Source organism: Elgaria multicarinata, chromosome 17 (genome assembly GCF_023053635.1).
Source record: "Elgaria multicarinata webbii isolate HBS135686 ecotype San Diego chromosome 17, rElgMul1.1.pri, whole genome shotgun sequence".
Lineage (NCBI taxonomy): Eukaryota > Metazoa > Chordata > Lepidosauria > Squamata > Anguidae > Elgaria > Elgaria multicarinata.
In genome coordinates, this window is record NC_086187.1 from 5,799,805 (window position 1) to 5,942,611 (window position 142,807).

Sequence of the window (142,807 nt, forward strand, 5' to 3'; positions counted from 1 at the left end):
CTTCGTTTCGGTGCCAAGTTAAAATGTGGCTTTTTATCAGTGCCTTTGAGGGCTAATTTCCCTAAAGCTGCATGCAGTTTTATTTGGGTTTTACTGGTATTTGTTAATGGTTTAATACATGTTTAGCTGTGTAATTTATGTATCGTTTTATACTGTTTGAATTGATATTATCTGTACGCCGCCGAGATCTCAATAATATAGGCTGGGATACAAATATTTTAATACATACATACATAAAGCCCTTCGCTTCTCTCCAAGTAGACCAGCTAGGCCTGAACTTCTACCAATCTGTTCCAGCCAGGATTTTATTTACCGGCTGGGTTCTATGAAGACTGATAACTTTATAGAACCTATCTATAGGGGTGGGGGGGACTTATTAATTATAAGGCAGGAAGGCTTAAAACGCAAACTAGTCTAGACTTCAGTGTTTTAGACGCATCAACGCAACTTCACAACCTATCAAACAGATCTTAAACAGAGGTTAACACTCCCCCTTTTTTGTGTGGGCACAGACACTGTGGGCGCAGCACAGCACACAATCAAGCGTATCTAAATCCTGTTAAAACAAATGGGCTGTAAAGACACCGGATTGTGGCATTTGCTCCACCCAGCAGCAGGGCCTTGCTCCTAATCGTGGGGCTTCCTCCTCTCTCGGCAAGCTCTGCAGGCCCAAAGATTTGTCAGTCATCTAGGATGTAAAACCCGAACCCTGGGGCACACATCACCTTCCACAGAAAGTCATGTTCTCTGGTAAATTTCGTCTTGACTCAACCTTCAATTTCGTCTTGACTCAAAAGCAGAAATTTTCCAGACCTTTGTGGGCAACTCTAGCTCATTACAAGGTGCTTTATGTCATATGTGACATCACAATCACGGCTGAATCCATTCATCACAGTCAGTGTCAGCACTGGCATGACGGCCTGGAAGTCCCAGTTTGCCCAGGCCGAGGGCAGCAGCAGCAGTTGCACCCTTAGGATGCCCCCTGGAGACGGGAAGTCACGTGGAGCACACAGCTGATCCGTGGGTTTGGAGCAGGAAGGGTTCCTGCAAACAATGCAGGGTCACTGGGGGGGATCACACATCTCCACATCTGAGGATTATCATCCTATTTCTACAGAAGTAGTTTTATAATGTGACTGGGCCCAATATGGATCAGCTTGTAAATCCTCTGGTTATTATTATTATTATTATTATTATTATTATTATTATTATTTATATAGCACCATCAGTGTACATTTCCGCAAATCCATTGGACAGGGGATATTCTGAAGTGGAAGTGGCATGTTCAAAATCCTGTTCTAATAAACGTTTTTGAAATTCAGCACATTTAAATGGTGGTGCATTATCAGTTTACTATAGCAATAATTTATGGCTGACACGTAATATTTCTGGTTCTCCTTTTTCATTTCTCCATGCCCAATGGTATCCAATTTCCATGCTCATGTATCGATTCCAACAGGGCTTATAGGAATACAAGACACCTGGGAAGCTGCCTTAGACTGAGGCCTTAGCTAGACCTAAGGTTTATCCTGGGATCGTCCCGGGGTCATCCCTGTTCATGTAAATGACACACAGGATATCCCGGGTGCAGGCAGGGATGACCCTGGGACGATCCTGGGATAAACCTTAGGTCTAGCTAAGGCCTGAGTCAGACCCTTGGGTCCAATATCTAGCCCAATATTCTCGACACTGGCCTCATTCAGACAACACGCTAAACCATGCTGCTTAACCACAAAACCTTAACCATTTTGTGATTAATCAGCATGGTTTAGCGTGTTGTCTGAAAGGGGCCATTGATAGGGTTTCCAGCCCTATCTGGAGATGCCGCTGGGGATTGAACCTTGGACTGGCTCTCCCATGAGCCATGTCCCTACATCTTAGACTAAAACACCACTAACCTGCTATCTCTGAAGAGAACCTCATCATTTATGCTAACTTCGTTGCAGCGAATTACAGCAATGGCATTTTCTTGGTTAACACACCCACATTTCATTGCTTCCATCATTTACTGCAAGGTGGTATTCTGAGCTGGCTGAGCAAAACCCATCCACATTAGGAACATAGGCAGATACCTTAAACCATGTTAGACCACTAGTCCATCTGGCCTTGAGTGCCAAATGTTTTGGGAGAAAAGTGGGGTACAAATGAAATAGAATAATAAACCAATAGTATTGTCCCTATTGACCGGCAGCGGCCTCCAGAGTTTCAGTCGGGGGTCTTTCCTAGCCCTACCTGCGTCTGCTGTGGGGGATTTTGCATGCAAGGTATATGCTTTGCCACTGAGCTAGTCAGAATCATAGAATAGCAGAGTTGGAAGGGGCCTACAAGGCCATCGAGTCCAACCCCCTGCTCAATGCAGGAATACACTCTAAAGCATCCCTGACAGATGGTTGTCCAGCTGCCTCTTGAATGCCTCTAGTGTGGGAGAGCCCACAACCTCCCTAGGTAACTGATTCCACCGTCGCACTGCTCTAACAGTTAGGAAGTTTTTCCTGATGTGCAGCCGGAATCTGGCTTCCTTTAACTTGAGCCCGTTATTCCGTGTCCTGCACTCTGGGAGGATCGAGAAGAAATCCTGGCCCTCCTCTGTGTGACAACCTTTTAAGTATTTGAAGAGTGCTATCATGTCTCCCCTCAATCTTCTCTTCTCTAGGCTAAACATGCCCAGTTCTTTCAGTCTCTCTTCATAGGACTTTGTTTCTAGACCTCTGATCATCCTGGTTGCCCTCCTCTGAACACGCTCCAGCTTGTCTGCATCCTTCTTGAATTGTGGAGCCCAGAACTGGACACAATACTCTAGATGAGGCCTAACCAGGGCCGAATAGAGAGGAACCAGTACCTCACGTGATTTGGAAGCTATACTTCTATCAATGCAGCCCAAAATAGCATTTGCCTTTCTTGCAGCCATATCGCACTGTTGGCTCATATTCAGCTTGTGATCTACAACAATTCCAAGATCTTTCTCGTTTGTAGTATTGCTGAGCCACGTGTCCCCCATCTTGGGCTCCGTGGAGCGCCTTGCTTACAGGTAAAGCTCCAGCCGGCCAGAGGAAGGTGGGGTGTGCTTGCAGTGGGGAGAGAAGACCTTGGGGCTGCAGGAGCCTGGGCTCTGCAGTCTCTTTCCCCCAGCTGCTGAACATCTGCTGACTAGTGCCCCGCCTTGCTTACAGGTAAAGCTCCAGCCGGCCAGAGGCAGCGCCTCGGCGCTGGCGCCGCACTTTGCGTCGCACAGAGGAGCCACCCTGTTTTGGAGAACACCAGCAGACCAGCAACCAACAGCAATTTCTCAAAAAACTTTTAATCAATTTTTAAATAATTTTTAATATGTGCCTGGGGAGCTCTGGGGAATATGGGGGTGCCTGCATAACTGTGGTCACGGGTAGGGGGAGGTATGGTGCTGGGGGAGGAACAGGCCAGATGAGGAGAAGAGGGGACAGATTCCTTACAGCTATCCCCTCTTCTAGACCTTTCCCCAACCAGATGGTTCCTGGCGGCCTTATCAGCTTGCTTTCGGGTCTGGTGCTGCTGCTGCTGAATGCCAGTCAGTCCAAAACAAAATCTCTCTCATCCATGATCTGATTGTGGATGAGGGGGCTGACCTGGTATGCATCACTGAGACCTGGGTGGGGGAACTGGGAGGGGTTGCTCTCACCCAGCTCTGCCCTCCTGGGTACTCGGTGCAGCACCAGCACAGACTCGAGGGCCGGGGAGGGGGGGTTGCCGTGGTCTATAGGAATACAATCTCCCTCTCTAGGCTTCCTGTTCAGTCGAGTGTCGATCTTGAGTGTCTGTACTGTGTGTTGGGTACTCGAGACAGATTAGGGATTCTGCTGGTGTACCGTCCACCCCGCTGCCCCACAGTCTCCCTGCCTGAGCTGACAGAGGTTGTCTCGGACCTGGTGTTGAGAACCCCCAGGATGGTGGTTCTGGGGGATCTCAACTTCCATGCCGAGGCTGCTGTATCTGGAGCGGCTCAGGACTTCATGGCTGCCATGACAACCATGGGGCTGTCTCAACATGTCATCGGCCCAACACATGCAAAGGGGCACACGCTTGATCTGGTTTTCTCGACTGGACAGGAGGATGGTGATCTGGAAGTGGGGGAACTAACATCTACCCCCTTGTCATGGTCAGATCACTTCCTATTGAGGTTTAGACTCTCGGCGGCCTTTCCCCTCTGCAAGGGTGGGGGGCCTATTAAAATGGTCCACCCCCGGAGGCTAATAGACTCCGATGGATTCCAGAGGGCTCTGGGGGATTTTCCTGCTGATATGGCCAGTGCTCCTGTCGAAGCCCCTAGCACCGATAATAATGTTAAAGAATTTCCCAGAGGATCTAAAGGGTAGATTATGTAAAATATTAAAAGAGAAAAATAAAATAAAATTAAAGGATTGGGTAAGAGATATTAAAACAAGAGAGGATATGGAAAATTTGTTAAAGGAGAAGAAGTAGGGATGTGCTCCGCTCCGATTAGGAGCGTAGAAGCAGTAGCGGATTGGCCTGCTCCGCCTTACCCAGAGGCGGAGTAGGAGCGGACCACGGACCCCCTAGAAGCAAGGCGAAGAGAAGCGACCATTTTTCGGAGCTCCGAGTTCAGGCGGAGCGCTCCGGTCGCCATCTTGAAAACATTTCGCCATAGGATTGCATTGCGGCAAATAATCGCGCATAACTACGTTGTTTTTGAAGCTATCATTCTGAAAATTCTTGTGCACAGAGAGTCGTGGATGGGGGTCATTTTGAGACCACTCTCAACTTTCTGCGTTGTCTGGGTCACGGGCTATATTTTTGTGAAAATCGGGTCAACCGCGCGGCTCAAACTGCGTTTTCGGCTTTTCACCCATAGGATTGCATTGAGGGAAAGAATCGGGGATAACTGGGGGGGGGGTTTAAGCTATCGTTCTGGAAATTCTTGTGCACAGAGAGTCGTGGATGGGGGTCATTTTGAGACCACTCTCAACTTTCTGCATCGTACGGGTCGCGGGCTAGACGTTTTTAAAAAATCGGCGGGAAAAATACCTTTTTCAAAGGGCTGAGGGGCAGAGTCAGCTCCCGGTCATGATGATCCCAAAGTTGGAGGAGGGCATAGGCAAAACAGGTAACTTGGGATTCTGGGAAACTTCTCTTTCTTCATCTGAACGGGCTTTTCCCCGTGTTTTTTAACACAGTAGCCCCACCAAATGCACAAACACAACCTGAAATCATATACTAAGCCAAGAATAAGAGATAGAAACACAGCACTGCTCCCCACCCTAACCTTGGGGAACAACTGAATCGATGTGGTGCAAGGGGATGAGCTCCCCTAGGGCATCTCATCGTGGACGTGCCCCCACTCTCTCTTGCACTGGAAGGCCATAGAGCCTTCCAAAGAGAGTAAAACGGTGGAGCAATGCCTCTCATGAGTTGAAGTGAATGGTCACTTTTCAGTGGTGGAGCAATGCCTGTTCTGAGTCAAAGTGAGCATTTTACTTCTTCTCAGAGCTGTGGCTGTCAGTGTCTTGAACTGGCAGCTACTTCCCCCTCCCCCGGGCACGTCCCCCTATTGCTGGTAAAAGACAGATATAGCCTTTTAAAAAAAGTTCTTCTTGTTGTTTATTGAGCAACACTGCTGCTTTTAATTCCACCCCTCCTTTGTTTATTGATTGATTTATTCCATTTTATATGCATTACTGGCTTATCCTTGGCTCACTTCCTTATGCCCCCAGAAATGCCAGCTGCATGCCTGCCTGCCTTCCCTCCCTCCTCCCCTGCCCACCTCGCAGGGATGGTGTGTGTGGGGTGCCCGATTTTCAAAAATTCGCCAAAAATCAGGGGATGATGGGATTGCTTTGAAACTTGGCATGCGTGTGTATATCCCCATGAGGTGTCATGGTGCCAAACATGAGGTTTCTAACTTGAACAGAAAAAAAGTTGTATAATTTTTTAGCTTTCAATGCAAGCCTATGGGGGGGGAAACGGAGCTCCGGATCCGGATCCGGAGCTCCGGGCGGAGCGGAGCGGAAGTGGGTGGAGCTGGGGGCGGGGCGGAGCGGCCCGATCCGGAAAATGGCGGATCTGCAAGTGAAGCGGAGCGGGGGGTCTGTGCACACCCCTAAGAAGAAGTTATCGTGGCTAGAGTATGGTCAATTAGATCAATGGAATAAAAAGTGGATTAAAGATAATAGAATGTGCAGAAAGATGACGAGGTTTGAAGAATTAGTAGGAAGTAAGGAGGAAGGAAAAGGAGGTAGTATAGTTTTAAAAGGATTAATGAGTGAAATATATAAAATATTGTTAGAGACGGAGTTTAGAGAGAATACAGAGAAAATGGTTTGGGAATCAGATTTGAAGATACAAATAGGGCGACAGAGCTGGGAGGGACTATGGAAACAAAGAGTGTTGAGAAGTTTATCAGTAAGAATAAAGGAGAATTATTTTAAAATTTTATGGAGGTGGTACCTAACCCCGGTTAGATTGAATAAGATAAGTGATCAACATTCAGCGAATTGTTGGAGAGGTTGTGGGGGAAAAGGAACGTATTTACATATGTGGTGGCAATGCAAATATGTACAAAGATTATGGAAGATGGTGTTCTCAGAAATTGAAGAAATAGTGGGAATGAAAATAGAACAAACACCAAAAATAGCATTGCTGTCACTATTTGAAGATACAAAGTGTGGAAAAGGAACTATAGAGCTGATATCGAGTTTGTTGGTTGCAGCACGACTGATGGTAGCTAGGAACTGGAAGATTCAAGGGGAATATTCTATTGAGGAATGGTATAAAGAAGTATGGGACATAGCCATTAATGATAAACTGACATGTAATATTAAGTGGAGAAAAGGCGTAACTAAAATAAATGAGTTCGAAGGAATCTGGAAACAGTTCCTAGTGTTTGTGTTTACTAAGGGAAGTGGGAAACCACCAGCAGAAGAAACGATTAGATTTTGGACTCAAGAATGATCCCGAGGTGGGGGGTGCACTTTTATGTTAAGAACGAAGATGTTGTAGTGTGATAAGGTATATGAAATAGTTTTTGATATTTGTACTCAACAATTATTCAATATGTATGTAGCAGATGTTTGAAGTTTTTTTTTTCCTATTGTGTTGTTTTAGTTATATTTTGGAATGTTTTTTTTATGTTTATATAGTGTAGAAAATGAATAAAAAATTTAAAAAAAAATGAAGAAATGTGTAGTAAATGAGTTATGGTGAAGATTTTTGTGTTTGATTCAGATACATTTGTTAATGTTCGATAATTGGTTTGATTTTATCATATTTATTTTTTGCAACAGGCCCGTTCCTCTTCTTAGCCTCTTAGGCCTTTCGTTACTCCAATTCCAGCCCTGTCTGGGATGGGGGGGGGGGGGAATCAACCAGTTAGGCGAAGCTGCTGCTGCTGCTGCTGAGTCGCATGTTTGTCCTGCGCTTAGGGAGAGGAATGAGGCAGGCAGGACAAGAGGCGTGCATTGGCGCAATCTTTGTTCCCGACAGATACATCCACCAGGAGGAGGTCCTGCATACATTACATGGGGTAAAACATGGGCCACGATCCTATTCTTTGGGATCCAGCGGAGGGATTCCTAAAGGGAGAGGCATTGACCCTGTTTCGCCGGCATGCTAAACCACGGTGGTTAAGCATTTTGAGGTAAACATCATGGCTTAGCATGTTGTGTGAACCATTCCTAACCATGGTGGCTATGTAACCACGGTTTAAACACGCACTCACCACTTGCTGCAAGAGGGTCGACGGCCTAACCGTGGCTTCGCATGTCCTCTGAACAGGCCCGAAGTCTACTGAGCCTTTTTCCTTAGTTGTGTTCTTTTGATCGTGAGTTTAATTTCACCAGATGAAGAACAGTTAACACCCACACACCACACCTTTCCTGGTGTGTACAACTCCTCATTTCCTAAACCTCTGTTGCGGAGGGTGGCTGTTCGCGCAAGTTGCCTCAATATGTCCCTGGCCTGAAGTCCGGGTGGTGGGCAGGAGTGTTCTGCAGCCCGCCTCGCTTACTCCAGGTGGTCTTTCCACAGCTTCCAGCCACACGTGATGTGCCGCCTCCCATCCTCCCCAGGCCCTGGGTGGAGTCACAGGCTTCATGTCTCCTGGAAGTGATGCTGCCGCAATGCAGGACCCAGGAGGAGTTAGGAAAACGCCTTCAGCTTTTTGCAGCTCCCAACATTGCTCTTCCTCACGGCAAGGACCATTTTGTGTGTGTGTTTCCTGTGGGTGGGTGTTGCCCACGTAGCCTAGTCGCTGGATTGACATTTGTGGATTTTAACTGGAGCTTAACTTCAGCCAGAGTGTCGTTTTCAGTGCCTGGCCTCAGGCGGCCCTTAAAGGCAAGCTAGGGTTAAAGAAGTCTTTAGCTGCCAAATTTGGGCTCCTTTTAAGTGTAATAGAACATCATCATCACCATCATCATCATAACAGACTGTGGCACAGAAATGGGATAGGAAACCAACAGAAATTTGGCAGAGCAGTAAGTAGTTTGCAAGTGCATTGAAAGGCCCGTGCCTTTCGACAGAAGGCCAAGCCTTCTACCTCTGCAGTCCCTGTCCTCTGTGTTCATCACTTGGGGAAGGGAAGGGACTGGGGCCACCAGTTGCTGATCAGCCTGACGTGGTTTATTTGTTTAAAACATTTGCTCTAGACTGATTCCAAGATGGTTTACAAATTTTTAGAAATTAGGAATGCATTAAAACAGTGAAGTGCTTAAATAAACTGGCACATGAAAAGGAGCACACTTGGGCAAGTTAGCTCTTGGGTACGTGAAGAGGTTTACACCTGGCATCTGAAAGGAAAGCAGCATGGATGCCAGTGGTACATTTTATTTATTTATTTATTTATTTATTTATTTATTTATTTCACTTATATACCGCTCCCATAGCCAGGGCACTCTGGGCGGTTTATAGAAATTCTAAAATTGAGGTAAAAACAAGTATACAAAATTTAAAACTCTAAAGCACAGTACATACACACATAAAGCATTAAAAACCGATTAAAACTAAACATGTGGGTCATTAGGATGTGCCGCCATATGCCTGGGCAAAGAGGAAAGTCTTAACCTGGCGCTGGAAAGAGAGCAGCGTTGGTGCCAGGCGAGCCTCGTCAGGGAGATCATTCCACAGTCTGGGGGCCACCACCGAAAAGGCCCTGTCCCTCGTTGCCACACTGCTTGGGCACAGCCACTGAAGTGGCCGTCTCTGTCCTCGCTGCCCAATGTGCTTCTGGCCAGGGTGGCGCTCAGAGGAGGAGCAGGAGGAGGAGGAGGAGGAGGAGGAGGAGGGGCCTGGGTGGCAGGTCGATGCGGCTGACCTCTGAGTCCCCGTTTGCTCCTTCCCCAAGGCTCTCGCCTCTGAAGGGCTGATGGCGCCACGTCTTCAGCAACGGCCCTGTCTTTTTTCGTTACTGTTTTTTGTGCTCCTTTTGTACATTGGGCCAGATTTGAAGAAGCTAAGTGCCCTCAGCTCTGCCTTGAAGGATTCTTCTGTCTTAATTGATCGTGCCATTTTAAGCAGTTACACTGTTGAGAATTTCCAGAATGAGCGCAGAAGAATTCTGGAACAGCTGCAGGAGAGACGCGCTTTTTCCGTGGCACGGGGAGTGGCAGAACTTGCAGAGTTGCCTGTGGACAACGTTGTTATCCAAGAGGTGTGCTGTAGTCCGTGTGGGTCCAAGGAATGTCTGGACACATGTTTGGAGCTGCCTGGGGCGGGCGCTCCAGAAAGCATAGGAATTTCCCCGAGCATCTTGCCTGTCCGTTTGGCATGGGGTCAGGGTGGGGTGGGGGTTCTCCCAGGCGGCAGGTGCTTCAGGATTGGCCTCCCCCCGTCCTTCTCCGTGGTGCTCTGCAGGAGCTGGGCTGTTCCTTCGGTGAGATCTCCGCCCATGATTCTGAGAAGCTGCTTCGGGTGATCCTGTCCTCCCAGCAGCCAGACAGGGGCAAGAAGGCCCAGGCCTTCCTCACCACCCAGGGGCTGGAGCCAGAGATGGTGGCGGAGCTCGTGGCTGAGGAAGTCACCCGAGAAGTGCTGGCGCCTTTGCAAGGAAGAGGTGTGTATGGGCGAGTGGGGGCTCCAGTTCATAGGCCCATAGAATAGTCGAGTTGGAAGGGGCCTGTAAGGTCATCAAGTCCAACCCCCTGCTCAATGCAGGAGCCCACCTTAAAGCATCTCTGGCAGAGGGTTCTCACTGCTGTTGGTCTGTTTGCTCCGTTCCAGGCAGTTGATCGCCAAACTCTGGGAGTCTGGCTGACATTGTGCCTCTTGATACCAACCAAAACATTGTAGTGGCCCTTTCTCGATGCTGCGTTACGTTGTCAGCTCACGTTCAGGCTGCCATCCACTGTGACTGCCTGCACCCCATCCCACCCTCTTTACATCATCATCACCACCACCATCATCCAATTATTTATTACTGGACATCTTTCTCAGACCCAAAGCATCTTACAACAAGAATGAAAATACTTTTAAAAATTAAAATAATAAGTCACTGCTTCTGCCATGGCCGTGGCATTTAAATGGCTTTCTTGGGCCAAGGGCAGAGCTCGTGCAACTTATGGGGGAAGAACTCCGAAACTTGCGAGAGGAGAGGCTGCCTTCGTGGCCCAGGTGCTCAGCGGAGGAATGTGCTGCGGCCGCTATGTCTGTAGCATCCCTCAGGCATAGGGACCCTACGGGTGAGCTTGCCTGCTCAGCCTGCCACTTGCCTTTAGACTACCAGGCAATAACATCAGAGTCTTTTCATTGCTGGATTCTTTTATTACTAAAACTTCTTAGAACAGTGACACCAAACTCCCTCAGCAAGGCCCACAACACCAACTGACAGAAACAGAGGCTCTGCCCAGGCCTTCGATGAGGACCTGGAGACTAGCAGCTACAGGCCTCTTAAAGGTATATACATCCACATATCACATCCCCCCTTCTCCATAAAAACAATAACTTTTGTTCAATTAAATCTTAACTTGTCAATCTCAGCTCTTCACCACTATCCCATAACATAGTCCTTAAACTTTGCTGGTAGTCTCACTTCTCGCCCACTCCGTGTCCGTTTGATTCCATCTGCTGTTACATCTGACGATAGCTCCAGTGGACTCTCCCCTTCAGAAATCCACTTGAAGAGGGGTTTTAGTGCCCGCCGCCAGATTGGAATAAAACATGGAGCATTTTAAACCTCCTTCTGAGCTAAGCTTTATTGGAAACTTAGGAGAAAATTGGAGGAAATGGGAACAGAGACTACAACTATACCTTACAGTTACAAAAGCGGAGAAAGAGTCAGAAGACTACAAAATTGCTGTAATGCTGCACTGCATAGGAGAAAAGGCTTTAGAAATTTACAACACCATTCCTAATATCTATGCAGATCCTGAAAGTCAGACACTAGAAGAAGCCCTTGCTGCATTCAAAACTTATTGTGAGCCCAGGAGAAACCCTGTTTTTGAACGGTACCAGTTCTGGCAGCTTCCTTATAATGAGGAAGCAGGCATAGACTGTTTTGTTACAGCCCTTAGAGAAAAATCTCAGCACTGTGAATTTGGGGCCTCCACAGACCTGATGCTTAGAGACAAAATTGTTTTCAGCATCTCAGACAGCAAGCTTAAAGAAAAGCTTCTAGAAGACCCTAAGTTGACTCTAGAGCAAGCTATTACCATCTGTAGAGCAAAGGCTCTTATCAGGGCTCAGGCAACAGCAATGACCTCAGAAACAAACATCTTAGCCATCCAACATAAAAGCGGAAGGACCATAAGCTACCAAGAAAGTAAAAGGGCCCCAAAGCAGACCTTTGCAACAGTTAAACCTACAGCGGCAAGGGGCAATTCCTGCAGTAGATGCGGTTATGTTCACAGGCCCAGGCAGTGTCCAGCTTTTGGAGAGACCTGCAATAGGTGTGCAGGAAGGAATCACTTTGCTAAAATGTGTAGGACACAATCTGAGCCTTCCAGTCTCACCAAAGATGTAAATGCCTTATTCATGGGAGTAATAACTACATGCCATCAAGCTAGGCTCATGGGAAGCCCAGAAGCCTGGTATAGCACAGTAGTTGTGGCAGGACTTCCAGTTGTTTTCAAGTTAGATTCTGGATCTGATGCTAACACAATTCCAAAAGATATTGCAGAGTGCTTGCAGGATAAAGTGCATACAGCAATGACAAATGTGACACTAATTGCCTTTGGTGGAGCAAAGGTCAAACCAAGAGGTACCATTATAGCTCCTTGCAAAAATGGTCTGAAGAATCGAAATCTAACCTTCTATGTCACAGAAACTGGAGATCCACCACTTCTGGGTCGGTCAGCCTGTGTAGCCCTTGACTTGATCAGACGTGTGCACGTATTAGCAGTACATTCTCCAACCAAGATGGAGGGTCTCCTCAAACACTATTCTGATGTTTTTGAAGGCCTGGGTCGTTTCCCAGGTGTGCATCATATTCATGTGGATCCCACAGTATCACCTGTGGTGCATGGATGCAGAAAGATTCCATATGCAATCATAGCCCCTTTGAAAACAACATTGGAAGACCTAGAGTCAAAGGGAGTCATTACAAAGGTGACTATTCCAACAGCATGGGTCAACAGCATGGTGATAACACAAAAAAAGAATGGTTCACTCAGGCTGTGCCTTGATCCCAGGGATCTCAACAAGGCAGTGAAGCGACAACATTTTTCAATCCCTACAGTTGAGGATGTGCAGAGAGAACTTGCTGGCAAAAAGTTGTTTACCATTTTAGATGAGAAGGATGGCTACTGGCAAGTGGCCCTAGACAAGGAGTCATCGGAACTATGTACGTTTAACACCCCGTGGGGGAGGTATCATTTTAATAGACTGCCCTTCGGCATTAAGTCAGCAAGTGAAGTCTTCCAGCAGAAAAATTATGAGTGCTTTGGGGACATTCCTGGCATCCATATCATTGCCGATGACATGATTATTGCAGCATCCAGCAAGGAGGAGCATGATAAGATACTTAAACAGGTACTTGACAGAGCGAGGAAAAAGGGTGTCAAGTTTAATAAGGACAAAATTCAATTATTGGTGGATACTGTCAAGTATATGGGCCACATCTTCTCTAAGGATGGTGTACAACCAGATGACAGCAAGGTGGAAGCAATCATCCGATTACCTCCCCCTGAAGATAAGAAAGGTCTCCAAAGAATTCTGGGCACCATTCAATACTTGGCCCAATACATACCTAATGAGTCCAGCCTAACAGCTCCCCTCAGGACTCTTCTACGAAATGATATTATGTGGCAATGGGGGCCTGAACAGCAGGCAGCTCTTGATGGACTAAAACAAGCCATTACAACTGCACCAGTCTTGCAGTATTTTGACCCTAAGGAGCAACTATGGGTCCAAGCTGATGCATCCAAGGATGGTTTGGGGGCATGCCTATTCCAGAAAAAGAGACCAATTGCATATGCTTCTCGTGCCTTATCCAAGGCGGAGCGAAATTACGCACAAATAGAAAAGGAACTCTTGGCAATCGTCTTTGCAATGTCAAAATTCCATCAGTATGTTTTTGGTGTCCAAGTAAAAGTCCAATCAGATCATAAGCCACTGGAGGCAATTTTTGCCAAGCCACTGGGGAAGGCCCCAGCAAGATTACAGAGAATGTTATTACAACTGCAGAAATATGATATTCAGATCCACTATACGAAAGGCAAGGACATGCTTATAGCGGACACACTTTCTAGGGCGACTACAAGTACTCTCTCCACAGATACAGAACCTCTGATGGAAGATAGAGTGATCTACAGTTTGTCCAGTACAGACCCGCTTAGTGATCATATGCTCAAATCATTGCAAGAACACACGTCAGCAGATACATGCCTACAGGGCTTGAAGACTCTACATATTAATGGCTGGCCCAGGAGGCGCAAGCAGATTAGGCCTGAACTTTATCCCTATTGGCCTCTCAGAGACAGTATTCGAATTGAAAATGACTTGTTGCTGGTGGGACACAAAATCATCATCCCCCAGGGCGCCAGAGACAACATGTTAAAACTGCTGCACTTACCACACCAAGGGGTCAATAGATCTAAAGCACATGCTCGGGCATTGATGTATTGGCCTCGTATGAATGAAGAGATAGAATGGTGGGTCAACAATTGTCAGCCATGCCAGGAACATCAGCCAGCCAATCAGAGGGAACCAATGATCCCTCACGAGATCCCAGACCTGCCATGGCTAAAGGTAGCAGCTGATATTTTCGAGTTACAAGGTCACTCTTACCTGGTAGTCATGGACTACTTTTCTAAGTTCCCTGAAGTTCTCCACTTGACAGATAAAACAGCTGTGACTGTTGTTGCCAGATTGAAGGCAACATTTGCACGTCATGGTATACCTAAAGAGATAATCTGTGACCATGCACCATTTGCGAGCCAGGTTATGAGACAATTTGCAACTGAGTGGGGGATCACCTTGACACATTCGAGCCCAGCTTACCCCCAGTCCAACGGGCAAGCAGAACGTACTATACAAACCATCAAGCACATGCTATCGAAAACTCTACAAGATGGCGCTGATCCATATCTGGCTCTGTTGAACCTGCGTAATACTCCAGTAACAGGTTTAGATTTTGCTCCTGCCCAATTGCTCATGGGACGTTTACTACGGAGCACACTGCCAGCTATTACATCTGCCCTGAAGCCCAGGGTGCCACGTGGAGCGCACCCTAGATTACAAGATCGACAGAGGCAGCAGAAAGCATATTATGACAAGCACACAGCACCTCTTCCACCTTTGCAAGTAGGAGACAGGGTCAGGTTGAAAACAACTTTAGGTTGGATGCCAGCATCAGTAGCTCAGAAAAGAAGAGAGCCACGCTCATATGTAGTGGAGACTCCCCAAGGTCAAACTTATAGAAGGAACAGGGGGCACCTCAGGAGGGATTGCTTTTCCCCTGTGAGTGCAACCAATGTGGATCCCACAGTATCACCTGTGGTGCATGGATGCTGGAAAAGCCTCAGGATAACCCCCATCCTGACCTCCCCAATCCCCTCCCCTCCGCCCCGCCCACTGGGGGAGTTCCTGACCTCGGAGAGGCATCAGTCATGGTTCTTTCTGTTTTGGCTGCAAGGAGGAGGGAGGTGGTGGGGGGCAGAGGACTGACTCCCAGATCTGAGGTCAGAGTGCTGCCTTCCATGAACCTGGAATCCTCAATCTCCTGTGGCCCCCAGATGCTATCTAGGGAGCCTATCTGTTATTTTACTTTGTATATTATTTAAGGTGTGTGTTAGTTTGCTTGGGGCTACAGCTTCACCAATCCCCAATACAAACAAAAAAGTCTGAGCCAAAGACAAAGAAAAGTTACTTAAGTATCCCTTTTTACTTATTCCCCCCCCTCCAACCTTGGGATTGGAGGATGCTTCACATGGGCTGATCACTTATCACGACTGGGTGATGAAGATGCCAATCAACGTTAAACAAAGGTTCCCCCTCCCTCTTTTACCCATTCAATAAAAATTTTAAAACCCAACCGCTGAACTTTTTTTTTTAAAAAAAAATCAACACAAATGACCCTCAATCATCAACGTCTCTAAGCACACTAATTTTCAGGGATCTAGCTTTAAAAAGAAGTTATAGGAGTTTTTTTGCCTAATGCAATCCTATGGGGAGAAAAGTCCAAAATGGCGGACGGAGCTCCAAAAAGACACGGAGCGCTCTGCAAATCAGTAAATTGCTCAGCTGCCCACAACCCGCTTCTCCACTTTTGACGGAGGCGAAGCAGGTCGCTCCGCTCCCACTTCTACGACCTGAAACGGGATGGAGCACAGCCCGAATTAACATTGCCCATATCAAGGGAATTCCTCATTATAAAGTTGAAGATGTACACAATGCAGCAGATGCCCTCAAATCCACAATCATGCACAGCCTTCACCATGTTGGTTTCTCCTCTGGCCATGTAACCACAGGTGAGCCTGGCCAGCCACCCCTCCACCATGTACTTCATGGCCTCCATAATTTCAGCCGTCGTGTGGGACTGTGTTCTGTTAGTAGTATAACTGTATAAATTTAATACTTAAGGATAATTCTGTATAATTACACCGTTAATACTAAAATCATTAGTATTAATATTGGAGGACGCTTCAAAAACAGGTACCCCCTCCTGCTCTTTTACCCTATTTTTTAAAAAAATATAGCAAGCAAACTGCAGCACACAAAGTGCTGAAAATAGGCACAAATGTTTCCCCACCCATGACTCTCTATAAGCACATTGTTTCAAGGAGGTAGCTTGAAAAAAAAGTTATCAGCTAACCTTTTCCGCAATGCAACTATGGGGAAAATATCCAAAACGGACGTGCCCAGGGGGAGGGGGATATGCCAATTTGACTGGCCCTAAGTAGGTATCAGTCTTTAAGAAGCTACCTTTCACTTCAGCACATGATAGGCATTAGCTTCTCCAGTCTCCACTGGTTACTCTTCGGAGTGCTCTGATTACCCTCCAAGGGCAGGAGTGTGCACTGGGCATGTCCACATGCCCTAGGGGACCTCATCGACTTGCACCACATCTATTCAGTTGTTCACCAAGGTTAGGGTGAACCTTGTGATTTGTGATTAGATGTGAACCTTGTGATTTGTGATCAGTTGTGATTTGCTGAATCACAACAAGTTTTTTTTTTAAGGCTATATCTGTCTTTTACCAGTAAAAGGAAAGTGGACATGCCCAGAAGCTAGCTTACACTTCAACTCATTACAGGCATAGGTAGCTTCACTGGTTAATCTTTGGAGGGTTCTGAGGACCCTCCAAGGGTAGGAGTATGCACTGGGCACGTCCACATGCCCTAGGGGACCTCATCCCCTTGCACCACATCTATTCAGTTGTTCACCAAGGTTAGGGTGGTTAGCAGTGCTGTGTTTCCTATTTATTTATTTATTTGCTTAGTATATGATTTCAGGTTGTGTTTGTGCGTTTGGTGGGGCTACTGTTTAAAAAAACACTGGGAAAAGTCCGTTCAGAGACTAAGAAAGAGAAGTTTCCCAGTATCCCAGTTTACTAAGTATCCCGTTTTGCCTATCCCCCCCTCCAACTTTGGGATTGGAGGATGCTTAGTCAGGTGATCATGACTGGGAGTTGAATCTGCCTCTCAGCACTTCAAAAAGGTACCTCTCCAGCTTTTTTTACCCTATTTTTAAAAAAATTATAGCAAGCAAACCGCACCACACAGAGTGCTGAAAATAGGCTCAAAATGACCCCCACCCACGACTCTCTAAGCACAGTGAGTTTCAAATAGCTTGAAAAACAAAAAAGTTATCCACTAATCTTTTCCGCAATGCAATCCTATGGGCGAAATAATCCAAAATGGCGGGCGGATCGCTCCGCGAAAAGAGGACCACTCCGTTTATGGTCACCTGTCTTCGCCATGCTTCTCCAGCCCCCGATTTGCTTCTCCGCCTCAGGCGGAGGAGGATCACCCCAATTCGCTGTTGCTTCTCCAATCCTAAGGGAAGCGGATCACACCCCTAGCAGCGGTGTGCACGGACCCCCTGCTCCGCTTCTCTTCCAGATCCGCATTTTGCGGATTGGGCCACTTCGCTCCACCCCCGCTCCGCCTATGTCCGCTCCACTCCGCTGCGGAGCTCCGGATCCAGATCGGAGCTCCGTTTCCCCCCCATAGGGTTGCATTGAAAGCTAAAAAAGTAAACAACTTTTTTTCTGTTAAAGTTAGAAACCTCAAGTTTGGCACCATGACACCTCATGGACGTATACACACGCATGCCAAGTTTCAAGGGAATCCCATCATCCCCTGATTTTGGGGGAATTTTTGAAAATCGGGCACCCCATTCACACCCCTTTCGATAGCTCCGTCAATTTGCACGTTAAAAACCTCAAACTCGCCACCATGAAAGCTTATCCAGGGATACACACGCACACCGAGACTCAAGGCAATCCCATCATCCCCTGATTTTTGGGGAATTTATGAAAATCGGGCACCCCATTCACACCCTTTTCGATAGCTCCGTCAGTTTGCATGTTAGAAACCACAAACTCGGCACCATGAAAGCTAATCCATGTGTCCACATGGACGCTGAGACTCAAGGCAATCCCATCATCGCCTGATTTTTGGCGGGGCTTAAACCTTTTAACTCACCCCAAATCAAGTCCCATTCTACAACTACGTCAATTTGCACGTCAGAAACCTATCCTTTGGTCCCATGACAGCTTACCCATGTGTCCACATGGACGCCATGTTTCAAGCCAATCCCATCATCCCCTGATGTTAGGGGAAGTTTTGAAAATCGGACACTCCAGTATGTCAGGGATTTAAAGTTGCAATGCAGACAGCTCAATGGGGCCAGTTCAAAGGAAATCCCAACATGCCATGAGATAACCCTAAATCTTCTTCCACACTTGAAAAATGGATTTTTGAACTTGATAAAGTCTAAGTGAGCGCAGGAAGGACTTCTCCCCTGAGTCAAAGCAAGACACATACACCATCCCTGCGAGGCGGGAAGGGGAGAAGGGAGGGAAGGCAGGCAGGCAGGCAGCATGCATTGTAGTGCCGCAAGGATGGCTTGAGCACTAACGCATAGCAAACCAACCCGTAAGCGGGCGCAAGGAGGAAGTGAGGCAAGGATGGCTGGTTGTTTCTTTCTAAGCCAGCAGTTACGCATTGAGGGGCATAGAGGAGGACGACTGGGAGCAAGCGTGCCGGAGGGTGCTGGGCACGAACCGCAAAGCCCATCTCCCAGGCACCAGGCAGGCAGAGCAGGCGAGGAGTCAGTCCTGGCAGATGCCCCACCACAGTAGCACCCTGGGTGGTGGAAAGCAGGCAGGCAGGCAGGCCCAGAAAAGCTGGTACCTTGCACAAGTAAGCCATAGATCTGCGGGGGAGTCAGTCCCAGCAGATCCAGCTACCTCACGAGGACGGCTCCCAGGCATGCGGGCATGCGCATCCACCGTAGTGGCTGTGCTCAACTCGGCGCACTACAAGAGGAGTTGAAGTGAGAGCTCACTTCTCAGAAAACTTAAACTGTCCGTACGCACTAAGTGGCTGTACTATGGGAGATCGGTGGACTCCTGGAGTACCTCCCGCACATAGGGGAAGTCAATGAGTTGAAGTGACAGCTTGCTTCTCAAATAGGGGTTACAGTGGAAGAGGGGTGGGACGAGACCGGGGAGAGAGGCCTCCAATATCATCTGTACGCCGATGATACACAACTATATCTGTCATCTCCGGAACTTTCTCCTGATGTTCACGTTCGTATCTCGGCATGTCTTTCAGATATCTCAGCTTGGCTGCTTCATCGTCGTTTGAAACTTAATATGGCAAAGACTGAATTGCTTGTTTTTCCTCCTAAACCTTCTCCTCATCTCTCATTCTCTCTTACTGTCAATGATGTTACGCTTACTCCGGTCAAGGAAGCTCGTAGCCTTGGCTTTATATTTGACTCCTCGCTCTCCTTTATTCCTTATATTGAGGCAGTAGCTAAATCTTGTCGTTTTTCCTGTATAATATTGCCAGGATTCTATCATTTTTGTCTGTCTCTTCTGCCAAGACGCTTGTTCATGCACTGGTTATTTCACGGTTGGACTACTGCAACCTTCTTCTCTCTGGCCTTCCTTCTTCTCACATCAGTCCGTTGGTTTCTGTCCACCACTCTGCCGCAAAGATCATCTTCTTGGCTCGCCGCTCTGACCATGTTACTCCGCTTCTGAAATCTCTTCATTGGCTTCCAATTCACTTCAGAATCCAATATAAACGTCTAGCTCCTTCCTATCTCTCCTCTCTCATCTCACACTATTGCCCCGCTCGTGCTCTTCGCTCCTCTGATGCCATGTTTCTCGCCTGCCCAAGGGCCTCTACTTCCCTTGCTCGGCTTCGTCCATTTTCTTCTGCTGCCCCTTACGCCTGGAACGCTCTTCCAGAACATTTGAGAACTACAAGTTCAATCGCAGCTTTTAAAGCTCAACTAAAAACTTTTCTTTTTCCTAAAGCTTTTAAAACTTGATGTTGTGCGGATTTTATACTGTTAGTTTTACCCTACCCTGTGCCTGCTTACCCTACCCTGTGCCTGTTTGGATACTTCTGGATCAGGGAGTACGTCTTCCACTCCAAGGGCACTCCAAAGGGCGACCCGTGGACTGCTGGAGAGAGGCAGCCTGGCTAGTGGTGGTGGTGGCAGGCATTGCCTTGCCCCCTGCTTGCACCTCACCCAAACACGTGCAGTCAATCATGGAGTCTTTTGGAACTGGGTGGAAAACTATCCGGATGAGTTTACTAAGCTGTACCAGACGCCACAGAAATGAAATGAAATCAAGTGTGGTGCTTTGCCCTCACACAGTCACACACACACACACGGACGCTGACGAACTCTGCCTACAGCTTTTAGAGGCTCATGATGCCCACCAGGCAGGAAGTATTCTCCTTTAGGGGAAGATCCAGCCTGGCAGTGCTGCCTGCTACGTCGTCTACTGTGGTAGTGAGGAAGAGAAGAGAAAGCCTGAATTTGACGGAGTGAACTGAATTGTAGAAGGACTACAGCCTGCCTGCCTGTATGTATGTAAGACGAAGAAGGCATGACCTTACTGAGACAGACGAATCGAATGATTCAGAGTTGATGTTGTGAACTGAAACACAGCCACTAAATAATATAATAATAATAATAATAATAATAATAATAATAATAATAATAATAATAAAGAAAAAGCCTGCCTGAACTGTAGTCTGCCTGCCAACCGAAGGAGGGGTGGAATTAAAGGGAGGGGAGCCTGCCTGTCACTCCCACGAGGGCTTGAGGGTGGGGTATCCCAGCAGGGGCAGATTGCTCTTCAGAAAGACCAGCTGCTCCACCAAGTCCGGCTCCAAGCGAGAGCGGTGAGGGGTCACTATGTCGCCCACCATAGAGAACACCCTCTCGCATGGAACACTGGTGGGTGGGCAGCTGAGTCGATCCATGGCCACCCGTGCCAGTTCCGGCCAAATCTGGCAGCGGGATGACCAGTAGGCCAGGGGGTCCATGGAGCAGTCCTCCATGGGCTCTGCCAGGTAACGCTGCACGGTGGTTCCAGCGTCATCCTGGCCGGTGGCTGGGGAGGGTCTCTGCCAAACCACGGAATGCAGAGCCTCTGCCCAATACCCCTGGCCTGTGCTACTGCTGGCAGGGATGCAGGTGAGGCTGCTGCTGCTGCTGCTGCTGCTGCCGCTGCAGGGAGGGGTGGCCTGCTCCTCTGCCTCACTCTGCCCCTCTGCCTCACTCTGCCCCACCCTCTTGGCCCGTGCCGCCCGCACTTCACCCACCAGCATTTCCACCCAGTGCTGCCTGGTATTTGGCCCACAAAGCCCATCCTTCACACGAGGGTCGCACATGGCCGCCAACATGTAGGCCCTGTCTGTTTGGATGGGCTCCAGCCTCCGCATCAGGCCGTCCCTCAGCCTGGTCACCGCTTCGCGTACCTCGGGCTCGAAGCGCCTGCCGGTGACGGGATCCTTGTACTCCAGAAACTCGCCCATCTGTTTCTGGAGATGCCTGCATACAGGGATCACCTGGCTGAGGAGGGCAGAGCTAGTGCTCAGGGTCTCGGTGGCCTCAAGGAACGGCTTGAGGACCACCACCAGCTGGGACATGGCGTCCCACTGCTGCTTGCCCATGTGGTGGACGCCCATGTCCCTGACCCTGAACAAGTCGTGGATGGCACGCTGTTGCTCCACCATACGCTCCAGCATCAGGTAGGTGGAGTTCCAGCGTGTCACCACGTCTTGCACTAGCCTGTGCTGTGGGAGATTCAACTCCTCCTGCTTCTCCCGCAGCAAGCGACTGCCCTTGACGCTGTGGTGGAAATGCCCTGCCACCTTTCTGCAGCTCTCCAGGAGGTTACGGATCCCGGACAGGGGACCGAGGTTGGCCTTGCTGCCCATCCCAAGGCCATCCCTCACCACCAGGTTCAAGATGTGCGCGATGCAGCGGATGCCCTCGAATCCGCCGTCGCGCACCGCCTTCACCATGTTGGCTCCCTCGTCGTGACCATGTAACCGCGGGTGACCTTCTGCCCAGCTAGCCACCCATCCACCATGCGGTTCATGGCCTCCGTAATCTCCCCTGCTGTGTGGGACTGGTCCATCACTTGCGTGTGGAGGAGGGCCCAGCAGTAGCCCTCCTTGCCAGTCCCTCTAGTGCTGGATGCTTCCTGCCCCACGGCTGCCCACCAGTGTGCCGTCAGGGACAGGTAAGCGTGCACTCCACTCTCGCTGGACCAAATGTCGGAGGTGAAGTGCACCATCCGTGCCTCCGCCTGGCACAGGCGACCCAGCACTAACTCCCTGCAGGAACGGTACAGGGAAGGCACCACCCACCTGCTCAGGGTGGTGCGACACGGCAGCTTATAGTATGGCACCACAAGTGCCATCAGCCTCTTGAAGCCTGCGTTGTCGACGAGGCTGAATGGCTGGTCGTCCAACGCCACCATCTCACCGATGCGGGTAGTGATCTTGGTGGGCGTTGGAAAACGCCATCTTGTGGGTCCATACTTCCCCCACCCCATGTCCTGCAGGGTTGCCTGCCTAACCCTTGTGGGGATGGGAGATAGAGAGCTTAGAGTGGCAGTGCCAGCAGCAGCAGCCGCAGCAGCAGCCGCCGCCTTTGGCTTTCCCCTGGAACCAGTCGCCTTGCCCGCCTCTTTCCCCAACAAGACCGCCTGGTGCTGCCTCTGAAGATGCATCTTCATGCTGCTGGTTCCATAATGCCCTGTCGATGAACCCCTGCTTAGGGTGAGTTTGCAGTGGCTACAGACAGCAAAGCGGGGATCCGCCCTACCTCAAAGTGGTCCCACACTATACTTGTCTTTCGCTTCCGTGGTGACACCAATTGCCCGCCTGAGCTCTCTGGTGTTGCCACAGAAACAGGGGTGGCAGCGGAAGAGGTGTGGGATGAGACTGGGGAGAGAGCCTCGGCCTGCTGCTGCTCCTCCTCAGCCCACACATCCTGGAGGACCACTGCCTCCTCCTCCTCCTCCTGCCCCTCCACTGTGCTGAGGACCTCGTCTAGGTGGTCTGGAGACAGGTCCATCAGTGGGCTCGTGGGCTCAAACGATAATGAAGGAGTTGGGGATACTCCTCTAATGGCACTGCTGCCACGTGCCTCTTGCAAAGGGGCACTTTTCCCACCCTCAAAAAGAGAACGCCGGGCACAAGTTGCAGAAGAGAGTGCGCCTGCCTGCTGCTTGTCCTGCTTCTGTTGCGGAGCAGCCAGCCAAGGAGTTGCCCGTTTGATTTTTACAGCAGGAGAGGCAGCCTGCTGCTTACTGCTGGTAGCCTGAGCCTTGCTGCTTTCAGCACGCCTGCTCCCTCTTCTCATGATGATATAATATACTACTAATAATATCTACTAATAATAATATGTATAAGAATAAAATATTAATACTAATAATAATATGTATAAGAATATACTAATATACTACTAAGAATATGTATAAGAAGATAAAAATATGTTTAAGAATATTACTAAATGTAGGGAATTGGGACAAGAAGTGTGTGTATGCTTTCCCCAAACAGGATTTGAAATGCTCAATCTGTGGCTGTTGCACTTCACAAACAGTGCACTGCACACACACAGCACACAGCACACAATATAACACAGTCCAAGTAACAGAGAGAAGAAATAGAGAATAATTTTTTATTTGGTATTTATTTTTTTGTATATAGAAGGAAGATGAAACACAGTAAGTCAGGCTTTAAGAGAAGGAAAGGGGGGGGGGACAACCAACCAACCAAACACTCACTCCAAAATTTAAAAATAAAGTTTATATTAAATCAAAGTAAGGGAAAAACACACAGCAAACTAAGCAAAAAGTCAGAAAGAAGCAAAGAAACACACACACGCGCGCCAAGCTAAATCCTAATCTATCTCCAAAGTACACAGCAGCAGCTAACTAAAGTAGACCCTCTCTCCACGAACGCCAAACCCACAAAGACACTGAAAGCAGAAACGTCTCAGGGTGGCTCTGCCTTTGTCCCCCATCCCACGCTGGGATTGGAGGATGCTTCATGAGGTGATCAATTCTCATCAGGATTGGGAGTTGAATGTGCCTGTCATCGCTTCAAAAAAAAAAAAAAAAAAAAAAAAAACCAAACCGCCGGTTTACCAGCGCTGTCCCTGTTTGTTGACCCGATTTTTTAAAAAAATTGCACGCGAACCGAACCACGCAGAGAGCTGAGAGTATTCTCAAAATGACCCCCATCCACGACTCTCTAAGCACAAGATTTTTCAGAAAGATAGCATCAAAAACAACACAGTTATCCGCGATTCTTTTCCGCAATGCGAAAATGTTTCCGCAATGCGAAATGTTTCAAGATGGCGATCAGAGCGGACTGCGTAAAGAGAAGCGCTCCGAAAATGGCTGCTTCTCTTCGCCTTGCTTCTAGGGGCCCGCGGTCCACTTCTACTCCGCCTCTGGGCAAGGCGGAGCAGGCCAATTCGCTCCTGCTTCTGCGCTTCTAATCGGAGCGGAGCACATGCCTAATTCTTAACATATAAGTGCACCCCCCACCTCGGGATCTATTCCTGCTTCCAAAATCTCATACTTTCTTCTGCTGGCGGTTTCCCACTTCCCTTAGAAAACACAAATATTAGGAACTGTTTCCAGATTCCTTCAAACTCATTTATTTTAGTTATACCTCTCCTCCATTTAATATTACAAGTCAACTTATCATTAATAGCTATATCCCATACTTCTTTGTACCATTCTTCAATAGAATATTCCCCTTGAATCTTCCAGTTCCTAGCTACCATCAATCGTGCTGCAGTCAGCAAACTCAAACTCAATTCTTTAATTTCTTTTCCACATTTTAAATCTTCTAATAGTGACAGTAATGCAATTTTTGGTGTTTGTTCTATTTTCATTCCCACTATTTCTTCAATTTCCAAAAACACCAAATTCCATAATCTTTGTACATATTTGCATTCCCACCACATATGTAAATACGTTCCGTTTTCCCCACAACCTCTCCAACAATTTGCTCAATGCTGATTATTTATCTTATTCAATCTAATCGGGATTAGGTACCACCTCCACAAAAATTTAAAATAATTCTCTTTTATTCTCACTGACATATTTCTCAACACTCTTTGTTTCCAGAGTCCCTCCCAGCTCTGTCGTCCTATTTGTACCTTCAAATTTGTCTCCCATACCAATTTTCCTGAACTATCCACCAGCCCTTTCTCTAGCAATATTTTATATATTTCACTCATTAACCCTTTTAATACTGAACTTCCTCCCTTATTTTTTTTCCTTACATTTTTCCCTTTTAACTATTAATTCCTCAAACTTCGTCATTTCTCTACAAACTCTATTTTCTCTAATCCACTTTTTATTCCACTGTTCTAATTGCCTATAATCTAACCAAGTTAATTTTTTCTCTTTTAAAACCTCTTCCATATCTTCTCTTGTATTTATTTCTCTCAACCAATTCTTTAACTTCATTTTATTTTTCTCTATTAATATTTTACTTAATCTGCCCTTCAGTTCCTCTGGGAAGTTCATTAACATTATTTACCGGTGACAAAGGGGAGCCGCTTGGAAGCAGCTCCCCTTTAAATTTACTCCAGATTTCCCAGTGAGACCTCAGGAGCAGATTACCTATACTTTCAACCCATTTTCTCCCTCCTTCCCTAAAAAAAACATTTTCCAATCTCGTCTCTATATTACTTGTAGTTTTGTCCTCCATCCAATCTAAGTCTCCTACTCCTATAATTGCTTCTACTATATGCCTTAATCTGTTTGCTACATAATATAATTTTATATTTGGGAGACCCATTCCACCCTTCCTTTGACTTAAATACCAATTATTCTTATTTACCCTCGCTTTCTTATCTCCATTACAGAAATTGTTTATTATATTTTGCCAACTTTTTATCTCTAACTCTGAAATTTTTATTGGTAACATCCTAAACACAAAATTAATCTTTGCTAAAATCTTCATTTTTATTAATGCTATTCTTCCAAACCATGATAAATTTAATCTTTTATATTTTTCCAGTTTTACTAAAACCTCTTTTTTAACTTAATTAAATTTTCCTTCTCTAGATTATCTAAATTTTTTGTAATTTTAATTCCCAAATATCTAATCTGTTCCTTAACTCTCATTTCTATTCCCTTCCGTTCCCATTCCTTTTCTTCTTTTTTAGTATAATTAAACAAAATCATCTCTGATTTGGACCAGTTTATTCTTAATCCAGTAGCTTCTTCAAATTCTCTCAATTGTTGTTTAATTCTATCTATCTTTCTTATTGGATTCTTGATAGTTAATAGGGTATCATCCGCAAACATATTCAATTTTATTTTTTTTACACCACCAATTCCTTCTATCTCTCCATCATCTTTTAATGCATTCGCCAGTACTTCCATAACCATTACAAACAGGACCGGCGAGAGCGGACATCCTTGTCTTGTACCTCTGGCTAGTCGTATCTTATCAGTGAGTCCGTCGTTTACCACCACTACAGCTGTATTTTGGGAATATAACTGTTCTATTATCATTTTAAATTTATTTCCAAATCCCATTTTATCTAAAATAATCTTTAGTGCCTGCCAGCTCACACAATCAAAAGCCTTAAAGCTATCCAGTGCCAAAATTCCTGCCTTAATCTTAGATTTTTTTATCTCATATATTACATTTAAAACTCTTCCCACTAAATTGTGCATCTGTCTACCCGCCACAAATCCACATTGGCCTTCTCCTATGTATTCCGATATAAATTTATTTAACCGTTTTGCCAAAATTGATGAAATTTTTTTAGCATCTTGATTTATTAGTGAAATAGGTCTATATGAATCAGGGACAGTCAAATCTTTATCTGGTTTTGGAATTAATATTATCAATGAATGTTCCCATGATTCTGGCGTCTTCTCTCCTTGCAATATAGCGTTATAAAGTTTCAATAATTTCGGTACTAAAAACCCTTTGAAAACCTTATAATATTCTGATCCTAGACCATCTGCTCCCGGTGATTTACCCACTTGCAAGTTGTCTATTACTTCTTCAACCTCTCTTTGAGTTATTACCTTCTCCATTAGCTCTTTATGTTCTATTTTTATTCTCTTCTTTATATACCTTTCTATATAATCTTCCAACTTCTTTTTTTGGATATCTTTCCCCTTATATAGTTCTTGATAAAATTCCTGAATTTTTTTTATTTTATCCTTCATTGTATGACAATAATTCCCTTGTTTATCCTTCAATGCTCCTATCCCATTTCTCGCTTTTTCTTTTTGTGTGAGTCTGGCAAGCAATCTAGAATTTCTATTGCTATTTTCGAAATACTCCCTTTTCATATAAATTATGTTTTTCTGAACCTGTTCTATATTTATATTCTCTAACTCCTTTTTCTTAGGTTGTATTTCTATTAATTTATATTTATTTTTACCCTGCCAATATTCTTCCTCCAGACTCCTAATCTCTGTCCCTAACTTCTCCTGCTCTGCATATTGTTGTCTTTTTAAATTACACATTTCTCTAATACAAATTCCTCTTGCTACAGCCTTCATGGTGTCCCAAACCACCGACCCTTCTGTTCCTCCCTTTTCATTAATTTCCCAGGACTCTGACAATTTCAAAATTTTTGTATTCAATTTCCACCTATATGCTTCTTTATAATTCTTCTTAATTGTAAACTCTAAACTTAACAATGCGTGATCTGTTACCTTTATTACCCCCATTTTACATACCCTAGTTGCAAACTCTTTCGAGACAAATATATAGTCTATCCTAGAGTATGTATGATGAACTGGGGAATAATATGAAAACCCAGGCTTTGCCCCATTAAGTAAACGCCAACAATCCACATAATCATTTTCTTTTACTAATTTATTCATTATAGTGATATTATTTCTCTTTTCTCTTGTCAAGAAATACTTTTGTAAGCCGCCGTGAGAGCCTTTTTTGGCTGAATGGCAGCATAAAAATCCATACATAAATAAAATAAATAAATAAACGTTAGTGAGGTTTGACCTGTCCCATCTATTATCCATAACCATATTAAAGTCCCCAGCTAAGATGACATACCCCTCCTTAAATTCTTCTATTTCTTTAAATAATTTTATAAAAAACTTTATAAACATTTGGGGCATAAACATTAATTAATGTATATACTTTTCCTTCAATTTTGCCTTTTATCATAAGGTATCTACCACTACCGTCCTTCTTTATAGTTTCTAATATAAATCCACTTTTTTTGAAATCAAAGTGGCCACTCCATTTTTTTTGAAGTCCCCAATGACTTTTCATAATAAACTGACCACTTTGTCCTTATCATATTTGCGTTCTCGAACCCTTGATGTGTTTCTTGCCACATAATAATGTCAGATCCTTCTTTATTTAACATTGTTCAATTCTCCTCCTTTTCACGACTGCCCCCAAACCTTTAACATTGAGCGTTGATACTTTTATTTTTTTATCCATGGTCACCCTTTTGATATCTCTTTCGATCCCTTGTGCTCTGTAACTCAAATTCACATATATAAAGACACAAATACCATAAAAAACCTCCAATCCCATACTCCAACCCGCTTCTTCCCCCCTACCCCCCACCCCCCACCTCTCCCCTCCCAAATCCCCGTAAGTCTATCACTCCGGCCATCTACTTTTAGGGGGGAGGGGGGGAGGCAGTGCTTCGCCTGGCCAGCAAGGTCTCTATATTTTATCAATTCTGTCTACAATTATCAGATGCCCCTGCCTCACTTCCCTCCCCGCCTGTTTCAGTCAAACTAGCATCATCATACAGACCCAAACTCTTCAGCAGCTCCTTGCCCTGATCCAAAGAGGCTACTCTGTGCTGCCTCTCACCATATGTAAATCTTAAAAATACAGGGTAACCCCAAGCATATCTTATTGCTTTTTTCACTAATATTTCCGTTATCGGCTTAACACTACGTCTCCAATTAAGTGTATGCTGACAAAGATCGTTGTAAATTTGCACTGTTTTGTCTTTCTATTGTAGCAGGGCCATGGATCTCAATTTCTTCATAACTTGCTCTTTCTTGTAGTAACTGCCAAATTTTACCAGAATATCTCTAGTCGCTCCCTTGTAATTTTGTTCCCCCACTCTATGAATTCTGTTTAAATCACAGTCCTCTATTTCCAAATCAGGCATCATATCTTTGAACCATTGCAGAATTATGCCTCTCAAATCTTCTTGTGATTGAATCAGATGTTTAATACGAATTGATGAACGACGATTGTAATCTTCTAATTGGATCAGCCTTAATTCATGGTCCTGAAATTGGACATTAGAGGTTTTTTCATGAACATTCTGTCTTTTCTCCAGGAAATTTACTCCTACCTCCAGATTTTTTATGCTCTTAACGTTCTGAGCAATCTTATCAGCCAGCACTGCCATTCGTTTATCTGATCTCTCAGCCTGTTGATCGATTCTCTTAAAAATAGTCTCATTATTCTCTACTATGAAACTTTTGATTTCAGCCATGGTGGCTGGCTCCTTGCCAACTGGTGCCTTGCCACCTTCCGCCATTGTAGGGTCTGCCGCTGCTATCTCTGTCTCTCCCTGCTCTTCTTCCAAGGCCAATTTCTCAAGGTGGGGGAGGTTGTGATTACTGGGTCGTTTCCTTGACCAGGTAACTTTTGAAAATTCGGTTTTAATTTTTTTTTTAATGTTCGACATAGGGCATAAATCTCTTTCTTAATGTCCTGGCTCTTCTTCCTTGCCCGGGGTATTTTTCTCTCTCTGTAGTTCCCGGGAATTTACAACTCTCTCTTCTCCAACAAAGGGTGAGATCCACCATAAATCAAGTCAGCATTCGCTGGGGGAGCTCCAACAGTTAGGGTTCCAAACTGTTCCAAACAGCTTAGCCCCCTCTCCAGATGCTGCTTCAAAATCAATTTCCCCACTCCTTATGAATCTCTTTCTTAATGTCCCGGATTAACACAGTCCTTGCCCGGGCTGCTTTTATCTTTCTGTAGTTCCAATAATTAATTGCTCTCTCTTTTCCAGCAAGGAGTGAAATTCACTATAAATCAAGTCAGCGTTCGCTGGGAAAGTTCTAAAAATAACACGCAATTACTGCAGTGCACAATCCAGCACAGTCCAGCACATACGCAGTTTACTTTCGCTTTCCACTCCGAAACGCTCAGAGACACTGCTTTATCACATCAGTTCCTCCACTCCTTACATCATTTCAACTCTCGCAAACATCAATAACACCGACAATTAATATTCATAGTCCTTTTCCAACATGCTCATCTGAGACTTATGTGCTTTTAAACAAGATAATTGACTTTCCCGGTTTGGCCGGTTTGAGCTTCACAATTCCCTTACCAGTTCCATGGCTGCCAGGCTCCGCACCCTCCTTTTCTTTGTCTGACCACTCGCCTTTTAGAGCTCAGATCTTGATTTAAATCAATAAAATGCTTTTTGAACCCTCTGTCATTGTGAAAGTGGAGTCGTGCTTTGGGGCTAATTAGATCTCACCCCTGGGCGGAAGAACCTTTGTCTAACATGGTGACCTACTTGCTGCTTCCCATCCCTGCCCTAAAACACAGAAGGAGGAGGAGGACAAAGAAGGGCAACTTCTATAACGACCGGCGTGCCCCCAGCATTCCACCTAGGAAGAGGGTTCCATTGGCAGTTGGCTGAGTGACCAGGGAGAGGAGGAAGAGTCAAGAGAGCAACTTGTACAACTTGCAGTGTTTCATCTTTTCAAAATCAGCATTTGCTTACGAAGTGCCTGCCTTCACAAAAGCAATGCTCACGTGATAATAGCATAACACAGTACCAGGAGTGAACATGGAGACTTCATATAAGCTGAAGGTGACTGGAGTTTTTAAAAGAAAATAAAAGAACCACAGTTTTAAGCTTGACTGTGCTGTGAATGTGGCTGAAAGCATTTCATGCAAGAGACTGATTCCAGTATGAAGGTCTGTAGATGGAAGTCCAAGGAAAAAGCCATTTTTTTCCTCAAAGGAACGACGGTGGAATTTTGTTAGACACTCCATGTCTGACATGTCTATTGCAGTTTAAGCATAACCCAGAGTTTCATATATGACCTCAGGTAATACAATTGCTAATACAATTTCAGTTATGGGTTTTTGTAGGCTAGAGGCTCAATTCAAAGGGTAAGAAGGAAATAGTACTTTTATCATCATCATCTTCATTATAATTATTATTATTTTCATTTCTATATTGTCCAATAGCCGAAGCACAATTTATCATTGTGATATCTATTTTACAAAGATGCTTAGTGCAAAGCCTAAGCATTTGCACTAAGGATTGTCCTCTCCTCTGAAACCATGTGCGTATATTTATATATTTGATATCTCAATACTCCAAGTCTCTGATGAAGTGAGCTGTAGTCCAGGAAAGCTTATGCCATAATACAGAACTGGACAGCACATATATACTAGAAGCCAACATGGATTTGTCAGGAACAAATCCTGTCAGACTAATTTGATCTCATTTTTTGATAGGACTCCCTTGTGGACTGTGGGAATGCTGTGGACATCATATATCTTGACTTCAGCAAAGCTTTTGACAAAGTACCATATGACATTCTGATTAACAAACTAGCTAAAAGTGGGCTAGATGGAACAACTATTAGGTGGATCCACAGTTGGCTACAGAATCGGACTCAAAGAGTACTTATCAATGGAACCTTCTCAAACTGGGGAGAGGCAATGAGTGGGGTGCCGCAGGGCTCAGTCCTGGGCCCAGTGCTCTTCAACATTTTTATTATTTATTTATTTTATTTTTATTTATTACATTTTTATACCGACCAATAGCCGAAGCTCTCTGGGCGGTTCACAAAAATTAAAACCACAATAAAACACCCAACAGGTTAAAACACAATTACGAAACACAGTATAAAAAGCACAACCAGGATAAAACCACACAGCAAAGTTGATATAAGATTAAAATACAAAGTTAAAACAGTAAAATTTAAATTTAAGTTAAAATTAAGTGTTAAAATTCTGAGCGAATAAAAAGGTCTTCAGCTGGCGACGAAAGCAGTACAGTGTAGGCGCCAGGCGAACCTCTCTGGGGAGCTCGTTCCACAACCGGGGTGCCACAGCGGAGAAAGCCCTCCTCCTAGTAGCCACCTGCCTCACTTCCTTTGGCAGGGCTCACGGAGAAGGTCCCCTGTAGATGATCTTAAGGTCCGGGTAGGTACATATGGGAGGAGGCGTTCCTTCAGATAACCTGGCCCCAAACCGTTTAGGGCTTTAAATGTCAATACCAGCACTTTGAATCGGGCCCGGACCTGGACTGGCAGCCAATGAAGCTGGAAAAGGACTGGCATAATGTGATCTCACCGGCCAGTCCCTGTTAATAACCTTGCTGCCCTATTTTGTACCAGCTGAAGCTTCCGGACCGTTTTCAAAGGCATCCCCACGTATAACGCATTGCAGTAATCCAAGCGAGAGGTTATCACCAGAGCATGGATAACTGTAGCTAGGCTATCTCTGTCCAGATAAGGGCATAGTTGGTATATCAACCTAAGCTGATAAAAGGTGATCTTTGCCACTGAGTTCACCTGTGCCTCAAGTGACAGTTCTGGATCCAAGAGCACCCCCAAACTACAGACCCGATCCTTTAGGGAGAGTGCAACCCCGTCCAGGACAGGACAAACATCACCTCGCCGGACAGATGAACCACCCGCTAACAGTACCTCCGTCTTGTCTGGATTGAGTCTCAGTTTGTTAACCCTCATCCAGTCCATTACCGTGCCCAGGCACTGGTTCAGAACAGTCACTGCCTCACCTGGGTTTGATGAAAAGGAAAGGTAGAGCTGGGTATCATCCGCATATTGATGACACCTCAGTCCACATCTCTGGATAACCTCCCCCAGCAGCTTCATGTATATGTTAAACAGCATAGGGGATAAGATAGAGCCTTGCAGAACCCCATGGCTTAGGAGCCATGGCACAGAGCAATAATCCCCCAGCACCACCTTCTGGAATCGGCCATCCAAGTAGGAGCGGAACCACTGCAACGCAGTACCTCCAACTCCCAGCTCAGACAACCTATCCAGAAGGATACCATGGTCGATGGTATCGAAGGCCGCTGAGAGGTCCAGGAGAACCAACAGGGTCGCACTCCCCCTGTCTCTCTCCCGACAGAGGTCATCCCACAGGGCGACCAAGGCAGTTTCCGTTCCAAAACCAGGCCTGAAACCTGATTGAAATGGATCTAGATAATCCGTTTCATTCAAGAGTGCCTGGAGTTGTCCTGCAACCACCTGCTCAAGCACCTTGCCCAGGAAAGGGATATTAGCCACCGGCCTGTAGTTGTTAACATCTTCCGGGTTCAGATTAGGCTTCTTCAGGCTTCTTCTTCTTCTTTTAAAGAGGCTGGCACCACTCCCTCTCTCAAGGAGGCATTTACAACCTCCTGGACCCAGCCGGCGATCCCCTCCTTATTTGATGTAATGAGCCACGAGGGGCAAGGGTCAAGCACACAAGTGGTCGACCGGACTTGGCCAAGCACCTTGTCCACATCCTCGGGCCTCAATAACTGAAACTCATCCAATAAAACTGAACCGGACGGCACTCTGAACGCCTCTACTAGTGGAGCTGCATTAAGTGTGGTGTCCAATTCATGACGAATCTGAGCAACTTTATCTTCAAAGTGCCATGCAAACTCGTCACAGCATGCTACCGAGGGTTCCACCATCTCTCGCCCTGGCCCAGAGTGTAACAGGCTGCGAACCACCCGGAAAAGCTCCGCCGGACGACACTGAGAAGACGCAATGCTGGTGGAAAAGAACTGCCTCTTTGCCACCCTCACCGCCACAGAGTAGGCTCGATAGTGAGCTCTAACCCATGTTCGATCAGACCCAGCACGAGTCTTCCTCCACCTGCGTTCTAGCCGTCTCCCCTCTTGCTTCATCGCCCTCAGCTCAGGTGTATACCAAGGAGCTGACCGGGCTCTGCTCAGAGAGAGAGGACGTTTGGGCGCGATCGTGTCAACCGTCCGAGTCATCTCTGCATTCCACAGAGCGACCTGGGCTTCGACAGGAGCACTGGCCATATCAGCAGGAAAATCCCCCAGAGCCCTCTGGAATCCATCGGAGTCTATTAGCCTCCGGGGGTGGACCATTTTAATAGGCCCCCCACCCTTGCAGAGGGGAAAGGCCGCCGAGAGTCTAAACCTCAATAGGAAGTGATCTGACCATGACAAGGGGGTAGATGTTAGTTCCCCCACTTCCAGATCACCATCCTCCTGTCCAGTCGAGAAAACCAGATCAAGCGTGTGCCCCTTTGCATGTGTTGGGCCGATGACATGTTGAGACAGCCCCATGGTTGTCATGGCAGCCATGAAGTCCTGAGCCGCTCCAGATACAGCAGCCTCGGCATGGAAGTTGAGATCCCCCAGAACCACCATCCTGGGGGTTCTCAACACCAGGTCCGAGACAACCTCTGTCAGCTCAGGCAGGGAGACTGTGGGGCAGCGGGGTGGACGGTACACCAGCAGAATCCCTAATCTGTCTCGAGTACCCAACACACAGTACAGACACTCAAGATCAACACTCGACTGAACAGGAAGCCTAGAGAGGGAGATTGTATTCCTATAGACCACGGCAACCCCCCCTCCCCGGCCCTCGAGTCTGTGCTGGTGCTGCACCGAGTACCCAGGAGGGCAGAGCTGGGTGAGAGCAACCCCTCCCAGTTCCCCCACCCAGGTCTCAGTGATGCATACCAGGTCAGCCCCCTCATCCACAATCAGATCATGGATGAGAGAGATTTTGTTTTGGACTGACTGGCATTCAGCAGCAGCAGCACCAGACCCGAGAGCAAGCTGATAAGGCCGCCAGGAACCATCTGGTTGGGGAAAGGTCTAGAAGAGGGGATAGCTGTAAGGAATCTGTCCCCTCTTCTCCTCATCTGGCCTGTTCCTCCCCCAGCACCATACCTCCCCCTACCCGTGACCACAGTTATGCAGGCACCCCCATATTCCCCAGAGCTCCCCAGGCACATGTTAAAAATTATTTAAAAATTGATTAAAAGTTTTTTGAGAAATTGCTGTTGGTTGATGGTCTGCTGGTGTTCTCCAAAACAGGGTGGCTCCTCTGTGCGACGCAAAGTGCGGCGCCAGCGCCGAGGCGCTGCCTCTGGCCGGCTGGAGCTTTACCTGTAAGCAAGGCGGGGCACTAGTCAGCAGATGTTCAGCAGCTGGGGGAAAGAGACTGCAGAGCCCAGGCTCCTGCAGCCCCAAGGTCTTCTCTCCCCACTGCAAGCACACCCCACCTTCCTCTGGCCGGCTGGAGCTTTACCTGTAAGCAAGGCGCTCCGCGGAGCCCAAGATGGGGGACACGTGGCTCAGCAATACTACAAACGAGAAAGATCTTGGAATTGTTGTAGATCACAAGCTGAATATGAGCCAACAGTGCGATATGGCTGCAAGAAAGGCAAATGCTATTTTGGGCTGCATTGATAGAAGTATAGCTTCCAAATCACGTGAGGTACTGGTTCCTCTCTATTCGGCCCTGGTTAGGCCTCATCTAGAGTATTGTGTCCAGTTCTGGGCTCCACAATTCAAGAAGGATGCAGACAAGCTGGAGCGTGTTCAGAGGAGGGCAACCAGGATGATCAGAGGTCTAGAAACAAAGTCCTATGAAGAGAGACTGAAAGAACTGGGCATGTTTAGCCTAGAGAAGAGAAGATTGAGGGGAGACATGATAGCACTCTTCAAATACTTAAAAGGTTGTCACACAGAGGAGGGCCAGGATTTCTTCTCGATCCTCCCAGAGTGCAGGACACGGAATAACGGGCTCAAGTTAAAGGAAGCCAGATTCCGGCTGCACATCAGGAAAAACTTCCTAACTGTTAGAGCAGTGCGACGGTGGAATCAGTTACCTAGGGAGGTTGTGGGCTCTCCCACACTAGAGGCATTCAAGAGGCAGCTGGACAACCATCTGTCAGGGATGCTTTAGAGTGTATTCCTGCATTGAGCAGGGGGTTGGACTCGATGGCCTTGTAGGCCCCTTCCAACTCTGCTATTCTATGATTCTGACTAGCTCAGTGGCAAAGCATATACCTTGCATGCAAAATCCCCCACAGCAGACGCAGGTAGGGCTAGGAAAGACCCCCGACTGAAACTCTGGAGGCCGCTGCCGGTCAATAGGGACAATACTATTGGTTTATTATTCTATTTCATTTGTACCCCACTTTTCTCCCAAAACATTTGGCACTCAAGGCCAGATGGACTAGTGGTCTAACATGGTTTAAGGTATCTGCCTATGTTCCTAATGTGGATGGGTTTTGCTCAGCCAGCTCAGAATACCACCTTGCAGTAAATGATGGAAGCAATGAAATGTGGGTGTGTTAACCAAGAAAATGCCATTGCTGTAATTCGCTGCAACGAAGTTAGCATAAATGATGAGGTTCTCTTCAGAGATAGCAGGTTAGTGGTGTTTTAGTCTAAGATGTAGGGACATGGCTCATGGGAGAGCCAGTCCAAGGTTCAATCCCCAGCGGCATCTCCAGATAGGGCTGGAAACCCTATCAATGGCCCCTTTCAGACAACACGCTAAACCATGCTGATTAATCACAAAATGGTTAAGGTTTTGTGGTTAAGCAGCATGGTTTAGCGTGTTGTCTGAATGAGGCCAGTGTCGAGAATATTGGGCTAGATATTGGACCCAAGGGTCTGACTCAGGCCTTAGCTAGACCTAAGGTTTATCCCAGGATCGTCCCAGGGTCATCCCTGCCTGCACCCGGGATATCCTGTGTGTCATTTACATGAACAGGGATGACCCCGGGACGATCCCAGGATAAACCTTAGGTCTAGCTAAGGCCTCAGTCTAAGGCAGCTTCCCAGGTGTCTTGTATTCCTATAAGCCCTGTTGGAATCGATACATGAGCATGGAAATTGGATACCATTGGGCATGGAGAAATGAAAAAGGAGAACCAGAAATATTACGTGTCAGCCATAAATTATTGCTATAGTAAACTGATAATGCACCACCATTTAAATGTGCTGAATTTCAAAAACGTTTATTAGAACAGGATTTTGAACATGCCACTTCCACTTCAGAATATCCCCTGTCCAATGGATTTGCGGAAATGTACACTGATGGTGCTATATAAATAATAATAATAATAATAATAATAATAATAATAATAATAATAACCAGAGGATTTACAAGCTGATCCATATTGGGCCCAGTCACATTATAAAACTACTTCTGTAGAAATAGGATGATAATCCTCAGATGTGGAGATGTGTGATCCCCCCCAGTGACCCTGCATTGTTTGCAGGAACCCTTCCTGCTCCAAACCCACGGATCAGCTGTGTGCTCCACGTGACTTCCCGTCTCCAGGGGGCATCCTAAGGGTGCAACTGCTGCTGCTGCCCTCGGCCTGGGCAAACTGGGACTTCCAGGCCGTCATGCCAGTGCTGACACTGACTGTGATGAATGGATTCAGCCGTGATTGTGATGTCACATATGACATAAAGCACCTTGTAATGAGCTAGAGTTGCCCACAAAGGTCTGGAAAATTTCTGCTTTTGAGTCAAGACGAAATTGAAGGTTGAGTCAAGACGAAATTTACCAGAGAACATGACTTTCTGTGGAAGGTGATGTGTGCCCCAGGGTTCGGGTTTTACATCCTAGATGACTGACAAATCTTTGGGCCTGCAGAGCTTGCCGAGAGAGGAGGAAGCCCCACGATTAGGAGCAAGGCCCTGCTGCTGGGTGGAGCAAATGCCACAATCCGGTGTCTTTACAGCCCATTTGTTTTAACAGGATTTAGATACGCTTGATTGTGTGCTGTGCTGCGCCCACAGTGTCTGTGCCCACACAAAAAAGGGGGAGTGTTAACCTCTGTTTAAGATCTGTTTGATAGGTTGTGAAGTTGCGTTGATGCGTCTAAAACACTGAAGTCTAGACTAGTTTGCGTTTTAAGCCTTCCTGCCTTATAATTAATAAGTCCCCCCACCCCTATAGATAGGTTCTATAAAGTTATCAGTCTTCATAGAACCCAGCCGGTAAATAAAATCCTGGCTGGAACAGATTGGTAGAAGTTCAGGCCTAGCTGGTCTACTTGGAGAGAAGCGAAGGGCTTTATGTATGTATGTATTAAAATATTTGTATCCCAGCCTATATTATTGAGATCTCGGCGGCGTACAGATAATATCAATTCAAACAGTATAAAACGATACATAAATTACACAGCTAAACATGTATTAAACCATTAACCAATACCAGTAAAACCCAAATAAAACTGCATGCAGCTTTAGGGAAATTAGCCCTCAAAGGCACTGATAAAAAGCCACATTTTAACTTGGCACCGAAACGAAGCTAGCGTCTGGACCAGTTGGGCCTCCCAGGGGAGAGCCTTCCATAACTGGGTTGCCACAACAGAGAAGGATTTGCAATAATGACAAGAACCACAAAAGTAAAATTGTACGTAGCGGGATAGTGCCCTCCAAACCTGGCTCCCTCATTACCGGGGAAGTTTATGCTGGTCAGCCCTTGCTAGGCCATCCCTAGCACAAACATGGCTTTAGCCTGATCTTACATCTATTGCACAACTGAACAACGAGGGCTCCATAAATTAGTATTGATACCTTACTGGGTTCGCCTGCCTGCCCTGCAGTCCCACCAGCCTATTTCGGTTTCTCTTGAAAGCTACGATGACCTTTACTGTCAGTTTACAACATGGAGGATTTTGGAAACCTCTAATTAATCTTTTAGAAATGTGATCCCTTGCCAAGAAAGGCCCATTTAATGTCTCAATTTTGTTTCAGGCTCCGCTCATTCTTCAAGAGAGTCAGGCATAGGAAGAACAGGATTTGTCACCATGAAGAGGAGTGCAGCAGAAGCACAGACAGCTCCCAGCAAAAAGAAAAGGCCAAGCCTCAGAAGGAGGAGCTGGATGAAAATGGTGAGACTCTTGTGGGGACTGAGAAGAGGTCAAGGAGGCTCCGTGCTTAAAGGATCGTGGGCACAGGGCTCCCACAGGAAGAGGAAGGGAGCACCCACGTGGTTAGGCAGTGGTTCAACAGGAAGGCGGCAGGCAGTTCCTGGCCTGCGGGAGGCCTCAGCTAGCCCAAGGGCCCGGGATCCCTCTGTGAGGCAACAAGCAGGAGTCATCATTTCCCCCATTATTTATGTATTGATCTCCTGTGTGCCAATCTAGAGGTTCTCAGAGCGACTTACAATAAGAATGTCAAAAATAACAAACTCAATGAGCAGTAACAACAAAAATTAGAAGACAGCAAGCAACGTAGCCTATGAAAGCAGAATTAAAATTGTCAGGGGGGAAATAAGGCTGATACCACAACTGCACCTGGGAATTGTCTAGGAGCCGTTGCGGCTGTTTCAAGACTGGCGTATATGTGTGTTTCATACCCAGTCCCTGTCAGTAATCCAGCTGCAGCATTTGCAACCAATTAGTTCCTGCACCAAAGCAAGATTGGACCTTTGGCTGGGACCCTGCACCGCTCTGTGCTGCTCAGTGGTGCAGGCTGTGCTTGGGAGCAGGCAAAGGAAGTAGAGAGTCTAGCAGAAACGCCCGTGTCTTTTCATTATTGCAGGGTTTCCCCTGGGTTTGGGTCAAATGGATAAAGATGAGAAGTCAATTAGACTGGAATTTTGGATGTCAAGAAGTTATCTCACCACAGCAAACATGCCTCATTTTTTAGCTATCCTACTGTCAACGTGGTCTGTAGCTACCAGAAACTGCCAACACACACACCCCCTTTGGTCAAGACTATCACCCCAGAATCAATTGGGCCAGAGGCATTTGGCTCTGTCTTAATAAACACTCTGCCCAAGGCTGGGGTTCAGCCCTTGTCTACTGTGATTTTGAGTTCCCATTTCAATCTCTGCACAGAAGGTCCAGTCTCACAGGTACTGATGATGATCACTTGGACGTGTTCTACTGCTTTCAATAGGTCTAAGTTGTAACTTTTTATTCATTCATTTATTCATTCATTCAAGGTGGCAACTATCAAACCTAAAGCCAATACAAACCTCCTAGATTTTTTTATTACTAAAGAAGAGTGGTAGAATAACGCCACATTTGCAGTCGTTCAAGAGGTCCCCAAAAAAGAACCATACAAAATCACAGACATGATGCTGTCTTTGTAGCCTGTGTCTCTATACTAGGCTAAGTAGACCTTCAGCTTGTTCTGATTCAGAAAGGCAAATCTTGTGATTATAGAACGTTTATTGATTCACTCATAAAAAAATTCCAAGGTGGCTCAAAGAAACGGCAAAATTGACTATCAGTTTGCAGTCGGGTATTTGCCTTAAGGACTGGTGTCTAGTTAAATATGAGGAAGCAGAGAATAGAAGAAATGCTCAGTTTTCACACTGTGTGTGTGTGTGTGTGTGTGTGTGTGTGTGTAAACAGTGGGGTCCCCCCTCCCCCAAGGATCTGTGTTGGGGCCTTTGCTTTTTAACTTGTTCACAAATTATCAGGGGTAAGGGGGTGAGCAAGGGCAGGGCCAAGTCTGCAGATGACACTAAAGGAGAAACTGACCAGGAAACTGACCAGGTCATGGTGGACAAGCTCAATCAAAATGCCAGCCTGATGTGTGCAGCAGCTGTGAAGAAAGGTGGACTCCATGCTAGGGATTATTAGGAGAGGAACTGAAAATAAAACTGGCATTATCATAATGGTGCGAACATGGTCACTATGTCCTGGTCACTGCACCCCAAGAAAAATATTGTAGAGCTGGAGAAAAGTTAAAATATTTGGGGCTGTTTCATTTAGGAAAATGCAATTGAGGGGGAACATGGTAGGGGGGTGTTTAAGTATGTGCAGTGTAGAAAAGTGGGTAAGTTTTACTAGAACCCAGCAGGGTCATCCAGTGAAGCCAGATGGTGGGAGATTCTGAACAGACCAAAGGAAGGCCTTCTTCAAACAGCACATGGTTAAACTATGAGATGTCGTGATAGCCACAAATTGGGATGGCTTTAAAAGGGGACTGGACAAATTCATGGAGGAAGAGCTAAGGCTATCTCTACTCATCTTGGTGGCTACAGTATGTACCATTTGCTGACCTAAGCTCTGTTCTTCCTCTTTGGCAGAATCACAGATCTGTTTTTTCAACTTGAGGAATCTCAGAGAAGGAAATGGCCCTTCCCTGGTGCAAGAGTCCACAGACAACCTGTGTGCCTTGGCTGAGACCAAGGTGGCCGGGGTCCTGCGGGCCATCTGCAAGTACCGCCAGAGCATCCACAAGGTAGGGGCCCCCTTTGGCGCTCTTTGGGCCTCTTTCAGCTGGTTCTTTGCCTGTTTGTTTTAATGCTGCTCAAAAGTGAATTGGGGATTAGAGGGCAGACGCATGACATCTCAAACCATCTCGCTGTCTATGTTTTTCGTTCTCATCCTGACTTTCTCTTGGGCCAATTCCTATCCCATATCTAGTGGGAAGGTCCCTCAAAAAAGAGGGATGGTCAGCTTCTTTTTTGGCAACCGGGGGGCTGTGTCCATAGGGCTGCTTGGGTGCATGGTGAGGTGCTTGGCGCCACATGATGTCGTGGCCAGCACGCACCCAACCAGCGGCGTCCACCTTGGAAAACCACAGTATCACTATCACAGAGTCATTTCACTGTGTTCCTTTTAGTTGAAGCAGCTTCCATGCGCTTGCTGTGCCATGTGCCCCCGCTCGCCTGCATTAAATCCTGGGTGTGCCTCTGTAACCTGACTGTGACATGTTCAAGGGATGCAGGTGCCCCTCCCCTTATCAGTCCTTTTCCTAGCCCATTCCATTGGGAGCCTTCATTAGGCACTTCCTTATGGCTGCCTTACTTCGCTTCTCTGATGTTGTGTTACTTCGTTTCGCTTCTCTGATGTTTAGAGTAAATAAGGTAGAAAGTTATAACTCAGTGACAGTTTGCTAGCATGGGGCGAATTTGGGGTGGAGGGTGCACTCAAGGAGTGGGGCTGCCCCTTCACCCTCATCAGTCCTTTTTCTAGCCCATTCCATTGTTATTTAGATTCTCTGATGCTGTCCTACTTTGCTTCTCTGATGCTGTGCATTTCTGGAGGGAGCTTATATTCTTTACTTTGCTGTTACCAGCTGCGCATCTCCGGTTTATAAAAATAGAGATCTGCCGCATTAGTTCATTCCCATTCCCATTCCTACAATGTAGCAGGGGGAGCCTGGAGAGGAGTGGGCAATAAGCCTTTCTCATGGATGACTTTGGTTCTACCCCACCCCTACCCAGAAGTATGTTTTTCCAGGCTCTGCAAAACCAGGTTTTAAGGACGACTGGCTCCACCATGTAACACTAATGAAGTAGAGCCGGTTTCATCATACTAGCACATGTCCTGGGCTCAGGGTCTCACTGGAATTCATCGGCCCATGGGAGAATCCCCCTGACACACACCAGTGCATAGAGATCTGCTTGGGATGGTGTCCCTGCTGATCAGAAGAATCAGTCCAACCCCGTTTCGAGGTGTGGGACCTACCCTTGTGCACTCTTGCCAGAAGGCGTTGGTGTGCCTGAGGTCTTGTGGGGGCAAATGAAAACTTCTCTTTCCGAGGGGCTGTGGCCTCCACTGCTGGTCCAACGAGCTAGAGAGGGACACCTTGATCCACCCATGAAGGACCGGGGCAGCAGAAGCGCCGAATCAGCCCCTTCCCCTCCTCAGAGCGGGGCATGCCCAGAGTGCTGCCCCGCTGCACTGGGCAAGGGTGTGGGTGCAGCAGAAGCACAAGCCCTCCCACCACCTGAAGTGAGGAGGCACCACTGGGCACCCCCAGCGGCTGCCCCTGTGGTCACAACCCCCCTGCAGCGGCTGTCCTCCCTCCCTTTGGCTCCATGTAACCCCTCTGAGCGAGCCAAAGCGCCTGCTTCCTGGAGAGCCACGGCAGTCACTCTTGCAGCCAAAGTGGCCCTCCAGAGAGCCCGCCTGCCTGCCTGCCTGCCCACCCACCTGCCCACTGGCTCTCTCCAAGTGGGCTCTTAAAAGGAGCCAGAGGGGGGCAGGTCCCCCAGAGCAGCCACCCACCTTCTGCCTCACTTGGAGGATGCCCTGAGAGAGAAAAGGAGGGTGGGCAGCTGCTGGAGGAGCCTCACCAGCCGCGGTATTGGCCACCATGGGTGAGCAGGGCTGGCGGGGGTCTCTGGACCACCTGCTAGTGCCACCACCTCGCTCCAGTGAAGAGCAGTGGGGACCCCTCCTGGTGGGGAGGGGGAGTGCACCATGTGCTGCTCCTCCCGCTCCGCCACGTAGGGGGTCACCCTGCCTCTTGAGAGGGCTGGCCCTGTTTGGGTGGGATGCGCGCATGAGAGCGCCTGCGCACTGGCTTAGCACCATCGATTGCAGCTGGGATGGCTCTGGGTCTGCTCCTCCTCCAGGCCAGCAGAGTAGCTAAACTCAGCGCGAGGAGTTTGCTTGCATGCGGCCAATACGTGCAGCTGTTTGGGGGCGGGGGGCGAATCCATCAAAGCATCAGCTGTTACTCAAGACCATAATAACCCAGCTCCATTCTTTAAGTTCAAAATTCCATATTAGAGTAAAACCTTTCAGACCAGTAAAGGGGTGGGACTCATCCATGGCTTGCTGTGCCCAGTCCTGCAAGCCCCGAACAAGAAAAGAACCGGATATTACAAGCTAGACATAAGGTGATGCCTTATAGGCCCCTTCCGACTCTACTGTTCCTTGATTCTGTGTGCATCATTAGATTTTGCTTGATTTAAAAAACACAAAACACACCCCAAATAAATAAAAGCTGTGGGAAGAAGGAGAGCCCAGTTGGAACCATGCTAGGTGGGGCCTTCACAGTTTGACTTCATCACAGTCCTGATCTGAATCAGAGGGACAGGAGCGCTATTTGCCCTGGGAGGAAACCATCCATAAAAGGAAGCAACAGTGGTGGTATCTCTTAAGTGTTCTTAAGAGTGGGGGCAACTCCAGGCGTAAGACAGGACACAGAGGGAGAAAGGGTAGGGTCTTTTGAGGCAGCAGCAGGAGACCTTTGGACAGCTGAGGGAGAGACCTTCACAGGCATGCCTGAAAGAGAGACAGTGGGAGAGATGGTGGGGTGGGGGTTAGGCCATGCATGGCCTTGGAGGTCAGGGCAAAGGGTTTGGGCTGGATCCGGCAGCAGACAGGGAGCCTGTGTAGCGATTTAAGGAGAGGCATGTTGGCAAGATCAGTGGCCAATGGACCATGCTGAGACCATGGGGGAAAGACCAGAGGGTTAGGAAACAAGTCCTAGGAGGCAAGGTGGAAAGAACTGGGTATGTTTAGCTTGCAGGGGGGGGGGGGAGGGTGGCAGGATAGCACGGTCTTCAAAGACCTGAATGCAGCTGGGACTCTGTTCTCTGATGCTCCGGAGGACAGAACTCGATCTAACAGGTCTAAGTTACAGGAGGGTAGATTTCGGATGAAGATTGCCTGTGTTGAACAGGGGGTTGGACTAGATGGCCACCAAGGCCCCTTTCAACTGTTATGGTTCAGTTATCTGTGATACTATGAGGTTTATGCTCACATTGGGGCTCTTTGGTTTATCCTCTGTGTGCATTGATTTGGAAATTCTTCAAATGTTTGAAAGTTGTATCATGTTGCATTTTAAGGTTTTAATATTTGCATTTTATCATGTGAACCCCCAGAGAGCTTTAGTTATTGGACAGTATAGAAATGTAATAAAATAATAATAATAATAATAATAATAATAATAAGGCTTGTGCTCAGACCGATGCTGTACCTTCTGTGTGTCTGTGTGTCTGTGTGTCCCCACCCACAGCACTTCACATAACCCTGTTGTTTCCCTTTTGTGTTCCCTTCCATTCTGTAGATTTCTCCAAAGCATCGCTTGTGCATTAATCAGATCCTGCAAGCTGTGATCAAGTCAGCCAGTAGCATAGACTACAAACTGGCTAACGTCCTCATCAAACTGGCCGCTGAAGATATGCTGAGGACCACGGTAAGAGCCAAGATGACAAAACAGATGCCAAAAGTGGCCCTTCCAAGAAATTCCTGACATGTATGGGTGATAGCTTTCTCCTACAGAAAGTGGAGGAAGGAACTAGAGGATCGGCAATCCTTGACTTGATATTGACCAATAGGGATGACTTAGTGGATAAAGTGGCAGTTACGGGAACTCTGGGGGAAAGTGACCGCGTCATACTTGAAATCTTGATTATGAAGGAGACAAAAGTTGAGTGTAGGCATACACGTACTCTGGATTTTAGGAAAGCTGATTTTAATAAACTCAGAACTATGATAACTAAGGTCCCGTGGCAAATGAGCCTAATGAGAAAGGGAGTGCAGGATGGGTGGGAGTATCTAAAAAATGAAATTTTAAAGGCACAGTTACAAACAATTCCAACAAGGGGAAAAGATAGAAGACAACAGAGGAAACCAATGTGGCTCCACAAAAAGCTTAGAGATGACCTAAAAACAAAAAAGGATACATATAGGAAGTGGAAGGAAGGCCAGGCTACAAAAGAAGAGTACAGACAAGTGGCGCAGAAGTGCCGAAATGACGTCAGGAAGGCTAAAGCTCAGAATGAGCTGAGATTAGCGAGGGATGCTAAAAGCAATAAAAAGGCTTTCTTCAGATATGTGAGTAGTAAAAGACAGAGGAAAGAAATGGTGGTTCAACTGCTTAATGAGGATGGCAAATTGACAACAGACGACAAAGAAAAGGCTGAAGTGCTCAATTCCTACTTTGCCTCTGTCTTCTCCCAAAAGCGGGTCTATGACCCCCCTGGAGAAAGTGAGGCAGAAGTTGAGGGGGCAGGATTGCAATTTGAGATTGATAAACAAATGGTCAAAGAACACCTAATTTCCTTGAATGAGTTCAAATCTCCAGGGCCCGATGAACTGCATCCTAGAGTAATGAAGGAGCCAGCGGAAGAACTCTCAGAACCTTTGTCTATTATCTTTGCAAAATCATGGAAGATGGGTGAGGTGCCGGACGACTGGAGGAGGGCTAACGTTGTCCCTATCTTCAAAAAGGGCAAAAAGGAGGAACCTGGGAACTACAGACCAGCCAGTCTGACATCCATCCCTGGGAAAATTCTGGAGCAGTTTATAAAGAAAATCTGTAAACACCTTGAAATCAATGCGGTGATCACTAGAAGCCAATATGGATTTGTCAGGAACAAGTCCTGTCAGACTAATTTGATCTCTTTTTTTGATCGGGTAACCTCCCTTGTGGACTGTGGGAATGCTGTGGATGTCATATATCTTGACTTCAGCAAAGCTTTTGACAAAGTGCCCCATGATATTCTGATTAACAAACTAGCTAAAAGCGGGCTAGATGCAACAACTATTAGGTGGGTTCACAGTTGGCTACAGAATCGGACTCAAAGAGTACTTATCAATGGAACCTTCTCAAACTGGGGAGAGGCAACGAGTGGGGTACCGCAGGGCTCAGTCCTGGGCCCAGTGCTCTTCAAAAAAATTATTAATGATTTGGACAAGGAGGTGCAGGGAACGCTTATCAAATTTGCAGATGACACCAAATTGGGTGGGATAGCTAATACCCTGGAAGACAGAAACAAACTTCAACGTGATCTTGATAGGCTAGAGTGCTGGGCTGAAAACAACAGAATGAAATTTAATAGGAACAAATGCCAAGTTCTACATTTAGGAAATAGAAACCAAAGGCAGTTACAAGATGGGGGATACTTGGCTCAGCAATACTACAAACGAGAAAGATCTTGGAATTGTTGTAGATCACAAGCTGAATATGAGCCAACAGTGCAATATGGGTGCAAGAAAGGCAAATGCTATTTTGGGCTGCATTAATAGAAGTATAGCTTCCAAATCACATGAGGTACTGGTTACTCTCTATTGCGTCCAGTTCTGGGCTCCACACTTCAAGAAGGACGCAGACAAGCTGGAGTGTGTTCAGAGGAGGGCAACCAGGATGATCAGGGGTCTGGAAACAAAGCCCTATGAAGAGAGACTGAAGGAACTGGGCATGTTTAGCCTGGAGAAGAGAAGATGGAGGGGAGACATGAGAGCACTCTTCAAATACATAAAAGGTTGTCACACAGAGGAGGGCCAGGATCTCTTCTCGATCCTCCCAGAGTGCAGGACACGGAATAACGGGCTCAAGATAAAGGAAGCCAGATTCCAGCTGGACATCAGGAAAAACCTCCTGACTGTTAGAGCAGTACGACAATGGAATCAGTAGCCTGGTGAGGTTGTGGGCTCTCCCACACTAGAGGCCTTCAAGAGGCAGCTGGACAACCATCTGTCAGGGATGCTTTAGGGTGGATTCCTGCATTAAGCAGGGGGTTGGACTCGATGGCCTTGTAGGCCCCTTCCAACTTTGCTATTCTATGATTCTATGAAATATAGAGTGAGGCTCTTCTTCCCGCTCCATCCAACTAGCTTGTTTCCCAAACTTGAGCAGGTATATCTGAGATTCACCAGAGGGCGATCGACACCCGCGATTGGGTGCGAAAGGAGAGCAGCTTGAGGCCCTTTGCCACATCGTGGCCAGTCCACAGCCATCCAGCCACTTCCCTCTTGAGAAGCTGCATTTTCTCTGAAAGTCCTTTTACTCCAATCTTTTTACTGCAACCAATATGCTTCTAGTAAGAAGCTCCTGTATTCTGAAATCAGCATGTATTTATACAATTTTTTGTGTAGAAGTTACCTCATAACTAATGTTATCAACTGTCCCATAAATTAGGGCTTACATCTCATTGTTGTTAAACATTCCTTTAAAAATTGGAATGTTCATATAGGTGTTTCACGTACACCTTTCTGGCTTGATGACATCAATTTTTAATTATACCTTCCAGATAATTTCCTTTACTCAAAATTTGCTAATTAAACTTCAGTCTATATTTTTTTCTAGACAAGCTTTTTGATGTGTATTCCTTACACAATATTTTTTGCTCATTAATTGATAAGCAGAAATTTTAAGTACACTTTTGACCTGGAATAATAAGACAGCCTCATACCTGTTCATTACTCAAATATCTTTTTGGCCTGAGTGATTGGCCTTTATATCAGCATTCTCTCTTTGAATACTATCCAGGTCATTTTGACCATTATTTCATGCCAGTTCCTCTAATGATGTTCTTAAAAGCCATGCTGGATCAGACCAAAGGCCTGTCTAGCCCATCATTCGGTGTGCACAGTGGCCAGCCAGGTGCCCCAGTGCGAAGCTTGCTAGGAAGACACGGGTGAATAGCACCCTCCCACTTGCATTCCCCAGAAACCTGGATGGAGAGAAATCCTGCCTCCAGTACTGGAGGTAATGTGCAGCCATCCTGACTGCAAGCCATGGATAGCCGCCTCTGCCTCCTCCTCCTCCTCCTCTTCCTCCTCCTCCATGGATTTCAAGACATGCAAGTTGGCAGGCCATCACTACAACTTGTGATAGCAACGTCCACAATTGACTTTGTGTGCTGTATGAAGAAGTTCTTCTCCAGAGGCTCATGGAGGGCATTCCGTGCCTGTGAGCTGGTGCCTCCCCCAGGAATACCCAGTCAGGGCTGGTCGTTGCTTCCTGCCCTCCCTGCCCAGTGAGACGTACAGTCATGGGGAGACGGGACTGATGGGGCTCCCCAGAGCTCAGGGCCCCTCGCTTCGACTGACCCAGAGCACCTCTGTCTTGTCTGGATGGAGTTTCAGTCATTGCTCGAGCGGGGAATCAGGCCAAAGCCACCGTGCAGAAAGGGGCAGCACCTGCCGGCCAGCCTTTCTCCAGGGACCCTCCTCCTAAGCCTGAGGTGCCGCCTTTTCCAGCCAGAGTGGGCCGACCCTTCCAAAGCGCCGCTGGGTCGCAGGCCGGCTGATAGGCTCTGTTCACTCCCAAGCAAAGCAGCGGAGCTTCTGGGGCTTCCGGGCATCAGTGCCCCCCTTCCCCCCCCCCCCCGGGCAAGTGTCTATTTTCAGTGGTGACACCAAGTTAGGGAATCCCTTTCCCAAATTCCTGCCTGGCACCTATGTTGTGCTTTTGCCTCAAAACTTTTTAAGCTTCTAATGTTAAAAAAAAAAAAACACCACTTTTGGTTTTTTCAAAACTTTTCTGAAGTTTTGAAATTTCTGGTGAGTTTGCTATAGTGACTGGTTATAGGCTGTGTTAGATTTTATGGCTTTCTAGTCTTCTTGGTATATTTGATAGTTTCATCTTTTATTGTAAGCCAATAAAATATGTTTTGATAATTGGGTAGCCTAAGAATGTGGTTAGGAAAGGAATAGGCTAGTGTGACTCCGCCACTCCAGCAGGGCAAGAGTCCCGTCCACTCAGAGGAGCGGCGCTGTGGCTATTGCTGTGCCACGTTCCACCCGACTCCGTTGCTCAGGAGAAGCCATTGCTGGCAAGAGCAGACACGAGAGGCGGGTGCTGCCGGTGCCGGCAGTGCGTGCAACTCTCAGATTGCCCCCAGCGTGACGCTTCTGCCTCCCCCCCCTCCCCCCCGGTTGCTGCAGGATCTTCAGGACCTGTATCAGGACGCGGCTGGTGACATCCTGGTGGCCTTGTGGAGCCACTTCCCGGCAGACGTGTTGACCAAGCTCCTGGAGGGCTTCCGAGGCCGGCTGCTCCCGTACCGTAGCATCCTCTGTGTCTTGGGGAAACTGGCAAACAAAGGTACAAACCACCATTCTCCCAGAGACCCTTGCGCTGAGTCCGCTTGTCGTGGGAACAGGGTTGATCTAATTCAAAGGGCCTCCTCTGTTTGGGATCAGGGCTGCTCCGAGGAAGCTGGGGTGGCAGGCGGGGACGGGCTGTGAAATGCCTGTGCAGCCCAGTGGGCCTGGCACAGCAGCTCAGCCAAGGGTCCGCCTGCTGTATCAGCAGGCATATTTATTTTGCACAGTCCAGCGGGCACGTTGGACGTTTGAGCTCTGACTTTGTAAATCCTTGAGCCATAAGCTTGTAGAGTGCCATCAGCATTGAGCCTATGCTGGAAAGGAAGGCCCCTTCTCCACAGAGCCATCTAAGGCCACCCATAATCTCTGTTGCGCACCTTGGCCCTGAACGATTCCCTTCCTCACCTGCACAGCTTTCACCGAGAGTGACACCTTCAAGATCGACGTGTGGGAGCAGAAGCTGGTGGAGGTATGGTGAGGGCTCTTCTTCCTTGGCCAGGTTCCCACTGAATCTGGCCTGGGCTTTTTCCCACCTTGGAAAAGGGGCCAGGAGTTATTAGCGGGCACAGGCGGGAGGCGGGTGCATCGCTGAGTCCTCCTGCATTGCCATGGCCAGCGAGGGCTTGCAATGGTCTCCGTCCCTCACCACAGTTCTGAGCCCATTGGAGTTTCGTGCTATGTGACTTGGGGACACCACCACCACCCGCTAAGGCGAGCAGATTCCTTTGGGCACAACTGAATGGAGGTGGCATGAGGGTGGGTGGGTGGGTGGTAGGAATAAGGGAGGCCCAGAGGGGATGTTTGCTGGGGTGGCCCCTGCTTGAAGTGCCCCCCAGCATCCTCCGGCTGAGGAGCAGCTGATGCGGGGGGGGGGAGCCAAGGTCTCTTCCTGCTTCCCACTCCACGTGGGCCCCACAGCCAGCCAGCCACTCCATCGGAAGTCAGCGTAGACGGCCAACCACGGAGAGGCATTCCGCTGCGTTCATCGCTTGTCCCCCGAGGCTTCCCTCCTCCATAGCGCGTGTCCCCACCCCCCACCCCCACGGGCTAGTAGGAGAGGTGTTCTTTGCTGGCAGAGATGGATGCAAGACAGGACCAAGCCACAGGTGATCGGATTTGAAGAGATCAGGCCAGGGAAGGAGATGGAATGAAGGGAAACCACCCGCCCTCAGCTTGCTGCTGCTGCTGCTGCTGCTTTAGTGGCCATGTGATGGGGAGAAGCATAGAATCATAGAATAGCAGAGTTGGAAGGGGCCTCCAAGGCCATCGAGTCCAACGCCCTGCTCAAGGCAGGAATCCACCCTAAAGCATCCCTGACAGGTGGTTGTCCAGCCTTGTGCTCTCCTTGTGAGCTGCAGCCTTTGAGGCGTCTGAGCTGATCACTGTGGGCAGCGGGGAGGGGGACTCACTTGAAGATAGTAGCGTACTTTATGCCGAAAAAGGTATCTTGACATCTTCCTTCCTTCCTTCCTTCCTTCCTTCCTTCCTTCCTTCCTTCCTTCCTTCCCTCGGGGCAGAAGAGGCTTAGCTGCAGCAGTTGCTTTAGTGCCTGTTTTCTTCTCCCACCATTTTTGGCTGGTGACCCTAGAAAACCACTGTAGCCATCATTGGACCCAGAGTGCACAAGACCTTTATCTGCCCCAGCGAGAGGAAGGAAAGATGCGTGTGGAAACGACGCCTTGGGCGTAGGAGATGTCTGCCATAAGAACATCCCCACCTGTGAGCCCCGTTTTGTGGCCTCGGCCCACGCTTGGGGCATTCGTCCCTTGCTGGGCGCCACCACCTCTGGAGGCCAACTGCTGAGCTGGACGAGCCTCAGCCGGACCCAGCAAGCGGTTGGCCTGATTTCCCCACTTCTTCCTGACAGTTTGTGGAGCGGCTCTTGATCGATGTCACGGATAAGGCTTGCTTTCAGGAACTCCATCAGGAGCTAGTGAAAGGGGACACAAAATGCGACAGCCAAAGCCCTGAAAAGGTGAGTAGCTGCATCTAGCGTTCTGCTCTCTGGGCCCCAGGAGGAGGGCCCGCCGGCTGCCAGCCACGATGTTTGTGGGAGATGTGGCTCTCTGCCTTCCGTGATGTCAGCAAGGTTTGGCGGGGGTAACCACGGTCAGTTCTGTGCTGGCTACCCTTAGAGAAGGTATCTCATGGAGGTTCTCAAGTCCACCACCACCACAAGTCCTAGCGTAGCCTCACTAGACAATGCCAGGACTGAGGCCCAGAATTTGGCCATTTGGTGGGTACCTCCAGGGCTCAACATGTTTCAACCCTGGACGCTGCTTTAGCATCAGTTTTCAGCCTGGGGATTGTATTATTATAATCAGAGTAATAACAGCAGTAGAAGGACTAAGATATTGTGTGTGAAGAATGCTGGTCCCTTGCTGACACTCTAAAGGATTCGTGGTGTGTGTGTTTTCCTCAGGAAAGTGAAACTGGAAGTATTGCCATGCTTTTTGTCAGTAGTAGTTAGGCCTTCCCTCTCAGTCAGTTGCATCAGCAGAAAATTGTGCTCTGTTTGTTCATCTCAATTTGGTATAAAATAAGAGAATAAAAAGAAAATCTCTAGTCCTTATTTGCAGAGAAGCTGTTCTGGTGGGATCTGGTCTGCAACACCCTTGATCACTGAGAAGCCCCAGCTAGTCCCCACACACCGGGGCGGGGAGGCGGGGAATTGTAGACAAGATTATCTGCTTCTAGTTTGAAAATATATTTTGGACTTGAGAAGAAAATAGTGAATAATCTCTCATAGAAACATAGAATAGTAGAGCCAGAAGGGGCCTATAAGGCCATCGAGTCCAACCCACTGCTCAGTGCAGGAATCCACACTAAAGCATCTCTGACAGACGGCTGTCCAGCTGCCTCTTGAATGCCTCTAGAGTGGGAGAGCCCACAACCTCCCTAGGTCACTGGTTCCATTGTGGTACTGCTCTAACAGTATGGAGGTTTTTCCTGGTGTTCAGCCAGAATCTGGCTTCCTGTAACTTCAGTCCATTATTCTGTGTCCTGCACTCTGGGAGGATCGAGAAGAGATCCTGCCCTTCCTCTGTGTGACAACCTTTCAAGTATTGGAAGAGTGCTCTCATGTCTCCCCTCAGTCTTCTCTCCTCCAGGCTAAACCTGCCCAGTTCTTTCAGTCTCTCCACATAGGGCTTTGTTTCCAGACCCCTGATCATTATCGTTGCCCTCCTCTGAACCCCCTCCAGCTTATCTGCATCCTTCTTGAAGTGTGGTGTCCAGAACTGGATGCAATACTCAAGATGAGGCCTAATCAGTGCTGAATAGAGGGGAACCAGTACCTCGCGCAATTTGGAAGCTATATGTCTATGAATGCAGCCCAAAATAGCATTTGCTTTTTTTGCAGCCACATCACACTGTTGGCTCATATTCAGTTTGTGATCTACAACAATTCCAAGGGTGTTAGTATCCCATCCAATTTTATGTCATCTGCAGATTTGATAAACATTTCCTGCACCTCCTCGTCCAAGTCATTAATAACAATGTTGAAGAGCACTGATCACAGGACTGAGCCCTGTGGTACCCCGCTCATTACCTCCCCCCAGTTTGAAAAAGTGCCATTGATAAGCACTCTTTGTGTCCAATTCTGTAGCCAACTGTGGATCCACCTAATAGTTGTTCCATCTAGCCCACTTTTAGCTAGTTTGCTAATCAGAATGTCATGTGGTACTTTGTCAAAAGCTTTGCTGAAGTCAAGATATATTATGTCTACAGCATTCCCATAGTCCACAAGGATGTGATCAGATTGGTTTGGCAGGATTTGTTATTGGCAAGTCCATGGTGGCTTCTAGTAATCAATGCATTGTTTTATAAACTGCTCCAAAAATGTCCCAGGGATGGATGTCAGACTGACTGAGCTGCATTTGCCAGGTTCCTCCTTTTTGCCCTTTTTGAAGGTATGGACAACATTAACCCTCCTTCCATCATCCAGCACTTCACCCGTCTTCCATGATTTCACAAAGACAATAGTCAGTGGTTCTGAGGGTTCTTCTGCCAGTTCTTTTATTACTCTAGGATGCCATTCATTGGGACCTGGAGATCTGAACTCATTCAAAGAAATTAGGTGTTCCGTGACCATTTGTTTATCAGTCTCAAGCTTCAATCTTGCCCCTTCAGCTTGTACATTTTTGCCCGGGGGGCGGGGTCATAGATCTGCTTTTGGGAGAAAACTGAACCAAGGTAGGAATTGAGCACTTTGGATTTTTCTTTGTCATCTGTTATCAATTTGCCATCCTTGTTGAGTAGCTGAACCACCATGTCTTTCCTGTCTTTTACTATGCCCGTTCCTGAAGAAAGATTTTTTGTTGCTTTTAGCATCCCTCGCTAGCCTCGGCTGATTCGCAGCTTTAGCCTTCCTATTCCATTGCTTCCTTCCCTTGAACCCAAAAAGGAGACTAAGTTATAGACTTGAATTGTGGTGATACCTCTTACTCTAGCTCTGGGTGTCAAAGGTCCATGTTCTCCTCTGATTGTGTTAGTGACATCTTTTAAGGAATAAAGAGGCCGGGCTCCCTTAGTACCCCTGTGGGATGATGTGTGACATGATTGTGGACTGACGCTTTTGGAACAGCTAACAAGATCATTCTTAAAAGAGCCGGGCAATTGAAGAACGAAGCGCCCCTAAAGGCAGAGAGAGGGCCAGGAGCCCTTGGAGCCCTTGGAGACCAAAGCCTCCAGCTACAGTGACTTGAGAGTCCGTGTCCTTTTGCGCTGGGGCCCACTCATATCCATCCAGGAGGTGCCACTGCCCTTTAACTCTGAGGAGAGTCCCTCAGCCTCGTCTAGTGAATAGGGAGACCAGGGGAGCCATTCCCAACTGGCTCCTTGTGTCAAAGCGGAGGTGCTGCCCGTAGTGAGCTGGAGCATCCAGAAAGGCTTTCTTGGCATGTCGATTCATCCTGCCAGTTGCTCCCAGTCAGGGCTGCTGGGGTAGTTGGGTTTCCACTTTAGCTGCAGGACTGGAATCCACTGCCAGTCCCAGCTGGCACCAGTGGTGCTGCTCCTGATCCAGTTGCCTGCTCCATCTTGTGCCTCCAAGAGCCGACAGCAGGAGCAGCAGGACACCTTCATGCTCTCTGACCGGGTGTCTGGGCATTGCCCAGCTAAAGGTGCAAGGTGGCAGGTGGAGGTCCAAGATGAACATGCCCCGTTCTTTCAGTCTCTCTTCATAGGGCTTTGTTTCCAGACCCCTGATCATCCTAGTTGCCCTCCTCTGAACATGCTCCAGAAGGATGCAGACAAGCTGGAGCGTGTTCAGAGGAGGGCAACCAGGATGATCAGAGGTCTGGAAACAAAGCCCTATGAAGAGAGACTGAAAGAACTGGGCATGTTTAGCCTGGAGAAGAGAAGATGGAGGGGAGACATGAGAGCACTCTTCAAATACTTAAAAGGTGGTCACACAGAGGAGGGCCAGGATCTCTTCTCGATCCTCCCAGAGTGCAGGACACGGAATAACGGGCTCAAGATAAAGGAAGCCAGATTCCAGCTGGACATCAGGAAAAACCTCCTAACTGTTAGAGCAGTACGACAATGGAACCAGTTACCTAGGGAGGTGGTGGGCTCTCCCACACTAGAGGCCTTCAAGAGGCAGCTGGACAAGCATCTGTCAGGGATGCTTTAGGGTGGATTCCTGCATTGAGCAGGGGGTTGGACTCGATGGCCTTGTAGGCCCCTTCCAACTCTGCTATTTTATGATTCTATGAATACACAGAGAGAGAATAGTCTCAGAGGCTACAAATGAATTTATTGCTGAAAAGACCAATAATAATAATAATAATAATTCTTACCCACCTCTCTGTTTGGATTGAGGCAGGGAACAACAATAAGTATAAAATACATAAAACTGAATTAAAAACAAAGTATACATTACTAAAACAGTCTAAAAACATCCTAAAATTCCACTGGATAGGCTTGCCGGAATAGATCAGTCTTTATAGCTTTCTTAAATGCTAAAAGACTGTTAAGTTGATGAGTCTTCTCCGGCAGGCCATTCCACAGTCTGGGAGCAACAGAAGAGAAGGTCCTCCAGGTAAGGTCCTCTGATGTGTTTCAACCTCTAGTTTTTTTATATCCAGGTGCCTGATCTGGTCCTCCTCCTCCTTCTTCCTCCTACAGATCTTCCTCTACCAGTACTATGGAGCCATCCTGCGTACCTCAGATGACTCTCAGTTAGTCCAAGAGCAACTCTGCAGTATCCTGTCCCTGTCCCACCGAGGACCTTTGGAAGCAATGGTGAGATGGTGATGATGCCGGTGACAATGACACACCTGCTCTTCTCCTGGGAAAGAGAATGGGGCCCTATTGGTAGACAGAGCCTCACACCTCCAGCCTATTCCAGACCTGGAACAAGTGAGACAAAATAGCCCAGGGTGTTGCGAGGTGGAGTGTGGGAGAGAACCTTCAGGTGGGGCAAGCCCACAGGAGGGGACCTCCCACCATCAGGGTTCTCCTCCTGGGACAAAGGAGCCTCTTCTCAGCGTTGTTGTCCTACTTTGGCTGTAGCAAGCTCTAAATGCAGTGGAGTCAGCAAACAGGCCTACAGATGATCGGCTGAGGGGGTTCAGATTACAACAGCTGTGGTCTAAATCCAGGCAGCGGTCAGAACACAGGCAGGCAGTTAGACGAGAGGATCAGGCAACAACAGGAGTGGCCACCATAACAGGCAAGAGGTCAAACTCAGTGAATCAGTCTGGTACATTACACAGTCCAGAACCAGGGTCATTAGGCAGTCCAAAAGGTCCAGAAACTGAGCATCAATCACAGGCAAGGTTCAGGAGGCAAAGTACACAGTAGAGGCAGGATGGACCAGGTTGTTCCAACGTTGGCTGGGTTTTCAGTGAAGGCTCTCAAGCCCCAGACCTGCTGGACTCCACCCAGAGCTCAGCTGTAGCAATCAGAGCTTCCTATCCAGAGGCCTACGAGCCTGTTGCTTGCGGGGACAACACTCCTGGGGGTCAGGGGTTTTCTCAGCCTCTGCCTCAAAGACAGGCTCCCTTTCTCCTGACAGGGATGTCTCTGCAACCACCTCTCCCAAAGGCTCAGGTTCCTCTGGGTCTGGTGGCAGTCCCTCGTCTGGGCGGGGGGGGGGGGCGTAGCAGTTGTGTGCATTTCCACTTCATACAGAATAGGGGAAAGGCTTTTGCCAAGTAGTGCCAGAGAAAAGCTTGAATGCCCATGCACAAAGTAGGTTTCATTGCTGGGGTGGGGGGATAAATTCGCCCTTGCTTCTGCTTTGGAAATCCCATGACTCTCTTGCGTCATCCTTCCCCTGATTTATTTATTTATTGTTTACTTATTTAAAACAGTAAGATCCCACCCTATATCATTAAGATCTCAGAGCGGCGTACAGATAAAAGCATACAGTATAAAACTATAAATATGTACAGTTAAAAACAAATTAAACCATGAACCAAGTTAAAACAATATATAATTTAAAAGCAGCAAAAGCAGTTAAAACAGTTAAAACAATGGTGCCATCTTTGTGAGTTTAACCATCAAAGGCTTTGTTAAAAAGCCATGTTTTCACTTGGCGCCGGAATAAAATCAGTGTTGGCGCCAGTCGGGCCTCCAAGGGGAGGGCATTCCACAGTGGGGGTGCCACCACAGAGAAAGCCCTCTCCCGTGTCCCATCATAGCATAGATGTTGCATTGGTGGGATGCGGAGAAGGGCTTCTCCAACAGATCTCAGGTCAGGCAGGCATATATAAGGAGAGGTGCTCTCTCAAGTATCGAGTCCCGAGCCGTTTAGGGCTTTAAACGTCATTACCAACACCTTGAATTCCGACCAGAAGCGTATAGGCAGCCAGTGCAGTTCCTTTAAGACCAGTGTTATGTGGTCTCTGTAAGATGTACCCGCCAGCAGTCTAGCTGCTGCACTAGCTGCAACTTCCTCATCATCTTCAAGGGCAGCCCTATGTAGAGTGCATTGCAATAGTCTAATCGGGAAGTTACCAGTGCATGCAATACTGTGGCTAGGTTGTCCCTGTTTAGGAAAGGCCGTAGCTGGCGGATCAGCCGAAGCTGACCCCAAGTACTCCATGCCACAGAGTCCACCTGGGCCTCCAGTGACAATGATGGGTCTAGGAGTACTCCCAAGCTACGTACCTGCTCCTTCAGAAGGAGCGCCACCTCCTCCAGAACAGGTCACTTACCCAATTCCCAGACTCGGGAACCACCAATCCACAGAGCTTCCGTCTTATCAGGATTCAGCTTCAGTTTATTGGCCCTCATCCAGCCCATTACAGCCTCCAGGCACTGGTCCAGCACCTTCACAGCCCCAGCTGACTCCAACGACAAGGAGAAGTAGAGCTGAGCATCATCAGCATACTGATGGCACCCAACCCCCAAACCCCTAATGACCTCACCCAACGGCTTCATATAGAACAGCATGGGGGATAGAATAGAACCCTGTGGTACCCCACAGCTTAATTGCCATACGGTGGAACAGGAATCCCCCAATACCACTCTCTGGGATCGGTCCCACAAGTAGGAGCAGAACCACTGTAACACAGTGCCTCCTACTCCCATCTCGCAGAGCCGATCCAGTAAGATACCATGATCAATGGTATCAAAAGCCGCCGAGAGATCCAGGAAGATCAACAGGGTAGGACCCACCCTTTCATCTGGAGTAGGTTGTCAGTCAGAGCCTCCAAGGCTGTTTCAGTGCCGTGCCCTGGCCTGAAACCAGACTGAGAAGGGTCCAGATAATCTGTTTCTTCCAAGAACGTCTGAAGTTGCCCGGCCGCCACCTGCTCAAGCACCTTGCCCAAAAAGGGGATATTAGCGATGGGGCGGTAGTTCTCACATACCTCTGGGAGGGCCTCTTCAGGAGAGGGCGCACTGCAGCCTCTTTCAAGGCAGCAGGCACCACTCCCTGACAGAGGGAGGCATTTACCACCCCCTGGACCTACCCAACCAATCCACCTCTGCTAGATAGAATTAGCCAGGATGGGCAAGGGTCAAGCTTACATGGGGTGGGACGGACTGATTCAAGTGTCTTGTCAACAAATGGAACTGATCCAAAAAAACATGATTAAACGGGGCACTGTACACCTCCCCAGGCTCTGCGATAACTGTGGCATCAACTTCTGAGTGAGCACGAGCAATTTTCTCCTCGAAGTGCCTAGCAAATTTATTACAGCAGGTTCCCAAGGGTTCCCAATCCTGGTTTCCCAGAGCCCCAGCCTCCTCCCAACAGGCTCTTCACCACCTGGAATAATTCTGCTGGGTGGCATTTTGAGGATCAGATTGAGAAGGCAGAGTAAGATTCTTTTGCCCTCCTCACTGCCGCGTAATAGGCACAACAACGGAGAGTCTTTGCTGATCTTCTGTCGTACTCCCTCCGAGACCTACGCCACCTGCACTCTAGCTGTCGTCCAGCCTGTTCCATTGCCCGTAGATCTTCTGTAAACCCAGGGGAATTACGGGCTCCACAGCACAGGAGTGGGTGCTTGGGAGCGATTGCATCGTTGGCCTGTCCCATCTCACCATTCCATCGTGAGACCAAGGCCTCGGCCGAATTGCCAGCCCTATCAGCTGGAAAATCCCCCAGAGCATTCAGGAACCCTTCAGATTCCATCAGTCTCTGGGGGCAGACCGTCTTAATGGGTCCCCCACCCCTGCAGGGAGGATCTGCTGCCGGCAAACCAAATTTCACAAGGGAATGATCTGTCCCATCTGTGTGCCCCCAAGGGCCGGGTCCCAGAGCGGACAGAAAGGGGCTGGAGGACAAGAGGCTTTTGGACACACGCCTACTCTCCAGACTCCTGACAAATTTATTTATCTTCCCCGCTCCCCAATCGCTTACCTCTCTCAGCTCACCAGGGGCAGGATTAAACCGTCCCCTCTGCATCAATGGTCTTGGATCAGAAAGCGTGGGAAGCCCCACCTTCCAAGTGTTTGGGGGCTGAGGGTGCCCTGGGAGGATCGAGCGACGGACTTCCAGGGAGTACCGGACAGTTCAGCCATTGCCTGGAAAGAAAACAGCCAGGCTGATCTCTTAGATACGAGAGGGGATTCCGCACTTAACCCCACCCCTTCATCCCTCCCCCCCCCCCCCCATGTGCACAAGTCAGTATTGCTCCTGGTAAAAACCAGCAGTAGCACTTTTCTCACTTGAGAATACACCGGATTGAATGGGAAGGGGGAGCAGGTGTTCATGTTTTGCCTGCATCATGAAGGGGCCGCTGCAGCCACCACCACTGCTCTCCCCCCCCGCCCCCGCAACCCTGGCCCCACTGCCCATCTGCTTAGGCATCCCTGAGACATGGAGCTGAGCACAGCTGGGCTCCACCATGTACTAGTGAAACACCAGTAAGATGCACCTCCCAAGAGCAAAAAGGAGACGGGGCAATAGGTCAAAGGAGGAAACACTCCCACCCGATCCTCGTCCCTAGCAATGTCAACACCGCACCGCTCAACACCCGCCTACACGAAGTGGGACGTAGCGCGATGGCAGGAATAACACAGGGAGGCGATGGCAGTTTCATTGCGTGACCACAAGAATACCGCATTTTCCTCATTCCCAAATAATACCAGGAAAAGGGGGAGGAGGAGTGAGACAGCAGCTGCATGGCAATGACAGCGTGTAAAGCATGCCGGAAAAGCCATGAACCACAATGGCCATGGGTGGGGTGAGGTGGGGGGAAACCGGTAAGAAGGAGCCTGAAGATATTCCACCATTTCCCAGTTTGCTCCAACTCCTTGGTGGGAGGAAGTGCAAGAGCTCCTGGCGAGTTTCTGACCAGGCCATTAGCAAGAACTGGCTTATTCCCCCTCATAGAATCATAGAATAGTAAGAGTTGGAAGGGGCCTACAAGGCCATCGAGTCCAATCCCCCACTCAGTGCAGGAATCCACCCTGAAGCACCCCTGACAGAGGGTTGTCCAGCTGCCTCTGGAAGGCCTCTAGTGTGGAAGAGCCCACCACCTCCCTAGGTCACTGGCTCCATTGTCGTACTGCTCTAACACTCAGGAAGTTTTTCCTGATCTCCAGCTGGAATCTGGCTTCCTGTAATTTGAGCCCGTGATTCCGTGCCCTGCACTCTGGGGGGATCGAGAAGAGATCCTGGCCCTCCTCTGTGTGACAACTGCTCAAGTATTTGAAGAGTTCTATCATGTCTCCCCTCAGTCTTCTCTTCTCCAGGCTAAACATTTTTGTGAACCGCCCAGAGAGCTCCAGCTATTGGGCGGTATAGAAATGTAATAAATAAATAAATAAACAGGCCCAGTTGTTTCAGTCTCTCTTCATAGGGCTTTGTTTCCAGACCCCTGATCATCCTGGTTGCCTTCCTCGCATCCTGGTAGCCCTTCCATGGCTGCAAGGAAAGGCTAAAGCCCCTCCACTCTTTTCTTGCCCTAGTTCTGAGTAGGTTAATAAAATACTGAGTCAAGGGACATAAATATAAAGAATTAAAATGGCATAATATTAAAAAGTGCAAATGTTAAAAACATTGTAACGGGGATATATTGTGACACAATATACAGATAAAATACTGTAGTAATTGTCATTTGTGTCTTACATTACTACAGTATTTAGCATTACGGCATATAGGTTTTATGTACTTAAGTTTTTATCTGTATATTAATAAAATAAATAGAACCATAATATAAAATCTCTAAAAACTACAAATAGGCCAAATGTGTGTCGACTCCCATCTTTGTCAGTGGCTTACAAGAAGTTCTGTGGCCTAAACTCTCATTGGAAAACCTTTCATTGGCAGGCCAAGTGAATCCATCCATGTGTCTTGAACATGGATATGGGCTCTCCCACACTGGAGGCCTTCAGGAGGCAGCTGGACCACCATCTGTCAGGGATGCTTTCGGGTGGATTCCTGCCTTGAGCAGGGGGTGGGACTCGATGGCCTTGTGGGGCCCTTCCGACTCTGCTATTCTATGATTCTATGAAATGTTCTTTATGGGTAAGCAGGTGCTTGATAATATAAGGCATCTCTAAAAGAGCGATTTTTAGCACGCTTGTGGCTGGCCATTTATTGATTGATTGCATTTCTATACCACCCAATAGCCGAAGCTTCCTGGTAGGTTCACACATATTAAAACCATTCAAAGTATAAAACAAACAGAATAAAAACATGATATAAAATACAATATAAAACCACAGCCAAGATAAAATCAGCAGCAGTGCAGAAATACAAATTTATCACACAAATTTAAAACAGCAAAATTAAAATTAAATTTATAGCCTGTTAAAATGCTGAGAGAATGAAAAGGTCTTCACCTGGTGTCCAAAAGAGTATAGTGTAGGTGCCAGGTGAACCTCCTTAGGGAGCTCATTCCATAGCCGGGGTGCCACAGCAGAGAAGGCCCTTCTCCTGGTATCCACCTGTCTCACTTCCGTTGGCAGAGGCTCATGGAGAAGGACCCCTGAGGATGACCTTAGGGTACGGGCAAGTACATTCATGGGAGTTTGTGGGTCGATTACATAACATTAACACCAGCCAGGATGTCTCCCGCCATTTCACCCTTATCCCGTTTTCAAAAAGATCGGACATAAACTGGAATAAACACCTTAACGGTGTGAAATCGACAGTGTGTAAAGCCGGTGTTGTGCTATGAACTTGTCAAAGACGGCCTTTCTATGTTTGCAATTGGAGGGAGAAGAGGGTAAAATGCCCCCCTGCAATAAAGGGAGGCAGCTCTGATCCCCCCACCCCACCAAGAGCACCCCTTTCAGTCCAGTGGGGTTTACTCCCAAGTAAGTCTGCCAAGGGTTGCAGATTAACAGCACTCTCATATCTACTCAGATGCAAGTCCTGGCTTTGCTGGGGTCTGTGAGGAAATGGCACGAGTTCAGTGATGAAAACAAGACACCCACACAACCCACACACACACATGCCAGGGAGGGAGGCGCTCCCTCGATTCAAACCACTGTCTGCCCTATAAAGGTCCCATCCTAATAGCACAAAGAACCCCAAACAAAAACCCACGGCAAGGATATGGGTTTCTGTGTTGGGGTGGGGGAGGTTGCTTAAGGTCGAGACACTCATAGGGATTTGAATAAGTTAGCAAACGCTGAACAGCCGAGAGGGCAAGTGAAAGCATTCCCTCCTCTTCCGCCACCCTGAAGCTGCTTAAAGCCCCCACCCCACCCCACCCCACCCCCGGCCATTGGAGCTCACAAGAGAAAGGGCTGTAGGGATGTGGGGCGGAAGGAGGGAAGAGGGGAGCGTGGGGCGTGCCTGGAGTTCAGGAAAAGTGTGTCTGAAGCGTCCTTAAGAAACAGCTTCCAGAGGGTCCCTTGGTTTGCTTACAGCAAAGTGCTGTGGTGCCTAAAAGGCCGCCCCGTGCCCTCATGCCAGAACCTTCTGTGGGCCAGAGCACCATGGTTCGATGTGCAGAGCGGTCAGCGCAGTGGCCAGGCCTACGTGCGCACGGATGGGGACAGGGAGGCCTCTGGCACTCAGGCCCTTTTGCCCACCAAGCACCTGGCTGAGACCGAGGCGGCCCTCTGGTCCAGGAATGCTGGCGCCAGGATACACATCTTAGTCTAGGAGGGGCTCCGAGGCTCTTTGTGGCCTTTAAGGGACTTGCCTGAGAATTATGTCCTCAAAGGACCATGGGTTTAACAGAGACTTTTGGTGCATCGGGGCAGCGGACAGCCCTTTGCTGCTCCAGAGTGCTGTGTTCACTGCAGTGCCTTGAGTGCTCCTGGCATATCCGTGAGAGACATGGTTCTGCCCAAGGAAGAGGCTCTGTGAACCCCAAGGGCGAGGATATCCCTGCCCAGGCACAGGGTGGGCCCACCGCAGCGACTCGGCCTCGTGGGCAGAGAGCTGGACGGCTGCTGCCATCGTGCCATTTCCACTTGCTGCTCCCTCCCAGGGCATCGCTTCCGCTGTGGGCTTGGCTGCATCCCGCCACCCCGATGAGGTTTTAAAGGCACTGGAGAACTTCAACAAGAATGGGTCACAAGCCAGCCAGGTATCATTTCAGAAATGCAATTCATTATTTGTGTGTGTCAGCAGGTGTGGGGGCGATCCTGGGCTTGCCTTTCCCCCCTTTTTTAAAACGTTTCATCAGAACCAACATTTTGCTGAAGTTGAAAGTCCTTTCTTTCAGGAAGTTATTTTCTTCCCCCACACCATCATTGTTCAAAATGACCTCTCCTTATCTGATGTTTCATTTCCATAATTTCACTGTGGAGGAAAAGTGCAAAGGACTATTAATGTGTATATTGCGCCCATTAGTACCAAGTAATTTGTTCTCTAATAATAATAATAATAATAATAATAATAATAATAATAATAATAATAACAACAACACCACCCCAGCAGTATGCTGCTGAAAAGGGCCTGAAGGGAACGGCAGAGAAGGAAAGCGGTGTGGGGCTGGGGCGTCCAAAGGCCCCCGCCTTGGGCAAAGTGAAGGAAGGCTCAGGCCTGCCGCACTGGGGGGTGGGGTGGGGCTCTGCTGCCCTCCCCTCCCCGATTCCGTGAGGATGGTGTGTGGACGCCTCATGAAGACTGAGGGAGCGGAGTGTGGGGATTCCACACTTGGTGGCCTGGGCCTTGCGCCGGCGTGTCTTTGGGGCAGGGGGGCGGGGGGGGGACTCCCCTCTTCTGCCTGAGCCTGGCAGTCCTCTGGGGTGACTCCCAAAGGGCTTTTCAGGCAGCTTCGAATGCCTTTTACCCTGGCTTGCCCCCCCGCCCTCCACGCGCATGGGCCCTCCTGTGACTCTGGGCAGGCTCTGAGGAGGCGACGCTGTGCTCTGCCCTTCCCCTCCAGCACTGCAAGTCGACCACGCTGCTGCTGTGCTACGGACGTGTGGCCCTGGGCATGAAGGAGGAGCTGCTCCCTCGGGTCGAACTCCTCCTGACCAAAATGATGGAGCACTTCGCCATCGCCCCCTTGGTACGGTGAAGACGTTTGCCTTTGCACGGGGTGGTCAGGCGGGGGCGGGGGCGGGTCTGCCTCGCGCACCAACTGTCTCTTGTCGCCCTCCTCCTTGGAGCTGAAATGGGCTGCTGGGGAAGTTTGTGGGGGTTTTGCTAGCCAGTTCAGTCTGGAGCAGGAGAGAAACGGCTCAGCGTGCAGCAGCTGCTGTGCCAGAGATGACTTCCACTGGCCCTCGGTTGCCTGGGCACCAGCGTGGGCTGGCAGCCTCCTTCCAGCTCCTTCCAGTCTGCAGGGATGCTCACCACCATGAGTCAATTAGGTGTCAGCCGCAATTGTGGCCCCTCACTGCTTGCTCCAGACTCCAAAGCATTTAAATGAACGTGGGTGTGGGTGTGGGTGTGTTGTGAGGGTGCTAAGCTGGCGTTTTCTGGTTCCCTCTTCCTTCTACGGGGCTTTTAGGGTTCTCAGCCAACAGTTTTTGTGTGGGTGTCATTAAATCAATGCTGAAGCAAGAGGCGAGAACTTGTGTGTGCCACCCCAGGCAGCACTTCATGAGAGGCGTCCTCTCCCCGGTGTGAGCAGCGGGGGCATCTCTCTCTCTCCCCCCCCCCTCTCTCTCTCTCTCTCTTTCTCTCTCTCTCTGGGGCCCTTGCCACCTCCATTTGAAAGAAGTGTCGGGGCGCACTGCTGAGAGCAAGCCCCGGGGGTCACAGGCCAATAGGGAGGTCCGCAGGCAGAAGCCGCCCCTTCTCCCAGTGATTTGCTGTCACTGCTTCTCCAGAGTTACTGTTCCAGTGGCAGAGAGGGCAAAGGGGAGCATTCGGGGGAGGGCACGTCAAAGCCCCCCTGTTTCCCAGAACCAGGATGCTGGCCCTGGAGCTATCCTTTCCCGCTCATTGGGAGAAACAAACCACATTGATGTATTATGTAACATGGCTTGAGAAGGCCATAAAAAGGGAGGGACAGAGGGAGAGGAGGGGCGGAACTGCACAGGGCTGCCCACCACCTGCCCCAGTGGTGTCAGCCTGCAGGGGTTTTGGAGGGATCCATTCATGGCCCAGCTTTTCCTTCCACACCCCCATATTGTGTTTTTTTTTTTGGGGGGGGGGTTAAAAAAGATCTGCTGCCCAGAAGTCACCTTTGTAGCTGATGAAAGGTCTGAATGGTCAATATAAATGCCGCAGCCCTAGAACTTCATATACAAGAAATCATCATAGAATCATAGAATAGTAGAGTTGGAAGGGGTCCTATAAGGCCATCGAGTTCAACCCCTGCTCAATGCAGGAATCCACCCTAAAGCATCCCTGACAGAGGGTTGTCCAGCTGCCTCCTGAAGGCCTCCAGTGTGGGAGAGCCCACAACTTCCCTAGGCCATTGGTTCCACTGTTGTACTACTCTTATGGTCAGGAAGTTTTTCCTGATGTCCAGCTGGAATCTGGCTTCCTGTAACTTGAGCCCGTTATTCCGTGTCCTACACTCTGGGATGATTGAGAAGAAATCCTGGCCCTCCTCTGTGTGACAACCTTTCAAGTATTTGAAGAGTGCTATCATGTCTCGCCTCAACCTTCTCTTCTCCAGGCTAAACCTGCCCAGTTCTTTCAGTCTCTCCTCATAGGGCTTTGTTTCCAAACCCCTGATCATCCTCGACATTGCCCTCCCTTTGGGGTAGATTATGCCTATGAAGCCATATGAAAGGATGTGGCTTTGTTTGTTCATGGGGATCTGTTTTCTGCCCTCGGACTGCATTTAGGACATAAACCTGAAGAAAACCTTTTTGATTGCTGTGCTGATGTTCCTCGAGGCCGTTGCTGCAACAGGTAAAGCACAAGGCCTCCGTCTGCACAAGAAAACGGCACTGGTGGAATGCCTGATCGTAAGTATGCTCCGCTCACTTTCTGTGGAAGCACAATAGTTGCTAGTGAACCTGAGCCCCACCTCTGCTGGCCAGCTGCCCCCAAGGAGCCTCCTGCTGCACGAATAGAGGGGTTGGACCCAGCGGCTGGTGCCTCTTCTGGCCCCTAGAGCCATCCCTCCTCTCCATTTGGCCAGCAAGGGCTGTACCCGGTGCCTGGCCCTTTTGCCAGAGCCCTCAAGGCCTGCCGCTTGGGTTCACACGACATGGGAAGCCATGACACGCCAGGGGCCCGCAGGCCCTGTGCAAAAAGGGTGCCCTCAGGTCCTGGGCATGTCGTGGACAGCTCCTGCAGGTCAATGAAGCCACCCTGAGCTGTCATGACCTGTGAACAGCACTGGGGAGGGGTTTGTAGGCCCACTCCTAGGCCCTCTGTCTATGGAATGCCCCCCGCCCTAGCGGGACCCCACGGTCACCTTCAATGTGTACATTTAGGTGCCAGGATAAGACCTTCCTCTTCCTATTTATAATTAATCTGTTGCTCTAATTCTTGGTTTTACTGTTGACTCCTCAACGTTCTTAAAAAATATTTTAATATTGTAGCATTTTGTTGCTTTTTTGTGGGTGTTGATTTAGTTGTTGTTGTTGTTGTTGTTGTTGTTGTTGTTTGGTTTTATGATTGTGAACTGTCCCAAGGACTTTGGCCAGTTGGAAATTATACAAATCTAATTAATGACTAAATTAATTTACAAATCACAAAAATGAAAGCCAAGATTTTCAGCTATAATTTGTTACTCTCATTTTAGATTGGAGGGAGGGTGTGTGTGTGTGTGTGTGTGTGTGTGTGTGAGAGAGAGAGAGAGAGAGAGAGAGAGAGAGAGAGAGAGAGAGAGAGCACTCCACCAGAAGCAAAGCATCTCTAAAAGCCAGGAGCAGCAGCCTCTTCAGTCGCGAACGCCGCAAAAGCAAGATCCCATGCGCCACCCAGTGGCTGCTGTCTTGGGTCTTGACCTGGCCCACAAGCGCATGCAGATAAATAGATGGGGGTGTTGGGAAGGAGCTTGGCCTCAGTAGGGAGGCCAGGGTCACATCAGAGGAATCTGGGCTGTTGGTGGAGAGATCGTCCATGTGGGAGGCTCTTCCGGTTGCAGCTCAGTTGTTGGTGAAAACACCTGCCTGTTCTCATCAGATCCCTAGATACCTCTAAAGGGGAGTTGGTGTCGCCTGTTCAACATTCATACTGTGTCTCTGTAATGACCTCCCAGGTGCTGATTGAAAGAGAACCTGTCCACACACTGGCCAGCACAGTGCGTCAGGATGCTATGTACATCGCGAAAGAACTCAGGTAGTGGACAGGAACAGCATTTCAAATGTCGGGGGGGAGGGGAGATTCGCAGCGAGGCTCGAGGGTCACCCTTAGTAGAAATATGTCAGAAGAGCAATGGCTCCCAGTCCTTTGGGGGCCCAGTTCAAGGTGGAAGGCATAGAAAGGCTCCAAGGGCCCTGGCGTGCTCCTGAGGCATGGCAGGTAAGCCCAATGACAGCTGGACGGCCCCCTGTTGCCCACCCCTGCCATAGGGTCTTGTACGCCGGCTTGAGCGAGGTGACCTGGGACCTTCTTGTGCTCTGCCCCGGAGCGGGGGCAGCCTGGGGGGCGTTGCATTTCCTCCCCAGCCATCCTCCTTTACTTCCTTGGCAGTAGCGAATCTGGGCAAAGCAGCCCTTTTGCCTTCATGAGAGATTGTGCGACTGACAGCTCCTCTGAGCCGGAGGATGAGGCCAAAATCCCTTGGGCGCTGACAGGGTTCCATCCCTTCTTGCTGCAACTAAACTTCGGGTGTGTTCCTCTTCCATCAGCAAGCTGAAGCCTCTCCTGGAGGCAGAGAAGAAATCCCAGCTGCTCTGCGTCTCCTTCGTGAGCGTGTTTGGCCTTCCCCCCCTGGACAGCCTAGAAGGGCAAACGTACGGAAACGAGCCGGCAGTGGATGATGTCAAAGTGAGCCCTTGTCTGCTGCACACCTACCAACGCTCATAGAATCATAGAATAGTAGAGTTGGAAGGGGCCTCTAAGGCCATCGAGTCCAACCCCCTGCTCAGTGCAGGAGACTCACTGCTGTGGTGGTCCGTTCTGATGACAGTTTCAGGATGAAAATCAGTGCAGAAATTAAATTCCGCATTTGAAGGGCCTGCCTTGCTCTGGAGTGGCAGCGGAGGTGTGGCTGGGTGGTGCCTGGTGGAAGGTGACCTGTGGTTGGTCGCCTTCCACCAGGAAGAGGACAGGGGCGGCTACAGTCCCCAGGCGGCCGCCCAGAACCCCGTGCTCCCTCCTCAGCTTTGGGATTACCCGACGCCACGCCAGGGAAGGAAGGCGCAGGGTTTCAAAGAGGCGCAGCACCAACCCAGCGCTGTAAAGACACCCCCTTGGAGACCTCTTTGGGGGTTAGTCCAGGGCCAGAGACGACCCAGACCCATTCAGGGGATGGGCCGGGCTGTGGCAGCACCCGGTGCGTCTTGTCCACCTTGCCTGGCTCAGCCCTTCCCTCCTCCCAGCAGGACGTGTGGGGCTCACACCTGCTGCTTCCTTGTGCTTCAGGGCCTCTACCACCAGACCATGAGCAGCTTTGAGGAGATGCTGCAAGACCTGCTGCTGGAGAACCCACGCCCAAGTGAGCTGCAGCGCCTGATGGAGGTAGGCGGGGGGGCCAGGGCGCCCAGCATGGCCCTTTGCACCCTCCTCACGGGGGGGGGGGGATGCTGGTGCCAGAGCCTCCACTTTGGCCTTAGAGGGGCAAGGAGGCTGGGGAAATGCCGGACGGGCCCACTGGGCTGCCTTTGTTCGGCCACACTGGCTGGAAACCCTCTGGGACAGGAATTTCGCCACCCTGGCCTCACTGGTCCAAACCTGCTCTTCTGTTGATGCTGCTTCTGAGCCTGCCTACAAGTGAGACAATGGAGACTTCCAACTGTCAGTAGTCACGTGGGGGTCGTTTTTCAGCTCATCTTGATCTTCCTGTGGCCCAGACAAGGTTAGGAACACATTCTCTGTGTCTGCCCTTCGTTTGATAGCTCATGGAACCATGGATGACCTCAAAATCAGATCATGTGCGTGAGAGGGCGGTGGAGACAGCAATGAAGCTCTTGAAATTTGTAGCTGGGCGTTTCCACTTTGATGTGAGTAGCCGTTGCGCTCGGGAGGCCAGTGTACTCATGACCAGAGCGGGGGCTCTTTTCCTCAAGGCGGCGCCCGGGCTGCAACCACGGTCTGCCCAAAGGAACCCAGGAATTGCCCTGCTGGATCAGGCCCGGCATTCCGTGTCCAGCCAGGAGCCTCCGCGAGCTCCCAGGTAGGAGGGCACCTGGATATCGGAACAGCGTTATGTGTGAATACGGAGGCTCCCCGTCCGCCTCTCTCCAGACTGCTGGAATATGTGGCTTTCTGGCTCCTCTCCATAGAAGGCAAGCAGGGTGGGGGTGGAGGACACTGCCACGACACAGGCTCTGAACACCAAGCCTGGCCGCAGCTACTCCCTGCTCCAGCCAAGCCCCACTGCTTGATACGCCTGAGGCGAGGGATAAAAAACCCCTTCCTCCAAACTATGTGGAGAAAGGGGTTAAATGGAGAAGGATTTCAATATGTAAAATAAAAGACTGTGAGTTATATGTGCTGAGGTGAATTATTGTCAGAGTGGGTGCTAAATGTGTAAACTTCAGATGATAAATGCCAAACAGACACGTGGGATTTTTGTGGTAGTTAAAAACAAAACAATCAAAATTTATTTTCAAAAGTTCACAAGCTTTGTTTCAAATAAAACATTTAAACCCCTTTTTGAAACCTTTCATCCAATCCTTTCACTCATTCACATACACGCTTTCCTTTCTCTCACACAATCACTCTTGAGCTTTCTTTATTATCTGTATTGATTAATATACATCAACTATGTGCACACCACACTCCAGAGACACCACTCTCTACCCTGAACCTCCAATTTCCCAGAACTTAAGTACTCTAAACAAAGAGAGCACTAAAGACTCTAAGAGGACCTAAAAAGTCTCCCGCAATCCCCTCCGTCCTTCCCTTATATATCCCTCCTCCCCCTCCCCAGACATCCTAACTCTGCCCACTCAGGCCAACGTTCTAAACTCACCACAGACTTACAAACTGCAGACATACATTTGGCAACTGACTTGTGGGGTGTAACGCCACAGACACTTTCCCAGCCTAGGAGCTCTTAAGAAGCAGGAGACCCAAATGAGGTTGTGCATCTGTAACACCAGCATTGTGGCTCCTTTCTGTGTAACCTAAGGATAATGGCCCACATGCTGCCATGCTGAGGGTCTGGCACGGCTGCCTGACTGCCGGCTTTGGGCTGTGTGTCCAGTAGCCCAAAGAGCCCCAAAGAGCCAGGGTGGAGAAGCAGAGCACTTTCCTCATGACTGGGGCAATGAGTTGCCCTCTGGGGACGTGGGTGTTCCTGGCGAGACACCCCCACGTACACTTGCCCAGTGCTTCAGCTGAATTCATGGAGGCTCCTTTGGACAGTGGTGGGGAAACGGTTCCTCCTCTAAGTTGGCACACCTGGGATGCTTTGGCAGGACACCTGCGGGCGCCTCCTGCTCCACCCAACAGCCTGGCAAGCTGATCTGATCATCTCCAGAGTCGCCTGTGTTGGTGGCACCACAGCGTGTGACAGTCGCTCCCTGGGTGTCCCAATTGCCACAAAGGAGAGAGTTGGGGGCTCATCAGATGAGTGTTTTATTGCCTGCTCGCTGCTGCCCACTCATGGTTTTTCCTGTGTTCTTTAGGTGGGGGCTGGCTGGAACACCCACCCCCTGGTGGGGCTCAGCTAATGCTTTCCCTTTCTTTTCATCAGCTGTCTCGGGACTTCAGCAAGCTGGCCCACCTGACTGCTGTTCTGATAGCTCTGTGCAATGATCCGGTGCAGCGCATTAGTGCTTTTGCAGTGCAAGGAGTCAGCTGCCTCTATGAGATCTTGTTGCGCCGGAAGGGTAAGGCCCAGGAGGCGAGAATTCAGCAGCCTGTGCTCCTTTGTCAGGGGAGATCGCTCAGCACAGCGCGGGAAGGGGCGGGCAGGCAGGCACCCTGGTCTGCCCTGAGGTCGCTGACATCCTGCCCCTTGTCCCAGGGTTAATCCAGGCCACTTGTTATTATCATGAGGGACAATGAAAATGGCTAATAGGGAGGTCTTGGGGGATCAGAAACGTCCAGGCAAAATATATGAAAATGCTCTGCAATGTGTCACGGCACAGCTAAGAGGGCTTGGTTGGGTAGAGCGTCTGTGGCAAATGCAGGTGCTGCTCTGTGGCCAAACTCACTCCCAGAGAACAGCTGGTAACTAGGAATTGCCCAGTACTCGATTGATTGATTGATTGATTGATTGATTGGGGCTGCCCTCCTATACAGCTTTACCTGGAAGTACATTCCGTGGAACTCAGTGGGACTTACTTCAGTGTAGACATTTACACAGGATTATTATTATTTATGTATTTATATAGCACCAACAATGTACTTGGTGCTGTACAAAATATACAAATAAAACAGCGATGCCTTGCCTAGAGGCTTACAACCTAAAATCACATTAAAACATATGAAGGGGAAAGGGTTTCACAAAACAGAAATAAGAGAATAATCATAGTAATAAGAACAGTAAATCAAGCTAAAATACCAAAAGCTATGGAAAACAAATGAGTTTTCAAACGCGTTTTAAAATCTACAATGGAACTCGTAGTACGTAGTTGCTCTGGAAGAGCATTCCAAGCAAACGGGGCGGCCAGAGAGAACGGGCGAAGCCGGGCAAGAGAGATAGAGACTCTTGGGCAGGAGAGCAACGTAACATTTGAAGAACGGAGGGTACGAGGGGGGTGGTAGAGTGAAATGAGAGAGGAAAGATAAGAAGGTGCAAGACCAAGACACGCTTTGAATGTCAGCAAAAGAAGCTTATACTGAATTCTATATGGGATCAGAAGCCAATGAAGAGATTTCAACAAAGGAGAAACATGGTCAAAACAACGAGCCAAGAAAATAATCTTGGCTGCAGAATGGCGAAGAGAGACCAAAGAGGAGAGATGAGCATAAGGAAGACCAGTCAAAAGAAGATGACAAAAGTCCAAACGGGAGATAACCAAAGCATGGACAAGGGTCTTAGCAGAAGATTCAGATGAGACCGGACGGATCCTAGCAATGTTATATTGGAAAAAACAGCAGGACTTGGCTACAGCCTCGATATGTGAGGAGAAAGAAAGTGAAGAATCAAATATGAAGCCAAGACTACGAGCTTCTTCCACTGGATAAAGTGTGACATTATTAACAGTAACAAAGAATGAAGAGCGAGGGGACAGTTTGGGAGGGAAGACAAGCAAAACTGTTTTTGACGTGTTTAGTTTGTACATTTAAGGCATTTATATACCACCCTTCAAAATATTTATCCCAGGGCAGTTTACAATGCATTGGTCACATTCTGGCTAGACATCAAGAAAAACGTCCTGACTGTTAGAGCAGTACGGCAATGGAACCAATGACCTAGAGAGGTCATGGGCTCTCCCACACTAGAGGCAGTCAAGAGGCAGCTGGACAGCCATCAGTCAGGGATGCTTTAGGGTGGATTCCTGCACTGAGCGGGGGGTTGGATTTGATAGTCTTATAGGCCCCTTCCAACTCTACTATTTTATGTTTCTATGATTTATTTCCCTATACATAGCCCTTTGACTGATGCACAATCTGATGCACAGTGGCTATATACTAATGCCCAGAGTATGGAAAACAAACAGAACTTGAACTTATACATGAAGGCAAATACATGAAGGCAAATACGACTTGATAGGTATAACTGAAACTTGGTGGGATGACACCCATGACTGGAATGTAGCAATTGAGGAATATAACTTGTTCAAAAAGAACAGAAAAAATAGAAAGGGAGGTGAGTTGCACTATATGTTGAAAAATACCTATCGCTGCACAGAAATACAGGCAGCTGAGCCTGGGAGCCCCATTGAGAGCATCTGGATTAAGATTAATGGGGCAAGGAATAAAAAGAACATGATGCAGTCTACCGCTGACCACCCAATCAAGGAGAACAGGAGGATGAAACTTTTGAGAAACAAATTGCCAGTGTTTCAAAGAAGTCTGATGTATAGTGATGGGGGACTTCAATTACCTTGATATCTGTTGGAAGACAAATTCTGCCAAAAGTGGCTCCTGCAAGAAATTCCTGATGTGCGTGGCTGATAATTTTCTCCAACAGAAAGTGGAGGAAGGAACTAGAGGATTGTCTATCTGACTTGATATTGACTAATAGGGAGGACTTAAGTGGATAGAGTGGCAGTTAGGGGAACTCTGGGGGAAAGTGACCACAGCATACTTAAGTTCTTGATTTTAAAGGAAACAAAAGCTTAGTGTAGCCATACACGTACTCTAGATTTTAGGAAATGTGATTTTAATAAACTCATAACTATTATAAGTGACCCTAATGAGAAAAGGAGTCCACGATGGGTGGGAGTTTTGGCTCCACAAAAAGCTTAGAGATGACATGAAAACAAAAAAGGACACATATAGGAAGTGGAAGGAAGGCCAGGCTACAAAAGAAGAGTACAGACAGGTAGCACAGAAGTGTTGGATTGGCATCAGGAAGGCTAAAGCTGAGAATGAGCTGAGATTAGCGAGGGATGCTAAAATCAACAAAAAAGCTTTCTTCAGATACATGCATAGTAAAAGACAGGAAAGAAATGGTGGTTCAGCTACTCAGTGAGGATGGCAAATTGAGTGCTCAATTCCTACTTTGGTTCAGTCTTTTCCCAAAAGGAGGTCTATGACCCTGGCCTGGAAAAAGTGAAGTACAAGCTGAAGGGGCAGGATTGCAGTTTGAGATTGATAAACAAATGGTCAAGGAACACCTAATCAGGGCCCAATGAACTACATCCTAGAGTAATGAAGGAGCTAGTGAAAGAACTCTCAGAACCACTGCCTATGATCTTTACGAAGTCATGGAAGATGGCTGATTTTTGTGAACCGCCCAGAGAGCTTCGGCTATTGGGCGGTATAAAAATGTAATAAATAAATAAATAAATAAATAAATAAATAAAGTGCCGGATGACTGGAGGAGGGATAACATTGTCCCTATCTTCAAAAAGGGCAAAAACGAGGAACCTGGGAACTGCAGACCAGGCAGTATGACCGTAATCTCCTAACTGCTTGGCTGGACCCAGGGCCCGCCTTAATGCCACACTCATTGACTGAGCAGGGCTGTCCATCATCCCACTGGCAGAGTGGCTACCCTGCCTGTTTGGTGTGGAGAAAGTTAACTACTATTAAAGCTCAAGCTTTGAACTTTTTCAAAGTATCAAAATTTTCTGCATGTCTACACTGCTCAAGCTTCAGTTTAAAACAAAAATGAGCAAGTTTTGTGTGGTAGAGCTCAAGTAAGAAGCCTTACACTACTGGATAGATAGATAGATAGATAGATAGATAGATAGATAGATAGATAGATAGATATGCTCTGGGATAAGGTTTTCGGCTACCTGTCTGATGACCCACCTGGCCTCATTATGTAGCTACTTGTATTATGGGGCCCTCTTTAACACTGCTAAGTGAAAGTCGTAACTATAAATGGAACATCTGCACCTCTTGATCTGGATTCCTTTCTTATCAGTAAAGGGTGCTCATGATCAAACTCTGCTTAGGGGTCAGAAGGCCAAGCTGTGTTGCATGAGGCATTGGGATCTCATTTTTATTTCCGGAATACTCTTGGAAGCATTTGATTATAGAATTTCCTAATTGAGAAGCAGGGGTAAGATGGTGCAAATTTGAAAGGTCTGCCTAATCTGCTTCACCTGTAAATTTTATTTGAATGCCTATTAGAAATAGGTGTCCTTGAAACCAACTCAGCTCTCCGCTGCTGAGGATCCTGGCCCTGCCCTGCCCGGGTTGCCTCCCGCCCACCCAACCCACTTGTGTATTTCTGCAAAATCCTCCTTGCGGGCCTTCCTCGAGCCCTCCACCCTACTCCGCTCCAGCCGTGGCGTCTCGCTGAATCTGGTCCTCTCCTCCTGCCTCTCCAGAGGCCCCCGTCCTGCCCTGCTCTTGCTGGGATGAGGCCTCCGCTCTCCCCTCTGCCGCTTCCCACGCCCCCCTCCCTGCTGCCTCCTTTACAAGCCCTCCCTCTCCTTTGCCTCCTCCTGCTCCGCCCTTCCCGTCTCTTGCCTCCTCCTCCGGTCCTTCTGCTCCTGGCCCCTCGCCGGCCAGCCATCAGCGTCCCCTAAGAACATCAGAAGAGCCCTGAGGCTGGATCAGACCAAGGGTCCATCTCGTCCAGCGCTCTGGGCACACAGCAGCTGACCAGCTGGCGACCAGGAATCCGCAAGCAGCACACGGCGCAACAGACCCTCCCAACCATGTCCCCCAGCGACTGGTGTCCATAGGCTTCCCCTGACGGCCCACAGATCCCTCACCACCCCGCTTCAGGCCCGGCCGCCTCGTCACGGTCCTACAGAGGTCCTGGTGCTGTGCACAGCTCTCTGCTGCTGCTGCTGCTGTTACGGTGGTGGAACAAGGCCCCCTTCCTCCCCCACCCCCGTTATTGCCCACTGGGGTCTAGCAGCTGCTCTGTTTTTGCCTCAGGGCTGAAGAAGAGCAAGCAGAAGAGGAGGAAGTGGCCGATGCAGAGGAGCTTCAAGGCCCAGGAAGAGGAGTGGTGCTCCCTCTTGGTGCTGGACAGCAGCTGGCAGATGGCAATGGTACTGTGGCTGCCTTGCAGATAGGCAGAGTTGCAAAATGCTGAACCTCAGTGGGCTCAGCTCTGGCCTCGCGGCCTCATTCCACCCCTGGCAGGATGGGGAGCACACTTGCGTGTTTGGGCTGGGGTGGGACAGTTCTGACATCATCATTATTATTTATTTATTTATTTATTTATTTATTTATTTATTTATTTATATAGCACCAACAACGTACTTGGTGCTGTACAAAATATACAAATAAAACAGCAAATAAATCAGGGAACAAGTGCCTTCAGCATCCCGTTCCAGGGGTCCCCTCCCTCAGCAAGTCCCCCAGCTGTGAGTGGTAGCGTGGGGCAAGGACCTATGGGTCTCTGCAGGGGAGGGGGGACCTGCACGACACAGGGGGGATTGGACTCGCACGCACGCACACACACTTCCCTTCATCTGTGACATCAGGAGGGCACCATGGTGGCAGCAGAGAGGCAGCCCTACCATCAACCAACCGACAGGGAAGATGTTGGGCAGGACTCCAGAGCTGCTTCCTGAAGGTAGTGGAGAGGGCTGCGTGCCCTGCCTGCCTGCCACGCCAGCCAGCCCCTGCAAACCGGCCCACAGGCTGCCATGGTGGAGCGGAAGCTGCAGCAGTGGCGTCAAAGCCACGTGGGCAACACGTCGGGGGGCTTGCACCCAGAGCAACACAGGAGCATGTGGCCCAGCAGTGCTGGGAGAGAGGCAGATGAGCAAGCAGAATTCATTCCCCAGGGAATTTCCCAGCCTGGAGCGGCCAGTTCCGCCCAGGTGGCCTCAGGGCGGAGGAGCCCTGCAGCTGCGGGCCTCTGCCCCATGCGTTGCAGGCGTATCTCTGTAGAACGGCCCCTCTCCTAGCACTGGGGGAAGTTTGGAATGGCAGCGGCAGAGCCTGGCGAGGGGATCCCTGGGATGCCTGCCTCGGCCGTCGCGTGATGGCCGCGTTCCTGGAACGCCACAGCTCCTCCACAGGGCAGCTGAGGAGCAGCCTCTGTACTCGGGCAGACAGCGTGCCCACCTTGCCGGGTCTGGCCTGCTCTGCGGGGCAGCAGGGTCTCCCTGGGCTCTAGGGCAGAGAAGGGGCCTCCTCCTCAGCCACCCCCCAGATCCTCTTCCCTGGAGATGCTGCTGGGGACTGGCCGTCGGCCACTGAGCTACAGGCCAGCGGGGCCTGGCTTGGCCAAACCGCCTCTCTCTTTGCAGCATTGTGGCGACCAGGCCTTCTCCGCCCAGCTGACCAACCTGCTGCTCTCTGTTCTGGATAGCCTGAGGGACTCCGACGCAGAGCAGCTGAAGGCCGCCGAAGAGGTGCTCAACGCGATCCTGCAGAACCATGCCATGAAGGTAGAAAGGGTGAGAGGCCCCTTCAGCCGCTTTTTTCCTGCGTGTTAAAAGACCCCCACTCCGGATGTAGCTTCCTTTGCAAATGCCAGGTACAAATGCTTCAGACACCAGGCTCCGAATGTCCTGGTCAGTGATCACTTGCTGGAAAGATTCACAGGGAGGACAATGGCCTCCGCACCCCTGAGCAGGTGGCAAACGATGAGGCTGGCCAGGGTAATCTCGGAATGAGTATCGTGGGCTATGCACATGCATAGACACAGAGAGACAAATGCCGGGTTTATATACGAGAGACCTCCACGGTTTGGCAAAGGTGCCGTCTCCCGGGCCACAAGTTTTCTCGCAGCTTCACGATGGGCCAGTCTTGTCGTGAAAGGTCTTCCATGGGAGCAAACTCCAGAATGACGCAAGGAAGGAGGCTGGGAAGCAGGTGCTGCCGCCGCCGCCACCGCTAGGTTTGTGGTGCCGCTGGTCTCCTTCCAGGCAGGCTCACGGCTGACCTCGTTGTGGCCTCCTGTGACTCCTGCTCAAGGAGCTGCATCGCAGATTCTTCTCTTGTTCCCCATCAACTGGATGGCCAAGGAGGTGTCGGGAGTAGAAAATGGATCAGTCGAGAGAGGGCGGATGTTTGGGACACAGCACGCCATCCCAATGCAGCAGGGGCAGCCAAGCCGCGGCCTGAGCCAGCGGCCTGATCAGGGAGCAGAGCAAGGGGAAGGCGACCTCTGCCCATGCCCTGGCTGCTCAAGAGTAGGACGCGCACCCACCCACTGCCGACGAAAGCCTGGGCCCACACAGATCGGGGCAGGCGGTTGCTTCCTCCGGCCTCTGCAGCCGTTTATTTATTTTATTCATTACATTTTTATACCGCCCAATAGCCAAAGCTCTCTGGGCGGTTCACAAGAATTAAAACCACAACAAAACAACCAACAGGTTAAAAGCACAATTACAAAATACAGTATAAAAAGCACAACCAGGATAAAACCACACAGCAAAATTGATATAAGATTAAAATACAGAGTTAAAACAGTAAGATTTAAATTTAGGTTAAAATTAAGTATTAAAATATTGAGAGAATAAAAAGGTCTTCAGCTGGCGACGAAAGCAGTACAGTGTAGGCGCCAGGCGGACCTCTCTGGGGAGCTCATTCCACAACCGGGGTGCCACAGCGGAGAAAGCCCTCTTTCTAGTAGCCACCTGCCTCACTTCCTTTGGCAGGGGCTCACGGAGAAGGGCCCCTGTAGATGATCTTAAGGTCCGGGCAGGTACATATGGGAGGAGGCGTTCCTTCAAATAACCAGGCCCCAAACCGTTTAGGGCTTTGAATGTCAATACCAGCACTTTGAATCGGGCCCGGACCTGGACTGGCAGCCAATGAAGCTGGAAAAGGACTGGCGTAATGTGATCTCACCGGCCAGTCCCTGTTAGTAAACGGGCTGCCCTGTTTTGTACCAGCTGAAGCTTCCGGACCATTTTCAAAGGCAGCCCCAGGTATAACGCAAGCGAGAGGTTATCAGAGCATGGATCACTGTAGCTAGGCTATCTCTGTCCAGATAAGGGCGTAGTTGGTATATCAGCCTGAGCTGATAAAAGGTGCTCTTTGCCACTGAGTTCACCTGTGCCTTCTAAAGGATCCGCTGCCGGCCTGGCAGTTCCAGCTGCAAGGGATGTGCTGGGTGAAGGCCCGGCGTGGCTGTGGCTCCGGGCCTCCCCCGTGCCTGCCCCCCCCCCCCGTGGCCCATGGGGCTGATTTCCCAGTGCCCTGTTGGAGGCTGAGGCAGCACCGCACAGGGGGCTCGATCGCTCTTTGTTATGGGTGAAGAGGCCCCTTTTGGGCCAGGCTGGCCGGCAGGTGGAGCCACATCAGCCTCTGGAGCTCCGGCACAGGGGCCCTTTGGGGTGTGCCGTTCGCCAGCCTACGGTCTGTTACTCATCGTAGTTGCTTGATTCTACTTAATCGACAGAAGAGATCCGTGCCCCCTTTTTTGCTCTAAAAGCCCACCCACCCCAGAGGCAGCTTACAACAATAACATATCGAGATCATGAGAAAGAGCATTCAAAGCCAAAACGAAAGAGACAACGAAACAGTAGAAACGAACTACAGGCCAGATGTGCCAACTCCCCCCTTGCCCCAGAGGCACAGCAGTCCCAGGGCAGAAGCGCCTCACGGCCTGGAGGTGGAGGTGCTTCCGGGCCTGGAAGCCTGACCAGTTCCGCACCAGGCGGGTGGCCCAGCAGGAACAGACCGGCATTTCGCAGCCACCACCTCCTGCTCCCCTCACCGCCCTGGGAGAGCAGGCTGCGCTCAGCAGTCCCCACCAGACTGTGTGGGGAGGGGCCGGTGGGGCAGCCCCGGTAGCCCCGGCAGAGCTCAGGCTCAGCGACCCAGCGTCAAGGCAGCCTTCGGCTCTTTTCTTTTGTTCAGGTGCAAGACATCGTGGGAGCCATCTACATGTGCCTGCAGCTGCGCCAGGCCTCGTATTGGACTCGGAAAGTGGTGCTGAGGACATTAGCCTTCCTGATCCCGTATCACATGGAGGAAGTCCTGCGAAGCTGCCTCTCTTTTTCAATACCCGTGAACAGGTAGGGGCCTGGTGGGCTGCCCTGCGGAGCCACGCTCAGCCTCTCCTTGGAGGGGCCGCATCCTGCCGGACTGAAGGCCGAGGGAAGGCCACTGACGGATTTCTCTCCCCCCACCCCACCCACCGCCCTTGCTGGTTTCACAGGCACGCTAGTGAGCTCTGGGCAGCAATAGCCTCAACGCCCCCTGTGGCCGGGCAAATCCTGCAGCTGTTGCTGAAGAACCTCCAGGTCAAGGATCCTTCGGAGGGGGATGAAGCCAGCGCCACCATGTCTCTGGCTGTAAGTCACTGGGCACCGCTCATGGAGGCCTGCCTGCCTTTCCAGCTGCACTTTTTGCGGCTGGCAGGACACTGTGGTGCTCTGAGATAAGCTTGGGTGGGGATTTCATGGCTCCCCTGCCTGGGCTGCACTGGGCCCACCGTGCCGGTCCCCTCTGCCGCCCCTTCCCCTGCCCCACCCCCTCAAGGCCAGCCATGCAACCGTCCCACCTCATCCCAGCACACCTGGGGACCAGGAAAATCCCCTCCGCACAGAGGATGGGGCTTCAGAGAGTTGGCCGAGCCACATTGGATGTGCGTCTAACGGTTTAATTTAAAATTAGTTTCAGGCTGCCTTTAGGTGTGGAGCCCTCCTAAAGAGGGTTTTCAAAAATAGTACAAAAGCAGCCATGACTAATAAAACTGGCAGCCCAAAATGAAGGACAAGGAGAACAAGTGATCACGGGATGAAGGATAATGCTGAAGATGGAGAGGTGGTGGTGGTGGGGGGGAGAGACAAGGGGTTTCAAAAAACAAACAGAGATTACGGCAATTGTAAACACGCAAACCTCCATTCTCACAGCACCCCGCGCCCCCAACCAGCAGCCCAAGGTGAGGCTCTGCTACATTACATGCTAGATTAGCCTCTTTGGGCTTCGAAAGATGGGCTTTTTAGTTTCTTGTGGTTTGGTTTTTTAAACTCCTGCCTCCGACGGCTGTGTTTAGCTTTGGAATCCTTGTCATTACTTTAGGTTTGCTGGACTTTTACGTGTGCTCTGCTATTTTTTTATCATCTTTATTCTATTTACCTTGTTTTAAATTGTTTTAAGAGGCATTTAAGAAATTCAGTAAAGAAATAGCCATACGTTACATACATGCTTGCTCCAGGGGAGGCACAATGCCAAGTGGAGGAACACCCCTCCAGGGCATTCAGGAGTGATTCTCAAGAAAGCGTCCTCAGAAAGAGGGTGTCCGTGGGCCCCAGCCACTCACGCCCAGGCCTCCTTCGGCCCAATGGCGTCCCCCCCCCCCACTCCTAAGGAAGGCCGAAGGAGCAGCTGTGTGCTGGGACCTCTTTCGAATACTGACTTTAAGTGTGGGTGACGGGCAGGCTGGGAGAGTGGAAGTGGGTGGGTGGGTGAGGGGGAGTGCACCTGTGTGGGCGGGAGGCGGTGGCCGAGTGAGGAGCTTCCCACTGAGACTGGCCTCTCGCGTGTCCCCTCCTCTTTCTTGCCAGGCAATGAACGTCATCTACGAGACCTTCTGCATTCCCGGGTACTGCGCAGCCCTGGCAGAGATGCACCTTCAGCTATTCATCCCTTTGCTCAAGCAGGTCCTTTACGTGATGCAGCTCAACTTGCCAGAGGCCTTAAAAGCCAGGCAGGAAGTCATCCTGAGAGAAAACCCTGAGGCACTCAGCTTCAAGAGGTACCTGGCAGGATGTATGTGAGCAGGCTGGCTGTCTCGACACAGGGATCCGCAGGCACAGCCTCCCTGACAGGCCTCTGGCGGAACCCCTCCCGCCAAACCCCCACCTGCCAAGGCAGCCTGTGCCCTGTCCGGCACCTCTTGTGGTCAGGACGCTTCTCGGAAGGGTTTGCCCAAATCTGCCTCCCTGCAGTTTCCACCCATCAGCTTGAGTCCTGCCCAGAGAGCAATTGTGCTCTCTGCTCCGCGTGACGTTCTCTTTCTCTCCCCTTTCTCTTCTCTTCTCTGGGCTAAACATACCCAGCTCTTCCAAATACTCCTCACAGGATCTGGGTTCCAGAGCACCACCAGCACCCATCCTGATTGCCCTCCTAGGAATGTGCATTTTTGCTGAGGGCCTTAAGATGTAGCACAAGGTTTGGGTTCTTTAGCTTAGAAAAAACGGCGAGGAACAGGGAGACATGGTCGAGCTACACAAAGCTATTCCTGGCAAGGAGGACATGTTTTTCTCCCTTTCTCCTGACACTAGAACCCAGCAGAGTCCCATGAAGAGGACTGGTAGGAAATTCGGATCAAAGGAAGGGCTTCTTCACAGAGTGCAGAGTTCCAGTGTGGTATTTGTTGCCCCAATATGCAGTGATGGCCACCAACGGGGGTGGCTTTAATAGGGGAACAGACCAACAAGGACAATGAGGCTGTCTGTGGCTAGTAGTCCTGATGGCTAAAGATTACCTCCTGCATTGAAGGTAGCACTCTTCACACAGAAGAGGATCAGGACTTGACCTCTGCTGCCCAGGAGAGCCATGACTAGGTCCCCTGGGGGCAAATTCCAGGCAGGTTGAGTTGGGATGAACAGCAGGAGAAAACGCCTTGGCAGGAAGTGCCCTTCAGCACTGGGGTCTGCTCCCTGGAGGGCCAGTGGTGGGACGGGGCTACAAGCCCCCCTCCCTCTCTGCCGTTGTTCTGCTGTCCCTTTTGACGCTCCCACCCTGAACATATTTTATCCTTTGTAAGTCCCACTGATTGTAATTGTGTTAACCATCAAGGATGCATGCTTAGGGCTGCAGCCTTGTTTTAATCCATGATTCAATTACAATCCTATGTGAAAAGTTGCTTCATTTCAAGTCAACCACAGCAGTGCGTGGGGTGGGGGTGGGGGTGGGGGTGGGGGTGGAGAGCGGGGACAGCGAGCTCTATGACAGCAGAGGCCCTGGCTTGTCTTCTCTGTCACTTGCTTAAGTGCCCCCCTGCCAGCCCCACCCCCCGGAAAATACTCTTGATGAGAGAGGAGGACAGACTATTTTGTATCGATTCTATGGAGACTTGCAGAGCAAATCCTAGAACCGGATTACTTTCCAGGCATCATAAGAGGACCCAACGTCGGCACCAGTCCCAGCCCGCAACAGCATGAATGCACAGAGGTGTCTGATTGGTCATATGCAGGACCGGCGCTGCCATAGAGGCAACTCAGGCGGCGGCCTAGAGCACCAAGCAAATGAGGGTGCTGAACGGGAGCTGCTCTCCTAGAGCAGCTTCCGGGCGCGTTGTTCCAAAGCCGCCGCCCCGGCCGCCCGCCAACCCCAGCGTCCTGGCTTCAAAGCCAGCGCCCGGCCGGAAGCCGCTCCTGGCTTCGAAGCCAGGATGCTGGGGTTGGGGGTGGAGGCTTCAGAACGGCGCACCAGGAAGCCACTTCCAGGTGCGCCGCTTCGAAGCCTCCGCCCCACCCCCCAACCCCAGCATCCTGGCTTCAAAGCTGGGAGCGGGCGCTGGACGGAGGCTTCAGAATGGCGCGCCAGGAAGCCACTTCCAGGTGCGCCGCTTCGAAGCCTCCGCTCCGCCCCCCAACCCCAGCGTCCTGGCTTCAAAGCGGGGAGCGGGCACGCACACGGGGGGGCGGGGCGGAGGCTTCAGAACGTGCCTGCCTCATTGAAATCGCATCTCCAACTGCAGAGAGGGTGGCCTAGGAATTAAATGAAGGCAGAGCTAAAGGAGCAGCAGCCTCGCCGCCGCTAACCCCTGTGCTCCTGGTCCAGCTGTGCCCACGCCACCTTCCTTCCCCTGCGCATCAGCCACATGCTCCTGGCGCTTCCAGGCCCCCAGCGCCACCTGCCTAGAGGGCCATCACTGTCGAGCGGGGCTGGGCTGCAAAGGCGCGCCGGCGCGCTGTGCAATTAAGCCAGATGTGCTCGCTTAAAAATCAGCAGGGGGCAGAAGTGAGTGCAGGCCAACCTCATGAAGGGGGAGGAGTCAGTCCAGGGGGCTGCCAGTCGGGGGGCTCTGAGCCTTGTGCCAGGGTTCAGCAGCGGTCGGGGGGGATGGGAAGACGGCACGTGGAAGACGGCGACTTCCGCGCACACGCGCACCCCACTGCCCCATCCTGACCAGAAGTGTGTGGGGTAGGGTGACTGCACACTGAAGGCAGCATGACAGCCCAAGGTACTTTGCTGCCTGAAAAGCAAAAAAAAAAAACCCCAGCACCCACCGTGGCTGGGGCCAAGTCTTCCTGCGCCTTTTGGGCCCCCACTTCCGGCTTCATCTCTCCCACCTCGCCCCCTCCCCACGTGGTCTCCTGCAGTCGCTTGTTTGCCATCAGCAGCAGCCCTGTCCAGGAGGCGGGGAAGGGCTCGTGCTCAGGATGGGTCACCAGCCTGCGCCTTCCCTGGGCGGAAGGGCGGCCGAGGCTTCACCCCTGCCCGCAGCCAGCCGCACGGTTGCTCCTGTGGCCACGCGCCACCTCCGCCCTCGTGTGGGCCCGCACCTCCCCTCGGAGGGGGCCCGGAGCCAGGGGCTGGGGCAGCGCAGGGAGAGCGCCGGGCCTGACGGCCGGTGTCACTTCCTAGCATGGCAGTCGAGATCATGAAAAACCTGTTCTCTGTCGCTTGGGACTGGCCGGTCTACGCCTGCATCGAGTTCCAGCAAGGATGGCTGGCGCTGAGCACCCCGCAGCAGTTCTTAGAAGGCACGCGTCTGCTGGCCAGGTAAGGGGGCCCCCAACGGAAAGCTCCCCGACCCGGGCCCTGCGGCTGCCCCTCCTCAGGCGATCCGCACCGCACCGCAGCCACCCTCCCTTCTCCCCGCCGTCCATATTGAGAGGGGCTTGACTGGACCCCTCCCCCACCCCACAACCATCCCGCTCCATTTCCTCCATCTACATCTGTTGTAGCTCTGAGTGCCCCTGGGGGACAAAAGGCCCTGTGGCAGGACCTCCTCCATGGCTGTTCCCCCTACCCTCTGTGGTAAGGATAGGATCTGCTATGGAGGAGAGGCAAATTCCTTAGTAAAAATGGTGCGGGAGGGGCGCATCATCCCTCCTCCCTCCCCATGTGCTGCTGGCTCTGGTCAGCATGGGGCCTTCCTCTCCCCTCCCCCCAGCACAGCTGCTGGGCAGACGAAGCACCCGGTGGGCGACCCAGTCCCAGCGTCACCCAGGGTGGCTGGATGCTGAGAGGGACAGCTTGGCTGGGAAAGGCTGCCCACCCCATGGGCTGCTCTGGGCCTCCCTTTCAGGACTGCCAGGGAGCTTCTTGGCCAGAAGAGTGGGTGGCGCCCTCCATCACCCCAGCCCCATCGTAAGCCCCACAGGGCTCTGTTCCTCCACCCCACAGGGCCATGACAGAGTGTGACAGTCCACACATCCCCGGCATCTTTGGGGAGGCCGCCCTCATCCTCAGCAGCGAGGAGGACGAGCTGAGCAAGATGACGGCTTTGGCGCTGGTCATTGAGGTGAGCCAGAGGTCCGGAGGCTGCCTTGGGCGACCCACCGGCTGTGTCTCTCCTGCTGCGGGGCGGGGGGGCCTGTCCGTCGGGGCTGGCGGGCGGACCTTGCCCCCAAGAGAGGACCGCTCGGGGGACCGCACGAGCGCTTCACCTGGCGGGGTCCTGTTGCCCGTCACCCTCTCCAGTTCCTCAAGAGCCCCTCTGCCGCCAAGCTGATGAACAGGTTCAACCTCAAGGACCACCTCGAGGACGGCGCGGCATCCTCCAATCCGGTCATCCGAGACCTTTGTGTGAAAGGGCTGAGCAGCTTTGTGTTCCAGCCAGGGAAGGTGAGTGCCGGAGGGGTCCTGAGCAGCTCTGCGTGCCGAGGGCGGGGTTGAAGAAGAGCCTCCGGGAGGCGGAGGAGCAGGAGACGGCAGCAGCACTGGGGCTCAGGGCTGTGGCCACCAGAGAGGCCAGCCATGGAAAAGTGCCTCTCTAATGAGGCGGGGGGGGGGGAGGCAGCCTGGCCTCTCTTGCCCACCAGAGGCAATGCCGCCTCAGGGGGCGTGTGTTGCCCTCTGGTGCCCCCCGCAGCTTCCTGGCAGCTGGGATAGGGGAGTGGAGAAGGGGGCGCCGCTTTTTGAGATGAGGAGCCCATGAAGGACAGGTGAGTTCCTAAAGATGCGAAAGGCAGGGCGGGGTGGGGGGTGGCAGAGAAAGGCAGCCGAAGGGGTCTTTGGTGCATCACCCTCAGTCGGCGGGAGCCCCCAGCTGCCTTTCAACGGCTCCAGCGGGAACCTCTCAGGGATGGGGCGGGGGGGCCTCTCATCTGTCCCATCCATCTTTGGCCGTCTCCTCTTCCATGAAGCCTTTGCTCAGAGGGCATGGATTGGCCTAGGTCCATTTAAGTGTATAGGTGCAAATTTAGAAATACTTCCCATAATTTAAATATTATTTATTTATTTATTTATTTATTTATTTTATTTAAAACATTTATATCCCGCCCTATATCAATAAGATCTCAGGGCGGCATACAGATAAAAGCATACAGTATAAAATCAGTAAATAGAAAAACAATACACTGTGGAAAATGCTCTAACTAGGCCACATTTTATTATTTTCTACATTTTTTTATACTTCCCAATAGCTGAACTTCTCTGGGCAGTTCACAATCCAAACCATAAAATGCAACATGAAAAGACACATAAAAAGTTTGAAAGTACCACGTAAAACCCAAGTAAAACCCAACAGCAGTTACAGCCCAAGGAAACCCCATGAGCACAGGTGTGTTTCCAGGAGGTGACATTGAAAGGTAAGAATCATAAAATCATAGAATAGCAGAGTTGGAAGGGGCCTACAAGGCCATCGAGTCCAACCCCCTGCTCAATAATAATAATAATAATAATAATAATAATAATAATAATAATAATTTATTTCTTACCCGCCTCTCCATTCTGATCGAGGCTGAAAACAACAGTAAATATAAAATACATAAAAATGGCGCATTTACTGCCTCCTGAACTGCGCGAGGGTTAGGGCTTTGCAGAAGGTGGGTGCTGCTACTGAGAAGGCCAGACGTTGGGGTGTGGCAGGGTGAACTTCCATTAGTTCCGGAATGACCACCCAGGCCTCCTCTGCTGATCTTAAACGTCACCTGGGCATGTATGATGAGGGAAGGCGGCCTGCTAGGTATTCTGGCCCCAAGATGTTTTGGGGCTTTGCAGGACAATAACATAACCTTGTACGTCGCTCGGTAGCTAACTGGCATCCAGTGCGGTTCTTTTAAAGCAGGCGTCATGTGAGCATAGCTGGGTGTCCCAGTGAGCACCCTAGCTGAGGCCTTCTGCACTAGCTGCAGCTGCTGGACCGCAGACCAGGGTAGCCCCGCAGAGAGCACATTGCAGTAGTCTAATTGTGAGGTGACCAGTGGATGGATGACCGTGGCTAGGCTAGCCCTATACAGGAATGCGTGTAGTTTATTTATTTATTTATTTATTTATTTTATATATTTATTACATGTTTATACTGCCCATCAGCTGAAGCTCTCTGGGCAGTGCACAAATAAATTTAAAATGTTAAAAGTTAAAAAGGCAATATAAAACCAGCTAAGTTTTCAGGAGGCGTTTAAAAGACGTTACGTTTTCCGCCACCCAAACCGCATGAGGGAGGGTTTTCCGGAGGGTGGGTGGGGGCCGCCACTGAGAAGGCTTCATGGCGGCCTCTTGTTTGTTTCAGAATGGCTGGCAGGGCCTCCTCTGAGGACCGTAGTTGTCATCCAGGTGCATACAAGGGAAGGCCGTCTGCTAGGTATGCTGGTCCCTTGTATGTGGCTCGGTAGCTAACAGGCAGCCAGTGTACCAACCATAGTTGGCCATGGATGCTCCGGGCCACCGAGGCCTCCAGTGACAAAGATGGATCCAGGAGCACCCCCGAACGATGTTCCTGCTCCTTCAGAGGGAGTGCAACCCTGTCCCAAACAGGCGGACAGCCCAATTCCTGGACCTGGGAACTGTCCTATTGGGATTCTGCTTCCGTTTACTGGCCACCGTCCAGGCTCCCCCCTCCCCCGCACTCCCCCTTCTTCTTATTTTCCCCATCAATGTTTTCAGGCCCCCTTACCTGCTGAACAGCCGTCGAGGTGGTATACAATTTTTAAGAATTCAACCTTAAAGCAATAAAAACAAGGACAGTAAATACATTAAAACCTTTAAAACTACATATTTAAAGAGGATCTGGGCTGGACAGCCCCTTATTATTATTATTATTTATTTATTTATATAGCACCATCAATGTACATGGTGCTGTACAGAGTAAAACAGTAAATAGCAAGACTCTGCCGCATAGGCTTACAATCTAATAAAATCATAGTAAAACAATAAGGAGGGGAAGAGAATGCAAACAGGCACAGGGTAGGGTAAGCAGGCACAGGGTAGGGTAAAACTAACAGTATAAAGTCTGCACAACATCAAGTTTTAAAAGCTTTAGGACCAAGTAGGGTACATGGGCCACCCTGTCCAACAGCAACAGGGAAGGGGTCACCCTCCCTCACCCAGTGTCAACTGGACCACCCTTCCCCTCCCTCCCTCCCGCTGCCTCTTCCTTACTGCCAGGCACTGGGCACCCTCCTCAGGGCGATTCCATTTCCTTTCGTTTTGTGCTTATAGTGTAAAGAGCGCTTTGTGTGCAGTGGCAACGTATAAATGCTTCTTTTCAAGAATAAGGCTGCAATCCTGTGTACACGTAACCCTATTGGACTCCTTTTGACTTACTTCTGAGTAGACATGTGTAGGATGGAACTGTAAAACAATGCTTTTGTGGTGGAGTGGGGTGGGCTTGAGCGTTCATGATGCGTGGTTTGAAAAGCCACATAAATGCTGATTTTATGAAGGAAACGTGACACCTGCTGTGGGGCAGGAAGGAGCAGCGGGCGGCTTCTAGCTGTTCTTCACAGGGGTGGGGTGGGATGGGGGGCATTGTACCTCCTTCTCCAATGACCAGCAGATGATGAGGCCTTTTGGAAGACGCCTCTGTCCTCCACTCCCCTTTCATAAGAACGTAAGAAGAGCCCTGATGCTGGATCAGACCAAGGGTCCATCTAGTCCAGCACTCTGTTCGCCTCGAATACTGGAGGTAGCACACAACCATCAGGGCTAGTAGCAATGGATAGCCTTTGTCTCCTGGAATTTATCCAACCCCCTTTTCAAGCCATCCAAATTGGTGGCCATCACTACATCTTGTGGTAGTGAGTTCCACAATTTGACGATGCGCTGTGTGAAGAAGTCCTTCCTTTTACTGGTCCTGGATCTCCCACCAATCGGTTTCATGGGATGACCCCTTTGGGTTCAAGTATTTTGAGAGAGGGAGAAAAAGGTCTCCCTGTCCACATTCTCCACACCATGCATAATTTTGTACACCTCTATCAGGTGTACACCTCTATTTTGTACACCTCAGCCTCCTTTTTCCCAAGCTAAACAATCCCAGCTGATGCAACTTCCCTCTTAGGGAAGATGCTCCAGCCCCTTCATCATTTCAGTTGCCCTTTTCTGCCCTTTTTCCAGCTCTATAATCCCCATTTTTAGGGGTGGTGACCAGAGCTGCACACGGTGTTCTAAGTGTGGTCACACCATAGATTTGAATAAGGGCAGTTCTGATACTGGCCATTGTCTTCTCCATTCCTTTCCTTATCATGCCTAACATGGAGTTTGCCTTTCCCTCATGCTTGCTCAGGTCAAGCTTCTCCGAGAAGAGCTCCCAACCCTGATCGCCTCCATGTTCAGCGGGCCTAAAGAGCACATCCTCGAGGGACTGGGAGCTATCATGACCGCAGTCTATGAGATGGATGGCCAGGGGATTGGGCCTCTCTGCGTGGACCTGGCTCTGAATGTTCGCTCATTCTTTGAGGATGTGAGTTCCGGTTCTTCGGAATAAGGGCTCTCACGAGGGCATCAGAAGCCCCCGCTGGGTCATCCAGGGCCGCGGGCCACTTCTCACACCAGCCCCCTTACTGCCTCTGATACTGGAGGCAGCATAGCGTCCCCAGCACCAAGCCACGCTGTGGAGAGAGAGCTCTTCCCTTCTTAATCTCCATCTGACATCAAAAGCACACCAAAGTCAGGGTGCCACCAATGAAAAGCCCCTTTCTCTACTCACGTCCCTTCTCTCTGATGGTGGTGGGTTCCCGAGAAGGGCCTCTTAACGCCTGGTCAGGCACAGGTGGGAAAACCTGGCCTTTATGGGACCTGAGCCCTCAAATTTAGTGCTTTCCAGGTGAAAGGCAGCACAGCGCTCAGACACGGACCAGTGGCCAGGGCAGTGGTCTACGTATTGGGCAAGACCTGTCCCCTTGCCTGGTCCCCGTCAGTAACAGACCCCCACTGCGTTTGGCCCCAAAGACAGCTTCCTGGCAAACCGCTTCCCAAGGCAGCCCCATGTACAATGCAATGCACTAAGTCACATGGGATGCTAGCAGGGCATTGACTCCACAGCGCACCCCCAGCTCTGAGATGGATTGGGGCCCTAGCATCAGACTGAAGGCCGCGTCCCGGGAGGAAAGCTTGCAGGCGCTTGGTATGTTTAGCCAGGAGAAGAGGCTCCAGGGTTTGCCGCCTGCAAATGTTTGAAAGGCTGTCATGTAGATGATGATGGAGCAAATTTGTTTTCTGTTGCTCCCCAAGGCAGGATCTGAATTACAAGAGAGGGCCTTTAGACCGGGGGTTAGAAATGGCCACCTGCTGAGGAATCAGAATTGTGGGGTTGGAAGGTCACCACAGGGATCATCTAGCCCAACCCTCTTCAATGTGCAGGAAAACCGTTTAAACCATCCCAGAGAGGCGGCTGTCCAGCCTCTTCTTAGAAACCTGCAGAGATGGAGAAGCCACCACCTCCGTAGTTAGACTATTCCACTGTTGTACAGATCTTGCTGTCAGGAAGTTTCCCCTTATATTGAATCAAAATCTAGGCGGCTGTATCTTATACCCGTTATTTTGGGTCCTAATTTCTGTGGCCGTGGAAGGTAGTTCTTGACCATCTTCCCTGTGGCGCGCTTTGATGCGCCTGAACACTGCTCACACGTCTCCCCTCAGTCTCCTTTTGTCCAGACTGAACGTCCCCAGTTCTTTCAGCCTGTCCTGAAGTCCCTGCATCACCTTTGTTGCCCTCCTCTGAACCTGAACAAGCGGCATGCTGCAGCTACTGGTATTCAGCATCAACGGCAGGAGCTGGACTAGACGGTCCGTGGGATTCTCTGACATGCGCCATTTCAAACGCTGTTGGTGGGGGAAGTGGTGGTGGGGAGCTGCAGTTCATGCCTTTAGGTTTTAGGCAGAGGCTCCTGGATTGGCAGAGAATGAAAAAACAGAGTGTGCTCGGCTCCCCCTTACTCCAAGCCTGCCAGGGGCTTCACCTAGACTTTCAATATCATGGATGAGAGCAGAGAGCCCCCTGCCCCCCACCCCACGCACACACTTTCGTCCGTGTTCCTTCCAAAGCACAGAAGAGCCTTCCCCTCATTCTCTGGCCGTGTGCTATCACCAAAGTAACCAAGCTGAATTCCATGCACTGTGACCTATATTAGCCAAATGTCACATGCAGAGGTGAGGAGGGGTTGCTTCCCCTCCTACACCCAGAAGCCCCTGCTAAATTCAGTCAAAACTCCGGGCTATTAGGAAACACAGAGGGGTCCAGCAAGGCCACCGGAAGAATATTGTTCTGCAGCAAGAACGGCTGAAGACAGCTCTTGCCCTGGCTTCCGGAGGGAAGGGCCGATCCGGCACTGGGTCCGTGGCCCAGGCACACCTCGCTCCATGCAAGTGGTGTGGAACTCCTGCCTAGCACCGTCTTGTAGGGCAGGCAGGGTTTCCCTGACCGGAAATGGTGAGGTCGGCAGGCAGAGGGTACGTTTGGGCCATGGCCTGGAAGCAGCCTTCCCGGCCAGCAAGCGTGAACCTGTCCCAGCGAAGGGCTCGTGGGAGGGCCTGCGCCAGGCCATCCCGCAGCGGTGCTCCTGTGCGCTTTACCTCACGTGGATTTCAGAGGTGCTTGTGGGGGGGGGGTGTCGTCCCCAGGAAAGCGCCGGCGTGCGTGCAATGGCCATCTCGTTGTTCGGGCAGCTGGTGATGAGAGCGAAAGAAGCTGACAAGACCCTCCTGGAGAAGGAAGTTGTGCACAGCCTGCTCCCTTTGCTGCTCCACCTGAAAGACCGGGACGGCACAGTTGCCATGGCAAGTCTAGAGGCCCACGCGGGACAGAGCCAAGCCCCTCCTCAGGCGCATTTCCCCAGCCCATGGCGGGGGTGTTCCGTAGCCCCCTTTTAGAGCACCTACTTTAGGGCCAGCACTTCCACGGCACAGGCTGAATCCCCTACTCAGGCGGTGGAGGGGGGGATTGGTGGATCACGCCCACCCACCCCGACATCACTGGGCCCCCTGCGGGCACTGCTGCTACACCTGCCTCCCCCCACACACACACATTCTGGCAAAGGCCCCTGAGGGAGTGCGGCCAGCGAGCCACGCTTCTTGGAGGGTGAGCCCCCCCTCACAACTCTCTCGCTCTGAGCCGTCCCCCGAAGTGAGTGCTCTGGAGAGGCCGTCTGCCTGATCTGTTCCTCAGGGGCTGTGGCGCATGTCCTCCCCCCCTCCGCATGGCGGTGGGACCGCTTGCGCTGCCCTGCTTTGCACAAGGAAAGGCCCGGGTTCAACTGCTGGAGGCCTCTCCGGTGACAGCTGGGGAAGGAAGACCGACTCTCACACACACACACACACACACACACACACACACACACACACACAATCCCCAGAGAGCGGCCGGTGAGGGCACTGACTGATTTGATGGCATTTATAGCTTGCCTTTTCCCTCTCCCAAGGAATCCAAGCCAGCTCACACTTTAACATTTTATTTTTACATTTTTAGTGCAGTCGACATTTATTTCTAGTTCTGATAAAGGAAAAGGAAAGGAACCTCTCGTGCAAGCACTGAGTCATTGCTGACTCTTGGAGGGACGCCAGCTTTCGCTGACGTTTTCTTGGCAGGCCTTATAGTGGGGTGGTTTGCCGTTGCCTTCCCCGGCCTAAGGGATTTACACCAAAAGACATACACAATACAATAGAAAAGCAATATAAACATAATAAATGGTTCAAAACACCACAATAAAGAAACAATCAAGCAAAGCAGGAAAGCCCCGAGTCACCACGGAGGTTTCCACAACGTGCCACAGTGGTGCTGAGTCGGATGGCCCATGGCTGCCTCTTGGCAAAAGGCGGCTTCTGAGCCTCCCAGCATGGTGGTGATCCAGGCCACTGCTCCCCGTGGCTCGAACCTCGGGTGGCTTCTGCCTCCCACCTCCCAAACTGAGGACGTTCCCGGACTGGGGAGCCACCACTGAAAAGGCCACTAGCCTTAGTAGCTCCCCATCTCCCGCCATCTGGTGGAGGCTTCTGAGGAGGACCTTGGAGTCCCGGCAGGGGTATGGGAGAGGAGGAGGAAGAGGCGCCACAGTTGCCCTGGCCCTAAGCCCTCAGAGGGAGCCCTGCCGGGGAAGGCCTCTCCCTGCCTAGGCCAGCTGCAGCTCTTCTGCTGCCCCAAGCAGCTGCATTGCTCCAGCGGAAGAGGACCCCACCCCCACCCCGTTCTTTCACAGCAGCTGTCTCCATGCATGTCGCTCAGTTGGAGTCTTCAGCCTGTTCTTGTCCCGAACAAACACCTGGGTTGAGCAAGGAGTGGGATTCCCCCCACCCCACCCTTGCTTGAATCCTGCACGAAACAAGCACAGATAGCAACCCTGGAATTTTTTTAAAATTATTATTATTATTATTATTATTATTATTATTATTATTATTATTATTATATACCGCCCCATAGCCGAAGCTCTCTGGGTGGTTTACAAAGATTAAAACACTGAACGTTAAAACCGATACACAAATTTTAGAACCATAAAAACAGATGACATACCAGGACAGACAGTATCTATTTAGAACAACTATTCTGGGGTCAGCTAAAAAAACTCAACATATGTCTGGGAGAAGAGAAAAGTCTTGCCAAAAAGCTAACAATGTTGATGCCAGGAGAGCCTCATCAGGGAGAATGTTCCATAATTGGGGGGGCCACCACTGAAAAGGCCCTCTCCCTTGTTGCCAGCCTCCAAGCTTCCCTCAGAGTAGGCACCTGGAGGAGGACCAGAGGAAGAGTCAATACAGGGCTCTTGTGGAGCACCTCAGGACTGAGTCAGGCTACTAGGCCCTAACACAGTGGTATCATAGAATCATATCATACTATAGTAGAGTTAGAAGAGGCCTATAAGGCCATCGAGTCCAACCGCCTGCTCAATGCAGGGATCCACCCTACAGCATACTTGACAGATGATGAAGAGCGCCCTGGTATTTAAGGGGAGCGAAGGAAAGGCTGGGAAGACACACACTGCCCCACAGGATGGCCCAGCCCCACTGCCGGAGAGGGACAGTCCAGCAAGGCTCCGACAACCCTTTTTAATACACAAACTCGGGAAGGTGGTGAGGTCCAAAGGGTCGCCGAGACGGGGCTGGGGGTTGCCCCCTTGACGCAGCTGCCGCTCTCGTGCACCTCACGCGGTGACCCGTTCCAACTTCCCCTTTGCTTGCAGAGATGCAAACTGGCCCTTTTGCATTGTGGCGTCTTCCTTGGATGGGGTCACCTGAAGCTGATGTTTCGCAGCCTGGCCTGGGACGACCTCCGGAGCTGCTTGGTGAAAGTCTGGAAATACCTGGTCAGTGATTGCGTGGGCCGGCAGGCAGGGTTTTTAAAGATACCAAATTATCCATATAGATAAGGTCACGTGGCCACTTATTAATATCCAGCAAACGGCACATTTATGAATATCAAAAATGTGAATCGGATTATAGAGCACTGCTCACTTGGCTCAGCACTGTCACAGTGTTTTTCATGAACCCACTGGAGGGGGATCAGACCAAAGGAAGGGGTCTGTCTAGTCCACTGGGGTGGCCCAGTGGGAAGGGGAAAGGGCCCATCTTCCCTGCTCTGGTCCCGCCCGTACCCTTTGCATCGGGTAGCCGACTCCCTCTGGACCTGCAGGCCCCAATGAGCCATCGTGACTAATAGCTGCCAATGGGCCTGGCCCTCCTCCAATTTCTAGAACCTCCCCACACACACATACTTTAAAGTCATCCAACCTAAGAGCCACCAATGCCTCATTTGACAGTGGGTTCCATAAATTAATGGCACTCACGCCAATGATGGGCAAACCACGAGTAGCCCACAATGAGTGTCCTGAAGGAAGTCCGTGGCCCAAAGGGGGCTGCCTGGGGGTTTCTGTTGGCTCAATGGACCAGGTTGACAGCTATGGCCAGTAGTGCCACCAACCCTCAGTTTGGGGTGTGAGAGGAGGGAATCCAGTCCCATGGGCCCCCCTTCTTTTCCCTTGCCCATGAGGCTGGCATGAAAGGATGCAGTGCCCCCACGCAGCCCCAGCTCGTGAACAAGGACACGGGCGTGCCTTGCGCTCCACTGGATCGTGACTCAGACTAAGAGATGCTTGTTAGAAGGGGCGGCCTCTGTCCATCCCCTCTTTTAAATCCCCTGCCACAGGGGAGGGCAACCGCTGGACCTCAGCCTGCAATCAGGCCTCTGGCAGCAGCAGCCTGACCCTTCCCTGGCAGTCCACAGAAGGGAGGGGGAGAGGGAAGGTCAGAGAGGGGATGGGTTGATCCCCTCCCTTTCAGCTCTGGCCCTGAGCAGCAGCAGCAGCAACATGTCTGCCAGGGAACATGGCCCTCAACCTCAAAAGGGCTGCCTGCCCCACCCCTGCCCTTCAATGGAAGCAGCAGCAGCAGCAGCACACCAGAACCAAAGCAGGTTCAACCAATGCAGGCGTCCCCATCACTCACAGGCCTCCGGATGGATGGATGAACAGACCCTGGCTGTGAGTCCGTCATGGGCCCATTGAAGCGCCGTCGATCTGCTGGCATTGGGAATTCAAGTGTGACTATGCAGGGGGAAATAGCACCATGTAACAAAAGCACTGAAAAGAGGCAAGCTCTGGTGCTTCAGGAATCATATAAAAGTTGTTTTATTGGTTAATATCCAATGATGGCTTGATGGCATCTGATATTCTTGCATTGGGTCATGGGGAAAAACGTTTGAAGAACACTGGTATATGGTTTAGGACAATGGATGGTGGGGTAGTGTGTAAACTACCATAATGTAATTAAAATGTAGTATTTTGTTGAGTATTTGTTATTTCAATATGTGGCTTTAAACACTCTGGGATCCATTGTTGATTGAAGGATGGTTTCCAGAAATAGAAATATGTAAATAAATGTAAACAAATAGGCTCAGCCCCCCCCTTTACAAGTCTAGCCCCATGCGCCCCCCCCTTGAGAAATTGAGACGTCCACGTTCCTGAGCCCCCGTAACTCCCGGTGGAGTTCCTCGTTGCTGGGCGCCGCCAGGGCAGTTGCACACCGGTCTTGTGTCCGCAACCCCCTTTCGGCTTCCATTGGGGTGACTGGCTTGATGCTCAGGTCAGTCCAGCCATGCAGAAGAAGTTATCTCCCCATCTGTAAGAAGGAACTGTTCCCAAATGGCCAAGGCATCAAACGTCCATTGGAAACATACGCCTGCCTTTTCTTTCTCTGCAGATGAGGAACAGCCATGGCAACATCCACCTCTTCCTATCCCAGGCCTTGGGATACCTCCATCACCCCCAGGGAGAGATAAGGCACGCGGCTGCACAGTTCACAGGTAAGCCAAGGGAAATGCCCTCTGCCCCTTCTGCAGAACGGCCTCTGGGATGCCGCTTGTGTGTGGGAGGGGGGCCTCCTCGGGCCACAGAGGGGACACTAGGAAAGCCCCACCCCACCCTACAGCCTCCATTCAAATACTGAATATTCGCTACATATTTTTGGGATGCATGAATAGGCAGCAAACCTTTGCTATTCGACAGGACTTTGAAGCAGCTGTTGGCAGGTTTCCCCCCAGTATGATTTATTAAGTTTTGTATCACACTCAATGATTAATTTGATTAATCTGGAAACAGCCCCTCGAATAAGTGCTGGAAATCGAAAATATTTCTATTTTGATGTCAAATTTCAAAGTGGAGATGTTTCAGGTTGGAGTGAAATGTCAACGTCCGAATCTGAATTGTGGAGCTTGCCCATTTCCCCCTGGTGCTATCCCACCCCCCACCCACCCCGCTTCTGTTCAGCTGGAAAGCAGGATCACGTGGGCAGCCATTAAGAAGCAGAGTTGGTGAATCGGTGCTGCGTCAGTCATATGACGCAGCCGCCAGTTCTCAGCCACTGCGGGGCAAATAGACGCAAATGCTCAGTAGCAAAGTTAGGGACTCACCCCGGCTTTTTTCTTCAGAGCGAGGTCACCACGGCCCTTCCACTGTGTGACCTCGCTCCGGCAGGGACCCAGGAGCCGTCTGGGGTGACAGCTGATTGCTCGCTGGATTGCTCGTTACATACCACCACCCTGCAGCAGCGAAACCACAGGGTTGAGTGGCAGAGCAGGGCCAAAGCAGCACTGTGAAGACCCCCACCCCACCCCCACATCAAGAGAGAGAACACAATGGCCTTAAAGGACAAGACCCTGCTCAGTGATAGATGTGTGAATCCAGCTGAGTGTTTTGGGCTTCCGGAATTAATTTATATGGGCGTTGTGGTCCCTGAAATGTCTCTCAAGCCAAGTAACACAAAGTGGTGCCACAAAATATGCATTTACCGCTCAAATGGTATCAAGGATCTTTGCGATGATGAAACAAGCAAACCACATTATTGCGTACAATGCAATGTGGACAATTAGAAACCTAATCGAAATCGTGGCTGGCACATTCTTTAGTAATATGAAAGTTCTGTTCCTCTCAGCCAACAAAGCGGTCCTCCTTGAGCTCTTACAGTTGCCCTCCTGGCAAGCGTGGGGCACAGAGCGTGGGTCATGGTGTCTGGTGGGCGTCTCGTTCTCCCTGGGTCTCTCTGGGGGGCCTTTGACCTTTATAACTTGCACAGGGTCAAGGACCTCACCCTTGCTTTCAAGCTTGGTCCTACTATTCTCAGTGTGGTCTAGTATTGACAACAGTAAGACGTGGACGAAAGGCTCCCTGCCCAAGGGATCTCTGCTCCCACCACCCAACCTACCCACTGGTGGCAACCTCCTTACAATGCCAAGCCTGCATCCTGTTGCTCACAGTGCCCTCGTAACATGTACACGCAACTAGTCACGGCTGTCACTGATCACGTAGTCAGCCTGTGCAGATCATGAGGAGCACCACTCCTACGAAATACAAGGGCGCGTTGCATTCATGCTGTGTGAGACACAGGTGTTCTGGCCCCGGCCCCGACTTGCTCCCCACTTGCCTCCCTCCCCCACCCCACCAGTGCCTTGTAAAGTGCATCATTCACATGTGCATCGTTGCAGTGTTTATTTGGTAAATGCATAAAAGGCACCTGTGCCCTTGAAACACTGCCTTAAGTTGTGTGTGTGTGTGTTGTGGGATGGGGGGTGGGTGGGGAATCTGTCTGTTTGCCAGATTATTTGAGTCTGTAATGCTACTCAAGCGGTTCATCCCTGTATAGGTGAGACGCTCAACCATTACAGCTCTGAGCTATCAGAACACCTTGAACAGGAGGACATTTTGTACCTGAATGAAGGTAAGGGGTCAACCACCTTCCTTTGAGCGGCGTGGCCAGCAGGGATGCCACGTTGCCTGCCTGCCTGCCTGCCTGCCTGCCTGAGGGGGCCCGCCACTTTTGCCCATTGAGGGCTGTGGGGTGAGAAAGGAGAAACTCTCACAACGGCACCCCAGTAGGGTGCTGGCTCTGCCATGTGTGAACCTGAGAGAGTTGTTCGGGAGAGCTGGACGTAGACTTTTTGCTGCTGGAAGGAAAATGTCTAAACGAGGCACCAAAGGTCGCAGAGTATTTCAAGCTGCTGCAGCCTCTCATGGCCCCCTTGGATCGAGGGCCCTCCTTAATCAGGTGGGTCTCCTCTGAGGGAAGGAAGCTGAGCACTGGAGTTAGGCCAAGAAGGCCAAGATGTGGCCCCTGTCCCCCAAAGCCAGGATCATTTCCAAGCCTGCCTGCAAATGGTGGGTTGGGGGGGGGGCACAGGAGAGCCACAAGACCATCTGGCCTCACGAGCAGCCAGGATGGGCAGACACACCATTGGCCTAGATCCAGGGGTCTCTGCACGAAGGCCCCTGGGACAGAGGTGGACTCAGGCAACTGCAGGGGGTGGGGGGGCCGGCTCACAAGCCCCACAGCCGCTTCACGCAAGCCCGATGGACTGGTGTAGCTGTCCTGGGAAAGGGAAACAGCCGTGGGATTGGGCTGATCAGGGCTTCCAGGCTCCAAGAGAATCCTCCGGTGTGACCTGACCCACGGCTTTCCCCTAGTTTTCCAGAAGACGGAATCAGGCCCAGATCCCAGCATGGTCCACTTTGCCAAAACCTACTGCGTGGCTTTGCAGAAGCTGTCCGTGGAACGGAGGTGAGCACCGAAGCCGCACATTGCGGGGCCTGAGGGCCCAGGCAGTGCCTTAGTCGAGGCCAGAAAAGCTGGCGAGGAAATGCGGGGTACCCTCATGAACCCGCAGGGGTGTACGTGCGATGATGACCCAGGAGGCCTGAGCCTGGCCGAGCCTGGCCCCAAAGCTCCCCAAGCACACTTCGGGACAGGCAGCGGAGGGAGCTCCTGATCCAGGGAGATCTGGGAGTGGACGGGCAGCGGGGGGAGCGCTTGGGGCGGGACACTGGGCTGGGCCCCGGGTCCCCTCCTGCTCTGCCAGAGGCGAGAGGTGTACGTGCGTGCAATGGCGGGGAGGCGGGACAGCAGGCTCTGGGAGGCCCCTGCGCTGACTCTCCCCCTTGGCCACAGTGAGCAAGTTCTGGGTGACGGTGCAGAAGACAGAGGCAGCCAAGCGTTGCAAGCTGCAAGGGGTGTACGTGCTGAAGGCCTCTCGGGACAGCCTCATCCTTGGAGATCCCCACTCCAACCTGCCCCTCTTCACGTGGCCCTATCGCCTCGTCTGCAGATACGGCCGGAACAAGGTTGGTGCAGTGGGGCAAGAAGGGTGTGTGTGTGTGTGTGTGTGAGAGAGAGAGAGAGAGAGAGAAGTGGTGGGGTGGTAGGATGGCGTGAGAAGGACGTGGGTGGGGAGAGCCTCTCTGCCTGCCTGCCAAGACCCCCATCCTGGGAGCTACAAAGATGGGGCAGGGCCTGCTCGGGGAGGAAAGGGCCCCAGCCCCATGGTTCATGGGACACAGGGGAGGCTCACAGCCTGCGAGCGGTGGGGCATGTAGGGCGCAGCTGCCTTCGAGCACATCGGGCAGAAGGACTAAATAGCAAGCGGAGCAGTTCCCCTTCTGGTGCAAGGAGCAGCAAGAGCCCTGCTTTCCCTCAAACCCAGGGAAGGTCCAGGCAGACCCAAGCTGGGGGTGGGTCTGTTCCGCCCCCGCTGTTAGGGGTGGGTGGGTGGGTGGGGAGCAGCTCTTGCCTGCCATCTGGGCGGGAGCTCAGTGCGACTTCTGCCCTGCAGGTGATGTTCTCCTTTGAAGCCGGCCGGCGCTGTGAATCGGGCCCTGGGAACTTCACCTTTGAGACCAAGCAGGGGAATGAGATTTTCCACATCGTGGAGGCTGCAATCCAGGCTCAGAAGGCCCAGGTGGAAGAGAACCGGCAGAGCAGCTGCTCCTTGGACTCCGAGGCCTCCGGCGTGGCCCAGATCCAGAGCACCATCGCGAACTTGCTCAGCCTGGAGGGCGAGGGGCCTGCTCCCGAGAGGCGGGCACCCAGAGCCATGCTCGCTGCCAAGCTCAGCTTCGCTGCGGAGGAGAAGGAGGTGGCCGGCAGCCCTCCATCGAAGGGGCAGAGCCTGCATGAGCCTCTGGCACCGTGGCCCAGCACCCCACCGCGGTCTCCGCTCCCCGGATTGCCTGGCCACCCGCAGCCCTCCGAGGACACGGCCAACGTCTACTCGGAGCCCCTGGACGCAGTCAAGGGCTCCCGCCCCCAGCCAGACACCCTCTACGCCGACCCCGTGGACAGCAGGCATGACGGTGGGGCAGGCAAGGCAAACGCTTGGCCCCAGAGCGCCCGGCTGCTCTACGAGCAAGTGGGGCCCGGCGGCTGCCAGGGGCCACCACGCGGCACAGCCCATATCTACGACGAGCCGGAAGGCCGGGCCCCATGGCCGGCCCCGCCTCCCTCCGCCATCTACGACGAGGCGCGCCTCCCTTGCGAGGCCTGGCGGACGCAGGGCCGGGAGAGCCAAGCGGGCTACGAGGTGCCGTACCTGCCTGGTGCCGGAGATTACGCCGTGCCGGCCTTCCACCAGAAGGTAGGGCTCAAGGCTCCCAAGCCCTGCCTGGCCCCGAAGTCCCCCGGGCCCACAAGCGGTCCCCTCAGCTGGGCGGCACCAGCGTGCCCCGGACTCCTTCAGCGCCTGACGGGGACGGGCCGAAGGACGGCTCCCGAAAGAGCAGCAGCAACAACAACAACGACAAGAGCCGCGAGGCGGTGGGTCCCCGGGAGCCCATCTACAGCCGCGTCTTGAAGCTGCCCCCGGTCCCAGCCAGCCGTTCGGGCCACGAGCAGTCTGTGGATGAGAGCCGGACGGTCTCTGTGTATGAAGACCTGGGCGAAATATGAGGGCAGCCTGGAGCCAGAGCGTGCCGCCCCCCCCCAGGCGAGGGGGGGATCTCGTGGTCTCTGGGGTCCTGAGGAACTGGAGGGGGGCGGCTTTGGGCCAGCGCACGGTGCTCAGGCTTGCACTGCTGCTCGAGCGCAACCGGGCTTCATGACACACACACATCGGCCCCCTGCAGATGGCAGGATGGCCTTTGGAAGGTATTTCTCTACAGAAGTTTATTTTGATATTAAAGCCTTGCTTTCTAGTGGAGCTGCATGTGATGCGGTGGGCGGGGGGGGGAGTCCTCCTGGCTCCTGTTTGCTCAGGGCTGTGCCGCCTGGGGCACGCAGGGAGGGCTGGCGCCACCGCCTTGTACAGCACTCTGCTGGCCTTTAGAGTCTGCGCTGGGAGGGCGTGATTCAAGAGTAGGACTGCCCTGCTTCCATGGCGTTTTCAAAGCACAGGGACCAAGGTCCGCTGCCTAAGGCTGCACCCGGCCCTGGGTACATTGAGCCCAGTATTCCCCACACTGACTGGCAGCAATGGCCTGTGCTCCAGGCCGGCCTTTCTCCAGCCCTGCTGCGCCTCCCCCCCCAACCCCCCGGGCTGTTGTCCCTGGAGAATCCTGATGCAAGATCTCCTTCCTTCCTTCCTTCCTTCCTTCCTTCCTTCCTTCCTTCCGTGCTTTTTGAAGTCTCGTAAAACACCCCCCTTCCTGCCAGCTGAGTAAACGGTCCCTGGTTGCGCCCCACCTGTTTCTTTGGGGTCCCGAGTGTGGGAAAGCAACAGGCTTGTGGAGCAAAGCTCCTGTCGTCTGTGACAGGGGCGGCAGCTGAAGTGGGGCTGCCACAGCTCTTACCTGTGCTCAGCCCTGAGCCTCCTCAGCCTGGGTCTGAGCCATTTCCCCTTCCAAGCAGAGGGCAGCTTCTCTTGAGTGTCTGGCTGGCCACCCTCTCCCCTGGGCATGGAAGTGGCCCGAGGGAGAGGCAGCTGGGCCGAGCAGGGCCTGGCCAGGAAGGTGGTGGCGGAGAAAGAAGAGGAGGAGGAGGGTCTTCTAGCCAGCCTGTACTTCAAAGCACTCCTTAAAAGCCAAGCTCCGCGGCGGACAGGGCCGGTCTAGCCAGGGGAGGCCCCACCACCAGTGCTGGCAGCCAGGGCTCTGCCTGGCCTCAGGGGGAGCGAGCGAGGGGCTCCTGCCCACAGGGTTTCCTTCTGCTGGTCCCGAGCATGATGAGGCCCAGCCCCCGCTCCCCCCAGACTAAGTTGTGTTATCTATTACGCTATTGGGATCTCAGGGCAGCATGCAGATGTAATTGAGCTTGAGCTGGAGGTGCAGGCGAGGGCGTGCAGAACTACAGCCGTGCCCCCCCCCCCATTGATGTGCTACTTCCTCCTCTGTGGGCTGCTGCAAGAGGACGTGGGGGCTGGTCCAGAACTGCTTCCCCCTTCTACAGCATGGGGGAGGGGGGCTTGAGAGATGCAACAGTGGGGGGGTGGAGGGTGCAGAAGGGCCTGGAATGGGGAAGAGCAGAAGGAGGCCGGGTCTCAGTCGGGCTCAGAGCTGCCAAAAGAGGTTTATTGACGCAGGAGGTGGGGCGGGGCTGAACAGAGGCCGGAAGAGGCCAACGGCTGACAGGAGGAAGCCCAAAGTGTAGTGGAATTGCCACACCAGGTGGGGGGGGGCATTGCTCTGAGTTGCCGAAAGGTGGAAGACGGCTGGTTCGATCAGAGGGAAAAGCTTTCGGCCACGGCTCCTTCTTCCTCTTGGAGCCCGATGCCAGCCTGGTCCTTGCCCCCGCGAGTGTTGGGGCTCCCTGCAGAAGGACAGAGGCATGTTTCTCTTGGAATGCAGCTGTGGGGCAGGGGAGGAAAGGGGCTGGGAACGGGTGGGGGGTGCTGGCTGGCATGAAGGGACCTCCTGGGAGAGGCAGTCCTCCACTGCTGGGGAGCTTTTGGGTGGGGGAGAGGGAGAGGAGGAGCTCTGTCCAAGGAATTGGGGGGGTTGCGCCTTTGAACAGGGCTGAGCCCCTCTGAGGCTGGGGAGTAGTGAGGAGGGCCTTCCTGTACCTCGAGCTCCTCTTGCCTCCAAGTAGGTGGGGGGCTTTGGCTTTGGGCCCAGCACTCGGTGCCCTCGGGGGGGGGTTCAATGACTCATACGGACCCAGGGGGCTACTACGTGGATTCCAGGAACTCATCCTCCTCGCTGGAGAAAAGAGGGGCCCCGAGCCTAGCCGTGGGGAGAGCCATGCGGAGGGGGGCCACGGTGGCCCGGGCCTTGCTTGGGTGCGAACGGCTGCCTTGCTGTGGGCAGAAAAAGATGCCGTTACCCTGGGGGAAGCGTTGCAGGGGCCATTCACCCTGCCCCAGCCCGGAGGTCGCCATTCGCACTGGCAGCCGGTCCCACAGAGCTGCTTCCCCCCCCCCCCCGCTCTTCCCTCCCCAAAGCGGCCTCTGTCCCGTGGCTGCTGCTGGGCTGCTTCGAGGCTCCCGTACCTGGCGAGGCGAGGGCCGTTCTGCCGGCCGCTGAGGCCGGGAGGCAACTGGTCGGATCAGGCTGCTCCTCAGGGCTCGGTAGAGGTGAGTTGTGGCACTCAGGGGGTTGTAGGCCATTTCCACATCCAAACTGTCAAGGATGCCCTAGAGAGCAAGCAAGGGGGGGTGATTTTTGTCCCACCCTGAGAGCTCTCCGTCTCCTCTCTGTAAGCACAAACTGCACCCCCACCCCCACCCTGGGCTTCAGAGGAGCGCTGCTTGCCGTGCAGGGGAGGGCGAGCGAGCGAGCCTCATCCTGCAACCTGGGCTGATTGCAGGAGACAGAGGGGAGTCCGGCAACGCACAGCACATCGTCCACCAAGGCGTGGGGGTGGGGGGAAGCCAAGTGCATGGAGGACGGGGGGGGGGACACGCAGGAGCCCTGTGCTCACGTCCTGCATGGAGAAGGGCTTCTGGCAGGGGCACCCGGCTGGACATGCTGGGGACACACCGTTGGACTAAGCGGGTCTTGGAGCCCCAATCCAGCTCCAGGGCATTTATGGCTTTCAACGCGGCCTCACGTGACTCGAGGTTTAAACCCGCCCTCACGTTACACTGCTGCCCCTTGTGATGGGCACGTGCAGCCTTCCAGGCGTCTCAGCCAACCACTCCCATCATTCCTCACCGAGGCTGCTGGGGGTTGCAAGCCGAGACGTCTGGGGGCCTGGAGTTGCCCATCCATTCCAGGCCAAGGTGTCCTGGGAGAGGGAGGCTCCAGCAGGGGACTGGAGAGGAGCCCTGCAGGCCTGGCCCTGTTCTCTTGAGGCGTCTCCTTGTTGGAGAGAGCAGGCTGGCCTTTAAGCCACCGGGGCCCAATGGCCTGGCCTGGCCTGGGCCAGGGCGTGCAGCTGGCCTTTGGCTGTCTTCCACTTGCCTCCATTTCGCTGAGAGTGGCGGCTGCAGGGTCAGCAGGAGGCAGAGGGACGCTGCACGGCAGGAGGAGCTCTCGGGCTGCCACGGAGCGGAGCAGCAGCGAGCCGGAGCCCGAGGGCAGGAGGACCTGGTAGGTGGTGGCCCAGGAGCCCCAGCTGGGGCCACCTGCCCCCCCCCTCCGTGGGGCTCATACTGGGTGAGAAGCAGCAACTCCCGTTTCTGAAAGAGGGAGACCGCGCTGGGTGACTTGGGCCTGTGGTGCCCCCTGCCGGAGCCGTCCTGGTGTGCTAAGGCCCTGCCTGGTTCCCCCAACCAGGCCGAGGGTGGGATTGTCCTGCCTGGAGCGGGCAGAGTGCTTTGGGAAGGCAGGGCCAGGGCGGCTCAGCACCAGCCTTCCTCACAGAGCTGGGGCCAGGGCGGCTCAGCCCATGAGGACGGGCATCCGCGGCAAGGGCCACCCCACCCCCCAGCCCCGAGGGAGCAGCCCGGTCTTGCGGATGGCTCGCTCTGTGCTGCAGGGCCCCAGTGCGATTGCTGTGGGGCTGCCCCCTTGCAGCGCCAGGTGCCCTAAAGCCGCTCTGCTCCGGTGGCCTGCTGCAGGCTCTCCTCCCCCCCCCCCCGACTCACCACCAGGCAGTGGCAGAGGGCTTGGAAACACTGCTGGTTGGCCTCCAGTTCATCCCAGTTCAGCTGCCAGCAGCTTGTGGGCCTGACGACCAGCGGGAGCCCGAAAAGCACCGACTCGCACAGCCCGCCTGCCTTCAGAGCCCTGCAACAGCAACTCCTGTCAGCTAGGGTGGGGGGACGGCTCCGTGCCATCCCACCCCCAGTGTACCGAGGGGGCTGCAACTCTGGTTTGCATGGGGCAGAGGGGGGACAGGCTGCTGCTGCTGCTGCTAAAATAGGAGGGCGGCTGCCCCTGCTGCCCCCAGGATGACTATAGTATTCATGGGGCTGTAAGGAGGGGCCTTGGAGTGAACGCTTTCATACCCAAACCGGGAGAAATTAGAGGGGGGAGCAGGAAGATTTGGGGGGGGGTGAATCAAATCTACGCCCTGCCCCCACACATGGCAGCCTGTAACTTGAGGATGAGAAACCGCTGATCCTGGCAGGCGAAAGGCAAGGCAGCGGGCGGCAGGATCACTGCCAGGGTGGCTACTTCTGCCACACACGTCCCCCTTCCTGGCCCTGGCTGGACGTCCCAAGGGGAAGCTGTGTTCTGTCTGTCAGCCACTCTGCAGAGACCTCCTGTGGGGCTGAGCTTGGGGGGAAGGGGTCACGGAGGAGGAGGCGACAACACTGCTCTCAGCTGCCTCTGCTCTCGGCAGCGCTGGGCTTCTGTCTGGATCCTTTGGAATTGTTGCCCTGCCTTCTCTGGGGTTGGCCTGGGGTCATCCGCAGCCCACCTGCAGCCTCGCCCCGGCCCTACATGGACGCCTGGAACAACACGGGGCCTGGAGCCGCCGTGCTCTGCAGCGTCCCACCCGAGGCCTCCCTCCAGGAGGCTGCAGAGCCATCAAGGAGCGCTCCGTGGGGACAAGCCGTGCCAGAGCCAGTAGTACTTGTTTTGAAGTCCAGTTTAACTTGGAACACGAGGCGCAAGTGTAAAGAGAAGCATACCTCTAGGCATGGGTGGAGTGCCTCTTCTCATAGCTTGGGTGCGTAACATGCCACGGCTGCAGGGGGAACTGAAGGAGTCGTCGTCGAGGGACACTGTTCAGGGGAAAGGTGGGCACCCCTGCAGTTAGTCTCAGATGATGCCAGCAACTCCTGGTTTATCTCCCACACTGGCCCGGCCAGGGGCAACTTTCCCTCCAACCTGCTTTCCTGTGTATATAAACGACAGAGCCCCCAATCCAGCCTTACCTGCTACACAAAAGGAAAGTCAGCCACCAGGATGCAAGCCTAAGAAAACAGAGAGAGGAGGCCAAGATTGTGACAGCAGACACACTGGGCTGGGACAGGGCAGGGGGCAAGGAACGAGAAAGCCCAGGAAAGGGCACAACCCCCGGCCTGGCCTGGCCGTGGCTCCCTTTCCGACTGCTGGCCATCAGCAAGGCCGCCCTGTGAGGCACAGCAGGGATTTCTCCATGGGAATGCACATGGGTACATGTACAGCACCATGTACATTGATGGTGCTATATAAATAAATAAATAAATAAATAAATAAATAAATAAATAAATAATAATAAAAAGGGATTTTGCCCAGCATGGGGCCTGGTCAGATTTGCAGAGGAAAGCCGCAGGCCTGACAGGTGGCTTGCCAGGGAGCATCTGCGTGAATGAGAGGGCGATCATTTCACTTCCCTGTATTTTGAAAAGGGAAGAGGTGAGCGATCAGCTGAGCCAGCCGGGGATAAAGAGACAGAGTCCTGGCACAGCGGCGGCCACCCCACCCCTGGGAGAGCGTGTTCCGGTCTGGAACTCTGCCCCTGATAGGAGCTCCAAAGCACGGAGGAGCAGCGCCTTTTGCATCTTGGCCCCCAGACTGCAGAACAGCCTCCCCACGGAAATCCGGTGTTGTTTTTCTACCACTGCTTTCTGAAAAGGTGCAAAACCACAAACTGTTTTAAAAGGCATTTAGCTAAAGAGGCCCTGTTTTGGCAGCTGAAGAAGATAGATTCTTTCTATAGCAGAGCTTCCAGGATGCTTCACAAAAACAAGGTAAAATACAAGTAAAACAAACAATTTATTAAAAACAACCAGTAATACATTATCAAGCCGGGGAAACAAAAATGTCTTTGCTTAGCGATGCACAAGAAGAGGACACATCTCAGGATGCTAGAAAAATTGCTTTCATTCTGGAGACTATTCAATGCATTTCAGCCCAGATTTTCTTTGGGGCTTTCTTTGGGGGATTCTAGAAGATAGGTCTCATACTTTATTTGCTGAATGTACAAGACATATCTTTCAGATTTTTCCAGAGTTCTCTGAAGACAATTTTAAAGAATTCTCTGAGAGAAGACACCCCACCCCACCCCACCCCACCCCCCAAAAAAAAATCAAAAAAATCTGGGCCAAAATGTGTTGAACATTCTTAAAAAATAAAAGCAATTTTCTAGCATCTTGAGATGTGTTGGTAATTTAATTACCAAATTATACGGCATGACATTCATATGATGAAAGCAATTATACAGCATGTGGTAATTCAATAAACAGGAGTCCAGTACACATAACCTGTTTTGCCAGGAATGCTTCCTTAGGACACACTATATAGAACATAAAAACATAGAATAACCATTACAAATGCTGTATAATTGTTTTCATTATATCAATGTACTTTATTTTGATTATTACTAATGTATATGGTACATGCCACCAATACATAGATATACTTTTGAAATATAGTAAGTGGCTATAAGTATTTTGTTTAAATTTGTGATATGACATGCATTTGTATACTGATGTGATTGGTTAGGATTTAAAAACAATATATTTACATAGTTTGAGGCAGGGTAACGTAACTTGCCAATAAGAATAAGAACAATAATATATACATCTATTTAAACAGATTTTTAAATAATTGTTTGGTTTATTCCTATTTTGGTTGGAGGATGTCTCACCCCAGCTTTTAACTCAGTGAGAGCCAGTGTGGTGTAGTGGCTAAAGTGTTGGACTGGGAGTTGGGAGATCCAGCGCTATGTAAGCACTATATATGTGGAAGCTCACAAGTATCCCATGGAGAGCCAGAGGCATGGCGGGAGCAATCTCCGCCTCCCTCTCCTCCCGCTCTGCCCTTTCATGAGATCGGCTTGTTTGCCCGTCTAGCTGGGACGCTTTGGAGGGGGTGGGAAGTGTGATATGTGGATGTAGATACCTTTAAGAGGCCTGTAGCTGCTAGTCTCCAGGTCCTCATCGAAGGCCTGGGCGGGCCTCTGTTTCAGCCACTTGGTGGTGTGGGCCTTGCTACAGGGTTGTGGAGTGTCACTGTTCTAGGAGGTTTTAGTAATAAAGGAATCCAGCAAGGAAAAGACTCTGAAGTTATTGTCTGGTAGTCTAAAGGCACGTGGCAGGCTGAGCAGGCAAGCTCACCCGTAGGGTCCCTATGCCTGAGGGATACTACATGGTGTCAGAAGTGGGATCTCCCCTTCAGAAATCCACTTGAAGAGGGGTTTTAGTGCCCGCCGCCAGATTGGAATAAAACATGGAGCATTTTAAACCTCCTTCTGAGCTAAGCTTTATTGGGAACTTAGGAGAAAATTGGAGGAAATGGGAACAGAGACTACAACTATACCTTACAGTTACAAAAGCGGAGAAAGAGTCAGAAGACTACAAAATTGCTGTAATGCTGCGCTGCATAGGAGAAAAGGCTTTAGAAATTTACAACACCATTCCTAATATCTATGCAGATCCTGAAAGTCAGACACTAGAAGAAGCCCTTGCTGCATTCAAAACTTATTGTGAGCCCAGGAGAAACCCTGTTTTTGAACGGTACCAGTTCTGGCAGCTTCCTTATAATGAGGACGCAGGCATAGACTGTTTTGTTACAGCCCTTAGAGAAAAATCTCAGCACTGTGAATTTGGGGCCTCCACAGACCTGATGCTTAGAGACAAAATTGTTTTCAGCATCTCAGACAGCAAGCTTAAAGAAAAGCTTCTAGAAGACCCTAAGTTGACTCTAGAGCAAGCTATTACCATCTGTAGAGCAAAGGCTCTTATCAGGGCTCAGGCAACAGCAATGACCTCAGAAACAAACATCTTAGCCATCCAACATAAAAGCGGAAGGACCATAAGCTACCAAGAAAGTAAAAGGGCCCCAAAGCAGACCTTTGCAACAGTTAAACCTACAGCGGCAAGGGGCAATTCCTGCAGTAGATGCGGTTATGTTCACAGGCCCAGGCAGTGTCCAGCTTTTGGAGAGACCTGCAATAGGTGTGCAGGAAGGAATCACTTTGCTAAAATGTGTAGGACACAATCTGAGCCTTCCAGTCTCACCAAAGATGTAAATGCCTTATTCATGGGAGTAATAACTACATGCCATCAAGCTAGGCTCATGGGAAGCCCAGAAGCCTGGTATAGCACAGTAGTTGTGGCAGGACTTCCAGTTGTTTTCAAGTTAGATTCTGGATCTGATGCTAACACAATTCCAAAAGATATTGCAGAGTGCTTGCAGGATAAAGTGCATACAGCAATGACAAATGTGACACTAATTGCCTTTGGTGGAGCAAAGGTCAAACCAAGAGGTACCATTATAGCTCCTTGCAAAAATGGTCTGAAGAATCGAAATCTAACCTTCTATGTCACAGAAACTGGAGATCCACCACTTCTGGGTCGGTCAGCCTGTGTAGCCCTTGACTTGATCAGACGTGTGCACGTATTAGCAGTACATTCTCCAACCAAGATGGAGGGTCTCCTCAAACACTATTCTGATGTTTTTGAAGGCCTGGGTCGTTTCCCAGGTGTGCATCATATTCATGTGGATCCCACTTCTGACACCATGTAGTATCCCTCAGGCATAGGGACCATACGGGTGAGCTTGCCTGCTCAGCCTGCCAGTTGCCCCTAGACTACCAGGCAATAACATCAGAGTCTTTTCATTGCTGGATTCTTTTATTACTAAAACTTCTTAGAACAGTGACACCAAACTCCCTCAGCAAGGCCCACAACACCAACTGACAGAAACAGGGGCTCCAGCCCCGGCCTTCGATGAGGACCTGGAGACTAGCAGCTACAGGCCTCTTAAAGGTATATACATCCACATATCACAATGTCATTCTGGGCCTGCTGTCTGTACAGGGGAAAAGCAAGTCTTAAATCCAGCAGAGGAGAGCGAGGCGTTCCTGCAGTTGGCCAAACTGTGCCAGGACCCCACCCTGGTTGGCGTGAAGCTATTGGATAAAATTCCATCTGTCCCTCACGGGGAGCTTGCCTGCAGTAAGTGTTTATCTCTGGACGTCCAGTAATGTCACGCTTCTGAGGACTTGGGTCTTGTGACTAAGACAGCTACCCCAAACATGCGCACTTGGCCACAGATCTCGTCGCAGTCCCTGGGACGTCATGTCCGAGTACACATAGATACGACTGTGCTGTAGGAGCGACCTCGTGTCCTGTCCTTTTGCTCTCTTTGCGTGGTGGACATCTGGGAAATGCGATGCCAGGAGCTGCATTCGTGGAGGCCTCGGTTCACATGCTGCTGCAGTTCCCCATGCTGCACGTGTGTCTAGGGAGCAGTGCAGGTTTACCGCTTGAGCCCTTTGAGACTGTGCGAACATTCCCAGAAGGGGAAAGCGGTGGTCTCCATCTCTGACCTTCATGACTCAAGCCTGGGAACTGGGTCTCTGGGTCTCCCACAGCTGAGAGGTTGGCTGCTGGGGGTCCCATTCAGCAGACAGTAACAAGGCAGGGACTTAAATCCCGCTCTTTGGCTTTTGGGCCACAAGAACTCTGTTTTAAGCAAAATGCTTACTGATGGGAGCCCCCATTCCTCCCTCCCTTAGCTACAGAGCTCCTGATCCTCGCCCATAATTGCTTCAGCCTCACGTGTCATATGGAAGGGATTATTCGCGTTCTCCAAGCTGCCCGAACGCTCACGGACGAACACTTAGCACCCAGCGGAGAATACGGCCTTGTGGGAGGTAGAGACGGCGGCGGTGGCGGCAGCCCCAAAAGCACCCCGTGGAGGATGTTGAGCGGCTGCGGTGCCCCTTCCTCCCCCTGGTCTTTGGGCTTTTAGAGCGGCAGGCTGTTGTGGCTCCCACTGATTCCCGGAGCTCCGCTGTCTCCCTCACTGAGCAGGGAAGGCCGTGGCAAGGCAGACGCTCGCCTGCCCGCGCCTGTGCAGGGTGGCCTGTGCTCCGACACAGGTCTTGTTCTGTTGTGCTGCACGTTGACTTACGCCAGCAAGCGTCCTGCAGTGTCTCTCGTGAGAAGCAGTGCCAGGAGTCGGGCCTTGTGTGTGGAAGCGAGTGGCTCTCCACTGGTCTGGTGAGAGAGCAGCCATTGCTTCCTCCTGGCCTTGCGTTCGTTTCTTCCGTTGCTCAGTCTCTCAGCTGGGGAGTTCTTGCCTGCAGCTGGGAGGTGTCCATAGTGTCTGGAACCCCACTGAAATGGGGGAAGTGGCTGGTCAGTGGCATTCCACAGGCAGGGACTCTGTCCCAAGTGGAAGAGTGGGGCTGTCATGACACAGCACTGCTCCAACGGCGACGTGTGGGGTGACGTTTTGTGGGTTCTGAAGCTCAAGCTCTTTTCTCTCCCCAAAGGTTCGACTTCTCACTGGCATCGGCAGGTACAACGAGATGACCTACATCTTTGACTTGCTGCATGAGAAGCACCACTTTGAGGTGCTAATGAGAAAGAAGTTGCACCCAGTGGGTACAAACAACAGAATCCACCCTTCCCAGTCCAAGAGTTCCAAATTGTAGAACCTCCAGTGCCTTTGTTCTGCTTGTTTCCCTCTTCCAAAATAACCGCCCCAGTCCCTGCATTCCCACGACATGTTGCCCTGTGCTACCGAACTCTCCGTCACTTGCCCATGCCCTCACCCTTGAAGGAAGGGGTGGGCAACCCCTGGCCCTCCAGGTGTATTTGGCCTACAGTTCCCCTCCCTCCGCCTTAGCCAGCAGAGCCAGTGATGAGGGACAGCAGGACTTGGAGACCTGGATATCTGCTGGAGGACCACAAGTTGCCCCACCCCCGTCTTAAGGGCAGGTTTTTCTTGCCACCTTTACGCTCCTTCACAAGCGACTGTGAGGCCTGGCGTTGCTGTTGGAGGGCTCTGCTCAGCGCCAGAGCTCACTTGCCCTGAGGATTGGCGCTGGCCAGGTCCCAAGCCACGCGCTGCCTTCACTCTCCGCCCCTCCCTCTTTGGCAGAGCGGGACCCTCAAGACAGCGCTGCTGGACTACATCAAGCGCTGCCGCCCAGGAGACAGCGAGAAGCACAACATGATCGCCCTCTGCTTCAGCATGTGCCGGGAGATTGGGGAGAACCACGAGGCGGCAGCCAAGGTCCAGCTGAAGCTCATTGAATCCCAGCCTTGGGGTAAATTGCCGCTCGTCCCGGGGAGCCCCGGGCGGGAGCCACCCGGACCTGGAAACGGTGGGATGTCTGAGGTGTTCGATCTCAGGTGGAGGAGGAGGAGGTGCCGTGTGGGTGGGGGTGGGGGAGCGTGTGTCCCCTGACACAGAGTAGGTCCCCTGACACAGAGCAGGCGGCATCGCTGCCCACCGTGGTCATACAATCACCCTGCTCTCTCCTTTCCAGAGGAGTGCCTTCAGAACACAGCCCTTTTCACGTACCTGATGCAAGAACTATCACACCACAGAACACATGGAGCAAACACTTCACAGCTCACCTTTCAATTGAAACCTGTTGGACTACCACTCCCAGCATCTATTACCATGCTGGCTGGGGCTGATGGGAGCTGAGGGCTACAGGCTCCCATCACCATTTTAAACCTTCATCCAGCCCCATTCAGTGTTCCATTTTACCTTGGAATAGCTCTCAGCAGCGTCGATAAAGAGGGTTAGGGCTTTCATCAAGAGCTTCTTCAGGTGTGGCACGTTCTGTTACGAAGGAGCTCCGCCTTGCTGCCACTTTAAGTATATGCTTAGCACTTAGACTCTAGAAAATCCAGTGTGCCTGAGTAGGTGCATCAAGCAAAGGCGTGGAGACCTGGAGCATAAACACTGACTCTTGTGGCTGCCTTTCTACCCACACAGGATGCGAAGAGGTGCGAGAACCTCTGGGCATACGCTCATGCTTTACGCTCTGCCTAGTCCTTTTGCACACAGCCACCCTGGGCTCACCCATTATTATTATTATAATTATTATTTTTATTATTTATTTATTTATTTATATAGCACCATCAATGTACATGGTGCTGTACAGAGTAAAACAGTAAATAGCAAGACCCTGCCGCATAGGCTTACAATCTAATAAAATCATAGTAAAACAATAAGGAGGGGAAGAGAATGCAAACAGGTACAGGGTAGGGTAAGCAGGCACAGGGTAGGGTAAAACTAACAGTAGAAAGTAACAGTAGAATTGGCCCGTCGGAGCCAAGCAATGGTAGACCACTACGCCAGAGAACTATTCCTATCGGTAAAGCATTAGCATTAGTGAAGGTCAGTGACCCTCCATCCAGGATTTGCAGAAGAACTCCCATTGTGTCTGAAGGGGAGAACTAGCTCAGGCCCTCGTTGTTACTTTCGGCTTCGCATGCTGCACCTTTGGTGGTGGGGAAAAACCCTCCTATTTGCAGCTCCAAATCACAGTCTGCTCTGCCCATGCAAATCCAAACCTGGTGTCCGGTATGTATCCAGTTGCCCTGTTGCAGCCTTCCCAACCTGGTGCTGTCCAGATGGTTTGGACTACAGCTCCCACTGACCATTTCTGACCATTGCCCATGCTGGCTGGGGCTGGTGACAGTTAGTCCAAAGATCTGGAGCGCAACAGGTTGGGAATAATGATAATTTTATTTCTTACCTGCCTCTCCGTTTGGATCAAGGTGGGGAACAACAGTAAGTATAAAATACTGATTAAAGACATAGTATACACTGTTAAAACATCCTAAAAACATCCTAAGACTCCACTGGATATGCCTGAGATCCGTCTTTATAGCTTTCTTAAATGCTAAAAGACTGTTAAGTTGACGAATCTCCTCCGGCAGGCCATGCCACAGTCTGGGAGAAGCAGAAGAGGTCCTCTGGGTAATACATGTCAGCCTAATTTTGGCTCGCTGATGGAAATTCTTCCCAGAGAACCTGAGTGTGCGAGGTGGATTGTACAGGTGAAGGTGACCCCGCAGGTAGCCTGGACCCAAACCAAGGCTGTCCTGTTGCAGTTAGGTGCAGTGACTGCAGCTGCTTCCTCCTTGCTTACCTGACTCCTTTCTCGTCATCCTTCCTCTTTGAGGACTTCTGTGTGCGTCAGTCCTTGCGCTGCAAGAGGCTGACAAAGCTCATTACGCTGCAGCTCCACTTCCTGAACACCAACCCCAAAACCAAGCTGATCAACCTGAGCCAGAAGAGCCTGCTGGAATGTGCCATGTCCCTGCCCAGGTTCTACCCGGTGACGAAGAGGACAGGAGAGCTTTCACCATCGGGAACAGCTTACAGCTATTGTTGGATCTTGAGTATTTTTCCTTGCAAGAGCTTGATTGGAGCTCGGTCCTGTTGTGGGCCCAGACACTTTCCTTGTTCTTTCTGAGAGCCTGGCTACTTTTCATGCTGTGAATGTGACATGCAGTCAGGATCTCAGGACGATGGACAGAGAGCCTTAGGGGGCAGAGTCCTTTTGTTGGCAGGGGGCAGCGTGCAGCTCCTAGCATGCTCCTGCTCCTGCTCCAACTGGAATCTCTTCCCTCTCCACTCCCAATCTCTCGCTAGGCGGCAGTCGTGGCTGAGGCCTATGACTTCGTTCCGGACTGGGCTGAAGTCCTGTATCAGCAAGTGATTGTAAAGGAGGACTTCAGCTACCTGGAGGAGTGCAAGCAGCGTGGCCTGCTCAAGGCGAGCACCTTTGAGGAAATGGCCCAGGAGTAAGTCCTCTGCAACCAAGTGAACCATTTGAAGCCCAATTCTCCAGTGGGGAGACTTCTCCCAAATCAGGTTTTCTGTATCATTGGGATACTGGCTTCATGTCTTCAAGTCCTTCAGAGTACGTACTGAAAGGGGGTAGATCTCATTCTTTCGGCACTAGGTTGAACTAATGGAGAGGCTGGCCGTAGGATGGAAGCAGAGGGGGTGAGGACATCTGTTAACAGTATGACCATCTCTTTCAGGTTCAAGCAGCGGGCAGGCAATGAACCGGCTCTAAAAAACCTGAAGAAGCTGTTGACCTATTGTGATGATATCGATGTGTATTACAAGCTAGCTTATGACAACCAGTTCTACGACGTAGTGAACATGCTTCTGAAGGGTTTCCACATTGGCAAGAACACACGTGAAATAATAAAATGGTTCTTTGCTTTCTGACCTACATTGATAGTGGAGGAATGTCTCAAAGGTGCAAAGGTGATCTTAGGACTTTGCACTGCTTTTAGGTCTAACTTTTGTGTCATTAAACTTTATTACTAAATTTATTATTCGGGTTATGAACGGAACAGCGGAGTCTTAAAAGACAGAGGCTACAATCCTGTTGTAGAGCTCAGTTAAATTTTACTGATCGTATTGCTTCGTGACTCCTCTGTCTCAAAGTTACATTTCTCCCAAATCATTTTAAATTCCTTTTACTGTATGGTGGTTAAAACTACTGTTAAGCCAAGAGCAAGTAACACACTGGCCAAATGTCAACGCCAGATTCAGGTTGTCTCTGGCCAGCGCAGTGTTGAAGTCCAGTGCGCATGCAACATTTACACATGCGCACCCTTCAGCCCTTATTTGCCAACCGTGAAATTCCCCCAGCAATTCATCTCAGATACAAGGGAATTGAAATAACACTTTTTCCAAGGAGATACAACAGAAAGATATCATGTAATTTTGTTTTATTTAACGGCTGTAGCTCTCAAGCGTGTTAAATTAAATTGCTATAACAAAGTCAGAGGTGTGGCCTTTCTTGTTGCTGTTCTCGTTCTGCTTTTGCATATCTGTGGTTGGCTTATCTCAGCACAGCTACAATCCACAGAAAATGTGCGTAAGTGGGAGCCCAGCTGCCCCTGGCATCGCTACATCGCCTCTGAGCTCCATCTTCCTCCCCTGCATAGTTCAGCTGTTTCATGCAAGGCTTTCACAGCAGATCACTCTAGGACCTGCCAAAAATGCCTCTCCAAGGCAGGCTTGCCTCTGGTGCGGATGTGATATTTACTCTGCACATGATCCCACCCCCATCCTGTCCTCTGAGTTTGAGCCAGAATCTGTTGGGAGCCGGAAGCCTCCTACCACTACTAGCACCACAACCAGCAAGAGCGTGGAGAGCGGCACTTCCAGGGATTGGCCCACAATGGTGGAGTTCCAGTCATGTCGTGAGTCGCCAAGGGCTGGGAATGAAGTCTTCGGAGACGTTTCTGAGCTGTCTGCTTGCTTCGGGGGGTGGAGTGGGGTGGGCCACGGAATGAGTCCACCTCTTCAGTTGGTGCTGGGACCTGTGCATGTGTCATCCCGTGAGGGCTGCCTCCAGTGAGATGGCTCATAATTGGAATGGCAATATTCAAAGAACTGGGTATGTTGGCCTTGAGAAGAGAAAGATGAGGAGGGTTAGATAGCACTTTTCAAGTACCTAAAGCATTGTCACACAAAGGAGGCCAAAACATGTTCTCTGTCATCCAAGTGCGGATTCTATTTATTATTTATTTTATTTATTACATTTTTATACCGCCCAATAGCCGAAGCTCTCTGGGCGGTTCACAAAAATTAAAACCACAGTAAAACACCCAACAGGTTAAAACACAATTACGAAATACAGTATAAAAAGGATTCTGGCTGAATAACAGGGAAATTTCTCTACTGGTTAGAGCAGTCAGAGAAGGGAACCAACTGTCTTGGGAGGCAATGGGCTCCCTATCACTGGAGTAGTCAACCAGAGACTGACCACCATCTGGCAGCGATGCTCTAAGAGGGATTCCTGCACTGGCGCTGAGGAGTGGGTCGAACGCCCTGGCCTAGAAAGCCCCTTCCAGTTCTATGATGCAGCCTGGGGAATGAACTAGGGCGTGGCAGTGTTGGGCCTCAGTGGAGGGCCCCCAGAGCCACCGCCCTCCCCCCCAGCCCTCCCTATGTATTCTATTTTTAATTTGACCAATAACAGGTGTTCTTTGGGCAGATTACAAACAGAATAAAATATAATGCAGAAAACAAAGGGTGTAGGAATCAATCTTTTTAAAATATATAAAACTAAAATCTAGCCATAAAATCTAAAAACTAAACTCTAAAATGGCTGTGAGAAAAGAAATGTCTTTGCCTGGTGCCAAAAAGATAACAATGTAGGTCCCAGGCGAACCCATTCCCCAAATCGGAAGGCCTCTGCCTCACTTGTAGCCTCCCGTCCCGCCTCCTTTGTCAGGGGCATTTTTAGAAATGCCTCCAAAGAGGACTGAAGGGTCTGAGTAGGTACATACGGGAGAACACTTTGCTTTAGAAATGGGGGTGCAGGGGTGCAGCTGGTGTTCAAGCTATGCAATCTGTCTGCATTTAGTTCTGAGTATCAGCTGAATTTAATATTTTTTAAAAATGGTGTATCAAGCATTTGTTTCTTTATCCTAGCAACCATCGAGAGAGTCCTAGATACAACCTGAAACCATCACAGTACTTGATAGAGGCTGATTTTGACTGGCTCCTCCACAGGACCATTTCTGCTCAGGAGAGGTGCTGCCTCTCCACAGGGCCGGTGCTACCATAGAGGCCACTCAGGTGGCCACCTAGAGCGCCAAGCTAAGAGGGGCGCTGGGCCCAGCGCAGCACTCACGCGTGTTGGCTGTGAGCCGGCCTGGCCTGAGGATTCAGTTGGGCCTGGGCGGGCGAGATGGCGCCCTGAGCCCGCCCAGCTGAAGCAAAGCCAGGGACACTGGGGTGGAGGTGGAGGTGGAGTGGCTCCACGTTCAGACTTCCAGAACGCACCCGGAAGAGAGAGAGAGAGAGAGAATGTATGGGTGAATGGGGTGCATGGGGTCTTTGAGTGAATGTGTGTGTTCATGCGTGTGTTTGTTTGGAGTGAGTGATGCTGAGTGCGTGTGTGCGTGTGCGTGTGAGTTGGGGGGGATGATTTGGAGGTGATATTCCTATTAAATAATGCATTTTAGACCCATAGACGTTCCTTTCCAATTTGTTTGCTATAATTGGCATGACGTATTTCTTGCACTTTAAAATCAATGTAGCAGTTTCAAGTTTTGTGCTTCTTATTTTTTCCAGGAAACATATATTCTTAAAAATCAAAGTTGGCATTTTGTGTGTGTGTGTGTGTTTGTGTGTGTGTGTGAAAGTAGCTCACCTTGCCTAGGGCGCAAAATAGTCTGGCACCGGCCCTGCCTCTCCATGTAAAGAAAAGAAATGGAAAGACCCAGGATAAAACCAGCCAGTGTAGAGGCCCCTCCCTGAAAGAGGGAGCAGAAACAGCAGAACAGTTCTGGGAAGAAATGGTCATGTCGAGAAGCCCTAAAGAAGCCCTGAATTCCACACTAAGTTGTTACTGGAGTTCCTGAATCTTCACCTTTAGTGGGGAGGTGGAAAGTCTCTCACAAATCACCTAATACGATGATTCGCATAATGAAACTTTTATGTTTGGTGCCACCACTCAGGCTTAAGATTGAAAACCACTGCGTCCAATATCACTATGCAATACTCTGGATATCCCCATGCAGTAGACTCACCACTTCCATCCTATCTAGTCCAGCTGCAATTGATAGGAGAGAGAACAGTGGTGCTTAAAGACATCCTAAAGACATCCTGACAACTGAAGGAATACGTCCATTGTGCTAAAAGCAGATTGGGAGGGCTCCTCCCCCAGCCGTTGCCTTCATCCTCCATTGTGAACCTTAAAAGTTCTGTTTGTTTTTGAAGTTAGCTAAGACAATAAAGGTGTGGCAAAGCCTGTCCTTGTCAGTATCTGCTCTTAACTCATAAACCATCGCCAGGGCTAGCCAATTTCCAGTGCACCCCCAGGTTGCCTCCCACCTATACTAGTGGTGAGTCTGACTAGACACCCTTTCTGGAGGCCAAGAAGACCCTCCCACCCCACCCCACCTGTGCCAATCGGGACCTCTGAAAGGGCCTCTTAAGAGGCCATTTCATATGTCCCGATTGGCACGGGTGGGGGGAGCAGTCATCTTCGAATCCAGGACGCTGGGGTTGGGGGGCGGCTTCAGAACAGCGTGCCTGCCTAGGGCGCAAAATAGATTGGCCCTGGCCCTGGGTACATTAGTGTATGGGATGTAGCAAACTCTGGTACATTAGAGAAACATCCTTATTCTGTTATTGGTTTCTCTTTTGAAAGGGAGATAATGACCTAAATCCAATTGCTACTCCCAACTGGAGTCGACACAGTGAATCAATGGGAACTTGGCAAGTCCATACTTATCTTCGTTCCATTGCTTCACTGAGTCTGCTCATGTGAGGACTAGCAACTGGACTGGTGATCTGACCTATTTCTGTAATAGCCAGAAGTGCAGAATGCAATACTGCAGGACCTAGCGTTCAGCCAACTAGGAATCAGATCTTTTCTAGGAGTGAAAGAGAGAGACGGTATTTTAAAAACTGTAAAAAAAAAACCACACACAATGTGTTTTACATTTTGAGATGGTGTCAAAAGGCGTGCCTCAGGTAGTACGAGGTTGAGAACTAGAGCTCCATATGGAACTGTTCAACATCTGCACACAACATAATTATCTCCAGTTAGAAAGATGAAAATGGAAACAGCCTTCACAAAGTTTGAGGGAAGCCTTTAGAACAAGGAGTCGCAGAGCTGACTCAAGTATGCGGGCACCAAACGTGATCTTGAATGGAGTAGTGAGCACTAACGGAATCAAAGAAGAGCCACGCTGTTCTAGATTAAACCCAGAACGGGAGATGGTTTAAGACCACCATGAATCTCACCAGGTTTGCATATTCTCCCAATATCCATCACACAGAAAAAACAGAGACATAGCACTTACTTGGGCACGAAATCCTGGTTTGACCGGGCTTGCACAACTTCCTGTAGGCCATCTTTGTCACGGGATTTAGAAGGGTGCATTCTTTGCAAAGGTTTTGGATGAAGTCTGACTGCAGGGCAAAGGGTCATCTTGTGGTGAGTGGCCATAGTCAATGCCTTCACGGCAGCTGAATTCGTTCTCTGAAAAAAGACACATGCGATGCAAACTTGAGGCGACTGCCCTGGCAGATTCAGGACTAGCCATTCATGCTTGCCCCATGTCCGAGATAAGCGTGTTCGGTGCCGGCTGAGCGCTTTCAAGGGGATTCCTTTTAGCTGGTAATCTTATAGTGTAGGAAGCCATCTTGGCCATGTGAGTGAACAAAGTGTGCTAACTGGTTGCTGTCCGGGAACAGATGAGGCTACTATTAACTTCTCAGGGATTATTCTCTTCCCAGCCTTCACGCTGCTCTATGGCCAATACAGTTGTCTTTCTAAATGACAGACATGCAGAGCTGCCGTGTCATTTTTACTTCACAAACATTCAGGAGCGTCTGTTCATTCTCCTGCTTCCGTCTGGGTAATAAAGGGCAATGGCAAAGCTGGTTTTGAAAACTGGCCCTGCAGTCTGCCAGCACTTCACACAGTGGGGATACGGAAGCAGAGAACTCACCAGCTGAAGCACACCCAAAGAGGCAAAGCCGGGGGGTGGGGTGTCACGACGCTAGGGGCACTGCTTGTAAGCCCAGAATTACTGTGGACATCAGCCCAAATCCACTAAAACGGCAACCAGCCAATGCTGTCTTTGCCCAACCAGGCACAGAACACCCATGTTTTTGAACAGCATTAACTTCTGGTGGCCGCCTTAGGCAAGCCATTCTTTTCCAGCCACAAATAACCTTCTACCATAAGGGGGAAAGGAACACCGACACCCCCCCACCCCCAATATTATAGGCTTGATATAAGATAATGTGCAAGAGAAGTGCAAGAACTACAAGACAGTATTTTGAGAAGTGAGGCACCTGGACAGAAACAAAAGCTATGACTAATTTTGCAAATCAGAAAAGACCTTTTGGCTATGACTAAGAGAAGACAAAATCCAGCCTATCAAGTTACGATAGTTGCTTGCAGACAGTCTCTGAAGATTGTAGTCAACAAAACGAGCATGTTTTCTAAACCCTGTGAAGCGATCCTCCCTCCGCACTTTTGGAGTCTGCTTTAAAATCTTACGGGCCATAAGGAAAAGGAGTAGATGCTAGGGCTTCAGCATGGGAGCTCCTTTGATCTATTCACAAGCAGCGGGGGTTACCTTGAATACCAACGAACCAGTTTCGGGCCGGTACTCCAGGAACTGGACACCACATTTCCGACAGTCGGCCTCTAAGGTATTTTCATATTTCAATTTTGCAAGCTGGCTTGGGCTCTTTATCAAGCCACCTGAGGTTTTGTCAGTGGGCCAATATTCATCCAACGTAATTTCGGCTCGCCTGTTAAAAAAACAGAGGGTTGGAGACCTGGAACGCAAATACACCTGCAATTAAACTTCACGAAGGCCGCACATTTAGTCATGGAGAACGCAAGCCAACTTTCCGGCAATTAAACGGCAATTAAACTTCACGAACGGGAGCTCTGCATTACCGATTTAAACCTTGCCCGAAGGGTGGAGCCAATCTGGCATCTGGGTAGATGACAACGTATTTCCTGCAGATGCCCACAATCTCATCTAGGTTCAAGTTGGTCAGGTTGACTTCGCCTTCGAAGTAGATTGAGCCATAGCCTAGATAGAAGACGATGATTAGCAAGGGGTCAGCCCAAACTGGATGGCTGCGACGATACACCAAAATCATCCTGCGCACACAGCTACATGTGTCTTAGAAATGTAGTGTAAGCATTTGCCAGAGGTCAGCCTTGGAGCAAGCAAAGTGATGAAAGAGGAGAGTGCTTCTGAGAACATGCAGAGGGCCTTTTACACCTCAATAAGCACTGGTGCAGCTAGGTAATTTTAGACATTAATTTTAAATTAATGAAGATGAAGGTAAATTAAGGTGCTGTGGGGTAAATCTTTTGCAACCACTAGGCAAAACTAGAATCATAGAATAGTAGAGTGGAAGGGGCCTATAAAGCCATGGAGTCCAACCCCCTACTCAATGCAGGAGCCCACTTTAAAGCATACAGGAGAACATAAGAACGTAAGAATTGCCAGGCTGGATCAGACCCAGGGTCCATCCTCACCTTTCCGGCCAATGGTGAAATTGGTCACAATGCACTCTCCTTGGTCGCTTGTCATTTGGGCCAGCTCTTCCATGGATGGAATGGTATAGTATCCAATTCGTGTTAAAATGATTCCTGAAAGACCCAAAACCTGGTTGAAGGCCACTCTTTTCAGGAACTTCAAAAACACATGCAGTGATTCAGTGATAGCGCAAATTAACAAAACAGTCAACCACAGAGAACTTCAACATTTTCACACTAAAGAGCGTGAACATGGCTTGAGGAAGAGCTTATGAAGCAAGTGGGGGCACCTTAGGGCTTCTCCACACAGAGGCTTTTCATCCTGCGATTTCTACTGGGCCTTCTGCTTGCGGATTCTTTGCTGGATTGATTGGCCCATTACATGCATTTCCCTCTGCCCTTCCTTCCCCCTCTCCCCGTTAATCTGCGAGAGAAGAAATCTGCCCAGAACAACAAAGACCGAGAAAGCCTGATGCAGCAAAAAGCAGGTCCCCACTATACTCTACTGGCAAGCAGGATGGGATGATTCAGACAAGCACGTTCCATGATGGCCGTCAATCCAAGGGGCCCTTTTCCAGAGCCCTCTGGGCCTTTTGAAAAAGACCTGCGAAGCGCTGAGATCTACACTGTTTGGATCATGAGTCGCCACAACCCGGTTGAGTATTAAGAAAAGCAGGTCAAGGCTGTAAAATTCAGTGAAACCCTCATGAGGTTTATCTATTTAGGGAAAGGCCACTTGAATCAGGACTCTCCGTGTAAAAGGCAGCATGCAGAGAAAACAGCCCTCCCCGGCTCTCCACCATGGCCAGGTTTTCCAGTCTGGACACGAGAGAAAAGAGCTGGATCACCAGCAATAGGAACGCAACTTCACCTGCTGGATGCACATGATATACATCTTCTCCATCCTCCTCACTGTCATGCTGTAGGGACTCCTCATCACAGAAGGCCTCCTCACTGCCCCCAACTCTACAAGCTTCCGAAGCACAGCGCTCAGCCCTCGGAGAATCTCTGCTTTCAAAAGAAAAAGTTTCTAGTCCTTAAGCTGGCTAAGGGTAGACTTGATAGTCTCTGGGCCGTGCCCGGCAAGATCTCAGAAGCCAGAGCAGGGCCTGTGCAGGATTTCTAGTGATAGTGGATTCTTTGCCCCTCTGCGTAACGAGAAGGCTTGCGGAATTCAAGTACAGTACTGCTATTTCAGGCATTCCAAATAGCGCCGTATCTTCTTTCCCCATCTGCACTCTAGAAAGGTTGCAGAATTCAAGTAACCACAGCTGACTTTTGGACTGTTTTCCCATGACTTATGCAAAACCCTGTAATTATGCTTGGTAACACCTATCATTCCCTGAGAGGATTCAGCCCACTCACAATGGGGAATTTGGGGGGAGATTCTAGGGAATGGGTGTACTTGTGGTTGTACATATTCACTGGGCTCCCACGAAAGCACAGCCTCGGATCAATGTGCTGCTAAGGAGCTGGAACACTCCAAGGCACCCAACAGGCCTTGCCCTTCACATCTTACTCTGCAACGCTTTGAGGAGGCTCCCAAGCAGCAGCCCTCAGGATGGTATCAGTGACAGAAGGCAAGACAGACGGCTTTCCAGTGGAAGCGTTACCATTACGACACACGTGGCTCTCGTATTTCTTCCTGCTGCGCAAGCTCCACACACACAACATGGAACTTGGCACAGCATTGCTAGCATCACGGCTACAACAGAGGAGATTTGCAGATGCTTCAAACTGAACCACTACAGCTGGAGCTGCATCTTTAAAAGTCGTTTGTTTACTTCAGAAGTCAGCGGAGCAGAGAGCATGCTTCTTCCATACCTCTGTAAATGGGTTTCTCCATTGTTTAGATCCCCAGATGTAGAGGCCACGTCACCAACTGTGCACGGATTAGAGCATGAAGTAGAGCACGGATTGTTGCTGTTCAAGTTCTTTGACACCAGCTTTTTAAATGTCTCCCTAAGAGAGAGAGAGAGAGAGACCAAGGTGACAAAGATCAGCTTCTATCCTTTACAGCACTGACACCTGAAAAACAGTCGGAGAATTTCAGAGGCATTAAAAAGTGTGCCAGAATGTGCCAGAATCCACACTCCCATGCAACCTATGTCCTTTGCCTCCTGTTTTCGCAACAAGTTTGTCCCTGACAGTTTTTAATGATCCTTCTGCACGCAAAGGTCCTTTTTTGTGGGATCAGGATTGGAATGACCGAGAATATTGCTTGTGCCACTTTGTGTTGGATGAAACTTAAAAGATGGAGTAATACTAAAAATGTCCCGGGAGTAGAGGGAGGGAATTATTTAAGCCTAAATAAGTTTAAAGCAAAAAGGTTTAAAAGGCTTCTCATAAATAATAATAAAAACAGGAGGGGGGTCATAACTTACCAGAACCAGGCCGGCCACGTCCATCGCTGATACTTGCTATTCTGAGCAATTTGCCAAATCCTACACAGGGACCTAAAAGACAGAGACAGGTAGAAAGAAAAGAAATGAAAATAATTCAGAACAAGTCCTTGTCAGCCATTGAAATAGCAGCATTGTCCAAGCAATTTGTTTTGTATAGTTAGCTAAGCCAATAAAGGTGTGGCAAAGCCTGTCCTTGTCAGTATCTGCTCTTAACTCATAAACCATCGCCAGGGCGAGCCAATTTCCAGTGCACCCCCAGATTGCCTCCCACCTATACTAGTGGTGAGTCTGACTAGACACCCTTTCTGGAGGCCAAGAAGACCCTCCCACCCCACCCCACCTGTGCCAATCGGGACCTCTGAAAGGGCCTCTTAAGAGGCCATTTCATATGTCCCGATTGGCACGGGTGGGGGGAGCAGTCGTCTTCCCTGCCGCTCTCCCAGAAGTCTCAAGTCTTGGGAGACTTCCGGGATGAGCTAGCTGAGTCCAGACTTTTGGAGGAGGTGGGGCGCGTGTACGCGTGCCAAGAGAACACCGGTTCACTGGCCGGCCGGCCAGGTGGGCGGCCATGGCAGCAGTAGCAGCAGCCTTGTGGGATAAGGCAGTGGCAGTGGGAGTTGCAGCCGCAGCTGTGGCGGTGGCCACAGCTGCTGCAGAAGCAACGTGGGGCAAGGTGGCGGCGGCAACCGCATCAGCACGGATGAGTCTGCAGCGGTGGCGGCAGCAGTAGGAGCAGCAGCACAGGGCGAGATGGCAGCGGTCCTGGCGACTAGCGAGGCAAGTCGGCGTTGGCAGCGAGTGCGGGTGGCACTCTTCAATTTAGTAGAAAAAATCCTCCCTTGCGGTATGTTTAGTAACGTGGTTCTCCTTTAGCAAGCCATGGTTCTGCCACCTTTGGGCAGACTAGCAGGGAGAGAAGAGAGGCGTCTCTTGACTTCATGTTTTGTAGGCTACTTAATTTTGTCATTTGGAGGTTGGAGCCGAAGTGAGGTTCTTGCATCTCTACGGGCTAGTGGGAGGGATTTTAAGTTCTAGTTAAACCTCATTATTATTATTATTATTATTATTATTATTATTATTATTATTATTATTATTTTCATTTAAAAGAACTCTGTCTGTGGGGTTTGGGCTGATTTTCTTTCTTTCTTTCTTTTAAAGGTTTGCTTTGGAAGTGGTGAATTCTCTTTCTAGGGAGCTAGGAAAGCAGTTGAGGATTCCAAAGTTATGTGCACTGGTGGAGCTTGGGGGGCTGAATAGCTGAGGGGATAGAGAGTCTGCACAAAGGGGAAATGAAGCATCTTCGTCCCTGGGTGAAGAACCTTTATCCAACGGAATGACCTCACAGGGGCCTCAGAAGAACAGAAGAGGCGTGTGCTTGGGGATACAGGGTTCTTGGGAGGGCGCTGAGGTCCAGATACCCAAAGGGCCAGGGGGTGGCAGGAAGGAGATGAGGGGCGACTTCACACAGCCCAGGGGCAGGAGAGGTGCACGGGCAGCAGGGCACTTGTGTCTGCACGTCAGGGACAGAGCGAACGGACACCTCACGCAGCGCCCGCTCAGGAAGAGGAGGCGGCCTGGCCTGTGTGGGGTCGGTCTCAAGGGATGAATCCTGCACACTGATTCAGAGTAAGTGAACCACCAAATCCTTGGCTTCAGGCCTCTTGTGACTAGAATTTCGTTTTAACGACCATAAAAAAGCAAACCCCCAAATCCCACCTCCTGTGGAACACAAAACCACCGCGTTCTTTCCTTCTTTCCCCTCTAAGAGAGCTGCAGACCTGCTCAGGGGCCTTCTGGCGAGTCAGCCCTGGGGCTGGGCTGATGAGTTCCTGGGCTCTCCTTTGAGCCTCACCCACAGATGTTCTTTCCCCCAAAAGAAAATGTTACCCCTTTCTCCACCTTTGGTCATAGACGGATATATTCTCCCTCTCTCTCCCTCTTTGTGGTCATCTTTCAAAAGTTGTAAAACTTTAATACAAAGGATTTTTTTGAAAAAACAAAACAACAACAACAAGGAGCTATTTCCAAAACAATTTCCCAATCAAAACACATTCCCTCAGGAAATCTAAGTTGTAGTGGGGCGACGGGGGATGTTTTGATGCACAGCCTCTGCCCCTGCCTCTTTTACTGCTACTCAGTGTTCCTGCAGAGGTTTTCAGGCAAGGGAATGACTTTGGGTCATCTCACTCGCACGTGATACAGATGTCATATAAATGCCCTCGAGTCTTGAATCGAAGCTGCTTCTGGGGGAAAAAAAACATGCTTCCAATCCCTATCCTCACGCTGCACTGTGTTGTGGCAGTCTTGTGGTGAGTGAGCTGGGATGCCAGCTGAGCCAGAAGCCTCTTCAATATAGCGGTTCTTCTGTTAGATAGAGCCTCGCGTGGCACAGAGTGGTAAAGCAGCAGTTTCTGCAGCTGAAACTCTCCCCGTGGCCTGAGTTCGATCCCAGCGGAAGCTGGTTTCAGGCAGCCGGCTCGGGTCGAATCAGCCTTCCATCCTCCCGAGGTCGGTAAAATGAGTACCCAGTTAGCTGGGGGAAAGGTAATAACGGCCAGGGAAGGCAACGGCAAACCACCCCGCTATAAGGCCTGCCAAGAAAACGTCAGCGAAAGCGGGCGTCCCTCCAAGAGTCAGTAATGACTCAGTGCTTGCACGAGAGGTTCCTTTCCTTTCCTGTTAGATTAATGGCAGAGAACCAGGTGATGCAAATCTCCATAAACCCGAAATAAGCAAAGTGTTTGAGATTACACTGAAAAAGGAACTTACCTGTGAATTTGGGGATAGGTTTAGCTAATTGCTCTGAAAGTGGTTTTATTTTAGTGTGTTAAACATAGAAGTACAGACAACATTATTATCTTCAGTTAGAAACATGGAAATGGAAACAGCCTTCACAAAGTTTGAGGGAAGCCTTTAGAACAAGGAGTCGCAGAGCTGACTCAAGTATGCGGGCACCAAACGTGATCTTGAATGGAGTAGTGAGCACTAACGGAATCAAAGAAGAGCCACGCTGTTCTAGATTAAACCCAGAACGGGAGATGGTTTAAGGCCACCATGAATCTCACCAGGTTTGCATATTCTCCCAATACCCATCACACAGAAAAAATAGAGACATAGCACTTACTTGGGCACGAAATCCTGGTTTGACCGGGCTTGCACATCATCCTGTAGGTCATCTTTGCCGTAGGATTTAGAAGGATGCCTTCTCTGCAAAGGTTTCGGACGAAGCTTCATTGCAGTACCAAGGGTCATCTTGTTGTTACTAGCCATAGTCAATGCCTTACTCAATGCCTTCACGGCGTCTGAATACGATCTCTGAAAAAAGACACATGCTATGCAAATTTGAGGCGACTGCCCTGGCAGATTCAGGACTAGCCATTAAAGCTTGCCCCATGTCCGAGATAAGTGTATTCGTTGCTGGCTGAGCGCTTTCAAGGTGATCCCTTTTAGCTGGTACTCTTATAGCGCAGGAAGCCATCTTGGCCATGTGAGTGAACAAAGTGTGCTAACTGGTTGCTGTCCGGGAACAGACGAGGCTACTATCCAGTTCTCAAGGATTATTCTCTTCCCAGCCTTTGCGCTGCTCCATGGCAAATAGGTTTGTCTTTCTAAATGACAGACATGCAGAGCGGCCGTATCGCCTTTACTTCACGAATGGTAAAAACAGGCTACAGCCTGTGAAAGGGGAAAGGAGCTACTGCGCTATTGTGAATGCTTGAAACAGTAAATGCTAGTAAATGGGGAAAGGAGCTATTACACTATTGTGAATGCCTGAAATATAGGAAAAGAGGTACAATGCTATTGTGAATGCCTGAAACAGCATTACTGCACTACTGTGAATGCTTGAAACGGCACCACTGTGATACTGTGAATGGAAAAATGAGGCTAGGTATTGTGAATGGAAAAGCAGTCTTATCGCAACAGGGGGGGAAAAGGAAAAGGGGGAAGGAAGGGAGTAGCCCCACCCCTTGACCAGGTCCCAGCCAGGTCAGAGAAATAGGCATGCCCAAGATGTAATGCCCGGGGGCTGGGGCACACTGTAGTGGAACTGCAGGGTAGCAGCCTTTAAGGGGAAAAAATGCACTAAAAGGACTTTCCAAAACTGCGGGGTCACTGCGGATTGGCGACAGTGTCATCAGTCACAAACAAACCTGGTGTGCCACCCCTCTGCACTAAACCAGTCGTGTGGGTGGGGCCCTAAAATATTATCACTAACGATATTTTGCTTGTGACAAGCAATCATTTTGCACTGTTTTACGTTACAGTGTTTTGTGATAAGAGCTTAAGAGCAGCTCCGCTGGATCAGAGCAACGGTCCACCCACCCAGCATCCTACCTTCCGCTGTGATCACACCAGATGCTTCAATGATCTGGTGGCAAGAGCAATACCCTCCCCCTAGTCTTGCTACCCAGCAGCTGGTATTTAGCAGTATACTGCCTCTGAATGTGGAGGTTCCATATTCAGCTTCCAGGATTAAGAACCACTGATAGACCCCTTCCTCCATTCATGGGTCTAATCTCCTGTTGAAGCCATCTAGGCTTGTGCTTCTCACCCCATTCTTTGGCACCCAACTCCATCCGTGAGTTATGCCTTGTGTGAAGAAACACTTCCCCGTCTCTGTTCCGGATCTCTTGGCAATCCACTTCATTGGGTGACCCCACCTACCTCCTGCTCCTTTGGGTCAGGCTTTGGGCTTCTGAAGAGGGGACGATCCCCAAGGGGCGAGTCAATCGAGGTGTTGTGGAGCTGCTGAAGAACTGCTTGCGGGTCTCCTGAAGCATTTGGACGGAAATGAAGGACAAAAGTCAGTCCAATAACCCACAGGGAAATCCAGAGGCGGCCAACTTGTGGCCCTCCAGATATTTTGGCCTACAACTCCCATGATCCCTCACCATCGGCTATGCTGGCTTGGGCTGATGGGAGTTGTTGGCCCAAGTTTCTGGAGGGCTACGCGGTATCCACCCCTGCACAGAATGATTCAAGAAGCTGCTGAAAGAAGAACTGGGGTCTGTTGTCCTGCAGGTAAGCCCAGGGGGCAACAGCTTCCCTTGCCCAAGTGCTGTGCCCCTTCCCCGTTAGCTGTGCAGGGGCTGGAAGGTGCTTCCAGGCTGCTTCCGTGGGGCCCGGTGGGCAAATCTGTGTGGGTGGCTCTCCCACTCAGATAGGCTTCCCAAGCCCGTGCCATTCCAACTGAGCTCTCTGAATCGCTCCACAAGACGAAGCACACACACTCCAGCGGCACACCAACAGTGTCAGCAACCCAAAGTATTTGAAGTAGCTGCAGAGTCAATGTGACAGAGGGGCCGTTTGCCCGATTGCCAGGTGGTTCACAAGCCACGGAGCACATGCCAGTCACAGGTGGCCTAAAGCACGTTCCGTGATGGCCGCCAGTCCAATGTGACCTCTTGCAGAGCCCACTTGGCCTTTTGAAAGAGACCTGTGAATGTGCCGAGACCTGCGCAGCTTGGCTCATGAGTCAACACAACCTGGTTGAGTCTTAAAAAGACCATCTCCGAGTTGGAAAATTCACTGGAACCCTCATGAGGCTGCTCTCTTTAGGGAGAGGCCACTGGAATCAGGACTGTCCGTGTAAAGGGCAGCATGCATGGAAAACAGCCCTCCCCTGCTCTCCACCATGGCTAGCTTTTCCCGGCTGGACCCGAGAGAAAAGAGCTGGACCACCGGGAATAGGAACACCACCTGCTGCATGTCCATGATGTTTGTCCTCTGTCGTCTCATCACGCTCCCCCATAATGGTGCTTTCCACAATGTTGTGGTTGTTGCTGTTCGTGTTCCATTGCGTCTGGGGAGGGCGGCTGGCAATGCGGTCGGCGCAGAGCTGTAACACTTTGCAAAGGGGGCTCTCTTCCTCCTCCTTCTCTCCATCCTGCCTGGGGCGCTTGCCAAGGGCCATGGCGTGCAAGGTGACGCTGACAAAGGAAGACACACTATTTGCGTGGTGCCATTCATGGAAGAGCAGTCACCTGAACCAGGACAATGGATTTCCATAGCCTGTGGCTTCTGGATCATCATTATCATTATTATTTATTTATTTATTTATTTATTTTATTTCCCACCTTTTTTCCTCCAAGAAACCCAAGGTGGCATACATAATCCTCCTCCTCTCCATTTCTATCCTCACAACAACAACCCTGTGAGGTAGATTGGGCTGAGAGTCTGTGACTGGCCCAAAGTCACCCAGTGGGTTTCCATGGCCGAGTGGGGACTAGAACTCGGATCTCCCGACTCCCAGTCCACCACCTTAGCCACTACACCACACTGGCTCTCATACCTCTAAGTACCTCTGTGAAACAGGAAGGCCTTGCCCAACTTGGTGCCCTCCAGATGTTTTGGACTTCAGCTGCCATCAGCTGTAGCCCACATAGCCAATGGTCAGGAATGCTGAGGGTGTGGTCCAAAACATCTGGAGGGCACCAAGTTGGGCAAGGCCGATATGGGGAATTTTGGAACAAGCTATTTACAGTGGCATGGCCAAGAAGAGGCACTCAAGAAGCCAGCCTTCCGGGATGCATGGCAATGCCTGCAAGAAGCCCAGTCAAAAATGTTCAGAAACGACACAAGGAACAACACAGCTACAACAGAGAGCCTACAGAGAAGAGAGCCAAGGGTAATTCTACTCCTGGTTACCCGAGCCTTTAATGAATTTATACACATGGGTTGCTGTACGGATTAGGCATTGGTCAACTACATTGAATAGGAAAACAAAGCAAACAACCAAATCAGATGTTAGAAAGTTGAGGCAGAATCGGAGCCTGGAGTAGGCAGAAGGGTCAGAGCCTGAAAACATTTGGCCTTTACCTGTTTAGGAAAGAGATCCAGGCCAAATCCATTCCAGCATTCTAATGCTGTCTTCTTAGCACTGACCCGTGGGTCAGGTCATGTGTAGAAGCCTCAAGTCACTGCTGAATTTAAACATGCACACTGTGGGGAGGCCAACTGAAGGACCTAAGGTGAACTGCATTCCCTAAAAACACGACAGCTCCAATACAAAAATGAAATTTTGTGGGGGCCCGTTTGTCCTCCAAGGGGATGTTCCATTTCCATTCTTCTAAGACAAAACTCATGAAAATTAAAGCTTTTAGAATGGTTTAGCAAGTAGTCTATTTCCCTGGGAGCACCAGGGAAACTGGAGAGTTTCTCGCAGACTATTTTAAATAACAGGACAGTGCTGACTCTACCATGAAGGTAGGCAGGTAGTTTTTACTTCCTCGTCCTCATTTTGTATCGTAGAGTTGGGAGAAATTTGAGCACACCCAACCCTATTTGTCCCCACCTCTACACACTCCAGAAGTACAGCGCTCAGCATTCTGAGAACCTCATTTTCAAAAGAAAGTTTCTAGTCCTTAAGCTGGCTAAGGGTAGACTTGGAAGTCTCTGGGCTGTGCCTGGCAAGATCTCAGAAGCCAGAGCAGGGCCTGTGCAGGATTTTCAGTGATAGTGGGTTCTTTGCCCCTCTCCATAACAAGAAGGCTTGCGGAATTCAAGTACAGTACTGCTATTTCAGGCATTCCAAATAGCGCAGCATCTTCTTTCCCCATCCAGTCTAGAAAGGTTGCAGAACTCAGGTAACGACAGCTGTTTTTTGGACTGTTTTCCCGTTAAGTATGGAAAACCCTGTAATTGTGCTTGGTAACAGCTTTCATTTACTGAGAGGATTCAGCCCACTGACGATGGGGAATTTTCGGGGAGGTTCTAGGGAATGAGTTTACACTGTTGGTTTTGCCCTACCCTGTGCCTGTTTACACTTCCCTGTGCCTGTTTGCATTCTCCTTCCCTCTTTATTGTTTACTACAACTTATTAGATTGTAAGCCTATGCGGCAGGGTCTTGCTATTTACTGTGTTATCTGTACAGCACCATGTACATCGATGGTGCTATATAAATAATAATAATAATAATAATAATAATAATAATAATAATAATAAGGATGTACATATTCACTGGACTCCCACGAAAGCACAGCCTCGGATCAACGTGCTGCTAAGGAGCTGGAACACTCCAAGGCACCCAACAGGCCTTGCCCTTCACATCTCACTCTGCAACGCTTTGAGGAGGCTCCCAAGCAGCAGCCCTCAGGATGGTATCAGTGACATGAAGGCGAGACAGACGGCTTTCCAGCGGAAGCGTTACCATTACGACACATGTGGCTCTCGTATTTCTTCCTGCAGCGCAAGCTCCACACACACAACATGGAACTTGGCACAGCATTGCTAGCATCACGGCTACAACAGAGGAGATTTGCAGATGCTTCAAGCTGAACCACTACAGTGGGAGCTGCATCTTTAAATGTCGTTGGTTTACTTCAGAAGCCAGCAGAGCAGAGATCAAGCTTCTTTCATACCTCCGTAAACGTCGTTTTCTATTGTTTGGATCCCCAGAGGTAGAGGCGACATCCCCAACTGTACAAGTAGCACGAGAGCATAGGCTTTTCCTTCTGAGGGACACCAGCTTCTTGAAGCTCTCCCTAAAAGAGAGAGAGAGAGAGACCAAGGTGACAAAGATCAGTTGAAAAGTCACACCACGATCCCTCGGCTGTGGAGTGGACCAGGGTGGACCAGTCATCTTGCCTTGGCGGCTGTGACCCACAACTGGGTTGTGGCCTAACTCAGAGCAGGGGGGAATCACACCAATGACACCACTGCTATTTATTTATTTTTATAAAAAGTGAATAAACAGTTTTAAAATCTCTGCACCGGCTGCCAATTATTTTCCGGGCAAAGTAGAAAGTAGAAAGTGTTGGTTATCACCTTCAAAGCCCTACATGGTTTGGGTCCAGGTGACCTGCGGGATCTCTTTCTCCCGTACAATCTGCCCCACACACTCAGGTCCTCTGGGAAGAATTTACTCCAGTCAACAAAAACAAGGCTGACAACTACTACCCAGAGGACTTTTTCCTCTGCCGCTCCCAGATTATGGAATGACCTGCCAGGAGGGACTCGTCAACTTAACAGTCTTCCAGGGCCAGATCTACACGTCGTTGCGAAGGGGCTTCCGTGCGCCTTTTTTAAAGATGTGCCTAAAAGAAGCGCCTCTTTCTTTCCTGTGTGTACTGTGAGCTAGGCAGCGCCGCCTGCGGAAGAATCTCTGCCCCATTCAAAGACGCTGCTCTGGCCGCTTCCCCCTCGCATGTTCTTCCATTCGAATAATCCCCCCTCCCACCCGGCGGCTCTTCTGGCGTGTCCCACCGGCGGCGGCTCCTCCTGCAAAACACTTTTCTCCCTCGGTCTGCAGATTTTAAAAAAGCTATAAAGACTGATCTCTTCCGGCAGGCCTACCCAGTTGAATTTTAAGATGCCTTTTAATAATGTGCTGCTTTTAATAATGTATTAGTTTTAAATGTTTAAATTATATGTATTTTATGGCATTTGCATATTATTATTATTATTATTATTATTATTATTATTATTATTATTATTGCATTAGTCCAAAGGTTACACAAGTGACCAATTAAAATTTGTCAGTAAAATTGTTAAGGTTAAAAAGTATTCCTAAAATAACTAGCTTTACTTATACAATACATGACACTATAAACCCGCATCAGAACGCATTTCTCATTATTCAGCATCTCCCAGGCAATTCATAGCAATGGAAACTACATACTTCTCCCTGTATTGAGCAGCCTTTACTGCAAAAGGTGCAACCCTCCAAACCAGATATTGCTTAGTTCCTTGTAGCAAAAATCCCAGTTTCCTCTTTATACCCCAAATTTCATTAAAAAAGGGGGGGGCAATCTAACTAATGGGCTTTCCTGTCAATGTATAATTGACATTTGAGAGTATAACCTGCCAAATCCTCCAACGCCGCTTCCTCACAAACACACAATCTCTCTTGGACAGATACACCATGAAACCTAGTGGAATTCATCATACAGTCCATTTGTTCAAAGCGCAATCCATTGAAAGCCCTTCAGTATTCCACCGTCATGGAGATTAAGAGGTACCTTTGCGTTGATGCTGATGTCTGGTACCTGCCACCACCTAGCTATTCTAGAGGATGTACGGAAAGCTATATCAGACTGGGTGTCAACATCCAAGACTTATTGTTTAAAGCAATTTCTAGTAACATTTCCCCATGGGTTTAAAGCCTGTAAGGAGCAACCAAAATTTAGTAATTTGAGAATTTCTGCAGCCATGAAGTACCTAGATTGCTTATTCTCTGTTTCTCTAGACCTGTAATCATTCTCATCCCCATTTCAGTTTTGAAACCCCTGGGGCCATTTTGAACTTGTTCACTTTTGGTGAGATTTGCATATCCCCACGTTTCTGCACTGAATGTTAGCATTGGGATCACCTTTGCTTTAAAAATATCCAAAATCGCATGCATTGACCCAGGGTATCTGAGACTCAGCAAACGGATTAGGGATTGCGCATGGGCAACTGATGTCAGTGATCCTCAGGGTGATGTGACACTTGTGCTCGTCATATGTGTCTTCTCAAATGCCTTCTCAGTGTTCTGCATTCTTTATCAAACCATAAAGTCTTCATAGGCTTTGTATCATTTGAACTGACAGTATAGCAGTCGTTAAGAAAGGTTTCAGAGTATCACACACGGCCTGATGCGCATGTAGAACTCAGTCAGGATCAGAATCACAAGACACAGTGATATTGAGCAAAGATCTAGCCATATTCAAATTCTGAAATGCTTCCAGCTTGATCGTATTTATTTTTTTGCTATTTTCATCTCTTTTCCTGATAAATTTCCTGGTTCTAGGAAAACCAGTGGTCTGAAAAAGTTTCAAGTCTTAAGTCGGATTCAGCAACCAGCATTACCACTACGAGTTGGGGATCCCTGTCTTCCCTGGGGGGAACCGTTACACTGGAGAATAGATGTGCTTTTTCTTTGGAAACACAAATGTAATCGAGAACAGTGCTGGAATAAGCCAAGAAATGAGTAAAAGGATATGTAGTGCTGGGACCATTGCCACCTACAACATGCAATCCAAACATCTATGTTAGCCTAAATAAATTTAAAGCAGCACAATTTATCTTCGCAACTCTGAATTTCCAGTAATTTAGTTCTACAGGGACATCTTGCGATATACCACCGTGTTCTGCAACTAATGGTAGTGATGAGTTCAGTCTGTCATTAACATCATCTCATAGGATAAGCAAAGCCTTTGGGAACTCCATATTCAGCTCCGTCAGTACTCGCTCCAAGTGCTCTTCTTTAACCAGGATGGCTAAACCCCTTACAGGTCTGGCCCTGTGATTTCTTTTGTCGGTTTAACTACACTGTAAAATGTGGAATCAGTAACTCATCTGTTGCAGTGAGCCATGTTTCTTGCAGTGATATCAGTGCGTCTATAGATAAATATGTCATCAACTCACAATCCTGAGCTCTGGCCTTCCTCTCTCCCCCCCCCCCCCCCCCCGCTGTATTCCATGACATAAGAGCAGAAGACATCCTTTTTTGGCCTCAAGCAAACCCTCCTTTGATTTCCTCCTGCTGATGTTTCTGGCCTGGGGGTCTTTCAGATTATGATCCTGCTGTTTGCGTTGTCAATTTATATAGCCCAGGTTTGTCATCTGCACCTCAGATAGCTCTTCCTCCTCCTTGATTCCATAGAAACATAGAATAGTAGAGTTGGATGGGGCCTATAAGGCCATCAAGTCCAACCCCCTGCTCAATGCAGGAATCCACCTTAAAGCATCCCTGACAGACGGTTGTCCAGCTGCTGCTTGAATGCCTAGTGTGGGAGAGCCCACGACCTCCCTAGGTCATTGGTTCCATTGTCCTACTGCTCTAACAGTCAGGACATTTTTCCTGATGTCCAGCTGGAATCTGGCTTCCTTTAACTTGAGCCCGTTATTCCGTGTCCTGCACTCTGGGAGGATTGAGAAGAGATCCTGGCCCTCCTCTGTGTGACAACCTTTCAAGTATTTGAAGAGTGCTATCATGTCCCCCCTCAATCTTCTCTTCTCCAGGCTAAACATGCCCAGTTCTTTCAGTCTCTCTTCATAGGGCTTTGTTTCCAGACCCCTGATCATCCTGGTTGCCCTCCTCTGAACACGCTGCAGCTTGTCTACATCCTTCTTGAATTGTGGAGCCTAGAACTGGATGCAATACTCTAGATGAGGCCTAACAGGGCCGAATAGGCAGGAACCAGTACCTCACGCGATTTGGAAGCTATACTTCTATTAATGCAGCCCAAAATAGCATTTGCTTTTTTTACAGCCACATCACACCGTTGGTTCATATTCAGCTTGTGTTCTATAACAATTCCAAGATCCTTCTCGCTTGTAGTAGGATTTAGTTTAAAGCCCTCCTGATCAAGTTCTTCATGTTGTGACCAAACACATTCTTCCCAGCCCTTAGGAGGTGCAACCCATCCCTTGCCAGCAGTCCATCTTCCAAGTAGCGTAGCCCGTGGTCCCAGAATACAGATCTCTCACGTCGGCACCACCTGTTAGCATAGGTGCCTCCATTTTCTTAAGGAAACTGTGAAGCAGCCATTATGTAGTAAGCAAAACGCCACGTCTCCAAGGGTGTCTCCTTGTATCTGTCTTATCTAACGAAAACAATAGCTTCGGCTCCAGGCAAAAGTTAGCTTACTGTAACTTACTGTGAGCAAAGGGATTGTTTAGCAAAGATTAGCTATGCTCCAGTGTTACGTTCTGATTGGTTAATGCCGCTACTGGGCACTGCCCCTTTCAAGCTTCAAAAGCTGTGCTGAATCCCCTGTTTCGGTTGTCTGACTGCTCGCCTTCAGAGACCAGACCTTGATTACTAATCAATAAAGTGCTTTTGAACCCTCTGTCGCTGGAAGTGTGGAGTCGTGCTTAGGGGCTGATTGGATCTCGTCCCTAAGGGCAAAGAACTTGTACAACACACCTTCGTAGCCAGTCATTCACCCAGAGTATTCTTCTTTCCCTTTCTTATCCTCTTCCAAGAACCGGGAGGATGGATGGGAAAACTATCTGGGCCCCAAAGTGCTTGAGTTTCCTTCCCAGAGCTTCAAAATCTGATGGGATTTCTTTGTAGCTCCACTTGGCAATACCATTTGTTCCCACATGGATGAGAAGAAAAGGGTATGTGTCAGTGGGCAACATTATGGGACTCAACCAACTAACGTTTGAAAGTGCTGGACACATGTCTTTTCTTGGATAAGGGATATTGGATGTTGCCTTTTGTTTGGCTAGTCTCTGCGGGGAGCCAAATGCCTCATCTCCCAGGTATCTCATACCTGCCCAGGCAGAAGGTCTTCTTAAGTCCGTAAATTTTACAGTGGGCATACTACTTCCCTCGTATGGCATCTCTGTTCTATCTTACTTAGTGGGTTAGTCTCTACTGCCTTGAGGCAAGATGATGCGCCCTTCCCAGGTCTAAGAGGTTCCTGTTCATCTCCATCCCTTCCTTTATGACTATGGTCTGGCTGGGCTGAACAATAGCCCTCCATTAGCCAGAATGCCCCTTCTTCAGAGTCTGTGCATCTCCCATTTCCTGCCTGGAGATTTCTCATCTTTTCTTTCAGGCACTCAAATCTCATTGCAATTGCATTCTGTGCCTCTACTGGCAAAGCACAAAAAGAACGTAACAAGGCTTTCTCCTCGGTGTTGAAAAGAAAACACTTTTCTCTTAGGAGATATTTTCCAATGTTCTTGCATTCTGGCAGGTTCTGTCTCTTTCTGCGCTTGAATTTCTAAATTTAGAAAAGTGGGGTGATTTTCTGGGGTAGTATCGACTTTGCTGCCGAAATGAAAACATAAAAAAGAGAACATTTACTTTGAGGTTTTCATTTTCTGCCAAAAAGGCCCTCTTTGGCAGAAAAGCAGAGTTGAAATATGAAGGAATGAATTAACAAATTAATAATAAATTTATTTATTTATTCGTTAATTCATTCATTCGTATTTTAAAGCTGCTTTCCTATCGAAGGGCGCCTTGCTTGGCAGGAAATGAAAACATCAAAGAAAATGTTTCTCCCCCTTTTTATTTAAGTATTTCGAGAGAAGGATAAAAGAAGAAAGATTGTGAAAGGGCTTTTTCTAGAACACAGGTTTGAACTGATTCTCCGCAAGGAACCCCAGGAATTGTAGTTCCGTGAGAAGAGGGACTTCAAAGGCATGTCTCAGGTATGATGCGCTGGAGAACTGGAGCTCCAGTCTATGGTACTGTTCAACATCTGTACACTACATCATTATCTTTGGTTAGATACATGAAGAAGGAAACAGTCTTTACGAAGTTTGAGGGAACCCTTTAGAACAAGGAGTCACAAAGCTGACTCAAGTATGCAGGCACCAAACATGATCTTGAACGGAGTAGTGAGCACTAATCACATCCAACAAGAGTTTTCATCTGGTTTTAAGCGAATGCTCTAGATTAAAACCAGAACGGGACACAGTTTAAGACCACCAGGACTCTCACCAGGTTTGCATATTCTCCCAATACTCATCGCACACACAAGAAAGAGATAAAGCACTAACTTGAGCACAAAATCATATTTCGGCTGGCGCAGCTCTTCGTCCTCTGGGTCGTCTTTGACGTGGGATTTAGAAGGGCGCATTCTCTGCAAAGCTGTCGGACGAAGCCTGCTTGCACGGCGAAGAGTAAGCTTGTGGGGAGTGGGCGGCAACAATACCAGCAGGTGCAATAAATTCCCTCTCTGAAAAAAGAGACATGCGATGCAAACTTGAGGCGACTGCCCTGACAGATTCAGGACTAGCCATTAATTCTCGCCCCATGTTCGAGATAAGCGTGTTCAGTGCCGGCTGAGCGCTTTCAAGGTGATCCCTTTTAGCTGGTAATCTTATAGCGCAGGAAGCCATCTGGGCCATGTGAGCGAACAAAGTGTGCTAACTGGTTGCTGTCCGGGAACAGACGAGACTACTATCCAGTTCTCATGGATTATTCTCACCCCAGCCTTCGCGCTGCTCCATGGCAAATAGGTTTGTCTTTCTAAATGACAGACATGCAGGGCTGCCATGTCATCTTTACTTCACGAATGGAAAAAACAGGCTACAGCCTGTGAAAGGGGAAAGGAGCTACTGCGCTATTGTGAATGCTTGAAACAGTAAATGCTAGTAAATGGGGAAAGGAGCTATTACACTATTGGGAATGCATGAAATACAGGAAAAGAGGTACAATGCTATTGTGAATGCCTGAAACAGCACTACTGCACTACTGTGAATGCTTGAAACGGCACCACTGTGATACTGTGAATGGAAAAATGAGGCTAGGTATTATGAATGGAAAAGCAGTCCTATTTCAATTGGGGATAAAGAGGGAAATGGGGGAGGAAGGGGTGGCCCCACCGCTTGACCAGTTCACAGCCAGGTCAGAGAAATAGGCATGCCCAGGATTTAATGCCGGGGGCTGGGGCACACTGTAGTGGAACTGCAGGGTAGCAGCCTTTAAGGGGGAAAAGATGCACTAAAAGGACTTTCCAAAACTGCGGGGTCACTGTGGATTGGCGACAGTGTCATCAGTCACAAACAAACCTGGTGTGCTGCCCCTCTGCACTAAATCAGTCGTGTGGGTGGGGCCCTAAAATATTGTCATTAACGATATTTTGCTTGTGACAAGCAATCATTTTGCACTGTTTTACGTTACCGTGTTTTGTGATAAGAGCTTAAGAGCAGCTCCGCTGGATCAGAGTAAAGGTCCATCCACCCAGCATCCTACCTTTGCTATGATCGCACCAGATGCTTTAATGATGCCTACAAGCAGGGCCTGGTGGCAAGAGCAATACCCTCCCCCTAGTCTTGCTACCCAGCAGCTGGAATTTAGCAGTATACTGCCTCTGAATGTGGAGGTTCCATATTCAGCTTCCAGGATTAAGAACCACTGATAGACCCCCTCCATCCTATCATGGGTCTAATCTCCTGTTGAAGCCATCTAGGCTTGTGCTTCTCACCCCATTCTTTGGCACCCAACTCCATCCGTGAGTTATGCCTTGTGTGAAGAAACACTTCCCCGTCTCTGTTCCGGATCTCTTGGCAATCCACTTAATTGGGTGACCCCACCTACCTCACGCTTCTTTTGGTCAGGCAATGGGTTTCTGAAGAGCGGATGATCCCCAAGGGGCGAGTCGTGGAGCAGCTGATGAACTACTTGCTGGTATCCTGAAGCATCTGGATGGAAATGAAGGACAAAAGTCAGTCCGATATCCCACAAGAAAATCCAGAGGCAGCCAACTTGTGGCCCTCCAGATATTTTGGCCTACAACTCCCATGATCCTCACCATCGGCTATGCTGGCTTGGGCTGATGGGAGTTGTTGGCCCAAGTTTCTGGAGGTCTACACGGTGTCCACCCCTGCACAGAACGATTCAAGAAGCTGCTGAAAGAAGGACTGGGGTCTGTTGTCCTGCAGGTAAGCCCAGGGGGCAACAGCTTCCCTTGCCCAAGCGCTGGGCCCCTTCCCCGTTAGCTGAACGTTAGCTGTACAGGCTCTCAAAGAAAGCTCACAATGGCCAATGAATGCACCTGAATATGATGACTTGGTGGACAAAAGAGACAAATTGATGGAAGGTTTGGACAAGGATTTTCCGGCTAAGGCAGACTGGTCAAAGATTTATTTGGTTAAGTGGAAATTGCAAATGCCAAAGAGACTGCAACTTCAGCAATGGTGGATCTCTCTGTAAAGGGGCTGCCAGGACCTGTGCAGCAGAAATATACACATGTAATTTTAGGGTGGGGGAGAAGACTGTGAAGGAGCCAGTGAATGCAGTATAACAATGTCTGGGTGCTCAAGAAAGGAAGAGAGAAGACCTAAATGGTTCCATCATGGTTATGCAGGCGACTCCCTTGAAAACACAGGCAGGCAGGGGTGGAGGGAATAGCGGAAGAGGGGGTCGGGGAGGTTTTAGTGGCAGAGGAAGGCGAGGAAGAGGTCAAGACGGCAAGGGGGGCAGCTGCAGGGAACCCCAGTTGGAGGACTGAGAGCTGAGGTGCTGCCGTTCAGCCCAGGCTCAGGAGAGTGTTTTCATTGTGGTCAGACAGGGCACTGGAAAAGAGAATGTCCTTACGTTGAAAAGAAAGTGCCATAGGAAAGCGCAGCTACAGAGGCATGCGGAAGAAGGGGGGAAGTGACTCAGACTCAGAAAATGATGGGTTTACACAAATGTGTAGAGAAAGGTTGTGATCTGGAAGTGATAGAAATTGGGTCTGGATTGGAGCAGACTATGATTGGGATTTGGAAGATGCTATGCATTTTGCCTGTGTTCAAGTCACTCCCCACCCGGGAGTGGGTACTCAAGTCTCTTTGAAAGTACCTGGGTGCGAAGTAGAACTTTTGGTGGATACAGGGGCTACAGATTCCACTCTTAACCCACAAAAGTGCGCCTTGCCTCTAGGGCAAAAGAATGTGAACGCGATTGGATTCAGTGGGTGTCTGAAACCCGGCCAATGTCAGAGGACGTGTCAGTGGAAGTGCCAGGGAGGCAAGAGATTTTGGAACATGAGATTTTGGAGCACTCCAGTCAATGTACTAGGTATAGACTTGTTGTGTAAGATTGACTGTGCAGTGGGTGCAGCGGAAAGTAGTGTACTTGGGACAAAGTTGTTTTTGTGGGTGTCTCTGCCAAAAGGGGGGCAGAAGGATGGCCATTGGCAGGATATGCTGTGGCAGGAAGCGCAGGAGTGGAATTCGAAGCTGCAGCCCTGCCAGGGAGTTTGTCAGCTCAGGGAGCGTAATGGTTTGCGCTCCCTCGAACTTGTTTGATGCATGAAGGCCGGAAGGTCACAGTACATACAGACGCTAGATATGCATTTGGGACAGTCCACAAGTTCAGAATTCTGTGGGGAAATAGAGGGTTCCCAACAGCAACAGGGACACCGATAAAGAACGCAAAGAGTGTAGAGGGACAATTGAATGCCTTGCAGAAACCCCTTGCAGGTGCAGTGGTTAAACGGGCAGGACACCAGACAGGAGAAGATCCAATAAAATGGGGAAACGA

The 142,807-nt window shown here is 50.1% G+C and overlaps 2 protein-coding genes and 1 pseudogene across 2 annotated transcripts; all 3 read left to right on the top strand.

Annotated features, from left to right (window-relative positions):
- Positions 1-8,711: 8,711 nt before the first annotated feature.
- Positions 8,712-99,217, top strand: LOC134410257 (maestro heat-like repeat family member 5). The gene is made up of 32 exons (XM_063143428.1): positions 8,712-8,747; positions 9,838-10,036; positions 37,244-37,386; positions 38,693-38,810; positions 40,964-41,118; positions 44,686-44,814; positions 49,293-49,452; positions 49,868-49,923; positions 51,322-51,429; positions 55,584-55,700; positions 63,308-63,406; positions 64,211-64,336; positions 66,072-66,194; positions 67,439-67,518; positions 68,031-68,169; positions 68,767-68,862; positions 69,240-69,344; positions 71,045-71,180; positions 75,805-75,920; positions 77,133-77,282; positions 79,696-79,853; positions 79,997-80,132; positions 81,348-81,538; positions 84,379-84,516; positions 85,144-85,261; positions 85,441-85,584; positions 89,465-89,641; positions 91,801-91,956; positions 94,350-94,472; positions 96,364-96,466; positions 98,302-98,376; positions 99,120-99,217. The coding sequence occupies exons 1-32, from the start codon at positions 8,712-8,714 to the stop codon at positions 99,215-99,217; spliced, it is 4,008 nt and encodes a 1,335-aa protein (XP_062999498.1).
- Positions 99,218-99,292: 75 nt separating this feature from the next.
- Positions 99,293-101,386, top strand: LOC134410258 (docking protein 1-like; annotated as a pseudogene).
- Positions 101,387-107,135: 5,749 nt separating this feature from the next.
- LOC134410338 (spatacsin-like) lies at positions 107,136-115,405 on the top strand. Its single transcript, XM_063143554.1, has 4 exons — positions 107,136-107,422; positions 111,958-112,065; positions 112,569-112,737; positions 115,086-115,405. Exons 1-4 carry the CDS (start codon positions 107,405-107,407, stop codon positions 115,100-115,102), a joined length of 312 nt encoding a protein of 103 aa, XP_062999624.1. The 5' UTR covers positions 107,136-107,404; the 3' UTR covers positions 115,103-115,405.
- The last annotated feature ends 27,402 nt before the right edge of the window (positions 115,406-142,807 follow it).

Coding starts and splice junctions, on each gene's coding strand:
- LOC134410257 (XM_063143428.1), top strand. CDS start 8,712: ATGAAAAGGAGCACACTTGGGCAAGTTAGCTCTTGG. Junction 63,407..64,210: donor ATGGGTCACAAGCCAGCCAG/GTATCATTTCAG, acceptor CTTCCCCTCCAG/CACTGCAAGTCGACCACGCT. Junction 85,262..85,440: donor CTTTGGCGCTGGTCATTGAG/GTGAGCCAGAGG, acceptor CACCCTCTCCAG/TTCCTCAAGAGCCCCTCTGC.
- LOC134410338 (XM_063143554.1), top strand. Junction 112,066..112,568: donor TGAGAAAGAAGTTGCACCCA/GTGGGTACAAAC, acceptor CCTCTTTGGCAG/AGCGGGACCCTCAAGACAGC.